Genomic DNA, 144,179 nt, shown 5'->3' on the forward strand with positions numbered 1-144,179 from the left:
GGCTTCAGTAGTTGTGGCACATGGGCTCAGTAGCTGTGGCTCTCGGGCTCTAGAGTGCAGGCTGAGTAGTTGTGGCGCACGGGCTTAGTTGCTTCGCAGCATGTGGGATCTTCCCGGACCAGGGCTCGAACCCGTGTCCCCTGCATTGGCAGGCGGATTCTTAACCACTGTACCACCAGGGAAGTCCTTATGGGACAATAATTCTTACATAAAGAATAAACCAAAACCAAAACCAAAGAAGCAAACCTCGTTCATGAAATTTGGTTGTGAGCAACAAGAAATCATTGGAGATCGTGGGCACTCAGCTCCTCTGTCTGGATGGGCAGAAAAAGGCCATCCTTAAACGAAATTACCTGCACTGAGACTTGTTGGGTAAACTTTGGTACAATCATTCAGCATTCCTTAGTCATCTTTCTTTGAGGAAATAAAAGGAGGGTAAGAGCTTTACCTGAATGTATGGTGTTAAATGAGTCAATATAATCTTTGAGGTTTTGTGCTAAATATGTGTTTGTTTCCAGCAAAGACTTTGGACGAATTTTGGCACGTGTGGTTTTTTTGTTGTTGTTGTTTGTTTTCGTAAAATGGCAGACTATAAAGAGGTTTAATTTTGAGAAGCCAAGCGCCTGAAACTTCTTCATTCTCAGCTTTGGTTTTTAGGACCAAGTTACAGTTTTTTTCCCTTCCTAGTGGGGTAAGGAGTTGTGATACCTGCCTGGCAGGAGGTGCAGAAGCCAAACATTTACATTCTTTGCAGGGGGTTCTCCTCTCTTCCGCTCTCCATTTCCTCCACACCCTGGGCCGGGTCAGCCTCTTTCGCAGTATTTGTTGTCAACACTCTTTGAATTCAGTTTGCTTGCCGTCCCAGTTTTTCTAGCTTGAAATTACACCCGAAAGAGACCTGTACAAGATTTTGGTCCCATTCGTGACGATCTGGAAACGCTGGGAGCCTGATTTTCTTATCTACTACAGTCTCAACATCCCTTCTTACGCTTACTCTTAAAAACAGATCAGGTTTCTAAGAGGCATGAACCGCAGTGAAGTAAATACCCGTACAAGCTTTTTGCCGTTTACTGTTCTAGGAAGGGCTAACGAGGCAGCGATGCGGGCCCTGAATTCCCTGGAAGCGCGCGTCAGCTGGATGAAGCTTTGCGGGGGCCTGGCGTTTTTCTGTGGCTTCTGTGAGAATAGTGTTGGGTGAAAGGTAAGGGAAGCTGTGGTTGGAATCTTGCCCCAGGAAGAGAGCGACCCTCGGCGGAAGGATTTCTGTGCCAAGGGAAACGGCGGAGGAGCCGGAGGAGGCGACTCGTGGAGAGAACTTTCCACTTTCAGGAAGAGCAAGATCTCGCCCGGCAGCTCCGTAGAGTAGGGAGGGGAAGGAGGAGGGAGAAGAGGGAGTGGGAGACCTGGAAGCGGAGGAAGCCGCAGCTCAGCAGCGCCGCGGGCATTTCCCTCTCCTTGACAGCCCTGCCGAGAGGTCGTTTTATACACACACAAGCAGGACCTTCTCAAGCGTTCCGGACACGTCAGTAGTTCATTCTGGGGGTGAGAAAATGCTAACGTGTTGCAGATGAAAACTCTGTTCCCTAAAGGATCTCCGCTGGGAGTGCTGGCGAGGCGGGGCGCGGGGAAGACGAGGCCGCCCGGGAGGCTGCGGCGCTTTCCGTGCAGATCCCTACTAGAAGCTCCCCGTTGGGTGGCGGAGGAGGTGGGGCAAGGGCAGGGTACAGAAATTGGGCGCTGGGCGTCCGAGCCAGCCCACCAGCAGCTCAGTCCTGGACCAGGCGTCAGTTCCGCCAGCGGCTGGTGTGCGGTGGTGCACGGCGCCGCAGGGATCCTCGTTCCGTGAGGGCCTCCGTGAGTCAACGCTGAGTTGCCCCAATCACCACCCAACTGAAATCAGGCACAGGGTGGGACACGTTCCCCGCTGCGCTCGCGTGTCTCCACGCTCACCCCCAGCCCTGGTCGCCCGGCCGGCGCTACCAGGTCTGCGCAAGCGGCAGCAGGGGGCCTGGGCCTCCAACCGAGAAAGAGTCAGCCGGCCGCGGCGAGGTGGAGCCCGAAGAGGAGGGAAATTGCTGTCCTTCTGAAAGTTTTTCCCGTCCTCTCTTGTTTTCACTGCAGAGGTGAGTGCCAGGCGGCGGCGGCGCTGACTCCGGGGAGCCGGGCCCCGCACCTCTGCTCCCGGAGCTGCCAACCGACTAGCTGGGGACAGGGACAGCTGTCGCGCTCGGACCTCCTCCGTGGACCCCTTCTGGGTGCGCCGAGCCATGGATGGCGCGGATCTGGCCGGGAAGATCGTTTACACCTGGCTGACTCTGGTGCTCGGCTTCATACTCCTGCCTTCGGCCTTTGGGGTGTCTTTGGGCATCTCCGAGCTCTACATGAAGATCCTGGTGAAAACTTTAGAGGTGAGTCCATGGGGGCATGCCGCGGCCCCTCCTCCGAGGGCTTTAGGGAGATCCTGGGGCGATGCGAAACGAGGGTAGAGCTGAAAGCCGAGTAGACGCGAGGGGACCATTGAGGAAAGTCAGTGGTCCGGAGGGGTGTGCGTTTTAGTTTATCCGCGGCTGCATCCCTCCTCTCCCGTAGAGCTGGAGGGATTCGGACTAAAACCACTGGACCACCCTGTTGTTGCTGTGGTTGAAGGCAGAACTACCTCCACCCCCTGCTGTTGTTATTATGATTTTTACTGATTAGAATATCAATGCAACCGCCTTTTCTATCACCGAATTTCTTTATATCCTTTCTGCGGGGCAGCTGTCACCTCAGTGTCCTTAGGTTTTACAGCCCCAGGTTTCAGAGGTCCTTGGACTAAGAAAGGCATCATGTTCTAGTGTATGCTCAATATAAGAAACCAATTGCTGGATGGTAGAAAGAAATCTGATTATATTTTAACAGAGTCATGGAAATTTAATCTAACCAGTGGCGCTTGAAATGTCATTGAAAATCTATATTCGTTGACCTCGACTCTAAGTGGGCCTGATGGGGAACAACTACAGCTTACCCTTAATACAGGGCTTTATTAAATCCCAGATCCCTTGTTGATCCTCTCATCAGATGCTCCCCAAAGCCTTGGAAGGTAGAGAGAGCAAGTGTTATTCCCCCTTTTACAGGTAAGGAAACTGAGACTCTGAGAAGTTCAGTGGTTTGCTTGAATTAAGTGGTGGAGACAGGAGTCTTAATTGAGGAGAGGGCCTGCAGCTGTTGGTTAATAGTGTAGACTTTGGGTGCAGATTTGCTTTGATTTGGTACCAAAATCCCAGCTCTGCTTCTCAGTATATGACCATAGGGAAGTCACCTACTTCTTGTGCTTCATTTGCCTCGTCTATAAAATAGGAGTAACAATAACAACTATTTCCATAGGGTTGTTTAAGTGAGTTAAAATATGTCAGGCATCCTAGAATGGTATCTGTATGTGTTTGCTGCTATTAAAAGAATAATATTATTCTTATTATTAAAGTAATAATTGGGCTTCCCTGGTGGCGCAGTGGTTGAGAGTCCTCCTGCCGATGCAAGGGACACGGGTTCGTGCCCCGGTCCGGGAATATCCCACGTGCTGCCGAGCAGCTGGGTCCGTGAGCCATGGCCGCTGAGCCTGCGCGTCCGGAGCCTGTGCTCCGCAACGGGAGAGGCCACAACAGTGAGACGCTTGCGTACCGCAAAAAAAAAAAAAAAAAAAAGTAATAATAAAGTAATAATATTATTACTTAGATTCTAGCATCCTTGTTTCTGTAGCTACTAAAGTACCTTCTAATACTGGTTCGCATTTTTCTGCCCTTATTCTATGTCTGACCCCAGGCTGGCTTTATTTGCTCTTTTCCTTCAGGCAGGAGGGTGGCTCCCAGATGTACATCTCTAATCTTTTATCTTTTACCTGGAGATTACCAGCAGATCTCCCACCAGCTAATCTCCTGCAAATCTATTCTACCTGCTTATCTCCTGTTTTACCCCTCATTTTTGTTGTACTTCTCTTTGTGGCTATTTTTCTGTCTAGTCTTTGAAGTTGTATTTGATTCTTCATCCTCAGCCCTCATGTTTTAAAAGTTCTGTTGTTTCTACTTGGGAGACATTTCACAGTCTTGAACTTATCTTGTTGATGTCACACTCTGAACTTAGTCACACTCTACTGTGAATTTCTTAGCTGCCTCTTACTGTTAGATCTTCAGAATACTCTCCCGGTAGCAGTTGATCCTCTTCAGCTGGTGTTCACTCTTTCTCAGAACTGAAATGATTGAACTGTTCTCCCATGTAGCAATGTCTTTTGGAATTGATACCCCAAGTGAGGATGGAATAAAGTAAGTTGCACATGCTGTCTTCCAGGTGCTGACTCCTATATGCTTGCTTGAGTAAGTCAGGATACAGCTAAAGAGATGTCAAGGAGAGAGGCCTGCTAGTTGCTGTTAGCCTGGCAAATAACTATTATACTTTGAAGGGATGTCTCCAGTCCAGGGTCTGGCTTCAGTGTGGCAGGGCCTCAAGTTTTAATTTTTGTCCATCTAGACTTGAAGAGACTTAGAGATGCACTCCTTGTTAATCTAACTCTCAAGAATGCTAGTTTTCTAATTATAGTGGGAGATACACCACCTAGCTTGGAAACCAGGTAGATGGCAGCATAAGGAACCATCCTCTTAGCTCAGACCAAACTTATTAGGTCAGAGAGATGCTTGGCAAATATGCAGTTAGAATGGGGATTCATTTTGTGAGCCAACTCTGACTTGGTGGCAGCTGCCTGGAGTGCCTGTGTTTGGAAGCAGCTGGGCCCCTCAGGAAAGAGCTATGATCCCATAGCGATATCTGCTTTAGGCCCAGGAGAGGGAGATGGCAACTCAAGGCTTTCCATCCTCTAACCCGAACAGCGTTAGACGTCTCAGAGACATTTCTGTTAGGCCGAGGTTGGTACAGTGGATTGCTTTTTTTTGCCAACTATGGGGATAATTCTCTTAAAAATTGTGCTGGTTGTTTAATATTAGAACATCTTTAGATCTGGAAACATACCCTGCCTTTTTGTAGAGTGCATTCAAGGCCCAGCCCTTCTGTTACTCATTATTCTTTAGCATGTTCTCAAGTGATTTGCTTCTTTCTTTCTTTTGCATTCCAGTCCCAAGAATATTCTTTGGGCTCTTTGATTGGAATTAGCTATTTCACAGGTTTCCTTGGTTACAATTTACACACCATTTTAAAAGGTCATTTAGTTTGGTACATGATGTGTTTACTTTGATAAGTTTTCTTGACAATGGGTAGCTTTTTTTGTGACCATAAACTCATTCTGGAAGTTGCAATGTGTGTGGGGTACCTTCAAAATAGCTGACTGTGGTAATTGCTAATTGTCAAGTAACTCAGCCAGCTATATGCTCTTCTTGGGCCCCTTCTTAGCTCATCAGTTCAGGTAATAATTATTTAGTGAGTACCTACTGAATGCTGCCTTCTGCATTGCTGAATATCTCTAGATGTGTTCATAAGTCCCTGATATGGCAAGCTGCTTGAGGGTAAGGCTTGAATTCTTAGCCTAGAGTAAGTGTAGTGATTCTCTAAACCAGTGATTTTCAAGGGGTATATAACAATTTCTTAGGAGTATATATGCCAATATGGTAGCAGTATATTGGGGAAAATTGTTTTAGGAATGCAAACCATGAAAAGTAAAACTTTTGGCTGAGAGGATTTGTAGAGGGTAGTCCATCTGCATGGTGGGGTGTATATATCTGAATCTCTGGGATAGTGTGTGTGAATTTTTTATGTTTATCAAACAGGAGCATGGATTAAAGGTTGAAATATGCTGTTCTCAACCCTGCAAGGTTAATGATGCTTCCTATTCATTGACCTAAGAATTGCCATTCATTGGCCTAAGGTTCATGGTTAGAGGGAAATAAAGAATGGGAAGAGAATATAGGATTGATGGAGAAGAAGAAGGCAGGGGAATGATATGTAAATTATCTAATCTAACCAGATAATACAAACAGTAGACAGAGAAGATAAATGTTAATGGACTGCTTTTTCCCTCAACTTTTTTTTTTTTTTTTTTCTTTTTGCGGTATGCGGGCCTCTCACTGTTGTGGCCTCTCCCGTTGTGGAGCACAGGCTCCGGATGCGCAGGCCCAGCGGCCATGGCTCACGGGCCCAGCCGCTCCGCGGCATATGGGATCCTCCCAGACCGGGGCACGAACCCGTATCCCCTGCATCGGCAGGCGGACTCTTAACCACTGCGCCACCAGGGAGGCCCTCCCTCAACTTTTGAGGAATAAGTTGGATGCATGAACAACTTACTCCAAATTTCTGGCATTGTAACCTTGGGCAGATCACTCAACATCTCCACCTTAGTTTCTACATGTGTATACAGGAATACGCCTCACAGAGTTATTGTGCAGATTAAATGAAGAGAGGTGAATAAAAGCACTTGATACATAGTAGGTGCTCAAATCTTAGTGGAGTTTGAATTGGAACACTCTTTGGTTGTGTTTTTTTTGGGTTTTTTTGCTCCTGTGTGGCTAAGATTTAACCTACCTTCAGGTCTTTGATGGGTCAGCACGCATACATACTCAGAACAACCTACTCCTGCCTTTTATTTTATTTATTTTATTTTATCCTTTCCCTTACCATTTCCTCCATCCACCAATTAGTTTTCCGTCATTTTAAAAAGGCAGGTCAATCCACCTAGAGGGTTGGGAAAGGGAGGGTGGGAGGGAGGGAGACGCTAGAAGGAAGACATATGGGAACATATGTATATGTATAACTGATTCACTTTGTTATAAAGCAGAAACTAACACACCATTGTAAAGCAATTATACTCCAATAAAGATGTAAAAAATAAAATAAAATAAAAAGGCAGGTTAATAATTTTCAGATGATAAACACCTCTTATTATAACACTCAGGTATTATCCCTGGTGTTGGAAATATAATAAATCTGCTAGAAGGCCATGACTGTTTATGACAGAAAGTAATAATAAAGAAAAGCTACCAAAGCAATATGCTTTTCAGATAACTTAATTCTACAGCACCTCTCTGGGTTAGGGTCTGTTATTATTCCCATTGATAGACTGGAGAATGGAGGTTCAGAGAGGTGGTTTGTCTGGACAGTGGCATACAGCTGTCAGTGGTAGAATCAGGATTTTAATCTGAATCTAGAGCCTGAGTCCTACTCTGCTAAGATGACAGACTCTGCTGAGAGACTTTTAATTTGCTACAGATGATGGCCAGCTATTATTTGAGTAAGCCTAATATTTTGAATTTTTATATAACTTTATACATTTTTCCTTTTTTCTTTCCCTCTAGTTAGTCAATTCTTAAATGTCTTTTTAGTGTGAAAACTGAAAGTTGAATTGTCTAGGTGACAGTGTCTCGTTTTTGCAAGCTTTTGGCCTAAGCTTTAAAAATTATACTTAACCCTTTATTTTGGTGAATTGTGGACAGCTACTTATTTTCTTCCGAGAGGATTTTGAAATTAAGTGGGGGTGAAAACCTGATTGAAAGTTGTCACCTTTCTTGGTAGGGGTAGTGAGATGGGGAGTGGTAGCCAGGACTGTTCGAAGCTGCTATCTTCAGGGCCCTTTGCAGACAGAGCTGCATCTTTCCTGGTGCCTTGAGGTAGATGTGTCCTGAGATACCTCAAGAGATTTAGAACCTCTAAAGAGATATTCTTCCTCTGTATTTGGGCTTACCTGATCAGCTAGAGAAGCTGGCGTGGTGAAAGAGAAATAGCTATTTATTGGGAGATGCCCTGATGGTCTGGAAAAAAAACTGATCATTTTGGCACCTATATAGATGTAGGGAGGGAGGAGAAAGCCAACGTTTTTCTACCTTGTGGCCGATTGTGTGATGGTCATTGGATAGATTATCTCCTTTAATCTTTACAACAACCCTGGGTATTGTTCAGAGATGATGAAACTTAGACCCCAGGAGGTTAAAGTCTTGTCTGAGATGATTACAGCAAGGAAGTGGTAGAGCTGCAGTTCACGTGTACTTCTGTCTGTCCAGCTGCAGAGCATAGGCACTTGGTCATTTTCACTGGAGAGTTAGCCCAAAGAAGAAAACCGTTTTCCAGTACAAATTCCCTTTGGCATTAAGTGACTTCTCCTCCAACCTTAAAACTTGCTAATCTTGAACATTGTAACTACATTTTGGAGGATAGACCTCAGAGTTAGCATTTCAGGAGAGGGTCTGTCTTCTGAAACTTCTGATGATGGCACAGGGAACTCTTTGGAGCACATCGTGTTATTGGAGGAATGCCTCCATATTAGTTTGCTGCTATAACAAAGTCCCATAGACTGGGTGGCTTAAACCATGGAAATTTATTTTCTCACAGTGTTGGAGGATAGAAGTCCAAAATTAAGGTGTCAGCAGCTTTGGTTTCTTCTGAGGGCTCTCTCCTTAGCTTTAGATGGTGCTGTCTTTCTGTGACCTCACATGGTCTGTCTTCTCTGTACATGCCCCTGGTTCTCTTCCTCTTGTTATAAGGACACCAGTCATACGGGATTAGGGCCTCACCCTAAGGGCCTCATTTTAACTTAGTCACCTCTTTAAAGGCCCAGTTTCCAAATATAGTCACATTTTGAGGCACTGGGCGTTAGAGCTTCAACACATGAATTTTGGGGGCACTTTGTGTGGGACACAATTCAGCCCATAATAGCCACAGAATACCAATGTTTTCCATCTTATAAGCACGGACTCATTGTTCTAGTCTAAGGTAATTACCATTTATATAAAATATAAAATCACATGCCCACAATGAAAAAAGTGAGCTCCAGGATAAGGATGATGGATTGTTGACAAAGTTTTATTTTAATCATGTCTTAGGTCTCCTTACAACTGATAATAGGTAACAAGGCTTTAAAGTGAAAAACTGTGTAAATAAACCTTTACCTCTATTGAGAAGAGATGGGAGGTAAAGTCCGGAGTTTGCGAATTCCTGCCTAGATCAGCAAGGAAGAGAAAAGGACGCAACCAGATTAAGACTCTGAGCCTATTATCATTTGTCACTTGCCACTTGAAGCTGGGAAGATTAGGCCTCTATTCATAGGCTGTCTTCTAAGCACCCATGGCATGTTCCTACTTTGTTCTTTGGGATATTGTGCAGGCGTCCTGACGTAGTCAGATCATGCTTTGCTCCTTGACCTTCATGTACATGTTTTAGGTTATTTATTCTCCACTACTTATTTTCTTACTTATTTGAGAAAAAATGTTTACCTCTCTGCTTGAGCCCTTCAAGCCCAGCAACAACTGAGGTTTTTGCCTTGACATATTTAATAAATTCTGTCTTTTTGCCCCTTCAAGAGTGCCTAAGTCATAATTATAATTATTATAGTGCCTTTCACTTCTTGTTTTGCTCTTCTCCCACCTCCCCAAATCAAGTCAATTTAGACATTGTTAGCTTCTAGAATTGTAGTCATCTAGATAATATATATATATATTTTAAATTAGGTTATTTATTTATTTATTTTTGGCTGCGTTGGGTCTTCGTTGATGTGTGCGGGCTTTCTCTAGTTGAGGCGAGAGGGGGTTACCCTTCGTTGTGGTGTGCAGGCTTCTCATTGCAGTGGCTTCTTTTGTTGCGGAGTACAGGCTCTAGGCTTGCGGGCTTCAGTAGTTGCAGCACGTGGGCTCAGTAGTTGTGGCTCGGGGGCTCTAGAGCACAGGCTCAGTAGTTGTGGCGCTCGGGCTTATTTGCTCCACGGCATGTGTGATCTTCCCGGACCAGGGCTCGAACCCGTGTCCCCTGCATTGTCAGGCGGATTCTCAACTGCGCCACCAGGGAAGCCCCCAGATGTCTTTTTAACTTTTTGTTTGTTTGTTTTTAAAACTTTTATTGGAGTATGGTTGATTTACAATATTGTGTTAGTTTCTGCTGTACAGCAAGGTGAATCAGTAATATATATATATCTATATATATCTATCTCCACTCTTGTTTAGATTTTTTTCCCACATAGGCCATTACAGAGTGTTGAGTAGAGTTCCCTGTACTATACGTAGGTCCTTATTAGTTATCTATTTTATATATAGTAGTGTGTATATGTCAATCCCAATCTCCTGGCAGATGTCTTTTTAGTTAGTGGTTTCATGGATTCCTTTCCAGCTTTCCAAGTCTCACACTGCTCCTTTTGAAAGCTTTTGTCTGATACAGGCAAATAGGCATCTTTGAGTGTGTCTCATACTTGAATGCCTAATTTCTAATGAAAATAATATTCTTGGTGCCCTGTGTTTATGTCTTTACATGTGTTAATCTCATTTAATCTTCGTAGCAACCCTATGGAATAGGAACTATTATCCTCATTTTACAGATGAGGAAACTGAGGCTGAGAGGGATTAAGTAATTTTAAACCCAGACTTGATGCCGTAGTCTGTGCTCCTGCCCTTCATGCTTTCTGACCTTTCCAAGGAGTAATTTATTGGGGTACCTGGTCTGTGTGAGGGTTTTTTAATAGGGTAAACATGATCTTTTCCTCCTTTTATTTGGGCATTACCAGTAACTAATATAAGAGTGTACCTGGGATTTGGAATACTATTATATCAGAGATTTAGTGGGGTATCTCTTCAATTCACATAGTACCAGGGCTTAATGATTAATTTCATGTCTATATAAGCATGGTTTAAATATCTTGCATTGTGTCTGTGGCACGGTTTACATTAATACTTGTTGTTTTTTGAACAGTGGGCCACGTTACGAATTGAAAAAGGAGTCTCAAAGGAAACAGTTCTTAAAAACTCAGCTTCTGTTGGTAAGTCTTCCTTTTCATTTTAACGGTTAAAGTATCCAAATTGGGTAGATGTAATCTACCCAACTTGAACTTCAAATATGCATAGAGTAGTACATTTTATGGGCCTTGGATTGTTCATAATTCTGTCCTTTATGCAAAATAGCAGCCTTCTGAGTTTTGGATGAGTTTTTACTGTAAAGATGTAATATGTGCTGGTTCATCTATGTGTTCTTATAGGGTATTTCTAAAGGTATGCATTTAAAGGTGGTTGCCCATGGTAGTTGATGGTCTTAAGAAAAAAAAGGCTAATCGGACTACCTGGGGTTAAGTTAAACCTATGTTTGAGGTTTCATTAGCACCTTATTCTAACTTGTGGTTCTCAAAGTATGTTCCTCAAAATATTCTTTCCTGCTAAAAACTAATTAGTAATGCATGAAATAAAAAAATAACTACCGAGCTTCCCTGGTGGCGCAGTGGTTGGGAGTCCGCCTGATGATGCAGGGGACACGGGTTCGTGCCCCGGTCCTGGAGGATCCCACATGCCGCGGAGCGGCTGGGCCCGTGAACCATGGCCGCTGAGCCTGCGCGTCCGGAGCCTGTGCTCCTCAACGGGAGAGGCCACAACAGTGAGAGGCCCGCGTACCGTGAAAAAAAAAAACAAAAACACAACTCCATTGTGAAATAAGCTTGGGAATCACCACATGCTACACATTCCTTTTGGAGACTAATAATGTATAGTAACAAAGGCTCAGAAAAGTCCTGTAGTAAAGAAACTCACTTAATTTTTGTTAGAAGTGAGTTAACAAATCAACCGAGCTAAGCAGCCCCTGCTTCTATATGTGTGCTTTGCCTTTGTCCCAATAAACCTTTTCACCTGGGTTAAGAATTTTAAGAATTTTTAAGACACTGGGTACAAAGGGGAGTAGAATTCTGTGGAAGTGATGGCTGTGAAATTAAGGAGAAATAAACCCTTGATTTAATTAAAAGATTAAGGCTTTATGTGTTTTTCAAAAATAATATAGAAACAATTTTGTGCCCATCTGATTTAGGGTTAAAGATGGTCAAAATGTCAAACACTTCACTAGAAGGAATTTATCTTCTGAAGGCTTGTCTAAGAGGAATTGTAGAAATTATATGCTATAGTGCATTTAGGAAATAATCTGAGTGAAAACATCTGTGCATTTTTGTGTAATTAGATTGTTATATTCAAATGATTAAAGCAACTAGTAGAGCTTCATGGTGTCTACTTAAACACCAAAGGGTTAGCACCAATAACGTCTTAACCAAGATTGGATATTTCTGGCTCTACTTGGTCCTCTTCTTATTGACCTGAGAGGTACCTTCTCTCAGGTGTAGCAGATCTACTAAATTTTTTTCTGGGTTCTTTTTAAATGTGTGCCCTTGTGATTTAAGGAGAGAACAAACTTTATTGCTGATTTTTTGTTGTACATGGTGAGACTTTGGGCTGTCATTGTTCTTGGGTGAAATTCTATGGGACCCTACAGGTTGGGGTGGTGGTGGCGCATGTCTTGGGCCATGAATTTAAAAGGGCACAAAGTGTTTCAATTTGGTAGGTTAAGAGGATTAAAAAACCACTAGCTGAGGGTGTTTGTAGCGTTGTTTTAGGTTTTTCAGCCTAATGGGAGTGAATATTTCCACTTGTTGGATTTTTTTTTTTTTTTATCATGCATCTGTCTTTTCTATTTTTGGTCTTTGCCTTTTTCTTGGTACCTCCAGGAAAGAGTGGAAGTGAGTAGGAAGAGAAAATATATATAATAATGGTTTAGAGTGTGGCTAATGCCTACAGAATTTATCATATTTCATTCAGAGTGGCTGCTCTCCCTTTTAGCCTGTGCAGTTGGGAAGTGACTATTGCAGTTACCAAGCATTTGCTACCTGTGAGGTTGACAGGGGATCCCAAGATGATTAAGACATGGCTCCTGTGGGGAGACAGGCATCTGATAGGTCACTGTGATAAATGCTAAAATAGTGGCATAAGCAAAGGATGAGGTGAGATCTCATTTAGGCTCTGCTGTGTGCTGCTTTCCTCTGTATTAATACCTCAACAGTACTTGGTATGCACCTTTACTCCCATCCTGACTTACATCCTGCTTGAGTCGCCCTGTCGCAGGGTGTGTGCCCTGTTGAGAGTCAGTCTCAGCTGACTCTAAACACCTGTACATTCTGGTGTTTAGAGTCAGCCTAGAGGTAGTATCACAGTCCTAGACAGAGGCAGAGGGTCATGAAACACTGAGCACCTGTGTGCCTGGCTGGTGCAGTCGCCTACCCTCAGAGCATCGTGTCTCTGTACCGCAGCCAACCGAGCACAAGTCAGTGTTGAGCCGGCCAAAGTTTAGGCAAGGGTCACTGGCAGGCCACGGGTCCCAGGGGTGTGGGTGCAATTTTGAGATGTCTGAATGATACAGTGCTGATGATAGGTTTAGGCAATTGAGAGGGAGAGATGAGCTAAAGAGGGACAAGAGTTATGTTTATTTTCTGCACCAGAAAATTCCTTTTGCCGCTCTTTTACTTGGTGAAGCACATTTCTGGAAACAGTTTTCAAATCTCCCTCTCCAGTTAAACCCCTCTTGTGTTGTACTTCTGTGCTTTTATTGAATAAGCCAACTGAAAGCTGAACCTCGGGAATTATTATCTTTGTACTTAAATACTTCTTTGCTGTCCTTGGCTGTACTCTACCATGTCTTCTGTTAAAACACTGTCCAGCTCATTGAGCTTCAGATATGATCATGAATAAAAGCTCTTTAAGAAGCTCTATCATTATACCTTCCTCTTCTGGGTTTAAGGACTTTTCCTCATTGTTAATACAGTGGTGAATATAAATTTTCTCCTCCCTTCAAGTAACTGTGTTATAGGGAAGCATTCAACTTCAGTGGAGAATACAGAGTTACCCTCTACCCTAGTATTTGTTCCTTGAGAGCTGATGTGCTAGAAGGTAAAACAAGAAGAGAGAAAGGTATTGGGTCTTTTGCTTTGCATCAGCTGTACTTTTACCACTCTAGCCATAGAACAAATGCATCTTCTCAGACCCTGGCTTGTGGTCTGATGGAGATTTTAGTAGCTTTCATTTTACTCTGCTGTAACTAGTGCAAGGGACTGTTTGACTCTAAGAAGCCACCAGTCTCGCTCTTTGGGTACCTGATTTCCAGAACTTGTGCTGTCAGACTTGAATGAGTCAGTAATTTTAATTGTGATTGAAATGAATGTAATTAATTATGTCATTTTCATGACTCAGGATTAATGCCACTGTCATTGCATTATGATGCTAGGACATCATAGTGACTAACGACTAAATGTCGACAGGCAGGAGTTAAGGCCTGCAGGTGCCCTTGCCTGGGGAGTGAGTCCTAAACAATACAGATAAGTAGAGGCCATGGCTCAGTCCTTCTGGTGTTTTTCCCTGGGGTGTGTTGCTGGCCTGACTCGGCATTGTTGGCAGTGGGAAATGCACTTGCTTCCTCAGGTCCTCCACGTTGCCCTGTCCCAGCAAGGATTTGGGGTCACCTGGCCCACCGTTAATTAAGCCCCTGGGCTAAGTTTCTCTTCTGCCCAGTATCTCTTGCCCTCAGCCCCCTCCACCTCTTCCTCCCCTCAAACACACACAAAGGACAAAATGCTATGGTGAAGCCTTTGATGTTGTACCTGTCCAGAGCGAATTCAGGTTGCCTAATGTTTCCCTCTACTTTTACATTTGGGATTCTTTTGTGAGAATTGACTAACCGTGTTGATGCCAATACAATGTTGGTTACATCAACATTAAGCAGATCTCTGAACTTCACAGAAAATGTGGGATAATACGTTGTAACAGAAATTTGAGGAGTATCATGTTCTATACTCATTTTGTCTTGGGCGGGCCATTTTTGATAGTCTGTTTAAATCAGCTAAGTTGATTTCGTACTATTGTCTTGGTGTAAGTTCTCTGAATATAAATCAGTGTCTGCTGTCCTCAAGGATATGGGCTATAATGCATTTAATGGGGTTATCTTGCTCATAAAATCCTAGAACGCGTCTGACTACTTGCAGAGAGAAAAATAATCCAGTTATGGGATATGGAAGGATTATAGGTTGAGATTTTCTTTATTACAGTCAAATGTCTACTTGCTTTTATTAGTCTATCTGCCTGATGGTGACGATGATGATTATGACGATTTTCAAACATAAGCAAAAGTAGAAAAATAGTATAATGAGACCCATATAGCCAACTTGTTTTTGTTTTCTGTTTGTTTAATTGAAGTACAGTTGATTTATAGTATTGCATTAATTTCAGTTGTATAGCAAAGTGATTTGGTTATACATGTATATATGTATATATCTCTATCCTTTTTTGCTTTGATTCTTTTCCACTGTAGGTTATTACACAATACTGAATATAGTTCCCTGTGCTATACAATAGGTCCTTGTTGTTTATCTATTTTGTATATAGTAGTGTGTATCTGTTAACCCCATACTCCTAACTTATCCTCCCACCACTTGCTGGCTTCCCCTTTGGTAAACCATAAGTTTGTTTTCTATGTCTGTGAGTCTGTTTCTGTTTTGTAAATAAGTTCATTTGTGCTATTTTTTTAGATTCCACATATAAGTGATGTCATATAATGTTTGTCTTTTTCTGACTTATTTCACTTAGTGTGATAACCCATATAGCCAACTTTTGTCAAGATTTTGCCACACTTGATTCATCTATCACTCCTCAGTTTTTGCTGAAGTATTCAGTGCAGATATAAGATTTCATCTTTTTATATATTTTTTTAAAAAGGACTTTAAGGGCTTCCCTGGTGGCGCAGTGGTTGAGAGTCTGCCTGCCGATGCAGGGGACACGGGTTCGTGCCCCAGTCTGGGAAGATCCCACATGCTGCGGAGCGGCTAGGCCTGTGAGCCATGGCCGCTGAGCCTGCGTGTCCAGAGCCTGTGCTCCGCAATGGGAGAGGCCACAACAGTGAGAGGCCCGCGTACCACAAAAAAAAAAAAAAAAAAAAAAGGACTTTAAAAAATAACCACAATGCTTTTATCCCTTTTACAAGCTTAATATTTTCTTAATATCATCTAATACATAGTCCATATATAAATTTCTCTAACAGTTTCAAAATGGTTTGATAACTGATTGTTTGATTCAACATTCAGTCGTGGTCCACAAATATGTTTGCTGATTTATGTATTGACACTGCCTTTATTGGACATAAGGAGTACAGTTTCTCTTCTTGGAACAAAAATTACTTGATAGAAGGTGTTTCTGAAAAAATTCACTAGCATACCATGTATTTTAATCCTCATATGTTAATATAGTTCTTCAGAAGGCAAAGGTTTGATTCTTTCTTGTTTGCTTGTTTTAAAACCCTAAGATCAGTCATCTGCATTTCTAAGCACAATATAATGAAAACTTAGTTCGGGGACACTTTGGAGAGCAATTTGGCGAATCGTAGCACTGTAACTCCACAATTCCACTTCTCCTAAGATACCAGACCTACCCAAACTCTCAGCATGTGTGTATTAGGAGACGTGTTACAGGTGCATACAAATAGTGGCAATGTGGAGACGACCCAGTCACTCCTTAGGGGGAAAATTATGTAAGCTGCTTTATTTGTACTGTACAGCGATCAAAATGAACTAACTGGATTTACATGAAGAAAACAAAATGGACAAACACTGAGAGAGAAGAAATGTATAGTATAATAGCATTCGTTTAAAATTTAGTACCTTAAACAGATAACTATATATTTATGTAGATGTATGTAGATAAGTATAAAATACATGTGGAAATGATATATCTGCTAGGAGGGAAGAGAATAGATGGGGAGGTGGGCTTTAACTGTACCTATAATTTTTTCTTCAAAAATATCTGAAGCAGATATGACAATGGAATTTTTTCTTTGTTGAACTCAAATTTTTTGGTTAAACTTGCATTTTAAACATAAACATTAAGAAAACCAACCAAATAAAATATCAGTAAGCCTTCAGCTAGAGTCTGTAGTCTGATAAATGGAACTAGTTTCATATGAATAGAAAATAGGTACCTGTCTCGGGGTGTGATTGATGCTTACATGCTCCAAAATACATCTCTAGTCAGCATGCCTAGTGCCTGGAATAGAAACTTAAACCTGTAGAACAAAGGTGTTGTTAATTGAAATATATTACCTGTTAGAGCTGGGTTTCACAACCTCAGTACTACTGACATTTTGGGCAGAATAATTCTTTGTCACAGGGAGTGGTCCTATGTGTTGTAAGATGCTTAGCATTGTCCCGGGTCTCTACTCACTAGATGACAGTAGCACACCCCTAATGTGACAACCAACAGTGTTTGCAGATACTGCCAGCTGTTCCCTGGGGGCAAAATCCTCCTCTTCCCTCCCCCCTCCCTCCTTTGGGACCATTCCTTTGGGAACCACCTCTCTTAGTGAATAATGCATTAATCTATTATGCCACTCTCACTGGCATAATTATGCCACTCTCATTTGCATAATTTATTCTAGCTTTCTAACTAATAGCCCCTTGAAGGAGAAGAACAAGAACTTGATTTCTACAGTTTTTGGTGGCTGGTTTGGGGGAAGATAGAATGCAAGGTAAGGCATGGGAATCACAGGATTAACAGGGTCTCTGGATGGTGGCAGAGGAGGCATGTTCCTTAAGGAAAAGTAGAGGTGAGAAAAACTTCAAACTTCACCTCGTAATCCGAGGAAAATAGACTGCTTCTTTTGGAGGAAACTTTACTTTAGAGTGGGTTAGCGACTTGTATGTGAGTATGTGCTCTCACCTCTGAAAGCAGATGACTTAGCATGTAATTCTGGCCAACAATGAGTAAGCGAGATGGAGTGGTTCTGGCAGGAAAGAGGAAGACAGAATGTCAGAGCAGACTAATGCTTTTAACTGCATTGTGAGGGATGGGTGGAAAAAGGGCAATTTAAGTGGTAAGTCACAGAAAGAAAGGCTCCCATGCTAATAAACCACTTTTTCCGCTATATTTTAGCCCATAAAACATACTCTCTACTATTTTTCAGATTGTTTTTCTTTTCATACAGCTGTAACAAAGTGGATGACTTGCCCTGTGCCCTGTCCCTATTTTCTGTGAAATTAGTTTTTTAAAAAATGTACCTAATATAAGCAGCTTTTAAATCTTTCTATCCTCAGCAGTAACTAGTTGGGGATCTTGTTGGTGATTTAGCTCTCTTAGTCCCAAATACCTCAGTAGTTTAGAAGAGGGTACCTTCATCTCAGAACTGTGGAGGTTTGAAAAAGCTGGGTGAAAACTAAGACACAAGGATTCTTTGAGAGTGAAAAGATAATAGGATCAGATGATAGGACAGTCAACTTGAGAACGCATCCCCTGTTTATTTAGAGTTCTCTTTACTGTTGGGAGGAACGGACATCTCATCAGGTGCCCATCGAATTCAAAATCCAGCTTGTCATTTTAGAAGTGTTCCCAGGGACTTCCCTGGTGGTGCAGTGGTTAAGAATCTGCCCGCCAATGCAGGGGACATGGGTTCGATCCCTGGTCCGGGAAGATCCCACATGCCACGGAGCAGCTAAGCCCATGCCCCACAGCTACTGAGCCCACATGCCACAACTACTGAAGCCCGTGCGCCTAGAGCCTGTGCTCTGCAACAAGAGAAGCCACTGCAATGAGAGGCCTGCACACCACAATGAAGAGTAGCCCCCGCTCGCCACAACTAGAGAAAGCCCGTGCGCAGCAACCAAGACCCAATGCAGCCAAAAATAAATAATAAATAAATAGATAGATAGATAGATAGATAAATAACAAAGTGTTCCCAAAACCAACCTCCCATTCACCATACCGCTTCTGGCCACCCTACCCCACAGAGGAAACCCTAATCAAAACTACAGAGCTTCTCCATTTTGTTTCTGCCTTACAGATAAGAACCTATCAATAATAATAATAATCACCGCTATTTCTTATACACCAACTCCACTGTGCAAAATTAATTTACGTTATTTACATGAGGATAACATCTTGTTAATCCTCATTTTACTGATGAGAAAACTACAGGTAAAGAAGTTCAAGTAACTTGCTTCAGATCACATCGCTAGTCAAAGGTAGCCTGAAAAGAAATCCCAATTTGTCTTTCCTACTCAGAATCCCTCGCCACCACTTCCTACCCTAAACCATGCCTTTCTTACCAGACCCTCTGGCTAGTGTCTTCTAATTCTCCCTTTGAAGGTTGAGGTGACTCTTCCACAAATGGAATCTCCTCTGCTGAGTGTTGGCTTTGTCACATCCTAGGAAACTCATAACATTTCATTCTTAAATCATCAACAGAAATTTTAAAGAAAACAAATCCATTAAGACTATCCAGCATTATGATCAAAGATACTGTACATAAATGCCAAACCATAAGGTTGACATTTTAATTGAATTGATGGTTCATTTGATGATGAAGTTTATGAACTCTTCTGTGTTGTGGGATTTCTTGTTTAATCAGATTACTTATGTCCAAATAAATGAAGTTAATGTGGATGTCAGTCAAGATATGGGTCAACAGTGTATTGAATGAGATGTTAAAATGTTAATTGTTAAAATGAAACTCTGCCTGTTATTCTAATTGCCTGTTGGTTTCTCTGCAGTGTTGATTGGCAACTGATTGCAATGTCCATACTTCTACCCCATTTATGCTTTAAAATGGATATAAACACATTTAATTCTGTGATTAGTATTTATATCTGGGGCTAAAATCCTCCCATTTTATAATCAGCATTGATTATTTTATAAGTTTCTGGAGAACTACTGGTGTAAATAATGATGAAAAAGAAGGTAGATTTTCTCATCCACCTTTCTCAAGAGACTAAAAGTACATCTCCACTACTTCTAGCTTAGTATACGTTTAGTCTTGATAACTGAGAGACACTAATAGAAAATTACTCACAATACAAAAAAGGCAAATTATTCTATTATAGATATATAAACCATGTAGAAATCAGGAAAATAGAAGCTTTATTTCAGTAAAGCTTTTGATTTTATCTTAACCCCAAATAACAGAGTCAACAAATCCATTCTACCTGTTACCCTTCCCATGACCCTGGCAGACATCACTAATTGATGACGTCTTTGTCACTGAACCAAGATGTGGCCTCAGAAGTGCTCTTTAGCACAAACCTGCAGACAGCTTCTCACTACCAACTGACCTGGGGTTGGCCTTCCTGATGAAACCTTGTCACACTCCTGATCTGGAGATTAGATAGGGCTTCTCACACTGCTCATCAGAGGACCACTAACTGAAAGGAAGGGAACCTGTTTAGTAATTGGGTTTGGCTTAGAGTTGGTTGTATTGTTTGAGGTTACGTTGACGACTTTGACATCATTGAAGTGCAGTATGGTGGACTGAATGCTCTTAAATTAGTCAGGTTTTAAACAGCCTAGGAAAGAGGAATAGAGTTTAAAGTAACCTTGATGTTTTTGATGAATGAGCCACCAGAGAGAGGGAAAACATTCAAGATCCTTTACCCAAGGAGGATGCTCCAAAATGGGTTAAAAAACCAGGCTTGGTTACATACATGATAGGAACTGGCCCCTTCAGAAAGCCCCAGGCAGAGTTTTAGATAAGCAGGCAGTGGAAAGCAGGGCACAGAACCTAGACTGATGCTGCAGTGCATAAAAGAGCCAGCATGTTTAAATACACAGTGATGCGCTGCTTTGAATCACTAGCCCTGGTCTTGGCCATGAACAGTGATTCCTGCATGTCTTCCGTGTGCCTACGTTATATTTGGAACTATGCCCTCAAGCAACCCTTAGCCTAGTTAAGGAGATATCACCAAGATCCGGATATCCATGTGGCATTTGAGAATCAGGCAGCACTGGTGGCATTGAAGTCCACAAACATATAAATATCATTAATTTGAGGAAGAAACTTAATGAGCGCAGCATACAAGGAGATCATTTTGGATGGGGGACATCAGAGAGAGTTTTTTGTGGATGTATGGTGTTGAACTGGCCATGTGGCCGTGGATTGAGGTTAACTAAGGTGATGGCTTTCTAAACTGGGAAAATGAGGGAATCATTTAAATAGCAGTAGGAGTGAGCTTACTTTATAGAAGAGACAACAGATAGAAATAAGATTAGGTTATGAAGGGCCTCAAATGCAAAGCAGTTTAGATGTGATATAAAGGCACAGGTAAGTCCAGGTTTACTGTTTGTATGAAGGGTGGTAAAGAGGAAATTCTGAAGCCCGTATAAAGGGTTGAATGAGATCTGTGAGGGTTGATTATTGAATTTAGAAAAAGAAAATAAAAAGCTGAGGGATTATACATTTTTCAGTTGGTTAATTATTAGAAGGAGGAAGCCATCCCACTTTTCCTCCATATCCATAAAAGTTGGAATAAAAAGATTGGCTTAAATTGAAGTAAAAATATTGATAGATGTAAGAAAGAACTTCTCGTTAGCAAAAAAAGGTACGAAAACTGGACCAGGCTAGTAGGTAGATTACATAGAGGTTTTTTTGCAAATTGGATAGATACTTGAGAATTTTGGGAGAGGTATAAATTATATAACAAAACTCTTTTCATTTTTTAGCAGTGCCTTTTTGTCTTGGTTGTAACAAATTCCCTATAAATGTTTTAAGTATTTCAGTTTTCAATCTGTCTTTACGTGGCGTTTATCTCTGTAACATCGGTGTCTGCTTGTGGGTCACTGGCTCTATGGGCAGAGAAAGCAAGAAAGCTCTTCATCAGTTCTTTTATTCTGCCAGAAAGTAGCAACAACTCCTCAATCCCTCTTCACCTTTTCTCCTTTCTTCAAGAGATTTTGTAATAGCACTTCCAAATTTCCTTTTTGTTTTGCTGAAGCACTTGGGGCAGCATAAGTTTTCAAACCAACAAGAAAGTGAGGGGTGAGGGTACAAAGCATGCCTCGTACATGGAAGGTGGGGGAGATAGGCAGCAGATAGTGTGGGTTCTACGTTTGTTGAGAATAGGCTCTGGGGCTCAGAGAAAGGAGAGATCCCATTGGACTTGTGATTAGACAGTTTTTTTCATGGGTTGGGGTAGGAAGAAGCCAGTGATGTCTGGATGCCCTGGGGGTGAGCAAAACTCTTACTCCTCCTTGGTGTACCAACCTCAGAACAGTGTGATGAAAAGCTCTACTCTGGACCCCTTCACTCGCTTTTCTAGGTCGGGTGCCTGGTATCTCTGCTTCTCTTCCTCAAAAGCTCTGTTTCCCCCAAAGCTTGGGCTGGCTAGAGAAGAGCTTCTATACCCTGGAGCCCTAGCCCATTTTCTGAAGGTTCCTCAGGGAGCAGAACCAGTAGACCCCTTATGTCTCCTGTAACTTCTGGGATACCTGGTGAACAAGAGTAAAGAACGGGACGCTTTTCTGTTAGGGCTTTAGAGCCTTCTTCCTTTCCAGGTGTTTCTCTCTGGAAACAGGATTTGCCTCTGTGCTTCTCTGGTGTTGAGCACTGGGCAGCCTGCACCTGCTAATTTCACCTGGGAAATAGAAGTGGACCCTGATGCCTGAGGGTGCAGGGGATGCCATGGACAAACTTTGTCGGTGGATCATTTGGCCTTTTTATCTTTGGATACCTGGAAAAATGCATTGTATGCAGAGGACAGCAACTTGGAGGAACATGGCTTCAGGCCTTTACAAAATTTAAGGTACTCTGGAGACAGTGCATACACATAGCAAATGACACACTTCTTCAAGTTGCAAGAGAAAACAGCATTAAGGGCAGTGATTTCGGGTATCCCTTTGAAACCAGTGGCATTCTCTTGATTTAAGCAGGGGGGAGGGACTTCCCTGGTGGTCCAGTGGTTAAGACTCAGTGCTCCCAATACAGGGGGCCCGGGTTCGATCCCTGGGGAACTAGATCCCACATGCCACAACTAAGAGCCCGTACATCGCAACTAAAAGATCCCACATGCCGCAACTAAAGATCCCGCACACAGCAATGAAGATCCTGCATGCCACAACTAAGATCCGGTGCAGCCAAACAAACAAACAAACATACATACATACATAAATACATAAATAAATAAATAGCTAACTAGCAGAGGGGAAGTTGATAATGAATTCCAGAGACCATCCCTTAAAAAAAAGAAGAGAGAGAGAAAATGAGATTAAGATTGGATAGAGAGTACAGACGTTGGCTATGTGTGATTAATTCAAGCATTCACCTGCTTGCTAGACTATGTAAAGTACTCCAAGCCTTTGCAAAGGGTAGGTGTATGTTCTTTTTTTTAAAGTGTGGTAAGCTTTTTGTTTATTAAATTAAGTTGGTATCTGTTAGTGTATCATGCAGATGAATCCTTTCCTCTTCCTGCTTCTGCAACAGCATTAACACAAATTTACTTGACTAAATGAACGTCCTCATTTTCAGTGACTCATATGTTCTAAACAGTGAGTTTCCTTGCCAGTCAGTGGTCAACCCACATGACCCTCGACAACAGACATCGTGTGTGATGCCAGCAGGCATTGCGAAATCCCAGCGTGTGACGGTGCTCAGCCTCTGATGCTCATTTCAATGAGCCTGTGCCCAAGATTGTTAATCAATAGAGAGGCGTGTGTATCAGGGTATGTGTACAAGAGAAAAACAGGCATTTTGTAATCAAAAAAAAAGAACTAACATCTTTTTTTTTTTAAGGAAGGGCATTGCCTTGCCATTTCACCGTCACCCTCACAGGACAAGTCATCCATTGTGTCTTTTAGTGTAAGCCTGATTTAGTTTTAGAAACTTATAAGTGATGTTTTGTAAGTTTGATGTAACATGGACTTTTTTTTCCTGTCTTTGCTGATAATCAGTTAAAACAACTCCTGCATCATATAATGAATGGGGTTGGTGGTTCATGGCCTCAAGGAAAATGAAAAAAGGGGAAAATGGAGGTATGCTGATGTGAAGAATCTTGAGTAATTTTAGAAAAAGGGGTATCAGGTGGAAGAAATTGCAAGCAAAGGCAGGAGAGTAGGAGAGCCTAAGAGATATTAGGGGCCCAAGAACTGATTTAGTCTGGTTGTAGCTAGGATGCGTGAAGATGAGTTGGAGGTGCAAAGTGTCGAGATTGGATATTTCAATCCTAAAAAGCCTTGAATTCCAGGCCAAGAAATTACTTAATTAAATTCAGGACAAATCTGGTAGCTTTTTGGAAGCAGGGTTAGGAAGAGGGTGGGGAAAGTGGAGAAAGGAGGGTGGTAGATGGAAAGCCATTCTGGAAGGTATTGGGGCCTTGAACCAGAGCCATGGGGCTGGTGAAGAGGTGGAGGGTCTGTGCAGCCATATAAAAATGTGAGCCTTGGGGCTTCCCTGGTGGCCCAGTGGTTGAGAGTCCGCATGCCGATGCAGGGGACACGGGTTCGTGCCCCGGTCCGGGAAGATCCCACATGCCGTGGAGCGGCTGGGCCTGTGAGCCATGGCCGCTGAACCTGCGTGTCCAGAGCCTGTGCTCCGCAACGGGAGAGGCCAGAACAGTGAGAGGCCCTTGTACTGCAGAAAAAAAAAAAAAAGTGAGCCTTGGGGAAGAAGTCAGAACTATAGATGTACATTTGGGAATTATTTGCAGAGGGTGGAAGTTGAAATGGTAGATTGAATGAACTCACTGAGTGAAAGACATTTATAGAGGCTAGAGAAAAAAGGGGGGCAGGAAGAGATAAATGAACCAGATGAGGATCAACCAGGGAAAAGAATAGGAGCAGAGAGAGTGGAAACTCAGAGGCGAGAGATTTCTAACTTTGTGTTTTCTCTCTCCTCATTCCTCTGTCCACTGATACTCTTTTGTGCTATATTTTTCGATAGATGTTTTCTATCAACTCTTTTTCAGAAATAAAAACAGTGAATACCTTATCTGTAAACTGCTTTTCTGTGAGTGTTACACACGTGAGGTAGTGGTGGGGTTATTAGGGACTTCTAAAGCTATCGTAGAAATTACGTATTTTAGGGTAAGATTTGAAATGCAGGGATGACACTGGTTTATGTGGAAAGTGATCATAGTACGGTTTCACTTTGTTGCATCTGCACAGGCTGAGCCATCAGACTGATGGGATTCTGGGAGAGCCAGCAGATGACACACAAAGGATATGTGTGTGCAAGTTATTGTGTAAACATTTTAAATTTGGGTTTACACATCTTTTAAAAACTTTCTGGCATAGGTAGTATTTACATTCACATGGTACAAAAATCATAGCAATTTAAAAACATGTGCTTTGGTAAGTGTAGCTTCCAGCCATCACTTTCTACCTCTGTGCCGTGTTAGTGTCTTATGGATGTTCCAGTGGTTCTTTATGTGACCTCAAACGTGCTCTTGTAATGGAAATGTTTGTTATTTTCTTGAGTTGCTAATACCAAAGATGATATACAGTAAACACTACTCTGAGCCAGTTTTTCACTTAGAGCCTATAGTCCTTTCCATATTATTACTTAGAAAGTTTCTTTTTTTTAAACAGCTACAAGAAATTTCATTACATCAATGCAAATGGATTTTTACCTGTAGTTCTCCACCTTTTGCTATGAAAAAATATGTGGCAATTCACACTTTTTGTAACATGAATTACGTGTAACATGAATTTGTGACATGAATGGGATTGCTCTGTCAGAGAGCATTTGTAATTTTGATTGATGGCCAAATCACCCTTCATTAATGGTTGTACTATTTGTACTTCCACTAGGGGTGTATGGAAGTGCCTCTTTCCCCACAGCTTCACCAATGGTGTAAATGTCTGTCAAACTTTTGGGTTTGTGCCAGTCTGATGGGTGAGAAGTGGAAACTCATGTTACTCTTAATTTGCATTTCTTTTATAGAGAGTGTGATTTGGTACACATTTTATGTTTAAGGGCCATTTGTATTTCTTTTTCTGGAAACTGTCTTTTGGTAATTTTTCTTTTCTTTTGCCCATTTTTCTCTCTCTCTTGATTTCTGTTTCACTTTGATTTCTGGGACCTTCTCATATATTAAAGTGATTCATTAGCTTTTGTCTGGGCTGAGATAAAAATACTGCTTTCAGTTTGCAATTGTATTTTCCCCTTTGCTTATCATGCTTCTTACTATGCAGATATTTTCTTCTTTTAATAAATTTATTTATTTATTTATTTATTTTTGGCTGCGTTGGGTCTTCGTTGCTGCGCACACGCTTTCTCTAGTTGCGGCGAGCGGGGGCTACTCTTCGTTGCGGTGCACGGGCTTCTCATTGCAGTGCTTTCTGTTGTTGTGGAGCATGGGCTCTGGGCACGAGAGCTTCAGTAGTTGTGGCACACGGGCTCAGTAGTTGTGGCTTGCAGGCTCTAGAGCACAGGCTCAGTAGTTGTGACGCACAGACTTATTTGCTCCACAGCAGGTGGGATCTCCTGGGACCAGGGCTCGAACCCATGTCCCCTGCATTGGCAGGCGGATTCTTAACCACTGATCCTCCAGGGAAGTTCGATATTTTTCATTTTTATATAGTCAAATTTATCAATAATTTCTTTTTATAGCTTCTGGATTTTTAGTTTTTTTAGTAGAAAAGTTTTCCCTCTGCCAAGTCTTAAGGGAATTCTCCAGTGTTTTCTTTGACTACTTTTATGGCTTTAAAAAAAAACAATTTAAATCTTTGATTCATTTATTCTGGTGTATTTGTCCAGATGGCTATCCAGATGTTGCAACACTGTCTATTAAAAAGCCCATCTCTACCCAAATGATTTGTGATGAAACCTTAATAATTTCCTGAATTCTAGTGTAGTTTTGGATCTATTCCTGAACTTTCTATTCTGCAATGTTTACTTGTCTTCTCATGTACTGGTACGTTGTTTTAATTATTGACATTTTAATATCTGGCAGGGATCGTTCTCATTGCTTTTCCTTACAGAACTGTCTTGTGAATTCTTGCTTATGATCCGTATGATCTTGACATTCTGCTTGTCTATGCTCCAGAGGAAATATAACTATCTATTTTTTTTTTTTTTTTTTTTTTTTTTGTGGTACGCGGGCCTCTCACTGTTGTGGCCTCTCCCGTTGCGGAGCACAGGCTCCGGACGTGCAGGCTCAGTGGCCATGGCTCATAGGCCTCTCCGCTCCGCGGCATGTGGGATCTTCCCGGACCGGGGCACGAACCCGTGTCCCCTGCATCGGCAGGCGGACTCTCAACCACTGCGCCACCTGGGAAGCCCACAACTATCTATTTTTATTGGCATTGTGGTAAATTTATAAATTTACTGAGGGTGGTTTGACCTTATCTGTGTTGAGTCTTCTTCTCCAAGAACACTACATCTTTCCATTTGTTTAGGTGTTTCTTTGTACCCTCCAGAGGTGTTTGAAAGTTTTCCTTAGACAGTGTCCATTTCCTCTTAAGTTTATAATTCCAGTACATATCATAAATGGAGTCTCTTCTTCCATCATATCTTCTAACTGATTGTTGTCTGTATATTGGAAAGCTTTGATTTTAGTAAGGCAGAAGGATATAAAAAAGTAAGAATTCTACTTATGTAGGTTTCAGATTTCCTTTTTTTTTCAGGCATGCAGCTATTTTATCTTAGTAGTGATAGTTTTACCACTTCTTATTCAACTTTAGTTTGTATTTTATTTCTTTTCCAGTTTATACTTCATTTCTTTCCCTTGTCTAATTGTGCTGGCTGCTACCCCAATACAGCATTGACTAGCAGTGGTGTTAGTTGCTGTTCCTGCTGGGGACAGGCTGTAGTGCCCGCAGCGTCTTCCCTGTAAGCATCAGGTTGGCTTTGATCTAGTTTTCCATCTTATGGGAAATACTTCTTGATGCTTGTTTTGTAAATCAAGAATGAATGTTGAATTTGTCATGCTTTTCAGCATATTTGGTGATGAGTATTCCCCCCACCCACTTAGGCATATTATGGTAAATTACATTAATAGCTTAATATTAGATTCATCTTTGTGTTTATGGACTAAACATTGCTTGGTCATAATATGGTGCTGGAAACTGTCTGCCAAAATTGGAGTTAGGATTTTTGCAATTGATCCTTATATTTGAGATTAGTGTATTACCTACCTACTTACTTCCCTCCTTCCCCTTTACACCCTTTCTTCTCAGATTTAAATGTTTGGTAAAATTCCTTGTAAAACGGTTTGGGTCTGGGACAGGTAAAGTTCCCTTACTCCCTACAACATTATTGCATTTGTGCAAATGGTCCTCTTTAGAGCAGGGGTCCCCCATCCCCGGGTATGAGGCCCGTTAGGAATTGGGCCGCACAGCAGGAGATGAGTGGTGGTCACGCAAATCTTCATCTGCTGCTCCCCAGCGCTCACATTTCTGCCTGAACCATCCCCCCCATCGTTTAGAGCATTCATCTCTTGGTGTCAGTATTAGTAATGTTTTCTTAGTTAGAAAGCTATCTATTTTGCCTAGCTTTTTATTATATTCATTTGCATAGGACTTTGTGCAAAGCTGTTTCTTATGATTTTTATACTTTTTATGTTATTTCTTCTTTGTAAATTCTTATTTTGTATTATATGTGGACTTTCTCCCCTGTCCTTATTTTGTTTTTCTTACTTGGATTAACTAGTGGGATGTATAGGTGTTTAAAGTAAACTTTACCCTTTTCATGTTAAAAAAAAAAGTTGAATGTGACTCTTAAATGTGCCAACTGGGGAAACATTACTGGTGGGGGAGCATGAGTAGTTTCATAACGCTAAAGCTTTTTTAAAAACTAGGCAATCATGATTGAGTAGCTCTTAGGGAACCAAAGGAGATGCTAAGTCAGCATTTATTTTGAGCACATTTCATGTATATCATGGGTCATGATAGTTCTGCTGATTTTACCCCCTTTTCTTTTTATGGACCTATTATATGGTACATACGAATCTCATTCTAAAGCAGGGAAACCTGTGAAACTTTTATGTAGTGAGGTTTTTTTTTCTTCAGTTTGCATTGTATTCATATTTTTGTTTTTCATCCTTACCAATCTCTCTACTTCCAAGAAGAGATAAACTTCAAACCTTAAAACAGCAACCAAAAAAATGACCTAGCCAACAGCAACCCCTCTTACAAGTATATTGCTAATTTGACAATCAAATAGATAAAATATTATCAATAATAGGTGAAACTAAGCAGAAAGATGTTAATGTGTGTCTGTGAACTCTCGGTGTTCTAATACTTACTGGTAATAACATGTTTCTCTCATCCTAAGTATTTCTTCTTCTAAATCATTTTAGGTTGTAGGGTGAGGGGTTAACATAGATCTGTCGCTCTTGGCAACAAAATGATATTTTGATTCAGAGGTGGGGACCAATCCAGGTTGTAGGGGCCTGAAGCTTATACAATTTGGAGACTCTCTTTAAGAAAAAGAATACACAAATTTAGGTGTGGGAGCTTGGAAGGGGCCATGCAGGTGAGGAGACTGAAGCTTAACCTTCTTAATTTTACAGTCAATCTGTCTTTGGCTCAGAGACCTTGAACTCAATGTAGAGTCATGGCTGAAGATATAGCAGGTTGTATAGAGGCTGTTTTCTACAAACCTTGGCTGGGTGACAGTCCAGGTTCATGAGGATATAACAGAGGTAAATGACTTTAGAATAAACCCTAACAGTGACAACAATAAAATATCAAGGGTGATTATCCTTTCTAAGCCTTGATTAACCTGCAAGATGCCTGGGACAGCTGCTTCTGCCTCAGAGAGGACTTGAAGAGGAAGGATACCGGCAGGACATCTGTGTGCTGCATCACAACTTGGACAGAACAGCCTCCTCGGGCAACTCGGACCTGGCTGAACTACAAACTGAGGGAGTATTAAATGGACCACTGCCCAGGGGCTGTTTTTTACTGGGCTTATTGTAGGAAGACCTAATGGGGTGTGCTCCGGGCTGTAAAAGATTCCTGCCTCAGATGAAAGAAAAAAACAGTGACTTGAGTTCCTGCTTCCTGGGAGGGATGATTAAGCCTAAATCAGTCAGTGACAAGTGCGTGTCCAGATTAATGACAGATGGAGGCCACTTATAGGTTTTCCCATATCAAAGTTCCATTTCTTCCTTCAAAGGTAGGACAGATACTCAGTAGAAGTGCTACTCAGGGCTTCTCTTTAGCAAGGAAGAACTGGGGCTGATGTGGAGTTGATGGGAAAGATCTTACATCTTTGAGGTTTGTCAAAGAGCAACTGTTGGACAGAGTGACATGGAATTTGAAGGTTTAAGATATGAGAGAACATTTGGTTTTGGAGTCACAGACTTGGTTTCAAATCCTGGTTCTATTCCTTTCTCTTCCCATGGCTCCAGGTAAGTTACCCAGTCATTCCGAGCCTTAGTTTCCTAGTCTGTAAAATGGGGATAACAGAAAATACCTCATAGGATTATGGGGATTACATGAGTGTACATGTCAAGGGTTTAGCACACAGTCTGGCATCAGGAAGCATTCAATAAATGTCAGTTGTCTTTTTAGTTTAGGAAGGAAGACAAAAATTATTCGTGGGAAGGGTAGGTATGATTGGCTAGAGCCTCTAATTGGGATTATAGCTAAAAGTTCTGAAGACTCTTAAATGTAACAGTTTTCTTTTTAAAAAATATTTATTTATTTATTTATTTATTTTGCCTGCACCGGGTCTTCGTTGCGGCTCATGGGATCTTCGTTGCGGCATGCAGACTCTTAGTTGCAGCATGTGGGATCTAGTTCCCTGACCAGGGATTGAACCTGGGTCCCCTGCATTGGGAGCATGGAGTCTTACCCACTGGACCACCAGGGAAGTCCCTGTAACAGTTTTCTGATTCCCCCCAAAAATTGAGGCATAATTAACATACATTAAACTGTACAAATATCAACTGTTCAACAAGATGAATTTTTACATACTTGTAAACCAATGTGACTACCACCCAGATTCAGCTGAAGAACATATTCATGATCTCAGAGTTCTCTCAGGCCCTGCCTAGTAGGTGTGACTCAACCCTCAGCCCTGATTATAACCTCTCTTTTGATTTCTGTCATTATCAATTAGTTTTTCCTATTTTTTTTAAATTCACATAAATGAAATATAGAATGGGCTCTTTTGTGTTTTTTTCAAGCAGCATAATATTTATGAGATTTCTCCATGTTACATGAATCAGTGGATTTTTTTTTAATTGCTGTGGAGTATTTCTTTATACAAATACATAAAAATTTGTTTACCCATTATTGTGTTGATTGACATTTGGGTTATTTTACAGTTTTTAGCTGTTAGGAATAAAGCTGCTGTGGCCATTGTTGTGAACCTGTTTACTTGTTTTTCTTGGGTACATACCTTGAAGCGGAATTGCCAGGTCATAGGGTAAACAAGTGTGTTTAACTGTTGGAAACTGCTAAATGGTATTCCAAAATGGTTGTACACTCTCAGAGTTACGTCTGCATTCCATAGCCTCTTCAGTGCTTGGTAGTTTTGGCCCTTTTAATTATAGCCATTGTGGTGGGTAAGTAGTAGTACATATCTCATTTTGGTTTTTAAAAATAGCATTTTTAGGGCTTCCCTGGTGGCGCAGTGGTTGAGAGTCCGCCTGCCGATGCAGGGGACACGGGTTCGTGCCCCGGTCTGGGAAGATCCCACATGCCGCGGAGCGGCTAGGCCCGTGAGCCATGGCCGCTGAGCCTGCACGTCTGGAGCCTGTGCTCCGCAACGGGAGAGGCCACAACAGTGAGAGGCCCACATACTGCAAAAAAAAAAAAATATATATATATATATATATAGCATTTTTAGTACTTTTCTCTCACTATATAAAATAATACATATACTTTACTGAAAAATTAGACATTGCAGATGTATAAGAATATTAAAAGTTACCCACATGAAATCCTATTACTCAGAAAAGACCTAATATTTTGATATCTTTCCTTATAGTTTTTCCCCCATTCCTATATATTTTAAAAAGTGTAATTATTTTAATTTAGTTGATTTGGGGTTGGACCCTGATGTCTTTACTTTTATAGATTCCAAAGATATTCTAATGTGCAGCCATGCTTGAGAATTACTGAGTTAGTTCAGCTCCTTTTTTTCCCTCTCCCATCTGTGTATTGAATATTTTAGCGCCTGGCCTGGCACTCTCTCTGTAATGATTGAATGAACGAATGAATGAGATTTAGATGAGGAAATTGATTCCCAGCTAAACTGACATTTCAAATGAGTTTCTTAAACAGATTAAAAAAAATACAGTATTCAGTTTTAAAAAGTAAAGAGAATAGTACAGTTAATTCCCTTATAGCCATCACCCAAAATCAACAAGAATTTGCTTTATCTATCCTTTTTTTCAGTTTTTCCTTTGTAGAAGTATTTTATTTAATTAAAAGTTTAATTACAGATGTAGTATGTGAGCAATGTCGAAAATCAGAGAACACAGATAAGCAATCAGAAACACTGTACTCTCACTTTTTTTGTGTGCTGTCATGTATTTTAATGTATAATTGTAGTGACTCATTTTAAAAATTTTTATTGGAGTATAGTTGCTTTACAATGTTGTGTTAGTTTCTACTGTACAGCAAAGTGAATCAGCTGTACATATACATGTATCCCCTCTTTTTTGGATTTCCTTCCCATTTAGGTACCCAGAGAGCACTGAGTAGAGTTCCCTGTGCTGTACAGTAGGTTCTCATTTTATACATAGTATCAATAGTGTTATATGTCAACCCCAATCTCCCAATTCATCCCATACCCCCATCCCCCGTACTCTTACCTTAATGAATGTCCTTTTATGGGAGTATTTTAAAACTAGATATTATGTCATTTTACTTCTAAGTACCTTAGTATGCATCTCAAAAATCTGACTTTTTAAAAACATAATCTGGATACCATTATTACACTTAACTAAGTTAATTAACTAAGTTAATAACAGTAAACTGGATTTTTAAAAAGTACTTAGGAAAGAGAGCAGTGATAGTCAGGAACACAAAGTATTCACTGTGAAATAAGCATAGTCAAATCGCCTAATTTATGTGCTGGAAATTGTAACTTGACTAACGGCCCAGGGAATTTTTTGCACGTGGTATATCTCAAGCTTAGCTTTGCGATGGTAAATTATTTTGAAAAAAGGTGGCAAAAAGTGGACTGGAAACCTGTGCAGTTGGGGGACTGCGTAGTTGATGCGCTCATTAGTGTGTTAATATCTGTGATGATTAATGAACTGGAGAAGAATGAGAACCGAGCTCAGTGGTCTGTTCAGGGATCTGTCCTTCGCTCTGGCTTGTTAGAATTGTATCAGGACCTTGAACTATGCCTAAGGGATTGAACATGGGTCTTATCTCTCCGGAGGCTGGCACTGAATATTTTCGCCCTTTAATCCCAGCTGCTCTGATCTACCCCACTCCCCAGCCCCAACCGCATACAGTTAATCTTTTTTTAAAAAATAAATTTATTTACTTATTTTTGGCTGCGTTGAGTCTTCGTTGCTGCGCGCCAGCTTCCTCTAGTTGCGGCGTGTGGGCTTCTCATTGCGGTGGCTTCTCTTGTTGCAGAGCATGGGCTCTAGGTGCACGGGCTTCAGTAGATGTGGCACAGGGGCTCAGTAGTTGTGGCTTGCGGGCTCTAGAGCACAGGGTCAGTAGTTGTGGTGCACAGGCTTAGTTACTCTGCGGCATGTGGGATCTTCTTAGACCAGGGCTCGAACCCATGTCCCCTGCATTAGCAGGAGGACTGTCAACCACTGCGCCACCAGGGAAGCCCACATACAATTAATCTTTACAGCTACTTTACCCTGGTCTCTTTAATCAGGCCAATGACATTTATGGATCAGGAAGGATATTGGGGCATGGGAGGGAAGAATGTAGGCCTGGCTTTCTTGCCAAGAACCGGAGACCCTCAGAGGAGATTCTCATAGCAGAAAAAGGACCTTGCCACCACTAGTTGGAGCTGGGACACGTAAACTCCTTCCTGCCCAATTGCTTAATAATTGGGTAGGGTGGTATAGAGTAAACTTTTTTTTTTTAAGGGATGTATTTATTTAATATTATTTAGTATTTATTTAATCCTATAATACGTAAATCATGGAAATAAGGGATTAACAGATATTGTCTCCTTCAATTCTTTTTTTTTTCTAAAATTGTGGTAGAAACACTTCACATAAGATCTACCCTCTCAACAAAATTTTAAGTGTATGATTGTTAACTGTAGGCCATACTGTACAACAGATCTCAAGTACAATTTTTACAAAATTGAAGCATAATATACATAGACAAGAATGTAAAATTATAAATGTACAACTTGATGGATTTCCCAAAGTAAATGTACTCATGGACCTCTCATCTAGATCAAGAAATAGAACATTAACAGTGTCCCAAAAAGTGCCCCTAACGCCCCCTCTAAGTCACTACAAGATGAGGAAGTTTTTTGTTTTGTTTTTGTTGATTCCAAGCCAGATTTAATTTTTAAATTTCCTGTGGAAACAGTGCTAAAGGAGATTTCTATTTCATGATACTGCTGCTATATGATCACGTATATTTTGGGTTAATTAGGCTTATGATTGGATAGGATTCTAGCTCAAACAGATTAATTCAAAGTTTCCATGAGAGTGTGTTTTAAACTCTGAGCTTCTGACTTTTGGAATATAGCCTATTGGTAGGTTAAGGATCAACTTCTATACATAAGCCTGCTGTATCCACCTTTGGTCTGTGGTGGACCCTGATTTTCTGTAATTGCTGACCTAGAAAGCATACTTTACAGCTGGAAGATGGAAAAACTAGCGTGATTTATAAATGGGCAGTTATTCCAAGAGTTCACTCAGCTAATTTAGAGTTAATTATATTTGAGATGGTTTTAACTTCAGCCTCCATTTCTTTTAACAGGCCTTTCATAGCTGGTATTATTTATGTACCAGTGACTTGCTCAAGGCAGGTGGCATAGGCAGCTTGTGCAATTCATCTCTTGCATTAGATATAATTGTTCTAATTTTATTTTCATCCAAGCATGAACCTTGTCGTGTTGGCCAAAGCACTGGTGTAAGGACAAAGTTCAAATGTTTATGGCTTTCCCTTTTTGAGATTAACTTGCGAAACAAAAGGAAATATTTTCTAGAATCAGGGTTTTACCAATTTAAGAACTGTGGGTTGCTCTGAAGGATCAGGATTAATTTATTAATAATAACGAGGTTTCCTTAATGACAATAAAACCAGTATAGAAACTGTCCATGCTAGTTAAATCTGATATGTATTTATATCTATATTTTGAAGACTTTTGGTCTACTTATGAACATTTTTTGGTGTCAAAAGAAATATTTCCTCTTTTTCTAAGGTGTATTTTGATGCCTGATACATAGTGAGTATCCCCTATACGTGGAGTGAATTGGATATTTTTTCCTGTTAGAAGTTCATACTTAGGGTGAATTCAGTCAGTATTTCTGACCCTCCAGTAGTCAATATTCAGGAAGGAAGTAACATTATAAATTCAGTAGTGCTTCTTTTGACATCTAATTTTATAATACCTAATTTCAGATTTTGTGTGCCTTATTAAAGAGCTCTTAATCTAGTACCTGCTCTCTTACAATATAGAGCTTCATCTTGGGAACAATTGTCAGTTCCATGTAACTTTTTTTTTTTTTCTTGGTTATAGCACATGTGTAGCCACCACCTAATTTAATAAATAAAACTTTACAAAACAAATTCTCCTGTTTATCCCTCCCTGATTCCATTGCCCTGCCAAACCTGAAACTACTACTCTGATTTTGATGTTTATTATTTTTATGCATATTTTCATACTTCCCCTATACATGTATGTATTCTTAAACAATACATAGTATTTATTGTTTTGCATTATTCAAACTCTATAAAAATATCACCTTTCACATATTACTCTCAATTGTGTGTTCCTTCTGATATTTGCGAATTATCTAATTTGGTAAATTTTAGTTAATTTCTTTTAACTTCTGTGTAGTATATACTTCATATATCCATTTAAAAAAATATGAGCTGCCATTTATTTACGTATAATTTTGACATATAACATTATATTAGTTTCAGGTATACAACATAATGATTCGATATTTGTATATATATTTTTAAAATTAAATTAAATTAAAGTTTTCTTGGCCATGCCATGTGGGTGGCATGTGGGATCTTAGTTCCCCGACCAGGGATCAAACCCATGCTCCCTGCAGTGGAAGCACAGAGTCTTAACCACTGGACCTCCAGGGAAGTCCCGATATTTGTATATATTACTGTATATCCACCTATTGAATGAACCTTTGTATTGATTCCACTATTTTGCTATTATAAACAATGTGGCAAGATGTTCTTATATATGCCTGTTTGTGTACAATTTTATAAGAAACTCTCTAGAATATAAGGAAAAAGCTCTTCTTTAAAGTGGAATACCAAATAATAAATGTAGAAGGAATGAAGGAGAGAGAAAATACTGTTTTAAAAGACACATAGTACCAATTTATTTGGGGTGAAAGTGTGAGGAGCAGGATATTTCCATAGTTTCAAAGCATCTCCCTTTTATAGATACTTATAGGTAATAATTATCTACTTATTAATCAAAAAGAGAAAAATAGTAACTTCACAGTGGAGGAACCCTGTAAGCACTGACTACCTTAAACCAAGTGGTCAAAATTAAACGTCACAAATCATGGGACAAACTGACATCAGTGCCTCCCCATGTGATGCACTGAGAAGGATACAGCATCATTTACATAGTATTCCTGCCCAGAGTGTACAACCTGCATCTAAGCATGAAGAGACATCACGTTAACCCAGATTGAGACATTCTACAAAATAAATGGCTTGTGCTCTTAAAAAATGTCAGTATCTTGAAAAACAAAGAAAGGCTGAGGAAACTTTTCATATAATAGGAGACTACAGAGACGACATGTAAAGGTATTGTACAATCCTGGGTTGAATCCTGGACCAGGAGAAAAATGCTATGAAAGATATTGGTACCATTGTCAGAATTTGAATAAGGTCTGTAGATACTAGTGTTGCAGTAATGTCAACTTTCCTCATTTTGATAATTGTACAGTGGTTATGGGAGTTCCCTGGTGGTCCAGCAGTTAGGACTTGGTGCTTTCACTGCCGTGGCCCTGGGTCAATCTCTGGTTGGGGAATCAAGATCCCGCAAGCCCCGTGTGGTTAAATAAGTGAAGCTCCATGTCCTAAGTAAATCTATGCTGAAATATTTGGGGGTAAGGGGCATGATGTCTGCAATTTATTCTCAAGTGGTTCAGAAAATAGTATTGTTTTATACATACAGAGATATGACAGTAAAGCAAATGTGACAAAACGTTGGCGGTTCGTGGATCTGGGTAAAGTGAACCATCACTGCAGTTTTTCTGTATATTTGCAATTATTAAATGCAGATCTTCCTGTGGTGTACCTGGAAGTAGAGTTGCTGGGTCTTGGGCTGTGAATATCTTTAAATTTACTAGACAGTGCCAAATTGTTTTCTAGTGTGGTTGTGCTAATTACATTCCATTGTCCCAGGTCTTTACCAACACTTGATAGTATTCAATTAAAAATTTCTATCGGTCTTCATGGGTATGAAATAGTATCTCATTGTTGTTTTTGCATTTCTCTGATTATAGGGAAGCTGAACATCATTTTAAATGTTTATTTAAAAGTAAGTAAGTCATTAAGGCTTACTCTTTTTATGAATTCCTTGCCATATACTTAAGCTTTTTTTTTTTTTTTTTTTTTGCGGTACGCAGGCCTCTCACTGTTGTGGCCTCTCCTGTTGCGGAGCACAGGCTCCGGACGTGCAGGCTCAGCAGCCATGGCTCACGGAGCCAGCCGCTCCGCAGCATGTGTGATCTTCCCGGACTGGGGCACGAACCCGTGTCCCCTTCATTGGCAGGCGGACTCTCAACCACTGCACCACCAGGGAAGCCCAACTTAAGCATTTTTTTAACTGAGTTCTTTGACATTTTCTTATTAATTTTTTGTATGTTAATATATTCTGGAAATGAATCCTTTGTCAGTTAGATGCATTGCAGTTACCCACATACTTTCGAAAGAGGCTTAAGGAAAGTATAAAATTGAGTTATATTTTTTTTGAGTTACACACAATAAAGTAGGTTAGAGGGCAGAGAAAACATTGCACATCAAATGTGTAGTGGCTGAGGGATTGGCTTCTGTTTACAGATCTCTTCTCTCCTGGCTCAGTTAAATAATATGAGGCAACTTGAACTTGTATTTTTATCTCTGGTCCTTCTGAAAAAGGTTACTTTTTAGAAGGGCAGTCTCCTGTCTCCAGTGTATTTCATTCAGCGATTTCCCAAGTAACTGTTCATCTCTTCCCTTCTAGACTTAATAAAAAATGTCTGTACATTGCTAAATAATGAAACTCTTGCACTGCTAAATATTGGCCAGTGCTCGGATTGAGTAACCTGCTCTCAGTGGTACTGCAGTACCTACAGAGCAAGAGGGTAATTCAGTAGCAAATCTATTTGGTTCATTTTCTAATACTGATTAAACTCTTTGCAGAGATGAGGAAAGATTAAACCACTTGGAGTACGCTACTGAAAAAGAGAATCTAATGATCATTCAAGAACTTACTTTAGTGCTCTCATTCTTAAGGTGGTTAGGTATTAGCTTTGCATGTGGGCAAAACCAAACAAAACCCACCAAAACCCTCAAAAGTAAAATCAGAAAACTTTAGCCTTTGTAAGGACTTTCCCAGCCCCTTGCCCCCCATTTTATAAAGAAGGACACCAAGTGAGGTGACTTACTGGTTACCCCTGGTCATAGAGCAAGCTGGTGGTTGTCCTAACAGAACTTGACTTTGGATTCCAGATCCTCTTCACTTTCTACTCCAGTGCATTACTGCCATTCCTTCAAAAAATGGGTATATTACAGCTCCTCCTACAGATGCACATCCAAGTTCTCCAGAGGGTAGATAACATAGCTGTCTCCACTTTCCTCATTGATTTCCTAGTAAACTGAAAAATGAGAAAATCAAAGGGGATCTTCTTTCAGGGAACTTAACGTCTTAAGTCTTGACTTTTCTAATTAATGTATATAAGAAGTAAATTCATTTGTGATACACCCCATAGGGACAAATAGATAGCCATGTCATTGTGTATATAGCTACTTCTTATTTTGAAGATCTCATCTATTATTTTTACTCAGTGGGTAGAACTGGGTGGCAGTAGTCATTTTTCAATCTATCAAACTTATGCTATTTTAAAAAATCTTTGAATTATTTTCTTTATGGAAAATACAGTAACAGTATAAAGAGGAAAACCTAGTCCTATTGCCCAGAGATAACCACTTCATGTTTCCTTCTGGACATTTTTTTTTTTTTTTTTGCTGTACGCGGGCCTCTCACTGTTGTGGCCTCTCCCGTTGCGGAGCACAGGCTCCGGATGCGCAGGCTCAGCGGCCATGGCTCACGGGCCCAGCCGCTCCGCGGCATATGGGATCCTCCCAGACCGGGGCACGAACCCGTATCCCCTGCATCGGCAGGCGGACTCTCAACCACTGCGCCACCAGGGAGGCCCTGGACATTTTTACTATATATATATTTCATAGAGTTAAGAGTAAACCATAGTTTTAGATCCTGACTTTTTTTAAATTAACATTATAGTTTTTATTAATGGATATACTATATCTCATTGTCTGGATCTTTTTTTTTTTAAATCAATTAATTAATTAATTAATTTTTGGCCACGTTGGGTCTTCGTTGCTGCGTGCGGGCTTTCTCTAGTTGCGGCGAGCGAGGGCTTCTCATTGCATTGGTTTCTCTTGTTGTGGAGCACGGTCTCTAGGCATGCGGGCTTCAGTAGTTGTGGCTCGTGGGCTCTAGAGCACAGGCTCAGTAGTTGTGGTGCTCGGGCTTAGTTGCTCCACGGCATGGGGGATCTTCCCGGACCAGGGCTCGAACCCATGTTCCCTGCATTGGCAGGCGGATTCTTAACCACTGTGCCACCAGGGAAATCCCTGTCTGGATCTATTATAATGAAAATGCTACAGTGAACACTCTTGCCTGCGTTTCTGATTATTTTCTTATGACAGATTCCTAGAATTGGAATTATTGACTCATCAGCAAAACTATTTTTAGTTTCTTCATGCCAAACAGATTTTGACAAAATTGCTCCTAGTTCCACACTTGTACAAATTGAGTATGAGAGTACCTGTGTTATTTCTGTTTTGAACTTTATCATTAAACAAACATGTTGCTGATTTGATCATGCAAATAGGCCACTCTTTGTCTGATTCACATTTCTTTGATTACTAGTAAAAAGGCTTTGAAATATTTATTAACTATTTATCTTTTTTCTACGAATTCAGTTCATGAACTTTGCTTACTTTTTTGCAGGAGCCTATGTTTTTCTTATTAAATAATTTTTACATATTATAAACATCAAACTTTTGTTATTTGTGGTAAATATCTTTTTGCCATTTTGCTTGCTTTCTGGCTTTATAGTTTTTATCTGGGGAAAGCATAAATCTTTGTTTCTACACAGTCTAGATTTATACTTGGGGAGAGTTTGTTTCTCTGAGTTCTTTTGCTAATGATTCGTAGGGAGAAGATGCAAGCAAAAGGGTTATTGAGGACCAAATTCCTCTGTAATGAATTGAAATCATTGGGTAGAAGCCGTTTCATGCAGACTCAGGGATTTTTACCTCTTTTCCCACTTCAGTTGCTTGTCTTTTATTTCTGAAATCTGCTTCATGTTACCCATTAGATTTATTTATTTGTCTTCTGCACAGTTAAAGTAGCCTCTTTGATCAGTTGTTCTTCTGTCCTATGGCATTTTCTTATGTCCTGATGCTTTCTTTTAAGGTATTATCCAAAGAGATGAGTCACCCATGGAAAAAGGGCTGTCTGGTCTGCGAGGAAGGGACTTTGAGCTGTCTGACGTGTTTTATTTCTCCAAGAAGGGATTGGAAGCCATTGTGGAAGACGAAGTGACCCAGAGGTTCTCCTCAGAGGAGCTAGTGTCATGGAATCTCCTCACAAGGACCAATGTAAATTTCCAGTACATCAGTCCGAAGCTCACCATGGTGTGGGTGCTGGGCGTCATAGTGCGCTACTGTGTCCTACTACCTCTGAGGTACGTCTCCTGCTCAGTAACTTGATGGTACAATTGGTTCAGCTTTCTTTTTAAATCATGTATGTAATGGCCACATGAGAGTATTAATGATACTAACCCACCCCTTCCCATTTAGAAAACACCACTAAACGTGACCTCCACAAAAACATATTATTTATTCTCTCTCATTTTTCCCAAGTGGAAGTGTGTATTCAGAATCCAGTATATATTAACTGCATCCATGTTGCTCTTTCAGTCATGGAAAATTTGAGGATGGATAGAAAAGGGAAGTTAGAAAAAAGAAGAGAGAGTAGTTACAGTTTCACATTCACCAGAGTGTCATCCAAACTGTGACTGCCTCTCTTTGCTGGTCTGTAGCCATTTATAGCTGCACAGGAGAAAAAAATTCCTCAGAGTGGTTACCACAGGGGAGAGAGATATTTGGAAGGGTGAATTTGTTCCACCTAGTTCCATTTTGATCACTCACTTTTCTTATTAAAAGTTCACCAGTTGGGCCCCATTTCGGTTCTGAGTTTGCGTGCTGCCTCATGAGGAAGTAGCCTCAAAGCCCAGTTTACTGGAGCCACAATGTGGATCGTGGGTTGAAGGGGTGACACTGGGCAGTGGTCTGTTTAGCGTGGTGATGGCAGGTGGTAGCACGGGTGCCAGGCGTGATATTGCTGTTGATTGTCTTGCTTCATTTCCCTGGACATGGCCTTGGTGTGCTCTCAATACAGCTTTCCAGGCAGTTGCTTCCAGCTGACTAAAATTGGCACATGAGTTGAAACCTCTTTACCATCCCTAGGGTGGCCTATCCTTGCCTCATTCAGATTTATTATGCGGGGAGAGATTGCTTAAGTGTAGGCAAAGGCACATTTCTAAGAAGCTCTTTCTCTTTTCTTGTGCTCATGTTGCCACTGTGTAGATGTTGGGGTATGTCTTTGGGGAATCATTTCAGCTGTGATAACAAAGTGAAATTAGGACACACTTGCTTGAACATTAAGCCAGTGTTCCCAAAGTGGGGTTCATGCACTCTGGGGATGCACAAGATTAACCATTGTTGTGTTTGGGAAATGTTTCAGCTTTTATTTATTAGAAGTTTCTATTCTATTTATAATTAGTGCTTCCATTGATTTTATTTTTATTCTTATAAAGAAATGAAATTTCAGTAAAGTTGAATATATAGATGAGCTCTTACATCTTTACTTGGTCCATAGGTCAGGCACTGTATCCAAGGCAACCTGAAGAAAGAGTGAGGATTTTACAGCCCAGAGTACTTGAGATGCCCTCCTATGTTGGTTAGCTTTCACTTGCTGGGAGTGCCCACCAAATAGTGATATGATTCCATTATCTAGTTTAGCTTAATGCTCATAAAATAGATACGTGACATAAAAGATTCTTGCAAAGAAACCACAGATTTAGGATAATCTAGTAATATAAGCACCCAAGAGCAAGAAGAAAATGGCAGAATTGAGGCTCCTACTCTTAGTACATACTCTTCCTGGGAAAGAATTGCTTTGTAAATGCTTTTTAAAAGAAGCAGTTGCTACAAAGTGAGCATTTAAAAAACAGATTGTGCTAAAATTGTGTTGATGGTTGAATAACTCTGTGAATGTGGCAAAAACTATTGAATTGCCACATTAAGTGGTGAATTGTATGACGTGTGAATTGTATCTCAGTAAAATTCTTAAGCAACACAGATTGTGGCAGAAGACTTGTGTCATCTGTGAGAACTCTCATGTTGGCTCACTGAGACTGGAAAACAGAATTTTCTGTTAATTTAGCAAATAAAAATATTCAATAGTTTTGAACCCAGTTGTTAAACATGTTAAAATATATAACCTCTTCTGAGTTAATGTGTAGGAACAAGTGATTCTCATTAGGACAAGATGGCACAACATTATTTTAAAAATTTTGTGTAATCGATGGATGAGATTAAGCAGTCATTTAGTTATTGCATTAGTGACTGACATGAAAATATGGCATCCAAAGAAAAACTGAATCGAACCTTCAAATCGCTATGTCAAAAGGTGTTAAACCAAGACTTTAACAAGGTTTAACAACTTAACAAGGTCTTTATAAGGAAACCCCATTTATTTTGAAAGGTATAAAATCTCAGCTTTTTCTTTTTGAGTAATTCTGTTTACATTTCTAAAAATGACTCTTTCCTTTTTGAAAGTAAAAAAGTTAATAAAGTAAGTTAACTACTTTCAACCTGAAATGACTCCTTTATACAGCATAAAACTCTTTTCTTATGTAGGAAGTTAATATGTGTATATTTAAAAAAATTTTAAAAAATACTTCAGAAAAGCAGAAGGGCAAGTCTTTTATTCTCTTCACTAGCCCGCTTAACCCTTTGATGATTGCATAGATTGAACATGGCAGTTTTGTGAACAAATTTCCAGGCCTGCTATATGCATCTATAGACTGGTTATGTGCTTGCTGTTATTTTGAAAATGGTATCATACTCTACACATTATTTTGAAGTTTGCTCTTTTTTTTCTCAAAATGTACAAAGAACCATTCTTCCATGTCAGAATCTATAGATTTGCCCAATTCTTTGAATGGCTGCATCATATTGTGTAGCGTAGATGCTCCTCAAGTTATTTACAGTTTAATTTTTTATGAACTTTATATTCCTTCCCTTTTCCCCCTACTGTTCAACTAGGTTTTGCATTACTGTTTCTTTTCCTTTTCAGGGTTACCTTGGCTTTCATTGGAATCAGTTTTTTGGTTATAGGAACTACCCTGGTTGGACAGCTTCCAGAAAGCAGGTGAAATGTTTCCCTCCTTCCAGCCATTAATAGGTTTGTCTGTTTTCTTAGCTGTGTCCACAAAGAGAATATTTGTGTGATTCCTATGTACTGCGTCAAATTTATGGCCTCAGCACGCGTATTAAAATGCCGCTCACTTCATCTTCATAGTCTTTATTTGATTTCCCATGATGCTTACATTTAAATTGACAGAAGTTGCTTTTCAAAAGGGGAAATGAAGAGAAGGAAGCAAATGGACTGAGGGACTCAAGGAAAGCAAGAGATTCTTGTAGTATTGTCAAGCTCATGAGGCTGAGACCAAAGAAGCTTCAGCTTATCTTGAGCAGGAATTTTATCATGCTAGTCCTTGGTCAGGATTTATCGTTGGTCAGGGTGGAAGCTATTTTCCATTAGAGGTTTGTCCTAAATACCTCAGCGAGACAGTGAGAATTGAACTGTATGCTGCTGTCAAGGAGCACATTGAAGCTTTTATTGTATTGTTTCTTAGGAGTGCCCAGAGCTGCACAATAAAATGTTTTCTCTTTACTTCAGCCTCAAAAACCGGCTGAGTGAACTGGTCCACCTGACTTGCTGCAGGATCTGTGTTCGTGCCCTCTCTGGTACCATTCATTATCATAACAAGTGAGTGTTTGCTGGCTTCCTGCCAGCCTTTCTCTAGGTAAATCAGCATGTGATTGACAGTAGTGGGTGGGAGGAAGCAGGTGAAATAAGAGTATTTCCAGTGTGTTCATCCCTACTGCTTAGAGCGTCACAGACATCACAGTGCACAAAAACACTTTTCAAGGTTGTGAAGAACCTAGGGCCAGGACAGGAATAAAGACGCAGACGTAGAGAATGGACTTGAGGACATTCTGGGACGAAGTGAGAGAGTGGCATGGACATATATACACTACCAAATGTAAAATAGATAGCTAGTGGGAAGTAGCCGCATAGCACAGGGAGATCAGCTCGGGGCTTTGTGACCACTTAGAGGGGTGGGATAGGGTGGGTGGGAGGGAGATGCAAGAGGGAGGAGATATGGGGATATATGTATATGTATAGCTGATTCGCTTTGTTTTACAGCAGAAACTAACACACCATTGTAAAACAATTATACTCCAATAAAGATGTTTAAAAAACAAACAAAAACCCCCCCTACTTTTCAAAAGCAATCCATTTGCATAGGGAACATAATAATAAACATGTAATGACCTTAATAAATAGGTATTTATGGTGTGCAGGCCAGGCCCATACTTCTCATAGGTCATCCCTTTGAGAACGCACTGTGTTATCCTGTTTTACAGGGTGAAGAAATGGAAGCTCTGGGTTTGGTTGTCTAGGGTCACGTGGCTAGTAAATGGGAGAGTCAGGTTTTAACCTGGATCCATGTAAAAATTTTTAAATGATGAAGGTGACAGGCCTGCAGAATGGTGGAAAGAGGACTAGACTTGGGAATCCTGAGTCTGGTTTCTAGTCTCAGCTCTGCCACTTCTAAAATCCCACAACTGAGCCTTAAAACAGCACCCAGCATTCTGCTTACCTCACCCCTCATCAGAGAGGAGAAAGGTAGTAAGTGAAGTTATTAGCTACATGGAGGTCATTTTGATTGATTTTGAATTACTTTTCTGGAAACTAAATTTTATTTTTTTATATTTAGTATCATCATTTTTAAAGTTCTAGGACAAGCGTCTCTTTTTTTACTGACTGGATTTTTTTTTTTAATTTAAAAAATTTTATACAACTTTTAAAGGTTACTTGCCACTTACAGTCATTATAAAATATGGGCTATATTCCCCGTGTTGTACAGCATATCCTTGAGCCTGTCGTACGCCCAGTAGTTTGCACCTCCCACTCCCGACCCCTGTGATGCCCCTGCCACACACACTTTTTTTTTTTTTTTTTTTTGCGGTACGCAGGCCTCTCACTGTTGTGGCCTCTCCCCTTGCGGAGCACAGGCTCCGGATGCACAGGCTCAGCGGCCATGGCTCACGGGCCCAGCCGCTCCGCGGCATGTGGGATCTTCCCGGACCCGGGCACGCACCCGTGTCCCCTGCATCGGCAGGCGGACTCTCAACCACTGTGCCACCAGGGAAGCCCAACACACACACTTTTAACCACTCATTTGCTCTCTATATCTGTGTGACTGGATGTTTGTGTCTTTTTTGTAGAAGGGAAAACATTTCATCATTTGGCTTTACCATATGTTACCAACATAAAAGGCCCCTTAAATTTCTAAAATTACAGGATTTGTGATTGGGCTGTGAGTTTTGGGGTGAGGATTAGAAGAAAATGTTTTGGTAAACGTGTGATTAGAGGAAACATCTTCTACAGAAAAGGAGCTTTAATTACATAGAGAGGAATTCACAACTTATTGTAAAATTGCTTTTAATTTTAAGGAAAACATACTAACATTGTTATGCATTTGGTTCCCTTTCTTCTCTGTATGGGTCCAAAGGAAACCACTTTGCTTCATTAGTGTGAAATACCATTTGAACTTTAGGACAGAGGTTGGCACACTAAACTATGGGCTTGTAGGCGAAATGTGGCTCGCCATCTGATTTTTGTAAATAAAGTTTTATTGGAACACAGCCACACTCATTCATTTATGTATTATCTGTGGCTGCCTTTGTGCCAAAACAGCAGAGTCCAGGAGTTTTGACAGGGATTGGCTGGCTTGCAAAGCCTAAAGTATTTACTCTCTGGCCTGTGATAAGAAGAGTTTGCCAACCTCTGTTTTAGGGGGATAGGAAGGAGGAAACTACAGTGAATTTACTCTGGATCATTCTGAAGCCACTGAAAGTGATACTTATGAAGATTGAAATAATGTGAAAATACTTATGGTAAAATAAGTAGAACTTACATATCACAAAGTTTATTAAAGTTATGGAATCTTTATAATTCAGTTTAATGTTTTAAATTTATTTATTTATTTATTTATTTAAAATTATTTTTTCATCATAAAAGGACAATATGATCATTACAGAAAAGTGATATAAATGTATGTAAAGGGAAAATCATGGGCCCTTCCTCCTATACTCTTACCCCCCTCCCATCATACTCCCTGGAGACAACCTTTTTAAGATGAGCCCGTATACTTTGAAACTTTATTTTTTTAGTGTACTTTTAAAAACAAAATAGCGTGAATTTCTACATGCTGTTCTGAAAAATAGTGGCCATTTTTTCAAGATTTAGTATTAACCATTGTTTGTAATTGCAGGCAGTACAGACCCCAGAAGGGAGGCATTTGTGTTGCCAACCATACTTCACCGATAGATGTTTTGATCTTGACAACGGATGGGTGCTATGCTATGGTAAGAACAACGCGTTGATATTTCAAGTAATTGCATGTGTTGTGGATTGTTCAAACTTTTGTTTTATTTTGGCACAAATTAGAAAGTTAGTTTTATATTAGAAAGTGACGGTGTTATACTATGTAAGTATATAATTTATCAATATTAATATATTTACATGAGGAATATATAGTGCAAGAAAAAGAAGGAAAACAGCCATTATATTTAAGGTAGTAAGAAATTAACTTAATGAAATGTAGACATACTTGAGCATGATTGGACTTTATAAAGTTGATTCCATCTTGCTTGTAAAATCCTTGCAATGTTTAATAAGCGATAAAAAAAGTAAAAAAAAAAAAAAATCCCTGAAATGTTTAATGACACTTTGAGATGCTAAAGTCTTCCTCCTTAGAGCTGTACAAATCCCTTACCAGCCAATTAGTTCTGTCTCCCTTCAGGGAGTCATATGCAATTAAAGAAAAAAACCCTGTCCCTTTAATGAAGATCAAGCAAGGAAGGCAGATATATATACCACATTGCCTTTCTCAGTTCTTGCCTACAGCCGCAAAAGAAGAGAAAAGGAAAAAAACCCATCAACAAACCACAAAGCCCACAGTAAAAATCAGACACCTCAAAAGACCTTTTTGTGGCATTTCTGGCATGTTTTCAATTCAAAGGGTGTTTTCTGTCACCCTGAAGAACTTGTCAAGATTTCCTTCTTCTCTTTTATGTATATGTCAAGTAAAATTTGGAGGATCACTAAAGATGTTCTTTCCTACTGGTGGTAAATATGCCTAAGCTGGCGTGTGAATGGAATAATGGGAGAGGAATCCTGGGGAATCTTCTTTTCATATCTCATGGTGGTGGCTTGGACTTCAGAGAGAACAGATAGATTTTATTTCAGGTGTCAGCTCTAGTGACTGTTAGTCATGGTCTGATGTGCTTTCCTGGGAAGGCATTTGAAGGGAGCCATTAATTAATTAATTTATTTATTTATTTTGAGGTATAGTTGATGTACAGTATTATATAAGTTTCAGGTGTACAACATAGTGATTCACAATTTTTAAACGTTATACTCCATTTATAGTTATTATAAAATATCGGCTATATTCCCTGTGCTGTACAACGTATCTTTGTAGCTTATTTATTTTCTACATAGTAGTTTGTACCTCTGAGTCCCCTCCTCCTATGATTGATACTCATGGTCTGGTGTGCTTTCCTGGGAAGGAAGGCATGTGAAGGGAGCCATTGTTGATTTAAGTGTCTGCTGCAAATAGGCAAGTAGGGAGTGCTGGCATGTATGTGGGTAGCTGACAATCTGTGGCTTATACAGTCATTGAGGGGGGTTTGAAGACCTTTGTAAAAGCTCCTAGCTCACTGCCAGATATTTAATCTAAGATACAAGTTCAGATATATAACTCTTGGGCAACCACATTTTAACACGTTATTAAATTTCTCTAAGTTATGGAGCTCTTTCTGAATTTAAGGAAGCTTTAACCACCACTCTGAAAAGACTTAATGGGCATTGGTAGTTCTTAACCTTTTTTAGGTTAGTAATCAGTTAATATTTATGTATCCTTTTTTTAGAAGAACAACAACAACATTTGCATCATACAAACAAAATTTTGTGTATAATTTCAAGATGTTTATGGATCCCAGAAAGCCCATCCAGAGACGCCAGAAAGCCTGTCCAGAAACCCTCATGTTAAAAATCCTGGATAGACCCCACCCAGTTCTGGGTGTATATAATAATTCCTTGCATTTATATGGACAAGCACTTTCACATCCATTGTGTTTGACCTTCCCTGTAATCCAAAGGGGTTAGGGCTGAGATGTTGTAGTTGAGAAAGCAGAGGTTCAAGTGTCTTAACCAACTTGCCTAATCATGATTTTGTGTTTCTGATACAATATGCATTCCCTGTCCTGGTCAACAAAGAGTTGAGTATAACTCATTTGTGACTGAGGGCATCAGAATTTTGTTAGCATTTTCCATGCTTCTTGATCGTATATAACTGCAATTACAGGTGCAGTATACAATTATATAATTTACAGTATTAGACAAGGCTTAAAAAAGCATAGAACCTGCAAACTTTCTGATGGGTTGAGTGACAGAAACCAAAAGCCAGTTGGATTTCTTTATTTATTTTTTTAGTTTTAATGTTTTAATTGTAGTTGAGTACAATGTTATGTTAGTTTCAGGCATACAACATAGTGATTCAGCACATATACATTATGAATTGATCACCACTATAAGTTTAGTAACCATCTGCCACCATATAAAGTTATTGCAACTTATTAACTATATTCTCTATGCTGTACATTACATACCATTACTTATTTATTTTATAATTGAAAGTTTGTACCTCTTAATCCTCTTCAACTATTTTGTCCCACACCCTCCCCCCACCCCGTCTCCATCCTTTCTAAGCCAAGCAGATTTATTTTATTTTATTTATTTATTTATTTATTTATTTATTTTTTTGTGGTATGCGGGCCTCTCACTGGTTTGGCCTCTCCCGCTGCGGAGCACAGGCTCCAGATGCGCAGGCTCCGCGGCATGTGGGATCTTCCCAGACCGGGGCACGAACACGTGTCCCCTGCATCGGCAGGCGGACTCCCAACCACTGTGCCACCAGGGAAGCCCCTAAGCCAAGCAGATTTAAATCAGAGGCAGCAGAGGGCAGAAGTGGGAGGAACTGTACAGCTAACCTCCAGAGGTTTTATTTGCCCTCTTTTGGCTAAATATAAACTATACATCAAGATCTCTTCTTAGTGCCTTTTCAGAGTTTTTTTTTTTTTCTTCCTAAACAAAGCTCTCTACTTTTTTTTTTTAAATCTAGAAATATTTTCTAACTTAGAGAGAAATTGTAATAATAAGAATGTTGCATGGAACATCCATATGCCCTTTATCCACATTTACCGGTTGGTAACATTTTGTGCCATTTACTTTATTATTTACATTCTCATGTGCTGCTTTCTCTCTCTCTATGTAAAAATGTGTGTAAAATATTTCTATTTTTAATATGTTTATATGTCATATTTATGTGTAATAGTAATATAATATTGGAAATCTGAGTCTGTAATAATTCATTCAATTCATCAAGTTCTTTCTTAGTTTTCTGCAACCTATATTTGTATCTCCCTTTTCTTCACAGTGAATACCCTTTTTCCCAACAATATCAACATGTTTACTCATTTTCTCAATCCTATAATACATCTAAAATTGCTTCAGAATTGCTTCACCTGTTTTACTACAAAAAGAAAAATATGTTGTAAAAAGAATTCAGGGTATTTTGCATTTCTTGGTACCCCACCCAAGATGGAGCAGATGTGGTTAAATACTATCTTTGTAAATTTCTTAGATTTTTTTTCCTCCCCCTTCCTTCAATGTTCTTTTATTCATTTGAAATACAGTTGGGTTCATTTCTTTAAATTTGCTTTCACTTTGCTAATTGCATCCTTGTTGATTTATTTTTTTAATTTGTGAGACATTAATATGCTTTGAAATGTCAAAACTAAACAAAAAAGTACACTCATAGAAGTCACTCCACCCATGTCCATTCTACCCCATTCCCTCCTATCCTTGTAGGTTTCCAACTACATTGGTTTTGTGTATATTTTCTTTTTGTAGAGGTAAACAAATACATGTGTATACTTCCCCTTCCACCTAGCACAAAAGGTGGCATACTTTATTTGCTCTTTTGCAATTGCTTTTTTCACTTAACAACATCTCCTAGAAATCACTCCTTATCAGTCATAGAGATCAACCTTATTCTTTTCCTAGTTGTATAGTACTCCATTGTGTGCATGTACCATGGTTTATTCATCTAAGTTCTTATGTTTGGACATTTAGGTATTTTCCAATATGTCTCAATTACAAATAATGCAGTTATAACTTTGTGCATATATATTTCCATTTTGTTGGAGTTATATCTTCAGGGTACATTCCTAGAACTGGAATTATTGAGTTGAAGGATAAATGTATATGTAGTTTTGATAAATTTGCCAAATTTCCTGCTATGGGTGTTATAATCTCCTCATCCCAAGCAATGTATGAGAGTGCCTGTTTCCCACAGCCTTGGCTCAGAGCGCATTGTCAAACCTTTGAATCTTTATTGATTTGATGGGTCAGAAATTGTATTTCAGTGTAGTTTTTTTTTTAATATTTATTTATTTATTTGGTAGTGCCAGGTCTTAGTTGCAGCAGGTGGGCTCCTTAGTTGTGGCATGCGAACTCTTGGTTGAGGCATGCGTGTGGGATCTAGTTCCCTGACCAGGGATCGAACCCACGCCCCCTGCATTGGGAGCATGAAGTCTTAACCACTGTGCCACCAAGGAAGTCCCTCAGTGTAGTTTTAATTTGTATTTCCCTTATCTTGACTAAGTTGAAAGACCTCTACTTTTTAAAGCTAGAGTAAAGCTAGTATAGCAACATAGCTTAAAATTCAAAGGTGCTACTAAAGAATACTTTGTGCTTATATTTGGCCAGTCATGTCCTTTGAACAGACTATGAACTTCAATCAGTAGAAGAAGGCCAATCTTTTCTCTGAGTGGGGAATAGGAACTTACTGGTACTAAAAAGAAAAAAAGACTTTCTTTGGACAGCTATGCCTTTGCATTTTTTTCTCATGGTCCTTCTAGGTTGGCCAGGTTCATGGTGGATTGATGGGAATTATTCAGAGAGCTATGGTCAAGGCTTGTCCACATGTCTGGTTTGAACGCTCAGAAATGAAGGACCGACACCTGGTTACTAAGAGGTAAGCAGCATCATTACACAGTATCCATTGGGGTAGCATAAAATCTTTCAAGCCTTGGTCTTCCTGCCAAAGAAGGCAGAGCAGTACTAAAGGTTAAAACTAAAACATATGGAGCTCTATTTGTGGTTGGCCTTTTCTGGTGAATCACCTGTCTTAGCTAGATTTAAAAATTTTTGAATTCTGTAGTCATAGTGGGATAGATGATGAGATTAGAAGGCCCATACATTTACATTGCCATGACTTAGATATAGTCCAGTCACTGAATTTTTAAAGTTGAAAATTACTACCTTGAAGGTAAATAGTTGGTAACCGTTGGCTGAATAAATAGATGGTGGATTAAGTGTTTGCTGAATGACCGTTATCACTTAAATCCATGTAGAGACAGACAGAGCTAATGCTATTTATGGAACAGGAGAAGGAACTTCTGGGGCTTGGGGTACAGTTGCTTACCAGAAACCTTTGTTTGGAAACAGCTTTTTACCTGAGGCCTTTAACTGAAGGCACTCTGATCATTGCTGTAAAGATGAAGGTGGGCCATGCTTTTAAAAGTAAAATGGAAAGTACCTGTTGAAATCTCTTTAAGGTTAGAAAACTGTTCCCCATCTTGAGATTACTGAGCAGCAGTATATACTCTGGCAGCTGTAATCTCTCTATCTCAGCTTTACCAGCCTTTACACTTTTTTTAGAAAGGGACCAACTTGAGTTTATTTTCTTTATTTTCTTTACTTGTATCTTATTTCTTTCCTCCTTATTGCTTTACAAGTATATCTGTGTTAGTAGAGAGTAAAGAATACCAAAAAGGATTCCCGCCTCTCTCTTTTTTATGGTATAATTTTGATCCTTTATTTTTCTTCACAGACTAAAAGAACATATTGCTGATAAGAAAAAATTACCCATATTAATCTTTCCTGAAGGTAAGAAGGGACAGTGCTTATTACCAAGCTATAGTTGATAACAAGTACCAAAAGTATATGAGGAATTGGATTGTTCTAGAATTGGCATTCTTAGTTCAGATCTATGCTGTCCTGTAGGGATGGAACGGCCTCTGAGCTAGTAATTCCCTGCTTTCTTTTGAGATTTGATGGAAGTCCTGGTACCTTTTTGACCTTAGAAGTTGTTTCTGGGTAATGAACTTAGAAAGGTATTGTCCATAACTTTTTAAAGTCCTTATTTTAAGATGTGCTGAAATTGTCACCTGTTGTGAGGAAATTGTATCTTTAGAGTAGCCAATAATTAAGTAAAAGTTCATTATTAAACCTGCTTAGAACTGTCGAATTACTACTGCTTAAGCAGGAATTGATTTGTAAAATGATAATAAAATATCTGTAATTTTTTTCTTTTTTAAAAAAAATCTGTAATTTGATATGACGAATATTTTAAATTATTTTATATCAAAATGATTCATTTTAAAAATGACTGCTTTAAAAAATATTCACCCTCTACTCCTATTTCCTTATAGGAACTTGCATCAACAATACTTCAGTCATGATGTTTAAAAAGGGAAGCTTTGAAATTGGAGGAACCATATATCCAGTTGCAATTAAGGTAAAACACCCTCACCCCCCCACAAAAGAGGGCAGTGACTTGGTAATGTTATTTTGATATAATTTCAAACTTAAAATTTGCAAGAATAAGGAATACTTGCGGACTCTTTACTCAGATTGACCAATTATTTACAGTTGCCCCATTTGCTTGATCACTTTTTCTCTCTACTGAGATATGTATATAGATATGTGGGGTGGTACTGTGTGCCAGGCCAGTGTCTGAGTACTGAGGAGACCATGATAAGCAAAACAGATACTGTTCCTCCTTTCACCCACCTTCCAGTTAAGTGGGGAGACAGATATTTAAGAGTCATGTCAATAACCCTCCTGTATCAGTGCTCTCTGGCTCTAGTCAGGGGAGTTATATGGCCTGGTTTGCTCTTTGGGTTTTTTTTGTTTGTTTGTTTTTTAAATTTTTAATGGAGTATAGTTTTTTTAATTGTTCTTTTAATTTTTACTGGAGTATAGTTGATTTACAATGTTGTGTTAGTTTCAGGTGTATAGCAAAGTGAATCAGTTATACAAATACACATATCCACTCTTTTTTAGATTCCTTTCCCATATAGGTCACTACAGAGTATTGAGTTGAGTTCCCAGTGCTATACAGTAGGTCCTTATTAGTTATCTCTTTTATATACAGTAGTGCATATGTGTCAACCCCAATCTTCCAATTTCTCTCTCCCCCTCTTACCCCCTGGTAACCATAAATTTGTTTTCTACATCTGGTTTGCTCTTTGGATCCTTTCTGTCAAGTGAAGTAGCTTCTCTTTTTTGGGGGGTCTGATAGAGATGTTTGGCTTATCATCCACTGACATGGATAAGAGAAACTGCCACTTAATTCCTAACTGGAATACATTTTCTTTTCTCTTTTCTCAGTATAATCCTCAGTTTGGTGACGCATTTTGGAACAGTAGTAAATACAACATGGTGAGCTACCTGCTTCGAGTGATGACCAGCTGGGCAATTGTCTGTGATGTGTGGTACATGCCCCCCATGACCAGAGAGGTATGCCATAGACAACTGGTCTTTGGTGCTTTATCTAGTCAGATAAAGGCAAGAAAACCTTTACCTGAAAACCTGGGTGTCTCCCTTCCTCACATTAGCTACAGTTGGACTTTCTGCTTTCTCAGCATTAGTCATTAAAAAGTATATATACCTAGCTGTCTTCAAAATCAAGCTGGTTTTATATTCAGAGACTCTTTTCCATAATAGTTTTTACAATTGCCATTGGTTTCTTGAACCTGCAGATATTGTGGATTTTTGTATCTTGAATAAGGCTAATATAGAGCATAATAAACATATATACACGTGATAAAAATATTAAACAGTACAGCACTGCATTTTCTTAATAGAACAAATGATATTTGCTATGATTCAGAATAGAGCATATTTGAGCTAAAATATGAATCTTATACTTTAAAACAAATCTAAATGATTGTGAGACATTTGAAAGCATTATTTGAAAACTCTGTCTTAAGGAAGTACTTGTGATTGTTTTTTTCCAGGAAGGAGAAGATGCAGTCCAGTTTGCTAACCGGGTTAAATCTGCTATTGCCATACAAGGAGGGTTGACTGAGCTTCCTTGGTAAGAAATTTTTCAGAAGTACTCTCACTTTTTTTTAAATTAAAAAACTGAATTTTAATAATGTCATTTATTATGCTTGTTAGGTGGAGGTTTAGCTGACACTGACAGTGGCTTATACAGCATAACGATGGCTTAACTAAGATAGAATTTCATCTCCCAAATATAAACATAGGCAGCCTAGACTGCTATAACAGCTCATTCTGTATTGCTCTACCATCCTCGGTGTGCTTCTACTTTATGGTCCAAGATGGCTGCTCCACCTCTACCCACTGAGTACAGCAAAATGACTAGCACGGAAGAACTAAAACAAGGACACATTCATGTCTTTAAGAGCACAGGCTGGACGTTGGACAAGCCACTTCCACTTGTATCTGTTTGAACTGACACCTTGCTGCAAAGGAATCTGGGAAATGTAGTCTTTGTTCTGCATGGCCATGTGTCAAGCTAAAATTTAGGGTTCTTTCACTGAAGAAGAAAGTGAGAATGGATTTGGAGGAATGGACCCTGGGAGGCAAGGGGCAACTTACAGACTTGTTCATATTTAACACCAGCTATAACTATATTAAAGAAAACTTAAAAACTTGACAGGAAATAAGCAAAATATTTTAGGTATGGATATCTATGGCTTCAGTTTTTTGTTTCTTTGAGCAAGATTGAATGTAGGTGGGAGTATTAGTCTGCTCAGGCTGCCATAACAAGCTACTATAGACTGGGTGGCTTAAACAACAGAAATTTATTTGGTCACAGTTCTGAAGGCTGGAAGTTCTCTGTTGTGTCTTTCTAAAAAAAAATTAATTAATTAATTAATTAATTTTTGGCTGCGTTAGGTCTTTGTTGCTGCACATGGGCTTTTCTCTTTAGTTGCAGCGAGCGGGGTCTGCTCTTCGTTGTGGTGGCTTCTCTTGTTGAGGAGCACGGGCTGTAGGCGTGCGGGCTTCAGTAGTTGTGGCACATGGGCTCAGTAGTTGTGTCTCACAGGCTCTAGAGTGCAGGCTCAGTAGTTGTGGCACACGGGCTTAGTTGCTCTGCGGAATGTGGGATCCTCCCGGACCAGGGCTCGAACCCGTGTCCCCTGCATTGGCAGGCAGATTCTTAACCACTGTGCCACCAGGGAAGCTCTGGTGTGTCTTCTTATAAGGGTACTATTCCCATCTTGAGGGCCCAACCCTGATGACCTCATCTAAACCTAATTAGGTCCCAAAGGCCCCATCTCCAAATGCCATATTATTGGGAGTTAGGGCTTCAGTACATGAATGTTGGGGGGCACACAAACATTTAGTCTGTATCAGTGAGGGTTATAATAGGAAATTGATTCTTACACACAGACAGACATAGGATTTGCAAACTGGCACAAAATAGTCCATACTTCAAGTTCTGTAAGTGTAATAAAGTCCCTGCTGTCTTTTTGGTGTTTTGAAAACACTTGACATGAAAAGTTCATCGGAGGCAATTTTGGCAATATTGTGGGAGCAGGATGTGGCTTACCAAGTCAAGCTGTCAGCCAGGCAACCAAAGCCTTCTGAACCCGCAGAGGAATGCAGGACTATTTAGGGATTAAGCCTCTGGAAGAAGGGCTGGCTACATTCTTATATACCCTTTAATGCAAGGGTGGGGAATGTCTCTAAAATATTTTATCCATTCACATACCTTGAATACAACTAATTTCACCTAGGAAAGCCTGTCTCTGGCATCTGTCATGCTAATGAACAAACTACTAATTTCTACAGTGAAAACCCATTTCTAAAATTCATTATGCTAATTAACAAAGCTTGGGAGGTTGATGGGATATCAAGATAGCTGAAACCTTATAGTGGCACCTCTGGAGGGTGGCCTTCTAATTACATGCCTAGTTGACCACTCTGGGAGTATGAGTTCTTGATTTAGGGCAACTCACTTTAGGGCCCTAAAGTCAAGACTAGGATTAAGACAGGTTAAGACTAATATTTGTATTACACCCTCTAAACTGGAATATGTGAAACTAAATTGCAGACATCCTACCATCATGAAATGACAGGCTTACCAATGTCCTAGTTTACAGATGTCCTAGTGACCCATGTTCATCTGTGTAATGGGCTTCCTCTTCCTTGTTCATTGTTTTCTAATCTTTATCCCCCTTCCTCTTACCTGACATCCCAGCCCTGCTCCTGCCCTGAAGCCATTATGAAAAGCTTAGAGCTTTGGATCTATAGCCTCAGATACCAAGGAAAGGAAGAAAGCCTTGCGAAACAAAAATAGCCTAAGGGCGTTAGCTCCAGGACAGACTCCCAGTCAGATTGGCTTGAACGAAATGGCACAAATGATCCTCAGAGTTTTAAAATTTCCTTTTATCAGGCCATCTGCAGTTTAATAATAAAAAGTTACTTTTAATTACCTGGCCTCTTCTTTAAAAAGAAAATAGGCTCACTGCCTTTCCAGATGTGTTTGTCAGTTGGATATGAATTAACATGTCTAGATTTTTTTTTTCCCCTAGATTAAATGAGAACTTAATTGTGTCATCTTACAGTGGCTTTTATATATGGCTGCTGCCTTCCTTAAGAACTAAGATCTGCTGTCATTGTAAAGGGGAATTGGGTAAAACTTTAAAGTCTCTAGGGGTGGCAAGTCACAGGTGGGGTGCTCAGAGCAGCGTGAGGTTTACTGGCATGCTTGGGAGGGAGAATTGTGTAAAAATAATGTCAGGTTGCTCAAGGACAAATGTTGCTGACTGTGAATTTTTATCTGTTTTGGCCTGGACCTCAGGAATGGAGGAATGGCCTTTCTTCCGTCTCTCCCTCCCTTCCATAGTTCTTACTATTCAGAATTCACATAAATGCTCTGAATAGTTAAGAGGCAGCTCATGTGGATAAAAGAGGCCCTTGTGGACAATTCTGGAGACCTAATGACAATTTATAACCTTATTTCATGGAAATTTCCACAACTGACCCCCTGGAAGATTTGTGGACCTAAGTCTATTTTTAAGTTGAGGACCTCCTGGTGGGCCATGTCTTAGTTTTGACTTTAGAGGCCAGGACATGGCAGTTGTCTCAGGCAGCCGTCTGTTTGCAGGTCAAGTTCTGTCTTCATGGCATTGAGTTCACTGGCTAACCTATGATCCATTCATCATCATTAGAGAGCACTTGGTAAACATTCATGCTTAGCTGGGTTAAAATTAAACAGGCAGAGTATAAAGTAAGCAAGTTCTTGGTCCACGCTCTCCTAGGAGTTAAAATCTAAAACATGAGATTAGGAGAGAGTGGCCCTGACAGTCCAGTCCCCTTCCAGCTCTTCCAGCTTGTTGTTTCTTTGTGTTGTCTAAAGAAGGAAGTGCACACAGAATACTTGTAACCCAGGCAGGTCTGTTTTCTCCACCCTGGAGAGAGTTCAAAGATTCACAGGCTCTGAATTAAGGAATACTGCTTACATAGGCACTATTATTGGTTGAATGCAGTTTATGTTTTTGTTGCTTGTTTTATTTTGAGTCTGTTTTGGAATATGGAAGATTATAAATACTTGAAATATAGTGGTTTGAATCAAAACATGACTTGTTAGACATAGGATTAGATTTGAATAATGATGAACCCATTTCTCTTTAAGGAATTTACCCACACATAACTCAGTTTCCTCACCATTTCTTGTGTGTTTATTTAAAATTTTCCATATGGCTTTCTAGTAAGATATAGGTCGATTTAGATTAAAAATACCTAGTACTTTACTTTCCTTGGGGAAAAAGATAGGTAAACAATCCTAGTTTTAATACAGTATCCAAATATTGAATATAGCAGCCCTAACTTCTAAAAAGAAACTGAGCAGAGAGATTGTTTTATTTTAATCAAACATGAGAGAGATTGTTCCTGCCTTAAAGTAACACAGGTCTGATTGAGTGGCAGAGCAGAGATTGAAATCTGGTTCCTTCTGCTTCCAAATCCAGTGTTTTTTTGCCTAATCGCTGACCAGCTGCTAAATGTCATGGCACCGTGCAGCATGTATTAATAGGTAACCCTTTTAAATCTCTGCTGGGAGTATCTTTTATTTATTTGTCTTTCTTTTCTCAGGGATGGAGGGCTGAAGAGAGCCAAGGTGAAGGACACCTTTAAGGAAGAGCAGCAGAAGAATTACAGCAAGATGATTGTGGGCAATGGATCTCTCAACTTGGAATTAGACTGAATGCCACTCAGGCTTTCCAGAACTAGTCCTTAGAAATGGAATGTGGTGGAGTATTTTTTTTGGCGGGGGAGGGCGTGTTGTTTTGTTTTACCATTTTTGTTTTTTATTGTTAATCTTTTCTACCGAGTGATTGTCTCTACCTCTTGATGCCAGAGGCAGAACCCACGGTGCCCTTTTTGGCTTTTGTTGTTGTTATAGCGTTAGCCTCATGAACTGTAAGGTAGTTTACTGAGTTTGAACAGATTCTCTTTTGTAAAATGATTATGTCATTGTAGATTGAAAGAAATATTTGTACAGGAAAACGTGCTTCTAAAACACTTTAGGAACTCGTTGTGTTTGGAACTCGTTGATATGGTAATTCTCAAGAAAATACCCCAAACTTTGTTCACGATTCGCTTTCTCACGCTCTTTCCTCCCACTCTCTTTAATCACTGAAACAGGGATTACATACCAGTTTGAGTTACTATCATGGTTTTGTTATACTACAAGTTTGAAAAGAAAAATGGAAGACAGTATTTAGGAGAAAGGACAGCTTTGTGGCCACTTGATCTGAAAGTTGAAAGGAAATTAAATATTTTTTACTAGCGTGTTAGAAGAGACATCCTGTTTGGTGAGCTTTACCAAAGGAAAGTGAGTCCACGTGACTATGTGTGCACACTTATCTGCAGGCAACTTGCGTATAAACATGTTAGCCAGCAACTAGTGATAAAGTTTTTAGTTTTCCCGTTTGTTTACTAAAGGTACATACCTAAGGCCTCTCCCATCTACTGATTTGTTTGATCTTGTAACCAAACACATTTCAGATAGGAGGAGCCTTTGACAAAACCACAGATCACACTGAGTGTCTTCAGCGGGGGTAGGAGTGAGTGAAGTGTGTGGCACTGTCCTTCCCCCTCCACCCCTTTGTCCTTTATTTCAGAACCTTCCCAGTTCCTTAAACAGGAAAATAAGTGGTAAAATTACCTTTTGGAAACTGAGCCTTAAATTTTTTAAAGGGGAAAATAAGTGTTTCCCGACTCCGCAGAATAAGCAATGTTGATAGCAATATAGTGCAATCAGAGTGTTATTCCTCTTCTGGTAGCCATGTACAAAATGTGACACTGTCTTACGGTGAATATAAATAAATTCTATATTTCTAAACGTCTGTTGCATTATTTTCCCTGCACCTCTACCCTCTTAACCTCTTCTGATTTTGAGTAAGTTAAATTCTTTTTCATTACAAACAAGGATTGTTTGTTTTTCATTTCAATGACAGAGATTTTCTGGGACTGGAACATCTGGGAAATGAGAAACATGAACCTCTGGTTTTGGTGTGTTTTTTCTTTTTTCTTTTTAGCCTAGTTGTCTGGACTCTGACCCTTGGATTCCGTTCTTTTGCAGGTGAACTCAGGCAACTCTCTCTTAACTGGCTTTAGGTAGGCCTGCCCCAATGCTATCAGTGTATATTCTTCTTATCAAGCTATAGGAGTTTGATCCCAAGGGAAGATTTGCAAACAGGTGACCATCTTGGTCAGCTACCCTTCTCTTCTCACTTCCTCCCATCTTTTCCCTTTGTTCTTGCTTTAACCTTTGCCCCCATCCAAAACAAACAAACAAGCAAAAACTCTCCTGAGGGTGAGTTTGACCGAAAATCAGCAAATCCAAATATGTATGTTGGGGTGACTCTTTGTCTTATTTGTTTTTTCTCAGAATATTTCCTTTCCTTTTTCCTTTTCATATTCAATATAGCTTGAATTAATAAATCCATTTTATTAATTGGGTCAGTTCTCAGAAAAGCTGATAGAACAACTAACAGCTGTTTTGTTTGGACACTGATAATATTTATCTTTCCAAGGGCACTGTGAAAGTAATAATGCTGTCATGTATTCACTAGAAAATCTAATGCTCTTTTAATTAGAACCTTCTTGTAGGTCTTTGACTTACACAACTAGTTTTCAGGTTGTTTTAGGAATTACAATGTTACTGAAAACATGTTTTTAGAAAGCAAATACTGCTCAGATTTAGCTTATACTCCCTAGAACTCCTTTGGACTTGCCTTCCCTAATATTATTTTATACCCACTTTAGAAATATTGTGCCCAAAATATTGTGTGTATTCCTGAGTCTTCTGTAACTGTATTGGGATATCAAGGGTAGGCAGGATTTGGTAGAAAAATCCCATTAGATAAGAACTTTCATCTAACCCTTGTACAGATTCATTTACTGAGCCTTGAGGTTACCTTTTTTTAGTCCTACCCTTTGTCTTGGTGACATTTATAGATATCGAGTTTCAGGAATGCCAAGGGTTTCTGAAATGTCCTGGCACATTCCGGGACTGGAAGAGCAGCCATGTCTGAATCAGCAAATACACTCAGAGCATAGGGGGAATAGTCCCAGATCACAGCCTGGGACAAAGAACAGTGGCAAGGAAAGTTTTCTTGTATAAGCAGACTTTCCAAGGCCAACTCAACTTTGTCTTGGTGATTTGCCATTATCCCCTCGGTGCACATGCTGCGTTTGGGTTGTTCTATCGATACCCGCAAATATATGATAAGGGCTATTGGTTTCTCGTGACTACAGAAAAGTTACTGTGGTCATGTGGGCTGCCTCTTGACCAGAGTTGCTCTCACTCGTTGTTTCTGAAATATGGTACTTTCTTAAGCGTGGTACTGCAGATCTAACCTGCTTCTTGCTGGGTCTGAGTAGCTTGTGCTAGGAGGCTGGAGGGGAGGATGGGATCTGGGATTGGTACCAAAAACTAGGGGCCCTATTAGGAACTTGACAAAAGCTATATGATTGCTTTTGTCTTTTTTAACACTGGTTTCTAGCGAATTGATGCTATTGGTGTTTGATTTTTTTTGGAGTAATGGTTAAGATGAGATAAAGAGTCATAAAGACATTTTCTAATTGTGGCTCTAGCACTCATCAGCTTTTCAGCCTTTGACAACTTACTTCTCTGATTCTCACTTGTCTTCTTTCTATTTATTGTGAAGTTCTAGAATGCACACAAATGTATATGAAGGTGTGCAGGTACACTTTAAGGGCAGTGATAAAAATAGATACCTGCATGCTTGTTACCAGGCCAATAAGTAGAACATGACTGGATCCTGGAAGGTATGAAAAATCACAAACTATTATTCCATTTACAGTCAATGGACTGTAGGGTTCCTTTTAGCTTATTGTAAATATGCTTGCATATCTCTTTTTAGGCATGCTCAAGAGTTTCCCTAGTTGTTTGTATAGTAGGAATTAAGGCTGCTCCAGGATAGGGTATGAGCATTTCACCTTTAGCGTAGAAGCAGCCAAACATTTCCAAAAAGGTTGTGCCATTTTACACAACCTAGCAGCAGTGTATGAGAGCAACATTTACATTTAGTATAATAACATATTTGGATTTATTTTTAATCTTGTTTTGTGCTTTCTCTTTCTTCCATTTTTAAAATCTCTCTCTTCTTCTTGCCCTCTTCTGGATTTATTTATCCATTTTCTCTACTTAAATTGGAGTTTAATGGTCTTAATTTGTTTTTATTCTGTGGTTACTTTATAAATTTCAACTTGCATACTTATCAAAGTCTAAAATTGATCACTATCCTTATACTCCTGAATAATACAAGGACCTTGAATTCCAGTCATTCATTCCTCCTGGCAATTTATATGATAATATGCATTTTAATTACTTATATAATCCCACAAAATATCGTACTCATTGTTATCATCATTTCGGTTATTTTATATAGTCAGCGTTTACCCACACGTTGACCACTTTCTTATTCCTTACCTCTTTTATCTCAATCCTTCCATCTGGGATCACGTTCCTATTGAGAGTCTGCTGGTGGCAAATTCAGTTTTTGTTTTCTGAAAGTTTATTTATTTTGTACACATTCTTGAAAGTTGTTGCTGGATATAGAAGTTTATGTTTATATCAACAGTTATTTTTCTCTAAACACATTAAGGATCATTCCATATTTCTATTGAGAAGTCAGCTACCAGGCATAAATATTACTTCTTTGAAGGTAATATTTCTTTGAGTGTATTTAAGATTATTTGTTTTTGTTATTTTACTACTTCACCATGATGTATCTAGGTGTGGATTTCTTGTTATTTATCTTGCTTGTGATTTGTTGGTTTTTCATCTGTGGTTTAGTATTTTTCATCAATTCTCAGATATCCCTTTCAATAATGTCTTTTTCCCATTTGCCCTCTCCTGTCTTTCTAGAAGTCTGCTTAAACAAATATTAGACTTTCTCACTGTATCCTACCTGTCTCTTAATCTCTTTTTTATATTTTCCATTCCTTTGCCTCTAGCTAGACTTCTCTCTGGGCAATCTTATGACTGTACCATTTCACTAATTCTTCAGTTCTAATCTACTGTTCTGTCCCAACATTGAGTCTTTAATTTCAGTTTTTATATATCTCATTTCTATGAGTTATATTTGATTCTTTTTTTTTTTCCTACATTGAAGTACAGTTGATTTACAATGTGTTAGTTTCAGGTGTATAGCAAAGTGATTCAGTTATTCATATAGTGGGTTGGCCATAACATCTTACAGAAAAACCCAAATGAACTTTTTGGCCAACCCAGTATAGCTATATACACATAGATAGCTATCTATTTCAGATTCTTTTCCATTATAGGTTATTATAAGATATTGAATATAGCTCCCTGAGTATTTGATTCTTTTTCAAAAGTGCTTACTCTTCAATAAGTTTTGAAGCATCTTACGTGTATTGATTTTATATGTTTTTCCTACTATTCCAAAGTCTTCGATCTTTTGCGAGTCTGAGTCTTTTTATCACCCTGTGGCTTCTTATTAATGGAGTCATTTCTTTGTGTGGTTAGAGAATTTTTATGATGATGTCATCTTTGGAATTTTATCTGCCTTCAGGCCTTTAGATCAGGGATCAGCAACCTACAGCCCATAGGCTAAATCCTGTGCTCTGTCTGTTTCTGTATGATTTTATTGAAGACAGCCACACTTATTTGTTCACTCACTGTCTGTGTTTGCTTCTGCGCTACAGCAGCAGAGTTAAGTAGTTGCAACAGTGACTGGATGGCCCACAAAGCCTAAACTGTCCACCCTCTGGCCCTTCACCTGGAATAATTTGCCTACCCCTGCTCTAGGGCACAGTCAATCCAGGACCATTTTAACTTATTGGCTTGAGGTTTATTGAACCATGTAAATAGTGAGAATTTAGCCTGTAAACCCAAATGAGGCCATCTGGTGGTTTTGAATTCTCTGCATAATGTTTTTGAGATTCATCCATGTTGTTATGTTTATAAGTAGTTTTTTCCTTTTAATTGCCAAGTGGTTTTAAATCCTTAGGGGGGATTATTTTTCCCTTTCACTTAGCACTAAGGTTTGACACAGACAATTTATCAGGCTGGCATCTGGGAGTGAGGGACGGATGATTTCTACTTTCTTCTTACTTAAAGGGTGTAGCCCTTTGAGATCCCACCCTTCAGGGAAGGGTTTCTAGTTAGACTTCCCACCTTGGGCTGGCCTTCAACTTTGTCTCTTGTCCCTTAGGTCCTTGAGGCTCTGGAAGCCACTGCTGAAGTTTGCTTGGCTCAGCCAACACCCTCAAGGTGAAAGCCAACAGCTGGCCTCTCTGCTCTGCTTATCTACTGGGATAACCTATCTTCCTTCAGTCTTTGGCTTGAGTAGTCATAACCTTCTTGCTAGTTTATGGAAGCCATCAAAATATTTTCTTTTATCATATAGAAAGAGGGTGGGTACATGTTGGTAGAAATAAAAATTCTAGAAAGCAACAACTTCAAAAGAAATATAGTTTCTCTGAGTCATTATTTTAATATAAAGAGCAAAAATACTTCTTTAGAATTATAACTTAATTTGAAAATTAAATACTCTGCTGAAGGCTTTTTATAAGATGAAGTGATATTCAGGAAAATATGGAACAACACAGGGAAAGTTATGAGGTATTTAGCATCCATACTGCTAAAACCTAACAGCATGAAGGCAGCTGAAAGCAGGTGCAGTGGTATTTTCTGCATTTTTGGGTGACTGGCAAGTTCTCTGACTGCCCATGTTACAGCCTGGGCTGGGGTCCCATCAAAGCCTTTGATGGCCCTTCATGGGAGTCAAAAATCCCCCTAATGGGTGCCCCCTACTGTTGTAGGAAGCATACAGCAGTTCTGGCTACTTGTTGGCCTCTTGGCTCTATGTCAGGAAAAGATGCCCAAGATAGCTTTGAAAATAGAATATTTATACCCTATCTTGGTGAACTAAAATATTTTGAATCCCTTTGAGCTCTAAGCTATGATTAGGGTGTGAGATGCCTGCAAGACTGGGACCAAAGAGTCAGTCTCTTCTCAAGGTGAAATATGATACTCACTACTATTAAAAATAAGTGAATTTAAATTTTTCTGAGTAGAGTTGAAAATTGTGTCCCTTGACTTAAGTTCTTGCCAATTGCAAAAATCAACTGGAAACCAAAGCCTTCTTGGGAAAGCATTCACATTACTGTTTCTCAAGCTTTATAAAGTAAAACACCTGTATTTGGTGACTGCTATGTGTGGCTGTCCTGGGTCTGGGGACACAGCAATGACAAAGGAAGACAAAGTTGCTGGGCTTATGGAAATCCACTAAAGCAGGTGGAAAACAAAAAAAATCAAGAAACATGTTTGGACAAAACCATCACAAGGAATTCAGAGTGATCTTTAATTTTTTTATATAAGCCTGGGATAGTAAATGCCTAAGCGTTCTTTAGAAGGAGTTTACAGGAAAGTATACTTCTCTTACAGCTAGAGTATAGCATCAGTGCAATCGAGCTCTGTGACTGGGAGAAGGCGGGAGCCTAATCTCTATGGAATGCACACCTGACAGTGCTCATTGCTGAGCAGACGGAAGGCTTGACCTTGGTTAAAACTTGCTTATTATAGCAACCATCTGCTGATACAGCCAGCCCTGACATCTGGTTGTTACTAAATCAGGCACAAGTGAAAGAGTTCCAAATTTCCTAACTGGAAGGAATTTTCAGCGCTGATTGTTTAAAGCAGGTTCTGAAATTGTTCCTGAAGAGCCAGAATTTTGTTCAGGATGGGGCAGAGGAAGGACTTAACTATCCAGCAGGTTCTACAGTAATTTGGTTAACCAGTAGAGTGACGAACGAGATGCTGTAGCTTCGCCCAATAAATCCGTTGGTTTAATACCTCTCTTTTGAAAATGCTTCTATTAAACAGTACTTTTGTTTAGATATTTAACACATACTTTATGAAATGCATATGATGATTCACTCTGCTGGTACTGAGGCTCTGTGCTGCCCAAGACAGGAATCCACACTGCAGGAACTTAGAATCTGGAACTGAAGACGAACACCACTAACCACAAGAGGAAGTGGCAAGGCAAGGCCTTTTTTTTCTGGCCCAGGAGCAAGATGCTGTGGAGTCTGAAGAAGTGGTTAATGCAGGGGATGAAAGGGGGTGTGGAAGGGAGGATATTTGAGCAGCAAGCTATGGAGGGTAAGTGCTCTCTGATGAAATTAAGGGAAATGCAGGTGACTGGATTCCTCGTTCTGCATGTGCACCTACATGTACCACGCCCTCCCTTCCCCCTGCCCAAACAAAACAAAAAATTCAATAGGAGAGGGTTGTTTATAACCACAGAATTGTTTGCCTCTGAAACGTTCCCTATTCTTATTTTTGGAACCATTTATTCTTTCTTCACCGTTACTACCTGAGCCCAAGCCATCATCGTCTTTCACCTGGGTTACAGTAAGAATCTTCCAGGGCTTCCCTGGTGGCGCAGTGGTTGAGAGTCCATCCGCCGATGCAGGGGACACGGGTTCGTGTCCCCCGGTCGGGGAGGATCCCACATGCCGTGGAGCGGCTGGGCCCATGAGCCATGGCCGCTGAGCCTGCACGTCTGGAGCCTGTGCTCCGCAACGGGAGAGGCCACAACAGTGAGAGGCCCGCGTACCGCAAAAAAAAAAAAAAAAGTCTTCCAACTGATGAATCTGCCTCTGCTCTTCTCTCCAAAATAGTCTATTTGATGAACTGCAGCTGGTCTGATCCTTTAGCATCATAATCGAATCATGTCACTTCCCCCTAAAATGAGTCCTGTGGGTCCTTCCTCCATGGACGTTCTCTGGCCCCTGCACAGGTTCTGACACCTGCTCTGGTCCACCACAGGCTTCCTACCACCAGCATAGGGCCCACCATACTCTGCACCACCTGTGGCTTTAGGACTGAAGCGTTCAGGAAAGGGAGAAGCAGAGAAAGGGGAAATAGAAGAGCCATTCCCATCTTTATGAATTTTGGGACAGTGGGGGGTTGCTTAGTGCTTGCATATTGTATCATTTTTCAACCTTTACTTTCAATCTTACATGTTTCTTTAAATTACACATACATAAGTATACATATTTCATGTCTCTTTAAATAACTGGGTGAGTTTCCTGGATAAATTCTAATTTGGCTTTAATGAACAAAGAATATTAAAGATGTTTTAAGACTATGCTTTCTTTTGAAAACTGAGGTCTGATATTACCGCGATGCAGAGGGTAAATATTATTACTTTTACCCGTATTCTTTCCTGTTGTTGCCATGTTACAGTATAGGGCAATGGACTTCTTCTGCCACAGAGGTTGGTACATCCCCCCAAGGCTGGCCAGTTAGAGGACTTCCTTTGTTCCCAGGGTGTACACATGACCTACAAGTGTCAAGGAGGGTCTTTTGAAAGAGTCAAAGGGATATGGAGAGATAGCTTCTTATTTTTTCTGAGATTGGAGAAAGAGAACCATGCAGATCTAGAGATCTTGGGGATCTTCTTTGCTACCACATGGAAAGTACCTTGTGAGAATAAAGCGAACATAGAGGAAAGTGGAGAGAAAAAGCGAGACCCATCCTGATGGTATAGTTTGATACCCTTCATTCCCTCATGCCTGAAGCCAGAAAACCTTATGAATTTCCAGATACAATAGTCAATAAAATCTTTTCCTCCTACTTAAGCTAGATGGGTTCACATTTAGAGTGAGTTCAAGTTTACAGCTATAGTATGTTGAATATGAAACAGTCCTAAAACAAATGGTTTTATAAAAATGTATGTATAGTATTTATACTTATACATGTACATACACAGGCACTTTTCTGTTTTTAGCTAGGGAATTCTATTTTTTCCCCCAACTGAAATTGCCCATAGAACTTCAGAAGATAATACTTTCATTGGATCAGGGATAGGATTCCAGATACCCAGAGCTCCATTCACTCGGTCTCCATTTGCCTCCATTGATACTCTAGAGCAGCCCTGTGAAACCCTAGGGCTCTGCAAGACAAAAGGGAAAGCTCGGGCTTGGAGCAATGAATATGCATTTTAAAAAAAATTTATTTATTTTTGGCTGCATTGGGTCTTTGTTGCTGCGCACAGGCTTTCTCTAGTTGCGGCGAGCAGGGGCTACTCTTCGTTGCGGTGCATAGGCTTTTTATTGAGGTGGCTTCTCTTGTTGTGGAGCATGGGCTCTAGGCACGCAGGCTTCAGTAGTTGTGGCTCGTGGGCTCAGTAGTTGTGGCTCGCAGGCTCTAGAGCGCAGGCTAAGTAGTTGTGGCGCACGGGCTTAGTTGCTCCGCGGCATGTGGGATCTTCCCGGACCAGGGCTCGAACCAGTGTCGCCTGCATTGGCAGGCGGATTCTTAACCACTGCGCCACCAGGGAAGCCCCAGAATGCACATTTTTAAGGAATTTCCCTTTCAATTAAGTAGGGCCTAATTTTTATTTATTTTTATTTTTTATTAGGGTATAGTTGCAAGTAGGGCCTAATTTTAATGGTTTAAATATAAAGCAAGATTGGGATTGACATATATACACTAATATGCATAAAATAGATAATAAGAAACTGCTGTATTAAAAATAAATAAATAAAATAAAGTTAATACAATAAACCTTGTTGACAACGTGTATAGAATTTAAATGTCTCCCTCAGAGTACTTTTTTGGACAGCATCAACTATTGAGCTCATTAAATATTAGTGTAATTAAACCCGAGTCTAGCTAAGATAGATAATTGTGCCCAGGAGCTTCTGGCAGCTTCCTGCTTGATGCAGAACTCCTGTCTGAGGTAGAGAAGCCAGTATGGGGCGTTACCCCAGACAATGGAGGCCACAGAGGCATGGATTCTTTCAGCAGCTGCAGAGCACAAAATCTCTGGTCAGGGCCAGGGCAGACAGCCAGCCAGTCTGAGGCAGGGAAGAGTTATCACAAACTCACAGGAAGTAGAGGAAGATGTTCCAGGAGTCCCCCTCTCCCCTTTTGGAGTAACCTGGAGAAAAAGAACGTCTGAGGCCTGGAATATCTCTCGTTGTTAATCTATACCTGATTCCACCCCTATCGCCTGAGGCAAGTCCCCATGTTCAGCAGTAAACACACACATATTCTAGTGCTGCAGAGTGGTAGATTTTGGCGTAGAACACAACACTGACACCTGAGCATAAATGGGGTGATTGAATAGACTCTCAAAGGAGTTTAATAATACTGGGAGTTAGAGGTTCCACAATGCTCTAGTTACCCTTTGAGGGGGACCAGTGAGAAGGCAGGTATCAGTGCTTTTCTTCTGTAAACAAACCCCTATTGTTAGGAGAGAATGCTGATCTGCAGGAATACATCTCTCAGAAAATCTCAGAATGTGTAAACCATGGCAGCTTTCCATAAAGCAATATAAGAAGTAACTCTTTTCCTCACTGTACCCTGGGAATCTCAGTCTGTATTAAAGAAAAACATTTTCGTTTTCTCTTTGACCTTGTTTTCTCTCCATCTTTTCTTTCTTCTATTTATAGTGTGACTCCAACACTCAGTCTGGCTTTGGTTGCCTGTGCTCAGTTCATTTTGCTTCGCTATTTTTAGCACATCGTTGAGGTAGTTTTGGATGGAAATCATGTGTCTTGGCAGCACAAGTCATTCAGCTAACAAAAGGCATAGTCATCACTGAAATGACGCCAAGTCAGATTTTTTTTTTTTTTTTTTTTAAGTGTAGCGTTTTCCAAGTGGTTATGTGAATTCTAGTGAGATTTGCTTTGGAGCAAGAAGCATTTATTTCATAGTACTGATCTCATTTCCTTCTAAAGTGGTCTCATCAAATAATTGCTTACATCATTAGAAGAAAATCCAGTTTCATAGACACAAGCCAAAGTCTGAGGCCAGAAGTTCAACTTCATCTTCTACTAAGAAAGTAAGTAATGTCATAGAAGCCACTTCCTTTTTTTTTTTTAAATAATGGGAAATTGCTACATGGCCAAAAGGTCTTAAATTTCTTCCTTCTCTCAACTCCTAATAAATTCCAATTCAGGAGATTTTGTTCTGCTGTTGTCATATTATATTTACAGATGAAATTGAGAGAGTGGATCAACTTGTGACAGTTCAAAATACATTGTGGATTAATCACCTGTCCTATATCTATAGCTCGACTTTCTGAACAAAAGCTTGGAGACATTGATTCATTCATTCACTCAGTGGTCACTGAAGTAGAACTTTTCCCGACACCCCTCTGATTGGACAGAAACAAATGTTAATTTTCCACGTTGATTGTCTCACCTGTTGGTCTCTGGGTGTGGTCTTGGGGCAGGAGTTAAGGTTGGCTGCAGATCTTTTTCTGGCCTTGGGCTAGATGTCCCCAGCCTCTCATTGTGGTGGTTGGAGCGTGGCCTGTGAGGCTGGCTAGTAGTGCTCTCATGGAGGGACTGGATGCGGCCCCAGCCATGCTGGCAGCTGGCCGACACACACTGACATGTTTGTCGGTGGCCAGTGGAAGTGGTTGGCGTTTGAAGACTCCTGAGTTCAAACAGGGGTGAGGGAGACTGTGTTTCTCTTTGCTTGTCCCCCAGTGTTGGGTTTCCCGCTAAAGCCACTAGATTCATGTAATTTCCTGGAAGAGAAAGGAACTTGACCTGCTTCAACAGGTGTTTGTTTGAGCCACACAGCCAGGCATGTGGTCACCTGCCAGATGTGCCTCTCTTGACCTTTTGAATTGAAAAAGTAGGTGTCATTGCTACTGTGAATTCTGTATACCAGGAATTCTAACCCTGCAATGTAAGAATTATTATCCTCATTTTCAGGTGAAGAAAAGTGAGGTCCACAGAGGGTAGGGGGCCTATCTAAGGCCCCACAGCTTGAGAGATGGTATACATTTAAGATATTTCTCTCATACATATTTAACTGCTTTAGTTTTCAAATTTGCTACCCTCCTCATCATTTGTTTTCCTTAATTCTGGTGGATTGCCTTGGAGTTCTAATTGCTTTTCTAATTTATTGATACTGTATGTCCTTTGGTTCTTCTGTCTCCCCTTTGTCTCCCCATCAACTTGGCTGGCAACATCTGAACCTTCTTTACCCTCTCCTGCCCTCTACACACAACTGGATTCTTCCTTTAAGATCACTCCCTTATTTTCTTCTTCTCTGTCATCACCATTCAGGGAGCATTCAGACCTTTTCACTCTGTTGCTAGATTACAATAGTCTTAGAAATAAAATTCTCCAAATATGAAGTCACCATTAGATTCAGCTTCTTAAAATACCCTTTTCATCATGTCCTTGTTCCTTATTAGATGCCAGATGAAGGCCAGTTCCTTAGCCTGAAATTCTAGGCTCCCCACAATATGGTTCCAAACTACCAAAATTCTTATTTATTGTCTTTCCTCTGGGTAGATGTGTATACATGATGTTTCCAAAACGTCCCACAGCAAAAACTATTTATTGTCCCCACATTCATTTTCTTCCTCCTTCTTAGTGACACAGCCCCACTTTTATTCAAGATATCAGCATACTCAACTGAAAACTGTAACTCCCAGGCTCTGTTGTAACCAGGTATAGCTATGGGACTGAGTTCTTGTTAAGAGGACATCAGTCCAAGTATTGGGTGGGACTTCTGGGAAGCATCTATAAAATAAGTTTTTTCTTTCTAGCTGCCTAGTTTGGGGATGTGATGGCTGGAGCTCTAGTAACCATCTTGGACCTTGAGGACAAGAGCCACACTGTAGACCAAGCAAATCAGAGATCTGGAAGGAATCTGGATCTCCAGTGACTTTGTGGATCTATATTATGAGCTCAGCTTTCAATGTTATTTGAGCCATCATTTTGTTCTTTTGTTATGTGAAACTGAACCCAGTACCAACTGATACACATGCTTTGTGGAAGACATAGGGTAGCATTTAGATGGTCCTTGAAGAAAGAGTAGGATTTAAACAGACAAGAAGAGTAAAGAAACATCACAGTCAAGGGGATAAAATAGTAATAAATACCCATTAAATTTACAGAGTACTCTATAGCTTATAGAGTGTATTCACATCCACTATTTCATTTGTTCCTCATAACAACTAGGTATGTTATACACAAATATTATGTACATTATCATAGATAATAACTTTGGAATCCAAAGCTGGACACATAATTAAATGGAAGGAACACTAGATTCGTAGTCAGGAAATCTGGGCTTGAGTTTCTTTTTGTGATGGACAAATTTTAAGGTAGCCCCAATGTTCCCTTTCCTGATATTCATGTTTCTGTGTAATCCCCTCCCCTTGAGTGTAGGTGGACCTGTGACTTGCTTCTAACCAGTAGGATATAGCAAAGGTGATGAGATTTTACTCCCATGATTAAATTACATTGTATATCACTCTGTCTTGCTAGCTGACATACTCTAGAGTCTTTCTTCATTGCTGGCTTTGAAGAAGGAAACTGCCATGAATCCTGCAGCTGGAAGCAACCAAATGCTGCTAAGAACCATGTGAGTGGGAAAGTGGATCCTTCCCTAGTTGAGCCTCCAGATGAGCCCACAGCCCAGACTGACATCTTGACTGTAGCATAGTGAGACTCTGAAGCAGAGATCAGTTAACCCATGGTCAGATTCCTTACCCAGAGTAACTGTGAGAAAACGAATGGGTGTTGCTTTAAGCTACTGAGTTTATTGTAGTGTGTTGTGCAGAAATAGATAGCTAATGCACTTACCTACTAGTTGTGCAGCCTTGAGGTAAATACATAACCTCTCTCTCATGGCAGAGATGATTATTCACCATAAAGTTATGCTCTCTCTTCCACCGAATGGCATCATCACTGAGAAGTGGCTGCCAGCAAGGAACTACATTGCTCAGTGACCCCTTGCTTCTAGGTGGACCCATTAACTGGTTCTCACCTATGAGATATGAGTGGAACTCATTTGAGTCACTGCCAGGAAGAGGTTGCTTAGAAGAGGGTGGGTTTCTCCATTCTCTCCTTGTCTGTCTGCTAGCTGGAGGTGGGAGACTCCGAGGTCCTAGGGCCTTATAGAGCCACAAGACAGAAGGAGCCCAGGCTCTTCAATCATCTCATGCTGGAAAGCTAATCAGTGTCCAGGACACCTGCCTTACACGGTTACATGAATGTGAAACAAACCTTATTGTGTTAAGCCAATGACTTTTTGCAGCTTATTTATTATAACCCTGCTTTTCCCCTAATACGGCATCAATTTTCTTATCTATAAAATGGGCATAAATTTGTTGTGAATGAAATAATAATATGTTTAAAACATTTACTAAATTGTAAAATATTATGCTAACGTGAGGTGTTAATAGTATCTTCACAGAAAACTCTAAGATGTAAATAGGGAAGGAACTATTTCTTTTCTTATTTTATTTTTACTCTGATTACATTTCTTTTTTTTTAACATCTTTATTGGAGTATAATTGTTTTACCATGGTGTATTAGTTTCTGCTGTATAACAAAGTGAATCAGCTATACATATACATATATCCCCATATCTCCTCCCTCTTCTGTCTCCCTCCCCCCCATCCCACTGCTCTAGGTGGACACAAACAACTGAGCAGATCTCACTGTGCTATGTGGCTGCTTCCCACTAGCTATCTATTTTACATTTGGTGGTGTATATACGTCCATGCCATCTCTCACTTCGTCCCAGCTTACCCTTACCCCTCCCTGTGTCCTCAAGTCCATTCTCTATGTCTGTGTCTTTATTCCTGTCCTGCCCCTAGGTTCTTCAGAACTTTTTTTTTTTTTAAGATTCTATATATATATGTGTTAGCGTATGGTATTTGTTTTACTCTTTCTGACTTACATCACTCTGTATGACTGTCTCTAGGTCCATCCACCTTGCTACAAATAACTCAATTTCATTTCTTTTTATGGCTGAGTAATATTCCATTGTATATGTGTGCCACATCTTCTTTATCCATTCATCTGTTGATGGACACTTAGGTTGCTTCCATGTCCTGGTTATTGTAAATAGAGCTGCAATGAACATTGTGGTACATGACTCTTTTTGAATTATGGTTTTCTCAGGGTATATGTCCAGTAGTGGGATTGCTGGGTCGTATGGTAGTTCTATTTTTAGATTTTTGAGGAACCTCCATACTGTTCCCCATAGTGTATGTATCAATTTACATTCCCACCAACAGTGCAAGAGGGTTCCCTTTTCTCCACACCCTCTCCATCATTTATTGTTTGCAGATTTTTTGATGATGGCCATTCTGACTGGTGTGAGATGATACCTCATGGTACTTTTGATTTGCATTTCTCTAATGATTAGTGATGTTGAGAATCCTTCCATGTGTTTGTTGGCAATCTGTATGTCTTCTTTGGAGAAATGTCTATTGAGGTCTTCTGCCCATTTTTGGATTGGGTTGTTTGTGTTTTTGATATTGAGCTGCATGAGCTGCTTGCAAATTTTGGAGATTAATCCTTTGTCAGTTGCTTCATTTGCAAATATTTTCTCCCATTCTGAGGGCTGTCTCTTCGTCTTGTTTATGGTTTCCTTTGCTGTGCAAAAGCTTTGAAGTTTCATTAGGTCCCATTTGTTTATTTTTGTTTTTATTTCCATTTCTCTAGGAGGTGGGTCAAAAAGGATCTTGCTGTGATTTATGCCATGTAGTGTTCTGCCTATGTTTTCCTCTAAGAGTTTGATAGTATCTGGCCTTACATTTAGGTCTTTAATCCATCTTGAGTTTATTTTTGTGTATGGTGTTAGGGAGTGTTCTAATTTCATTCTTTAACATGTAGCTGTCCAGTTTTCCCAGCACCACTTATTGAACAGGCTGTCTTTTCTCCATTGTATATTCTTGCCTCCTTTGTCATAGATTAGTTGACCATAGGTACATGGGTTTATCTCTGGGCTTTCTATCCTGTTCCATTGATCTACATTTCTGTTTTTGTGCCAATACCATACTGTCTTGATCACTGTAGCTTTGTAGTATAGTCTGAAGTCAGGGAGCCTGATTCCTCCAGCTCCGTTTTTCTTTCTCAAGATTGCTTTGGCTATTTGGGGTCTTTTGTGTTTCCATACAAATTTTAAGACTTTTTTGTTCTAGTTCTGTGAAAAATGCCATTGGTAGTTTGATAGGGATTGCATTGAATCTGTAGATTGCTTTGGGTAGTAGAGTCATTTTCACAATGTTGATTCTTCCAATCCAAGAACATGGTATATCTCTCCATCTGTTTGTATCATCTTTAATTTCTTTCATCAGTGTCTTATAATTTTCTGCATACAGGTCTTTTGTCTCCTTAGGTAGGTTTATTCCTAAGTATTTTATTCTTTTTGTTGCAATGGTATATGGGAGTGTTTCCTTAATTTCTCTTTCAGATTTTCCACCATTAGTGTATAGGAATGCAAGAGACTTCTGTGCATTATTTTTGTATCTTGCTAGTTTACTAAATTCATTGATTAGCTCTAGTAGTTTTCTGGTAGCATCTTTAGGATTCTCTATGTATAGTATCATGTCATCTGCAGACAGTGACAGTTTTACTACTTCTTTTCTGATTTGGATTCCTTTCATTTCTTTTTCTTCTCTGATTGCTGTGGCTAGGACTTCCAAAACTATGTTGAATAATAGTGGTGAGAGACGGCAACCTTGTCTTGCTCCTGACCTTAGAGGAAATGGTTGCAGTTTTTCACCATTGAGAACGATGTTGGCTGTGGGTTTGTCATACATGGCCTTTATTATGCTGAGTTATGTTCCCTCTATGCCTCTTTCTGGAGCGTTTTTTTTTTTATAAATTGGTGTTGAATTTTGTCAGAAGCTTTTTCTGCATCTATTGAGATGATCATATGGTTTTTCTCCTTCAATTTGTTAATATGGTATATCACATTGATTGATTTACATATATTGAAGAATCCTTGCATTCCTTGGATAAACCACACTTGATCATGGTGTATGATCCCTTTAATGTGCTGTTTGCTAGTATTTTGTTGAGGATTTTTGCATCTATGTTCATCAGTGATATTGGCCTGTTGTTTTCTTTTTTTGTGACATCTTTGTCTGGTTTTGGTATCAGGGTGATGGTGGCTTCGTAGAATGAGTTTGGGAGTGTTCCTCCCTCTGCTATATTTTGGAAGAGTTTGAGAAGGATAGGTGTTAACTCTTCTCTAAATGCTTGGTAGAATTTGTCTGTGAAGCCATCTGGTTCTGGGCTTTTGTTTGTTGGAATATTTTTAATCACAGTTTCAGTGTCAGTGCTTGTGATTTGTCTGTTTATATTTTCTATTTCTTCCTGCTTCAGTCTTGGAAGGTTGTGCTTTTCTAAGAATGTGTCCATTTCTTCCAGGTTGTCCATCTTAATGGCATACAGTTGTTTGCAGTAATCTCTCATGATCCTTTGTATTTCTGCAGTGTCAATTGTTACTTCTCCTTTTTCATTTCTAGTTGTATTGATTTGAGTCTTCTCCTTTTTTTTTCTTGATGAGTCTGCCTAATGGTTTATCAATTTTTTTTATGTTCTCAAAGAACCAGGTTTTACTTTAATTTTCTTTGCTATTGTTTCCTTCATTTCTTTTTCATTTATTTCTGATCTGATCTTTATGATTTCTTTCCTTCTACTAACTTTTGGGGATTTTTTGTTCTCCTTTTTCTAATTGCTTTAGGTGTAAGGTTAGGTTGTTTATTTGAGGTGTTGCTTGTTTCTTGAGATAGGATGGTATTGCTATAAACTTCCCTCTTAGAACTGCTTTTGCTGCATCCCATAGGTTTTGGGTCTTCGTGTTTTCATTGTCATTTGTTTCTAGGTATTTTTTGATTTCCTCTTTGATTTCTTCAGTGATCTCTTGGTTATTTAGTAGTGTATTGTTTAGCCTCCATGTGTTTGTATGTTTTACATATTTTTTTCCTGTAATTGATATCTAGTCTCATAGCGTGTGGTCGGAAAAGATGCTTGATATTATTTCAATTTTCTTAAATTTACCAAGGCTTGATTTGTGACCCAAGATATGATCTATCCTGGAAAATGTTCCATGAGCCCTTGAGAAGAAAGTGTAATCCATTGTTTTTGGATGAAATGTTGTATAAATACCAATTAAGTCCATCTTGTTTAACGTATCATTTAAAACTTGTTTGGGAAGGAATTATTTCTTTATTTTAGAGGGGATTAAACTAAAACAGATTGGTAACAGGATTTGAGGTCACTCTGTGAATTAGTGAGGGTAGGACTAGCACTTCTGATTTACTGTCTAACGCTCTTCCATGATGTCACATCCAGTGTTCAGAGGAGTGGAAGGTGTGCAAAGCAGGGGAGGTTGCAGGAAGACATATTTCTTTAAACGTGAGTAGATGAATGCAATGATTTCAGAACTGTCCCTGTGGAGTTGAACCCAATGCATCTCTCTGCAGAGGCTGTGTATTTGGTTGTCAGTACATTGAAAAGACATACAGCTACTCTTTACGTATGTTTTAGTTAAATTAAAAGGTTGATTTGTATTTATTTTGAGGTGATTGTTGAGATACCTTCCTCATGTGTGATGGAATTTTCTCATTTTGCCAATGCTGAAGACAGTTCATTTAGCTGCATATGTTGTCAGTGAAATTTCCCAAATGCTTACACGAAATATTTGTCTTCTCCAGATGGCCTGTGTAAAGCCCAGTTGTTCTTCCAAATAAATTTACAGTTATGACACATGTGTTATCTCTCTAGACTAGATGAGAGTTTTTCTTGGTAGAGGAAATGGTCTCCTCCATTCAAATGAGGAAAGTGAGCACCTAATTGAACTGAGGCTGAAACTTGGTGGGGTCTGAGTTTAGAGAAGTCAGTAGATTAGAGATGTTGTTTTCAACCCCCCTCTACCCACAAAATCTGAGTGGTCTTAAGCTCCCTCCATATAAGATCCCCAAACATAAAAGTTCCTCAGAAAAGAGTCCACATATTTCTAACCTCTTGCTTTACAGCTTTTTTCCAGTAATGTTTTCCTTTCTTTGTTACAAATTCAAACATTTATTATTCAATACATTAATAAAAAAGAATGTCTGTACTACATATATAATAAGAAGCATACTAATAATTTGAACATCTGTGGGACCACCGATCGACTTACAAGCCAGAACACGGCTAATGCTATTCATTTTATCTGTGGTTCATTTCTTTCCTCCTCCTCCCCCTCCCACTATGAACCACATTGTGCCTTCCTTTCCAAAATTTTCATGAACTGACTGTAATTATTTATAAAGAGTTTTGAAAACCTTTGTGGGAGAATATGCAATGTGACTTTTGATGTGTATTTACAATAATTCTTCACCTTGTGCTGAGGGCTTTCTAGTCTACAACCTTCTTTGAAATTCACCACAGTCCTATGAGCTAACTGGGATGGGCATTTTATACTTTTGCAGGTAGGGAAGAGAGGCTAACACAGGACTCATAACTGATGAGTGGTTAGCAGAGTTGAGGTTAGAACCAGAACCTTCTGACCCTAAGTCCTGTGATCTTTGCACAAAACAACATTGCCTAAGAGTGAGTAGTTGTAACTGGTAGATTTCCAAGGAGAAATCCTTGTTCCTGACCTGATAGAAATATCACTGCAGGCCACAGTAGCGGACCAACAGTAGCTTGTATTGTCAGCAGATCCAGCAACTCAGGGCCAGGTAGGGTACCTTATTTTTCCCTGTATTTTCAGCTCTCTGCATTGCATCTGAAACAGTAGGTTCAGGTTAGAATCCTGGCCTCTGGCATCCAACATCATGACATTGAAAACTGGCTCTCCATTTAGTAGCTATATGACATTGGGCAAATAAATTAACCTCTGTAAGCCCCAGTTACTGCTTTGTAAAATGAGCTGAATCATACCATTTCTCAGGGGGTGCTGGGAGAAGTGAATGAGACAATGACTATGTAGTGACAGCAGAGTGCTTGCCACAGAGCAGGCACTGAATAGATTGTAGCTAAAACTAAAAAGGGAGTAACTGTTTCTATATCCTTGGGCGAATCATTTGATTCCATCTCTTCCCCGCTTCCCAAAGCTTCAGTGCCTTACCTTTGTAGTGAGGGGATTAGACAAAGATGAATTCTCCAGATCTTTCCAGCTCTGACTTTCAATGATGCTAGATATAGTTCCCAAGACTTCTGCTGACTTAGTTTAATGCATTATTTGACTTTAGAAAACCATATCCAAATGCCTCCATTGCTCATTTTCCAAATCCTCACATAACACACAGACTAGGGTGACAAGATAAAATTAGAAAATAATAACCAATGCTTTTCTGTCCTGAAATTTTCTTGTTGCCCCATAGGCTACTGCCTATTGGTAGCATTCACTGATTTGGCCCTAAAAAGTGTAAAAATTGAGTTTCTGAATTGACTTTAAAAAAGCCTGACTTTTAAAAATCAGGCTTCCTATTGGAAGAGTCAGACTTTTGAGAGAGAAAAGGAGTTCTTAAGCATTGAGTTTACTTTCTAACTGTAGTCCGGAGAAGGATGTGCAATGGTGTGCGAGTAGTTCCCCATCAGACAGGTGTTAAAGTCTAAGTGACTGGTGGGGAGTGAAGTTTCAGAGAGAACATGACCGAGACGTTGATGCTACTGAGTGTCTGAGATAGGTGTCCTACACTGAGCCATGTGGTGGAGGTAGAGGATGAGAAAGGAGAGACATTTTTAATACATTTTGGAGGATGTCAGGGCAGAGAGGACCTGCCCCTTATTTCTCAGGAGAAGCCTGAAGGCAGCAAGCCTTGAAAGAAGTCCTTCTCTTCCAGCCCCACGGTAATGTGGTGCAGCTGAGGAAGAGCAGAATGGTGTGGTGTGCGTAGGCAGAATCTCCTCCCACAGCTCACCCACGTGCACGTGTCCAGTTCCACAGAACAGTTACCAACGGGGGCATGGAACTGACTGGGAGCCAACGAGGAACTTGGAGAAGCCTTGGAGTGAGGATGGCCAGGACCCACGATGACTTGCATGGGTGTGGTTACCAAAGGAAAGGCGGGGATGCACAAGACACTTCTGCATGCAGTGGGGACTGAGGCCTGTGAAGCAAAGAAAGATAGGACGAATTGTGTACGCGACAAAACCAGCCTGAGAGGAGACAGCTCAAGAAGGGCTGGTGGACTCTATTCCTGTGGACACTAGGATAATAGGCCACATGGCTTAGTCTGGGAGACGGACAGACACAATTACCAAGAATGCTGTGTGTTATGTGCTGTACTAGAGTATATCCAAGGTGCTATTGAAACTGAGCGAGACATTTTGGGGCCTTTCTGGGAACAGACCCTCATGTCCCCTGCTTCTTAATATTAACCTATGATATTAATTTTAAAATATTAAACTATTTTCAGTCTGTAATTTCCTCTTGGGATTTGGGTTATCAGACTCTTTGTTCTACCATTAAAAAAACAAAAAACAAGCAAATCCCCCCTTCCCAAAAGCCCCATTAGTCATCAGGCTTCTGGAATTGAAGAAGGGCAGTGGAGAAAGGGGAGAAAAGCCCTGAAATAGGAAAATGGTTCGGAAATAATACTTTATTAACAATAAAAATACCATCTTATTTTCCTATGCATGTAAACACATTTGCATATGTTCTCTTAATTGATCCATGTGAATTAGGCTGTTACAGATGAAAGAGATGCAGATTTCTAGATTGAAGCTCTTTCTACTATTTTGATCAAGAAGACAGTGCCTAGAGATGGGTGTGTGTGTGTGTGTGTGCGCGCACGTGCACGCGTGCATGTGTTGCTGGGGGAGAAGGGAGATCCTTTTAGAGGGAAATGTCAGTTAAAACAGCATAGTCACTCAACAAAGGCATGATGAATGAAGGAATAGAGGGACTGGGTTGGACTCTGGAGCTGTTCTGTGAACCTGCCATTGCTTATCAAGACATAAATCGTGTCCTGATAAATAATTGCACCTGTTTTATAGTAACTCTCTGTATTTAGGAAATTGACTCAGATTTGTGACACTCTCATTTGTTTACTCATTCAATAAATATTTACTGAATGCAAGGCATTGGTATTGATGCAAAGTACATAGTGGTACAGAATAGATACAGTTCCTCCCTCATGGAGATAGTAACTGTAGAGAGAGGAAGAATAATATTAAGCAGATAATTAAATAAGAATGTATAATTATAAATTGTGCCAAGTGCTAAAAAGGAAAATTACAGATTGTGGTCAGGATATAACATGTGATAGTGTTTTACTATCAAAGGAGAGGTAACGGAAAAGGACTTTTCCTCATAAAGAGTGTTCAAACTTTCATTCTGGTGGTAGGAACTTTGCATTTTATCCAAGAGGCTTTGTCCTTCATTTTCATAAACTCATATTAAAATATAATTCAGTGATACACTCTGTAAGATGTAGTATATTTTTGTGTTGACCTTATGTGTAGTAGGTTGTAACTGAAACCTGAAAGCAAGCTTTAAGAAGACTTCTTGGGCCAATTGGTGGACATTACATCTGGTTTAGAGATAGGGACATAAACTTGTGACTCTAAGTTGTCAACAGGGAAAACGATTTAAAAATAATATAAAGTTGTGTTTTGCCATGATGAAAGAACAGATAATCAGGCTAATTTCATGGGTGCATAATAGGGGTTTGGATATCTCAGCTATCATACAACTTGTTGATATGACTAAATTTCCAAAACACTTTGTAGGTTGATCTGTTATCCTGAAAGAAATGACCAAACCTCACCTTTTTACATTTGTTCAACATTTTGGTGGTTTGACCATCCACTGAAGATAATTAAGTGCAAGATACTCTGTGAGGTACACTGTAACTACCAGAGTGCATATGGAATCATCTAGAATGGAATGATTTTGCAGTCTAATAAAATCTATGTGGGGCATAAATAGGACATTAGACATTGGCTAACATCCTGAGTGGCTGAGAAGTCTTTGAAAGAATGCTTTAGGTGCCATCTTGTGGTCAGTATTATGAATGTATTGAATTCAACTCATTTCAGCTTGCCAGGAAGATTGTTTAAAAAGTTTATGAGGACTTTGGGCTGTTTGGACTTGAAAACTCTCCCCATAGAACTAGCGTCATGGAGGGAGATTACATTAACTGGCTATGGCAAAGCCCTGGTATATTAATCAGGTCTCTTTCAGTGTCAGGTGACAGATACCTATTTCACACTAACTTAAATAAGAAAAGGTGTTATCTCACAGAACTGAGGAAGTAGCAGCCATGGCCTTGGAGGCTAGATCCAGGACCCAGTGTGACCAGGACCTGCCCCTCTGTTTCTCATTTCTGTTCAGTTTTATTCCCTCTTGCTTTAGGGAAGAGTGTTGTCAGAGGTCCAGATTTCAAATCATTTCTGCATTATGCCTGAGGTACAAACTCTGGCCTGATTTGGGTCACATGCCAAGCCTTGTACCAATCATGCACAAGGCTTGGCATGTGACCCAAATGGGGCACATGCCAAGCGCCATTGGCATGGGGAATGGGGCAAACATGAACAGCCACTTTAAATCTGTGATCATGCCCTGTGGTTGGGGGTGGAGGAGAAGGGAACTTAGCAACATGAATATGTTACCGTAGTGACAGAATATGTGGGAATGCTTGCTGGGCAAATGAGCAAGCTAAAGGAGCAACCCAACCCACTACATTCCACTACTGGGACACCAGCATACATCCATACCCTTTCCCTGTGCACGCAACTCTGAAAGAGCCAAAACACTTTAACTTTCCTGAGTACAATGCGACAGCACAAACTTACCCCCTCTTCAAGAGGAGGCAACTCAAAGATGCATTGAGTTGATGAATTCAAGACCAAGCTTAGGATTTCTAGACAGTGTGCATTTCTCTTAGGTCCAGATAGAATGGCTACTCTTGGTCCGACAATCTATTTCCATTAAGGAGAAAAAAAAAACTTGACCACAAAGTCAGTTCACTTGAATTGGTCTATTTTGGGTTCACTTAACATATCTTTGAAAATTTTCAAAAGAAAAAAATCCTCCAAGAAACTTATTTTAGTAAGTCAAACACTTCAGAGACATTCAATCATTTATTCAAATAAGCAGTTATTTGAACCCCTAATATTTGTCAGATATCATTTTAGGTCCTAGGAATATGTCCCTGACTTCTCTGAACTTAAAGACATGGAAAGTAATTACAATACTAAGCAGTAAGGGGCTGTAATTGCAGTATGAATTGCATATATGTTCAACTTGTAGCATTTTTAGAATTCTGTACATTTCACAAGTGGTGCTCATGTAAAATTAAAAACCACTGAAATAAGAGAATCTCATTGGTACAGAGAATAGGGGTAAATATTGATAGAACCTCAAAGAGTTAGTGATATTACTGGGATGAATTTCAGAGTGAAAGATACTTGGCAATGGTTTGTCTAAAAAGATGGAAGCATCTTCTTCCTCTTTCTAGTTTTTCTAGTCTTTTGTTCCAAGCAGAGTTTGGTTTGTTCATTTGAGGGCTAATTAATCATCAAACAATATTGGAATCAATTTACATTATTCATTAGTCAGTTTCAGAGCTCATTGTCCTGTTGGCATTTCTAATTTAAAGCAAATTGAATGATTTATTTTAAGACCCTACATTTAGCTTAATGATTAGAGGAGAAGAATAGGGTAGTGCTTAAGGGCATGGGTTTTGGCACTATATTGACCAAGGTTTGAATCCTGGCTCCACTCTTATTAATTGTCTGACTTTCAGCACATTTTCTAACCAAAGTCTCAGTCTTCTGATCTGAGTAGTGGGAGCAATACCAGTACTCACCTCATAAGGTTATTGTGAGGGTTCAATAAATGTGTAGTGGTGTTAGCACCTAGTTAGGGTACAAAAAAAATCAGAAAACAAAAATCAATTTTTAAAACAAAAATCAGAAAAAAGCAAAGCTTTTCTTAAGTACCTTTTATAAGCAGTCACTACATGACTGAAATCCATTTATTAATGTCTTAGAGACCATTGATTTAATGATAATTGTGTATTCATATAATCAATTACTCTGTTCTTAATTGGGGGCCAGTATCACTTGGAAAGGGTATTGGGAGTGTGGAAATTATAAGGCTTTGTTTTTATTTATTATACTGAGTGTTGTTGTGGAGGGATCATGGGACTAGCAAAACTATGTTAAAGTGCTGTTGACAGGGACATGGTGTGGGTTGGTGGTGTTGGGGACACTCTGGCCATTGTTGATGTTTCATCCTGTGTGAAGGGAGCTCCTCTGGTATAACACTTTTGGCCTTTTTGGCCCCTTTGTTCCTCTGTCGAGGAGGAGTCTCTTATCTGACTGCTGGATGTGGAAGGATTAACTATGACACTACGGTCCAGACTCTCCCCTTTTCTCTTGGGAGTGAGCCTGTCTGCAGGAAGCTTGCATTCTACTCTGATCCTCCTTCCCATAAATATACCAGGGACAGGCCCTGTCTCTGTGAGGCTTGTCCCTTTCCAGTGGTGCTTGTGACTCAGAAGTAGTTTAACTCTTAGGTTCAGTATAATGGAATCCCCTTACCTAAAGATATGAGCCACATCCTCCAGTTTTAACAATGTGATATCCAGTCCCCTATCTGTCTTATTCTTTGATCTTTTTTCTTTTATTTTTTTTGGCTGCATTGGGTCTTTGTTGCTGCGTGCGGGCTTTCTCTAGTTGCCACAAGCAGGGGCTACCCTCCCATGCAGTGTGCGGGCTTCTCATTGCAGTGGCTTCTCTTGTTGTGGAGTGCCGGCCGTAGAGCATGCAGGCTTCAGTATTTGCAGCACGTGGGCTCACTAGTTGTGGCACACAGACTTAGTTGCTCTGTGGCATGTGGGATCTTCCTGGTCCAGGGATCGAACCCATTTTCCCTGTGTTGGCAGGCGGATTCATAACCACTGTGCCACCAGGGAAGTCCCTGATCTTTTTTCTTAATCGTCTAACATCGTTTGTGGAAAAGATGGATGCTATTTGTAGAGCCTATTGAAATCCCAACAATTCTATCAACATAATAATTACATAGGTTCCACTGGGGACCTCTTAAGAGCCTGAGTGGAATACACTTCAGGATTATCTATTGAGGAGCAAGGAAGCTGGTGTATTTATTCACCAACTCCCATCCCTCACTGATTGAGGGTTGCTTTGGGGGTGTTAATTCCCTGACACTTTTAGCTGGTCCATTTTGTACATAGCAGAAGTCCTCAGTTAGGGAGATGCAAGTACTTGGTGTAGAAAAACATCAGTGTGGCTACAACTATCTATTGAGGCTACAGTGACTTTCAGTGTGGGTTGAGGGGTTATGGGTGGGGTACAAGCAGTGCCTGCTAGAAAGTTGTCCTTGAATCCCCCTTAACTATGTTAGATGCCCTTGCTCTATGGTTCCACAGACTCCTATTTCCTCCTTTATAAAACCTACCACATTGTACAGGTTGTCTATTCTTTCTCCTAGGCTATAATCTCTATGTGGCAGGGACAAGACCCAGGTTGTTCACTGTGGTGTCCCTAAGCCTAGGTGATCAGTAAATATTTGTTGACTGAATGTTCTGATCAGGAATAAATAAACGTTCACAGCCAAAAAACTAACTGTATGAATCTTATTAAAGCTAGTTTTGGTACTTTGTATTTACTACCCATGGGATAGTACTGCTGAACTCATTTAACACAAAGGCATGAATGCTTGGTTTGAACCCATCTGATGCTGGTGTCAGACTTGAAGGAAATTTTTGTCTTTTATAATTTTATGGTCAATGAAAAGAGGTAGAGATCAGATATTTTTCTCTTTTTAAACAAATATTGTAAGCAGGGAGTAGTTTCCATGAAGGTAAGATACAGTAAAAATTGTATTAAGTTTTAAGTCTTTCTAATCGGTTCTGTTTGTGAGGTTACTTGTCAAAATTTCCCAAAGGGAGAGAGTTCAGCAATTTTGGACGGATTTCAGGGCTGAGAATATGATGGCGCAATGTGACACTTCTGCCAGTAGGTGGTGCTGTTTCACGAAGCAATTGACGCTTTTTGGGTTTGGACTGTGTTGAGTTCACAACATTAATCTCAAAATGAATTAGATTAGTTTCTGAAGGATTGATAGGATTTTAGCATCAGACAAGCAATAAGGCGAGAAAAGCCAGCCACCACCCTCCATAAGCAAAAAATTCAGAGGGAGATAAAATCTTTGCAATTCATACAACTGCAGCCAATAGTATGGGGAAGAAAAAATACACAAAAATGATGGCTAATTCTAAGTCGATTATATGCTCTGGTGTGGCCTGGATAATTCCAGTTCTGAAACACTATTTTGGACAGGCACATATGCCAGGAAAGATTCGGATATAATGGACAGCTGTTGCTGTAGGGTCAAGAGTTGCTTAAATATACAGCTTTAAGATGAACTGGGAAGTACTGGACTTAGCTTTGCGAACTACCTCATATGAAATACATTCATGCTTGCAAATTATTACATTTAAAAACAACTCATAAAGTAATTTTTAATATTCTGATATTGTATAACTTGACAAACTGCTGAGCTATCTTAATATTTCAATTGAATTTAATAAACACTTATTGGGGGTCTACTATGTACCAGGCAGTCTGCCAAGCACTGGGAATCCACAAATTAGTGAAACAGAGCCCTTCCTTCCATGTTAGCCTTTAGTTCAGCTGTTTTCAGGCCTTATGGAGACTCTGCTTCTCCTCCATCACAGCTAAAGGTCTCAGTCCAAGGGCTGTGGTGCAAGGAGAGGAGGTCAATACTCCGTAAATCCGTTGCCTTTCTGTAGCAAGGTCCCTGCTTCTCTCATACAGAAACATTCTCTAGTCGGAGGCTACAGAAGAGTGAGAATTGCTCGCCCTCTGATTGTGCCCCTTGTACTACCACCCTTCAAACAGGGAAGAACTATGGTCATTTTAGATGTTTATTAAAATCTAGTGATAGATTTAAAAAGTTATCACTCATCATACCTGAATTTTATAATCATATCCTTTTCCAGGATGCCTGTAGAAGGTTCAAAGACACAGCAAAATGGTCAAAGTCATCTTCTAGGAGAAGGCTTGAAAATGACATCTCTTGTGCTAAGACACTGACAAGATTGCCCCAGGTTTATCCTCTCCTCATCATCCAGAAAGATTCAAGATGGTAAAAGTTGCCCCATGCAGCAGCAGAAAGTTACCTAATTACTTTTTACAAGAGTCAAAGCTTTTAGAAGAAATGAGCAGCAATTATACTGAGATGGGTCATAGAACAAGATATCTTTGAAAACACACAGTCCTGGTTCGGATCCCACCTTAACCACTTATCAGCTCTGTTATTTGGGGCAATTTAGTTAACTACTGTAAGCCTTGGTTTTCTCACTTAAAAACAGGAATTATAATTCCTAGCTCAAAAGGTTGTTACAATTCTTGAAATAGGATAATATACGGGAAAGCAACTATAGTAATTCTTGGTGTATGAGGCATCCAAAAAAATGTTAGGATTGTCTTTTCCCTCTTTGGAAGGGGGTATGGATAGTCAGTCACATGGTCTTCAAACAATGTATAAGGATGCTGGGTATCAAAATTGTGTCATCACCATTGACCCCTCGGTTCCTTTTGGTTCACTAGTAATCAATGCTCCTCATTTTGATGGCAATGTCAATAGACAATTTCATGGTAAAGTCAATGAGCAGTTGATCTCAAGGGCTAATTCTGAAAGCATTCATACACAAATCCAGAGTGGAGAGAGGCCATTTATATTTCTCACATGTGTTCCTGTAACTGGTAAACCGGAAAGCTGGCAATCTAAAAGAAACTGATGAGATGACAGATCATGTTGGGGCATCCCAGAGCCTTCTCCTTTGCTGAGTGATCCTCAGCCTGCTGGCTTAAGTGAAGTGAGGAACAGTTTCTCTTCACATGCCATGGACAATATGGGAGCCCGACTGCTTCTGTTGCTGATGAAAATATTATGGCCTCGATTCCCTGTAATCAATTTACTGTTTTATGGACCCAAAGTCCTCCAGAGAATTTAATAAATTCACATAATGTTTCTAAGTGCTGCATTGTGCATTTGGAGCACTGACTTAGCTGACAAGTATGAAAAATTCGTGTAGCTAGACAAATCCCTCGTGATTAGACATGTGTAGCAGCTAAAGAGAGCACGTTGCTCCCGAGAAGGTCAGCATTAACATATGGCAGAGACCCTTCTCTCCGATCTGCTTTGTGTCCCTCCAGCTCTGACAGGGAATACCATCTGACCGAATATCTGGGGGTGTTTCCTACTTCCAGTGTGGCTGCACTTTTGCTTCTCTAACAACCTGCAGCTTCTGATCTGGGCAGAGCAAAAACCAACAAAAATAAAGGTGATGGTGGAGCATGTGACGAGGATGGCACACACTGGATTTATTTTTATTTATTTAATTCTTATTTTTATGGAGTATAATTGCTTTACAATGTTGTGTTAGTGTCTGTGGTACAATGAAGTGAGTCAGCTATATGTATACATATATCCTCTCCCTCTTGGACCTCCCTGCCCCACCATCCCACCCCTCTAGGTCATCACAGAGCACTGAGCTGAGTTCCCTGTGCTATTCAGCAGGCTCCCACTAGCTCTCTATTTTACACACGGTAGTGTATTTATGTCAAACCTAATCTCCCAATTCATCCCACCCTCCCCTTCCCTGCCCCGTGTCCACATGTCCATTCTCTATGTCTGTGTGTCTATTCCTGCCCTGCAAATAGGTTCATCTGTACCATTTTTCTAGATTCCATATATATGCGTTAATATATGATACTTGTTTTTCTCTTTCTGACTTACTTCACTCTGTATGACAGACTCTAGGTCCACCAACATCTCTACAAATGACCCAATTTCATTTCTTTTTATGGCTGAGTAATATTCCATTATATGTATGTACCACATCTTCTTTATCCATTCATCTGTTGATGGACATTTAGACTCACTGGATTTAGATAATGAAATGGCCACTGAATTATGGACATTTGATCCTAAAGATGTCAGAGGTTTCTAAGGGACCTTTTTCTAAGTTAGTATTACAGGTTCCTTGTTTAAAACTGGCTCCACTTAAGTTGTATTGAATCTTTCTGCACATCTCTGTCTTCCATTCTAACTACCTTCCAAACTTAAATTTACTAAAAAATAATAAATAGTAAACCATTTTTATTGTTCAAAATAATCTCTCTTTATTAATGTACATATAAGCATTCTGCCTAGTTATAATCAATCAATCAATTGCTTTGTCTTAAAAATACCATTTTATATTCCATTTTTCCTCCTTAATGTTATTTCATACAAGCAATAATGTTATTTTATATCCATCTAGATGAGCCACAGAGCTGTGGTTTCAAATAGGTTTTTAGTATTGAATTTCTGAAACTTATCTTTAAAGTGGACAAAAGCTGTGTTTTCTCAAAGACCACGGTTGTTCAGAATTACTGCAGATTTTATTGTTGATTTTTTTTTTTTTTTTTTTTTTTTTTTTTACTGTTAACTTATTAGGTATATTTATATATTCATTAAAATTTGGAAGAAAATAAGGTCGAGCCATAAACAATGATTGTGAAGTTAAGGCAGAGGCAGAGGGGGAAAATTAAGAGACCTACGAGGGACTTTTGCTTTTCACTTTATACATTTCTGTTTTGTTTAGGTGTAGGTAGATTAAACATGCATAACTATCATCAGGAAAAGTGCTTAAGACACTTCTTTTTAGGAAAAATGACTGTATATGGGCCTAAGACCACAAACAATGTAAGTAGCTTTATTGGGATGGGAATGAAGTTCCATTCACTGCACAGACCTTTCTAGGGCTCTGCATTTCCTAGTTCCTTATTTCTAAGTGTCCTATATACAGCAGGCAAGTATGAGACACGGTGACATTTTCTCCTCCCTTCAGAGCTTGCTGTAATTGTTGGGCTCTGGACCTGCCAGGCTAGCAAGCATGTGTCTTATTCTACCACAGACTCTTCCTCCTGTAATTGTATACCCAGCACCAACACAGCACCCTGGACTGAGCTGCTGAAATCCAAGCTCCAAGGCTACTTTTTTCCATAGGCTTCAACTTGGCAACACTGGCCTTGATTGTGGCCTTATTCTGTTTTGCAGCTTTTTTTGTTTTTTTTTTAACAAGGCATCTTCCCAAGAAATGACATGCCTTTCTAGGATCTTTTATCCATTAATTAATTAAAACAAAAATTATTAGTTAATCATAATAGAGCATACGTATTAGTTGCACACATGTTAAATGTATAAAATTAAGTAAACAGTGAAAGTAGGTCTCCCTCCTATTTCTCAGTCACCCAGCTCCCCTCCTTATGGACAGTCATGGTTAATAGTTTCTTCTTCATCCTTCTAGAAATAGTTTATGCATATATAAGCATAATCCAAGCATAACATGCTATATACTTTATATACATTCTATATAGCTTTTTAAAAACAATATAATGTAGATTATTTTTTAATCCATCCATCAGTCTTTCTAAGGGCTACATGGTATTCCATGTGAAAAGTAATTTATTTAGCCTTTCTCCTACTGACAAATATTTAGGTTGTTTTCAGTCTTATTCTATTTCACCTAAGCTTCAATGAACATCCTGTGCATATATCTTGGTGCATGAATGTGAGCTTAATAGTAGGGAAATTCCCAGAACCGGAATTGCTCTGTCATTTTTTTTTTTATTTTTTATTTTTCTTATTTTACAAATTTAATCAGTTATACATATACATATGTTCCCATATCCCCTCCCTTTTGCGTCTCCCTCCCACCCTCCCTATCCCACACCTCCAGGCGGTCACAAAGAACCGAGCTGATCTCCCTGTGCTATGCGGCTGCTTCCCACTAGCTATCTACCTTACATTTGGTAGTGTATATATGTCCATGCCGCTCTTTCACTTTGTCACAGCTTACCCTTCCCCCTCCCCATATCCTCAAGTCCATGCTCTAGTAGGTCTGTGTCTTTATTCCTGTCTTACCCCTATGTTCTTCAGGACATTTTTTTCTTAAATTCCATATATATGTGTCAGCATACAGTATTTGTCTTTCTCTTTCTGACTTACTTCACTCTGTATGACAGAATCTAGGTCCATCCACCTCATTACAAATAGCTCAATTTCATTTCTTTTTATGGCTGAGTAATATTCCATTGTATATATGTGCCACATCTTCTTTATCCATTCATCCGATGATGGACACTTAGGTTGTTTCCATCTCCAGGCTATTGTAAATAGGGCTGCTATGAACATTTTGGTACATGTCTCTTTTTGAATTATGGTTTTCTCAGGGTATAGGCCCAGTAGTGGGATTGCTGGGTCATATGGTAGTTCTATTTGTAGTTTTTTAAGGAACCTCCATACTGTTCTCCATAGTGGCTGTACCAATTCACATTCCCACCAGCAGTGCAAGAGTGTTCCCTTTTTTCCACACCCTCTCCAGCATTTATTGTTTCTAGATTTTTTGATGATGGCCATTCTGACTGGTGTGAGATGATATCTCATTGTAGTTTTGATTTGCATTTCTCTAATGAGTAAAGATGTTGAGCATCCTTTCATGTGTTTGTTGGCTGTCTGTATATCTTCTGTGGAAAAATGTCTATTTAGGTCTTCTGCCCATTTTTGAATTGGGTTGTTTGTTTTTTTGCTATTGAGCTGCATGAGCTGCTTATAAATTTTGGAGATTAATCCTTTGTCAGTTGCTTCATTTGCAAATATTTTCTCCCATTCTGAGGGTTGTCTTTTGGTCTTGTTTATGGTTTCCTTTGCTGTGCAAAAGCTTTGAAGTTTCATTAGGTCCCATGTGTTTATTTTTGTCTTTATTTCCATTTCTCTAGGAGGTGGGTCAAAAAGGATCTTGCTGTGATTTATGTCATAGAGTGTTCTGCCTATGTTTTCCTCTAGGAGTTTGATAGTGTCTGGCCTTACATTTAGGTCTTTAATCCATTTTGAGCTTATTTTTGTGTATGGTGTTAGGGAGTGATCTAATCTCATACTTTTACATGTCCCTGTCCAGTTTTCCCAGCACCACTTATTGAAGAGACTGTCCTTTCTCCACTGTACATTCCTGCCTCCTTTATCAAAGATAAGGTGACCATATGTCCGTGGGTTTATCTCTGGGCTTTCTATCCTGTTCCATTGATCTATCTTTCTGTTTTTGTGCCAGTACCATACTGTCTTGATTACTGTAGCTTTGTAGTATAGTCTGAAGTCAGGGAGCCTGATTCCTCCAGCTCCATTTTTTGTTCTCAAGATTGCTTTGGCTATTCGGGGTCTTTTGTGTTTCCATACAAATTGTGAAATTTTTTGTTCTAGTTCTGTGAAAAATGCCATTGGTAATTTGATAGGGATTGCATTGAATCTGTAGATTGCTTTGGGTAGTAGAGTCATTTTCACAATGTTGATTCTTCCAATCCAAGAACATGGTACATCTCTCCATCTATTTGTATCATCTTTAATTTCTTTCATCAGTGTCTTATAATTTTCTGCATACAGGTCTTTTGTCTCCTTAGGTAGGTTTATTCCTAGATATTTTATTCTTTTTGTTGCAATGGTAAATGGGAGTGTTTCCTTGATTTCACTTTCAGATTTTTCATCATTAGTATATAGGAATGCCAGAGATTTCTGTGCATTAATTTTGTATCCTGCAACTTTACCAAATTCATTGATTAGCTCTAGTAGTTTTCTGGTAGCATCTTTAGGATTCTCTATGTATAGTATCATGTCATCTGCAAACAGTGACAGCTTTACTTCTTCTTTTCCCATTTGGATTCCTTTTATTTCCTTTTCTTCTCTGATTGCTGTGGCTAAAACTTCCAAAACTATGTTGAATAAGAGTGGTGAGAGTGGGCAACCTTGTCTTGTTCCAGATCTTAGTGGAAATGGTTTCAGTTTTTCACCATTGAGGACGATGCTGGCTGTGGGTTTGTCATATATGGCCTTTATTATGTTGAGGAAAGTTCCCTCTATGCCTACTTTCTGCAGGGTTTTTATCATAAATGGGTGTTGAATTTTGTCAAAAGCTTTTTCTGCATCTATTGAGATGATCATATGGTTTTTCTCCTTCAACTTGTTAATATGGTGTATCACATTGATTGATTTGCGTATATTGAAGAATCCTTGCATTCCTGGAATAAACCCCACTTGATCATGGTGTATGATCCTTTTAATGTGCTGTTGGATTCTGTTTGCTAGTATTTTGTTGAGGATTTTTGCATCTATGTTCATCAGTGATATTGGTCTGTAGTTTTCTTTCTTTGTGACATCCTTGTCTGGTTTTGGTATCAAGGTGATGGTGGCCTCGTAGAATGAGTTTGGGAGTGTTCCTCCCTCTGCTATATTTTGGAAGAGTTTCAGAAGGATAGGTGTTAGCTCTTCTCTAAATGCTTGATAGAATTCGCCTGTGAAGCCATCTGGTCCTGGGCTTTTGTTTGTTGGAAGATTTTTAATCACAGTTTCAATTTCAGTGCTTGTGATTGGTCTGTTCATATTTTCTATTTCTTCCTGATTCAGTCTTGGCAGGTTGTGCATTTCTAAGAATTTGTCCATTTCTTCCAGCTTGTCCATTTTATTGGCATAGAGTTGCTTATAGTAATCTCTCATGATCTTTTGTATTTCTGCAGTGTCAGTTGTTACTTCTCCTTTTTCATTTCTAATTTTATTGATTTGAGTCTTCTCCCTTTTTTTCTTGATGAGTCTGGCTAATGGTTTATCAATTTTGTTTATCTTCTCAAAGAACCAGCTTTTAGTTTTATTGATCTTTGCTATCGTTTCCTTCATTTCTTTTTCATTTATTTCTGATCTGATTTTTATGATTTCTTTCCTTCTGCTAACTTTGGGATGTTTTTGTTCTTCTTTCTCTAATTGCTTTAGGTGCAAGGTTAGGTTGTTTATTCGAGATATTTCCTGTTTCTTAAGGTGGGATTGTATTGCCATAAACTTCCCTCTTAGAACTGCTTTTGCTGCATCCCATAGGTTTTGGGTCGTCGTGTCTCCATTGTCATTTGTTTCTAGGTATTTTTTAATTTCCTCTTTGATTTCTTCAGTGATCACTTCGTTATTGAGTAGTGTATTGTTTAGCCTCCATGTGTTTGTATGTTTTACAGCTCTTTTCCTGTAATTGATATCTAGTCTCATAGCATTGTGGTCGGAAAAGATACTTGATACAATTTCAATTTTCTTAAATTTACCAAGGCTTGATTTGTGACCCAAGATATGATCTATCCTGGAGAATGTTCCATGAGCACTTGAGAAAAATGTGTATTCTGTTGTTTTTGGATGGAATGTCCTATAAATATCAATTAAGTCCATCTTGTTTAATGTATCATTTAAAGCTTGTGTTTCCTTATTTATTTTCATTTTGGATGACCTGTCCATTGGTGAAAGTGGGGTGTTAAAGTCCCCTACTATGATTGTGTTACTGTCGATTTCTCCTTTTATGGCTGTTAATATTTCCCTTATGTATTGAGGTGCTCCTATGTTTGGTGCATAAATATTTACAATTGTTATATCTTCTTCTTGGATTGATCCCTTGATCATTATGTAGTGTCCTTCTTTGTCTCTTCTAGTAGTCTTTATTTTAAAGTCTATTTTGTCTGATATGAGAATTGCTACTCCAGCTTTCTTTTGGTTTCCATTTGCATGGAATATCTTTTTCCATCCCCTTACTTTCAGTCTGTATGTATCTCTAGGTCTGAAGTGGGTCTCTTGTAGACAGCATATATATGGGTCTTGTTTTTGTATCCATTCAGCCAGTCTGTGTCTTTTGGTGGGAGCATTTAGTCCATTTACATTTAAGGTAATTATTGATATGTATGTTCCTATTCCCATTTTCTTAATTGTTTTGGGTTCGTTATTGTAGTTCTTTTCCTTCTGTTGTGTTTCTTGCCTAGAGAAGTTCCTTTAGCATTTGTTGTAAAGCTGGTTTGGTGGTGCTGAACTCTCTCAGCTTTTGCTTGTCTGTAAAGGTTTTAATTTCTCCATCAAATCTGAATGAGATCCTTGCTGGGTAGAGTAATCTTGGTTGCAGGTTTTTCTCCTTCATCACTTTAAGTATGTCCTGCCACTCCCTTCTGGCTTGTAGAGTTTCTGCTGAGAGATCAGCTGTTATCCTGATGGGGATTCCCTTGTGTGTTATTTGTTGTTTTTGCCTTGCTGCTTTTAATATGATTTCTTTGTGTTTAATTTTTGACAGTTTGATTAATATGTGTCTTGGTGTATTTCTCCTTGGATTTATTCTGTATGGGACTCTCTGTGCCTCCTGGACTTGATTAACTATTTCCTTTCCCATATTAGGGAAGTTTTCAACTATAATCTCTTCAAATATTTTCTCAGTCCCTTTCTTTTTCTCTTCTTCTTCTGGAACCCCTATAATTCGAATGTTGGTGCGTTTAATGTTGTCCCAGAGGTCTCTGAGACTGTCCTCTGTTCTTTTCATTCTTTTTTCTTTATTTTGCTGTGCAGCAGTTATTTCCACTATTTTATCTTCCACCTCACTTATCCGTTCTTCTGCCTCAGTTATTCTGCTATTGATCCCATCTAGAGTATTTTTTATTTCATTTATTGTGTTTTTAATCGATGCTTGATTCATCTTTAGTTCTTCTAGGTCCTTGTTAACTGTTTCTTGCATTTTGTCTATTCTATTTCCAAGATTTTGGATCATCTTTACCATCATTATTCTGAATTCTTTTTCAGATAGACTGCCTATTACCTCTTCATTTGTTAGGTCTGGTGGGTTTTTATCTTGCTCCTTCTCCTGCTGTGTGTTTTTCTGTCTTCTCATTTTGCTTATGTTACTGTGTTTGGGGTCTCCTCTTTGCAGGCTGCAGGTTCGTAGTTCCCGTTGTTTTTGGTGTCTGTCCCCAGTGGCTAAGGTTGGTTTAGTGGGTTGTGTAGGCTTCTTGGTGGAGGGGACTACTGCCTGTGTTCTGGTGGATGAGGCTGGATCTTGTCTTTCTGGTGGGCAGGTCCACGTCTGGTGGTGTGTTTTGGGGTGTTTGCGGACTTTTTATGATTTGAGGCAGCCTCTCTGCTAATGGGTGGTGTTGTGTTCCTGTCTTGCTAGTTGTTTGGCATAGGGTGTCCAGCACTGTAGCTTGCTGGTCGTTGAGTGAAGCTGGGTGCTGGTGTTGAGATGGAGATCTCTGGAAGATTTTCGCCGTTTGATATTATGTGGAGCTGGGAGGTCTCTTGTGGACCAGTGTTCTGAAGTTCGCTCTCCCACCTCAGAGGCACAGCACTGACTCCTGGCTCCTCAATTTGGGATGATTTGTTGTCTATTCATGTATTCCACAGATGCAGGGTACATGAAGTTGATTGTGGAGCTTTAATCCGCTGCTTCTGAGGCTGCTGGGAGAGGTTTCCCTTTCTCTTCTTTGTTCTCACAGCTCCTGGGTCTCAGCTTTGGATTTGGCCCCGCCTCTGCGTGTAGGTCGCCGGAGGACGTCTGTTCTTCGCTCAGACAGGACAGGGTTAAAGGAGCAGCCTCTTCGGGGACTCTGGCTCACTCAGGCCGGGCGGGAGGGAGGGGCACGGAGTGCGGGGCGAGCCTGCAGCGGCAGAGGTCGGCGTGACGTTGCACCAGCCCGAGGCGCGCCGTGCGTTCTCCCAGGGAAGCCGCCCCTGGATCCCGGGACCCCGGCAGTGGCAGGCTGCACAGGCTCCGGGAAGGGCGGTGTGGACAGTGTCCTGCGCTCGCACACAGGCTTCTTGGCGGCGGCAGCAGCAGCCCCAGCGTCCCACGCCCGTCTCTGGGCTCCGCGCTTTCCGCCGCGACTCGCGCCCGTCTCTGGAGCTCCTTTACGCGGCGCTCTTAATCCCCTCTCCTCGCGCACCAGGAAACCAAGAGGGAAGAAAAAGTCTCCTGCCTCTTCGGCAGCTCCAGAGTTTTCCCGGACTCCCTCCCGGCTAGCTGTGGCACATTAGCCCCCTTCAGGCTGAGTTCTCGCCGCCAGTCCCAGTCCTCTCCCTGCGCTCTGACCGAAGCCCGAGCCTCAGCTCCAGCGCCGCTCGCCCTGGCGGGGGAGCAGACAAGCCTCTCAGGCTGGTGAGTGCCGCTCGGCACCGCTCCTCTGTGCGGGAATCTCTCTGCTTTGCCCTACCCAGGTATGTGGGGAGTTTCTTGCCTTTTGGGAGGTCTGGGGTCTTCTGCCAGCGTTCAGTAGGTGTTCTGTAGGAGTTGTTGCACGTGTAGCTGTATTTCTGGTGTATCTGTGGGGAGGAAGGTGATCTCCGCGTCTTACTCTTCCGCCATCTTACCCGGAAGTCTATTGTTGATTTTTAACTTGAATTTTGAATCTTAGCTTGAGCTAAGATTTAGGATTTAGCTTCAGTTCTCAAACTAGGGGAAATCAGCAATAGGTATATGAGAGTGGAGGTTTTGTAATAGCTGGTGGGGAAACAAGCCAATACCTGCCCCGTCTCCCCAGCCAGCTTCACGTGGCTCAACTTTTCCCTCTACTCTGGCAGCCTGTGAGGACTGAGGGACCGTTGACTATCTCCTGATGGACCATAAGGTTTGGGGCTGCTTCTGTGGCTCTGGATCTGGGTGGGACAGACACCCAGATGGTTCACTGATGAAAAGGGAATACTGCTTCAGGTATTGGGATGCTGAAGCAATGTCATATGACAGGTAAACTTTCCACTGCTCACAAAGCAGTTGAAGAGTTAGGGAACCACAGTGTGGTCAGGTATTGACAACCAGTGATAGGACTGGAATGAATACCACTAATTAGTGAATTTGGGGTCATAAATATGCTTCCAGGTGGATTTGGTATTTACCTGAGAAATGAATGTTGCTGATTCGATACCTGGAGTACTGGTTACTAGCAATAGGGCAGGAGGCTGGATAAGTTATAGCTATCTTCTTTGAAGGGTTTAAACTGCTCAGCAAGTTTCCTTCACTGACTTTCATTTATCTGATGTAAAGACTGCGGCATAGAGATGACAGATGACTTGCTTAGGTTCCAAAACCTAGTCAGTGCCTGAGAGACGGTAAAACTCAGCTTCTATGTTTCCCACCCATACTTTTCCCACCAAACTGGTGGTTCTGACCTTTTTCTGTATGAGGACTCTGCTCTGTTAAAAAGTTTAAGCTCAGTGCTTTGTGACCACCTAGAGGTGTGGGATAGGGAGGGTGGGAGGGAGGGAGACTCAAGAGGGAAGAGATATGGGAACATATGTATATGTATAACTGATTCACTTTGTTATAAAGCAGAAACTAACACACCATTGTAAAGCAATTATACTCCAATAAAGATGTAAAAATAAAAAAGTTTAAGAACACTTATATGCGACTTCCCTGGTGGTCCACTGGTTAAGACTACATGCTTCCACTGCAGGGGGCATGGGTTTGATCCCTGGTCCGGTAACTAAGATCCTGCATCCCGCATGCCACATGGTGCAGCCAAAACAAACAAACAAAACCAAAAAAACCCTCTTACAACAACAACAACAAAAACCTTATATGATGGTAGCTATATACATACATTTTTCCAATTTTTAAATTGTGCTAAAATACACATAACATAAAATTTAGCATCTTAACCTTTTTAAAGTGTACAGTTCCATGGTATTAAATACATTCATAATATTGTGCAGCCATCACCACCATCCATCTCCAGAACTATTTTTTTCATCCTGTAAAACTGAAATTCTATACCCATTAAGCAATACTCCTCATTCCTCCATCCCCTCAGCCCCTTGTAATCACTATTCTACTTTTTGTCTCTATGAATATGACTATTCTAAGTACCTTGTATAAGTGGGATCTTATGATATTTGTCTTTTTGAGACTGGTTTATTTCACTTAGCATAATGTCTTCAATTTCATCCATGTTGCAGCATATGTCATAATTTTCTTCCTTTTTAGGACTGCATAATATTCCACTGTATGTATATACCACATTTTGCTTATTCATTCATCTGACGTTGGACACTTGGGCTGCTTCCAGTAGCTATATTTTTCATATCTATTAATTGGGAAAATCCAAAATAGAGTAATAGAACTTTATAGCGACACTGTAGCCTCTTGGGGTGCACAGGATGGAAAATCATTGCTAAGAGATTTTAATTTTAAAATACTTTTTAGTGAACTCTGACCTGGATGGCAGCACGATGCAATGATCTTATAAACAAGGTGTTTGATTGGGAAGCTCCCTATCACACAGGAATTAGCTGTAGATGGTGAGAAATGGAAAGGTTGGGGGTTTAGTGAAGGTCCCTTTCAAGAGGAGATGACTTGCTAACGAACATGTTTTCTAGAGGTTCAACTTTTTATGAAGAATGGCACAACATGCCAAATCTAACTGTAATATATCCCATCACTCATCCTCAAATGGTAGAACTGAAATGCTTATACTAGGCAGACAAGATTCTACATTATTACTCAAATGATAAACGCTTGTGACGTTGTGATTTTATTTTTGCCACTATTCTATTGCTGTCATTCCTGATAAGTATGTCTCTATACTTGTCAGTTTGAATTTGCTGTCAACTGTAATACATAAAACGCATACCTGCATATGTACACAGTTTTTTCATTTTCTAAAATGAACATCATAAAAAAGACAGAAACATGACCTCAAAAGGCAGGACACAGACTCAAAATATTGTACAGCAGCTTCATCTTTTTATTAGATTTTCTGTGTTTTCTCCCCACTAGTTGCTGGCTAAAATCCATACAAATGAAATACTGGCTCACTCAGTAAATAATAATGAAAAGGTAAATTCATTTTACAGAGAAGCCAGTACATGTAAGACATCATCTTGAATGACTGTGATTTTCTTGAACTGATCACCAGGCTATTATAGTCTCTCAAAAATAATATCTGGCTTTTAGGCTCTTCAATTGTGCCTGCGACCTCTCCTTAACCCTTGGCTCTTAAGAAAAATTGATTTTTTTTAACCATGTGCAGGGTATGTTGCTAAAATTACACAGGTGCCATTTAGTTCACATCACGCTGGTGTTCAAAGAGATGACAGTATATGTTGAGGGTCTTCTTTCTGCCATCATTTATCCCTCAACTACACCCTCAATACTTCATCCTCAACTAAAATATCCAACTATTGTATCTTCAATAGTTATGATATAATACATATAATTATTTCTTTAAAAGAAGTAGAAAATAAGTATCTTTAGGGCTAAAATCATGTTTTCTTTTAAAGTTTATCTTGTAGCTAATTATGGGTCTACACCTATGTTAGGTTCCATTTTATGTTTTTTGGAAAAGCCCAGATGTGTTTGTATGATAATTTTGTTCTTTTCTCAGAGAGTTCCCTCAGACTGGTGGGAGGAATGACATTTAAGTAGATGTACATATGTCAGAGAGGATGATAGGGTGACCAGCCATCCGGTTTGTCTAAAACCGAGGGAGTTCCTAGGACATACAACCTTCAATGCCAAACCCAGGAAAGTCTTGCAAACCTGGATGAGTTGGTGAAGCTAGAGAATGGGTTTTCTCTGGACTTTGTTTCTAGATGAGAGAAAGGTAAAATTCAACTCAACAAAATTTTTTTGAGCAATCCCTATGTAAAGGGCTTCTAAGGACAGATGATTAGCGAAACAAATCTGCTGTCAATGAGCTTTCTACCTGGAGGAGCTGGGAGTCATGTGTCCAGATAGTGGCAGTCACGCCTGTGCAAAGCAAGTGCTGAAGGAGCACGTACACAGGCTTCAAGCGTCCAAGGAGGGAATGGTCTCCTCAGAATGGAGGTGGTCTGTGCTCAGATAGTCCTCTTCTAATTAGAAATAAAATACTTATAGCTCAGAAATGCCATGCAAATAACTCAGTGTTTACTGAGAAGATAAAAATGGGCCAGTAAAGTCCTTGAGTAAGAAAGAGTTTGTCCTCAATTCAAGATGAGACTTAGGTATTCTTTTTTTTTTAAATTTTTTTTTTAAAATTTTTTTGCGGTACGCGGGCCTCTCACTGTTGTGACCTCCCCCGCTGCAGAGCACAGGCTCCGGACGCGCAGGCTCAGCGGCCATGGCTCACAGGCCCAGCCGCTCCACGACATGTGGGATCCTCCCAGACCGGCACACGAACCCGTGTCCCCTGCATCGGCAGGCGGACTCTCAACCACTGCACCACCAGGGAAGCCCAAGACTTAGGTATTCTTAAAAGCTTTATTGGGCTTTATTGAAAACTTTGAAGATGGAAATAAGTTGGGAACTTTTATGTATTTGTCTCTAATATCAGGTGAGTAGCAGCCTGAGGAAACACACCTGAAACCTCTGGGAAGTGTGTCCAAATTGAAGTGGTCTTGAATTTGAGGGAAGGGCACCGTGAGCTTGGTCGGATAGGCATCCTACCTGCAGAAAAGCCAGGTTGGCGGGGTGAGGGTCTTCAGACAGGAGGCCTTGGGAATTCAGCCAAGTAGTGTGTGGGTGGATTCTGAGGATGGGCAGGCCCTGGCACAGATTATAGTTACTATTAGAAGGAGGAGAAAGCACGGCTGAGTACAGGATGTCTATCCTGATTTTTGAAGGTGTGAAAGATGGCCAATGGCCAAAGGAGAGCCTAAGGGTAAAGTCAGACAGTCCTTTATTGGAAGCCCTTTCCCCATGGCTTTCTAGTTGTGTAACCTGGGGCAATCAAGTCAATCCCTGCAAACCTCCATCTTATTTGTGAACAGGGGCACAATTCCTTCAAGATAGTTTAGTCATTACAATTAAATAATGTAATATAAGAAATTTAGCTCAATTCCTGGTACATAGTTAGTTCCCAATAAATAGTAGCTATGAACATTGTTGTTATTAATAGTGGGGCAGTCATCTCATTCACTTGCCATGAGGAAATAACACTTGGTACTTCTTTCTCTTATCATTGTATACAATCTTTTTTTCTTCCTGAACTAAAAATCGTCCTTTTATTGATATATACTGTAATTCTGAGAACTGTTTTCTAGCCGATGCACAGATTGAAAGCATAAAGTATCCATTGGATAAATTCCTTAGGATTAAAGTTTGACCTGTGTGACAAACCAGCTGATCCAGGATTTCATCAGAACTAATAAGTTTCTTCCTGGGACTCCTCTGGGATATAGTTTATTCTCTCCTCCAATGGCTGTCTGCTCTCCTTGGCTGACCACCGGGACGGGAAGTAGAAGGCAGACCCTGTAGATAGCTGTCAGCGCAGCACATACATGTGACCACCGGTGGGAGCAGCCTCACCTGCACAAATCCACACCACCCAATGTGCTCTGCTCTGCCCTTAGTGCAGCAGTTCACTGACTTTCTGTGCCAGGGAAAGTCATCTTGGGGTCAAAGATTAATCCTCCTCAAGTGTCTAGTAGATATGAGAGCAGGAAGCAGATACAACGAAGGCCAGGTTTGTGGTCAAGGAGAAGAGAGACACTTTGAAGTACCTACCTTGGCCAGCAAAGCAAATTTATGTCATATCCTCCTTATTGGGAAGCTGGAAACTGTACACAGGCCAGATAGTAAATGTGCTGAATTCACCCTCATGTGGTTGAATTCTGCCACTAAGATGATTCATTTGGTTTCAAAGGGAACTAGGAATATCAGTCTTTTTAAAATTACAGCTACAGGGACTTCCCTGGTGGTCCACCGGTAAAGAATCCGCCTTCCAATGCAGGGCATGCGGGTTTGATCCCTGGATGGGGAACTAAGATCTAACATGCTGTGGGGCAACTAAGCCTGCACGCCACAACTACTGAGCTTGCGTGCTTCAATGAGAGAGCCCGCGTGCTACAACTAGAGAGGAGCCTGCACGCTGCATCAAAGACCCGGCGCGGCCACAAAAAAAAAAAAAAAAAAAAAAAAAAATTACAGCTACAGACTGGGTTGAATGAGACTATTCTCTGCTTAGAAGGTGAATATTTATGCTCACCTCCTACCAGTAAACAATATTAAGCAGTTGATGGTGAAGCCCATGGACTGGGCAAGCAACATGAGCATCAGCTGTGTCGGTAGCCGGGTTTCAGTGGGGCTGACAGAAGTCAATGTGTATAAAGTGCTGGAGAGCCACGTGGGAGAGGACTCACCCCTAGGAGAGGTAGGAACCAGGCTTCATGAACCTAGTCCCTCACCGAGCCCAGAGTAAGGTTTTGGGAGGAATAGTATTTGACAAATTCAAATAGTATTTGAATACTATTTGAATACTATTCTACCTCATGGAAGAGTAATGAAAAAAAAAAGCTATAAGACAGAAGCTGATAGAATCATGATGCTAAAATTCTTACACTAGGTTTGTAAGCAGACTGGAAGTGCTTCAACGTTAGAGCATACATAAGAGGGACAGAACTCCTGGGATATAAGGCCATGTTGCTGATGCGGAAGTACAGAAGCTGGGGGATGCCCACTGTGTTGAGTTGAGATGGGTGTCTGTGAAGAGAGCATTTTGACATGTGGCAAATGTGGAAATTAAATCTACACAATGGATGTTGCAAGTTGGATTCCTGGAAAGCTGACTTTAAATCAGAGGTTAGCATACGAGGAGTTTATTAGGGTATGCTCTTGGGATCCGCACCTGCTGGGGAGGTATCGGGCAGAAGGAGGATTTGGGTGGCAATGTGGCTGACCCTATGGCAAGTTCCACATCTGCAATAGACCTTTGGAGTTGACCCCAGTTGGGGCTTGGAGGCTGGATTTTCATGTCCCTGCATCAACCTGTCATCGAATGCAGGTTGACCCTGGGAAGAGGGTAAGACTTTGGTTAAAGTGGTTGCATTCAGCCAGCTTGAAGGCAATTCCCAAGGGCTGAGAGCTGAGGGCTGTTGGAGGGCAGCATGCCCAGGAGTTGGGGGGAAAATTCCTTCAGTACTGCAGTTGAGATTTAGGTAATATAACAGAGTCTATTTCAAAAGGACTTAATTTTTCAAGGGCCAATGGAATGTACTTCTGGTTTGGGGAGATAGAAGTCAGTGTGGACTATCAAAGCAAACTGTGGTAACACTCAGATCTGGGAATCAGGGGCTGACTGTGTCTTTAAACTAAGCTTTAAAGCAACTTGGATCGAAATGAATGAGCTCCAATCTGCTCCTGTGGCCTTCTCATTCTGAGAAGAGCATACCCTAAGATTTTCTCATACTCTAGTCAATAGTAAGTACTCCGTGTACTTCTAATGTTGTGTGGTGCTACAGAAATAAGAGCAGCAATGATACCAACAACCACAGCTAACACAAATTGAGTGTTACTATGTGCCAGCACTCTTCTAAGTGCACTATTTACAATCTTCTATTTAATCCTTACGATAACACCATAAGGTAGGCAGTTTTATTATGCTCACTTGAAGGATGAAGAAATCGAGGCTCAGAGAGTTTAAATAGCTTGCCCAAGGTTATGTAGCTGATAAGTAGCAGTGCTGGTTTGCAAACTCAGGCAGGAAGAGCAACACTGAAAATGTCAGAACCAAAGCAAGGTGATCTTCCAAAGAGATGGCCCCTGATGCTTTGAGAGCTGGTCACATGCAGTTTCCTGAGCAATGGCAGTGGCACGACTGGTCACTTCTGTTTCAAGAAGTGAGTGTGCTGTGTCTGACCTGTTCACAGCTGCATCTCCCATGTTAGCGCATGAAGGGTATGGCCCCCTGGGAAGCACGGCCAATTTGAGACATTCATAAGAGATTTATTCAGTGATGGATGGAATGGATGTCCTGGAAAGATTATTGTTTTTAGAGTTAAACAGAGTTAAAACCTTGGACAATTTCCTTACTCTCTCTGTGCCTCAGTTTTTCATCAATAGGAAGGAAATGATGTCTCGGGGTGATATGAGGTTTGGAAGTAATCATTGATCTAGCATAGAGTCTTGCACAGCATACACACTCACCAATTGGGAACAATTATTATTATTATTATTAATGATTTTGCTCCACATGATGGAAGGTGTTCTTTGATTTAAAAACTACGAAGAAGAACTAAATGCCTCTCTTCTTCAGCTTTGGAAGGCTTGACTACATTATCTTTAGTGCTCTGTTTTAAAACGAAGTATGGAATCCTAGCTTTTCATGTTTCTCGGGTGCAAAGTTTTTAAGCAAATAATTCTTACTGAAGTAAAAATGGAGTTTCTCTATTCCATCCGGCCCCACCCAGACCCTTTCCGACGTTTTCAAGGCACGTCTTGTTTTTATTACCCTTGCATTAACAGATCTACTTCAAGGAGCTTACCATGACCCAGGAAATGGAGGCTGACTAAAAATGGAGGAGGAGAGAGAGCAAGGAGACATAAAAGGGATTTTATGTTCTTTTTTAGGAGTCATTAAAGTAGTATAAAAGAAAAAAATCCTTAAAACGCCACACAAAATAGTGTTTAGATAAGACTCAGAAAACGTTTTCTATAGACAGGTGGAAAAAGCAAGGCTATGTGCTTTTGGCTGAGTTCATTCCTGGGTGGAGTTATGGTAAGGGGCTCTATCAGTCAGGGCTTGGTTGGATGTCAGAGAAACCTCTTCAGCTATTTTAAGCAGAAGGAAATTTCACACAGGGAGTAAGTGTGCTTACAAAATCATGGGAAGGATTGGAGGAGCAGGCACCAGCTGGTCCTCCAGGAGCTGCTATCAAAAAGACAATGCACACGGGCCTAGCAAAGGAACAAAGACTTCAGCACAATCGGAAAGTTGGTCCACTGTTGGTTCTGGGGTCATGTTACCTTAGCTGTGAGTCTGGGGTCAGGGTGCCACCACCTTGACTGTCAGTTCAGAAACACATCACCTGGGCCAAATCTAAGGGTCAGGAAGCTGGCTCCATCATTGTTGGCTCTGGAGCCCTGATCTTCTGATAAATCTGAACCAGCAAAATGAGTATCTCCCTCCCTACTTGAATCAGGTTGGAATCCAATTCTTGCCCACATTCATCTTCAAACGAGTCAGGGAAATGGAGTTTTTGTCTTTTCAGCTTTGGCAGTGCAGGAAGGCGTGGTAGATACAGGTTGGGATAAATGTTGAGCGAATCCATCCACAGTGGTTTACACGGTGGAAAATTGGGAAGGCTTCAGTTTTCTCTTCTCCGTTAAGCTTGTTTTTGTATGTGTATGCAAAGAATGGCACGTGAACCTTTAGAAACTTAGAACACACACTGTTATCTTATCTTGATCCCATGACTGATTTCAGTGAACTCTAACACAAACCTGAAGTATTTGGAGTTTGGCACTTTGCTAACACCAAATAGGTTTAGAGAGGAAAGAATTTAAATAGCATTGGAAAAAGCAGTCCCTGTCCTTTAAAACTATTTTAAAAAACACATACCCATTAAAACCTCATTAAGAAATAATTAACAACTCCACTTCTCACTCACAGACAAGCATATTTAATAATGATGAATTTCATGGAGCTGTTTATTTTGTAATACACTTGGAAAACTGTCTCTTCTCCAGTGGTTGTGACCAAATAAGTGCCCAAATAGTTTTTCTCCAGACCCTTTGGCCATGCCTAGATGCTTGGATCATAATCAAGTCTCTTTATTAATGAGAGCACCATAGAGCAGTAGTGCTTGGAGCCTAATTGACGAACACAATGGCTTGTAATCTCTATTTTGTTTTATTTATTTATTTATTTACTTATTTATGGCTTGTAATCTCTATGAGGTCAGGAACCATATCTTTCAACCCCCTCACTATCTGCCTCCCACCTCTGTTGATGCTATTTCCCAGGACCATGCACATAGCAAGTGTGCAAGTATTTGTTGACAATTTCTTAACTGAAGGGTGGAAAGCAGGGATGAATAATTGCTAAAGAGATCACATCTTGGTTTCAAATAGTGGTGAACATTGGGAAACATAATAGAGATTTTCTGATTTGGCAAAGTACTTTTGATTTCACAGTTCAATTGTTCAGCCCTTTTTTTTTTTTTTTACAAGAATGCTTATGAAAACAGTCCATATATATCACAGACAATTTTTTTTCTCCCTCTGGCTTTTATTCCGGAATAGACATAATGACAAATGAAATTCACATGGTGATTATGCTTTGAGCTTTTCATTCCCTGGAAGATCTCTGGACACAAGAGAAGGAACACATTCTCCCAGTAGCATCCTTACTCTAGCCTTCTTTTCAGTACTTTGTGTGCTTCTCATGCTTTCCCAGATTTCATAATTCACCCCAGAATGACTATGTCCTCAGCATTTTTCCCCACTCTGTACCCTAATCAATGCTGTCCCATTTGACCTTTGCAAAGAGCAGTGGGCAAAGCAAAATTTTCCTCTGTAGATAAATTGAAAATTATTTTCCCCAGAGAGACTGCAATGAATGACTCAGAATAGTGTTCCATAATAGACATTTTCAAGATGCATTATCATTATAAAGTCAAATACTTTTCTATTGTGTGAAATTTCTGATAAGAGGAAAGACATGAGTTCTAAGCAATATGCCCTCATCATGGTGTTTAATTTGTGTGTCTGAAGGAATGTGATAAATTACCGGGTAAAATGGTCAGAAATTATTTCATCATTAACCATCCCCAAATTATTTTTGAGTACTTGCTCTATGGATGCCAGGTACTGTTTTAGTTTCTAGAAATACAGCAAAGAACAAAATGAACAAATTCCTGCCTACACAAAACTTACATTCTAGTAAGGTGACATGTTAAACACACATACGCACATATAATAAATATGATGTCAGGTAGTGGTCATTGGAATGAAGAAAAATAAAGCAGGTCAAGATGAATGTAATAAGGGCTATTGTTTAAGCAGATAATGATGTGAAGGGAAAGAGTGTTCCAGGCAGGGGACAGTAAGCCCTGTTACCAAAATGAGCAGGAAGGAGGGTGGTCAGGGGTCAGATTATGGAAGGCTTTCTAGGCCATGATGAAGAGTTTGGATTTTATTTTGGCTGTGAAGTGATGCCTATGGAAAACTAAGAGCAGAGGATCAATCAAAATGATGGATTTATATTTTAAAAGATGCCTCTGCTACTGTATGGAGAATAGACCATAGGTGGGATAAGGATGGCAGCAGGCCAATAATCAGGGGCCATTGCAGTTATCTGGGTGGTGTGAACTAATGCATTGGCAGTGTGAATGTTGAGAAGTGGTCACAGAAGATTAATAAATAGAATTTGGGATTATATTGTTATTGAATTGGTCAAATGGACCCCCCCATATTGGCCCTCGCCTGGCCCAAGCTGCCTGCCTTGGTGGGGAAGGTTGTTTTTCGTTTGGATTCGCACAGCCAGTAGCAAAACCAATGCTGAACAGCACAAGTTTTATTCAATGGCCAGAGAACAGAGAAATAAGAACGTAGTTTGCAAATCAACTTCTCAACGCTACTCAGGCTGAGACACCATATATAATATATAGGAGGGTTGAGATAAAAGGGAGGGAATTGAGTAAAGAGAGGGAGGAATATTCATGTCTTATCTGAAACAGTGGTGTGGTTTGCTCAGAACTGAGGCAAACACTCCATTTCAGTCCTTGTATGGACTCTTCTGGTTATTGTCATGGAAATTGTCAGCAGTCATGGCGCTGGTGGGTGTGTCACTTAGCATGCTAATGTATTACAAAGAGAATATAATGAGGCTCAGGGTCTCCTGAAGGTCAGGTCGTCTGCCATCTTGGATTTGTCCGGTTCTAACCAGTTCTGGTGGGTTCTTGTTTTTTTCCTCTGGTGGTTTCCTGTAGAACAAGGATAACACTTCTCGGCAGCTTACATTCCCTCAAGGAAGGAGGAGGGTTAGAGCTCGAGGCTAACAGCCATGGTAACAATATTAAGAATAGTAACAATGTAGTTTTCATTCCTACTGTGCTGTGGACATTATTGGAGGAAATGTGCTCAGATGGCAAGTAAAGAAATTTAGTTTAAGAGCAGAAAAAAAGAGTGTCAATGACAAATTTTGGATCGGGTAAACAGAGCTATTTGGAATATCTTTCTTGGAGATATTTTAGAAAAGTGAAGTACTGAGGATTTAAAGGAAGAAAATATTTAAAATAAAGTGACCATGTCTTTTTCAGTGTTGAAAAAAATCCCAGCAACATCATGTTTTCTTAAGAAACTTTCTGCTCACTTGGGCTCCTTCCTTTCATCTCTTTTTCAACTAATTACTTTAAACATGAGATTAGATTTTGTAAAATACGTTGTCAGAACTTTGTCAAGGGCGAGAGGGAGAGCAGGTTTACATACATGTCTAAAAGAGTCGGGAAGATTAAAAAAAAATCGAATTGATTTATGAAAGAATTACAGAAGCTTCCGAAATAGAAAAAAAAAAATTAGAGAAAGCTGAACCTTCAAGGACAAATACCTGTAGAGATTTTCGTAGAAGTAAGGTCAGAATTACTAAAGCCGGAAAGGAAATGCAGATTCCAAAATTGAAATAGAACTTTTTTTTTTTTTTAATTCTATCAGGAGCAAAAGACTAAAGCTGAGTGTTGTTCTTTAATTAGATAGGAAAGCAAGTGACTCCATGATGACATCAAAGGGCCACGGGGCATTCAATGTCTTTTTAAAATATCTTTCCGCATGATCAAGTGAATGGGGCTCTGGAAATAGGTAATGCATACTTTAGGAGAATGAAAAGTGAAAAAGAAGACTTGGAGGAAGATCATTTTAAATAAGTAAGATCTGTATCTAATTGTGCAGATCCTGGTGATTTGCATCCAAGGATACTAAAAGAATTGGCTGAAGTATTGTGTACCATAAGTTGAATATGAGTCAGCAATTTGTAATGCTATTATTTAAAAAAGGGAACACGATTGAGAGATGTATTAGCAGGAGTATGACATGAAAATGGCAAGGATACACTTGGTTTTGATCAACCATTATTTAAAAGATGAAAAGGTTCAAGGAAAGAAGCACAAAATGATGAACGGAATAAGAAATAAGCGAGAAAAACCAACGGTGGGGGTAAATGGTTAAATTCTCCACTCTGCCGTCATTTTGGTTAAGAATACCAACTTCCAGGTCACACTGACTTGGAACACCCAGCCTTTGCATCTTAAGTGATTGATATTTCAGTAGCCTTATCTCAGGTTGAAGGAAGTGGGTTGTTTTGTTTAGAAAAGAGACAGCTAATGTATAAGAAGGATTATCGTGAAAACCATTCTGGCTAATTGTTCTTATTTTCCAGAGGAGAGTATAAGAGAGTTGAGATATACTGGTATTATGAGAGCCAGACCAAAAAAAAAAAACCCACAAAAACTAAAACTAAACTAACAGTATTATGTACCAGAATGGAGGGCTCATTTTCCCACAAATCCTTAGCATAATAATCCATGGTCCTTAAGCATATGCAGTGGTCACTGGGTAACTGAGGGGGATTTGTTCCAGGACCCCCCGCCTTAGATACCAAAATCTGTGGATGCTCAAGTTCCTTGTATGAAATGGTGTATTTGCATATAACCTGTGCACATCCTTCCGTATACTCTGTCATCTCTAGATTACTTGTAATACTAGTACAATGTAAATGCCATGTAAATAGTTGCCGATGTACGGCATATTTAAGTTTCATGTTTTGGAATTTTCTGGATTTTTTTGTTTTGTTTTGTTTTTTCAGAATATTTTTGGATCCACGGTTGGCTGAATCTGTGAATGTGGAACTTGTGGATAAAGAGGGCTGACTGTACTGCTTTCTTGTGTTGTCATAGCACCCTTGATTCAGTGGAAGAGCAATGATCTGACAAGAGTCATCGATAAACAGGTACCTATTTCAATGGGAATTCTGGTATGATGCTGAAATTGCTAAACTGGCAAGATTTGCTTCTTATTTCTCCCAATTACTCATTAATTGTCCCCTTTTTCCATGGACACATCCTAGAACATCTCTTTCCCAGATTCCCAGGGCATTTAAATTGCCCCTCTCTGCCAGTTCAGTACCCTCCTCCTCACTCACATCAATACTTTCCCTTGGGCTGGTGTCTCTGTGATGGCCCTTCATGTCTTGGGCTTCTTCTTCCCCACATACTTGTCAAAACTTCCCTCTCCTTTGTCCCATTATCTAGAATCCTCTACTTGGCTTTCCATATTGACAGTTTATTAACACTGATAACTCTTTCTAGAGGGGTTAATGGCAGTTCCTCAGTGTCCCTTAATGAGTGGCGTGTAGGACTAATGGTACAAGGGAGAACATTTTAAGTGGCATATGAATGTGGCACTGTATATCATTGAATCGCATAGAGTGAAAATTATTCCCTTTACAATTTCTTCTCAAATCTTTCTGATTAAGGCAAGGGGAAAGTTTCATTTTGGTGGTTTTAACAAAGTTTTATCTTTTAACAATTGCTAATCTCCCCTTTTGACAAAGTAAGTATGGTCTTCAGGCTAAAAGCCTTGGGAGGTAAATTATTTCTTAGACTTTTTTTTTTTTTTTTGTATTGAGAGTGCTGAATCCTAACCACTAGACCACCAGGGAGCGGCTTTTTTTCTTTTTTCTTTTTGTATTGAGTATAATATATACACTAGAAAGGAGAGTAAATAAAAACTGTACACCTTGATTAATTATATTACCTCCAATTTAAAATATTTTTAAAATTATCATTGTATTCATCTACACGTTTCCATTTTTTTTTTTTTTTTTTTTTTTTTGCTGTACACGGGCCTCTCACTGCTGCGGCCTCTCCCGTTGCGGAGCACAGGCTCCGGACACACGGGCTCCGCGGCCATGGCTCGCGGGCCCAGCCGCTCCGCGGCATGTGGGATCTTCCGGGATCGGGGCACGAATCCGTGTCCCCTGCATCGGCAGGCGGACTCTCAACCACTGTGCCACCAGGGAAGCCCCACGTTTCCATTTTATTTATGTTAGTGATACTGGTTTTCTAAGGCCATGAAAACAAAGTTTTTTTTTTTAAAGCAATTTATTCAGTAAAAATTGATTTAGGGGAAAAATCACGTTATTTCATAGATTCTAAAGATTCAAATTTCCCCCCAATTTTTTAACCTCTCTGAAATCATGATACATTACACAATTGGTGTCATCGTATGATGCCTGTGGACTAGGTCAGGCAGTGCACTCAGAGTGGTGTAAACCTTCAGGTGACACCTGTGGTTGAATCAAGAAAGATCAACATCAGAGCATTTTAGATTCAGTGAAATATAGTTAATAAATATGATTTGGAAAGAAAGGAGATTTGGTGAAAAATACCAGAAATATAGGAAACAGTAGCTTAGTGACCTACTCTTTCCATCTGGTGCCTTTGTATTTTTTTTTCTTTTTTTTGCGGTATGCGGGCCTCTCACTGTTGTGGCCTCTCCCGTTGCGGAGCACAGGCTCCGGACGCGCAGGCTCAGCGGCCATTGCTCACGGGCCCAGACGCTCCGCGGCATGTGGGATCTTCCTGGACCAGGGCACGAACCCGTGTCCCCTGCATCGGCAGGCGGACTCTCACCGCTGCGCCACCAGGGAAGCCCTGTTGCCTTTGTATTTTAATAGGAGCTCTCTAAAGTGCAAAGCATTAGCCCTAAGAGTGATAACAGTGGTAGAAATGTCAGACCTGTGGCTGGGTTGTGGTGGGTGTCAAGGAAATCCTGGGGAGCAAGGTAGCCTTCTTTTACATCCCTTCAGTGCTCTGTTCTTATCAACCCTCTGTCTGTCCCTGAGGCTTGCCTGGTCCTTTGTGACATATACGTTATCCTCACTCAGAAATTTTGTGGCATTGCATAATCAGGTTGCAAGCTTATGAATTATAAGGAAATCAGCTTTCATATGCAGAATGCTGTTATACTAGAATATAGATCCATACCCTTGAATGTTGGGGTATCTGCTTAGACTTGCTCCCTGTACCCTGATGACTTGCTATGAATACTTATTTATTAAAGGAACAAGTGAAGAATGCTTACCCTTGGTCTCCCACTTACAGACTTCAGGTATAGCTGTACTGTGTAGCCTGAGCAGCTAGGGGCCAGCAGCAGCCCACCGTTGGCTTCCCCAGCCTCCTCTGAGGCTCTGGAGGCAATGGCTGGGAATTTGGATGGCACACTATTTGCATACTCTAACGAGATGGGCTATAATTGGTCTTCATTGATTTTGTTTTCATTGAGCTAAAATAGAGTCAGAGCTTCTTAGGCTAGAAGAACTGATTGATTTGTGGTAGAATTCAGGACTATTCAGTTGAAGAAATAATTAATTATGTTCTTATTTAGTAATCATCAGCGCTCAGCCTGTTTCTTAGCAGGAGAATGTGCTCAACAGAATTGGACTTTGCTAAAGCAGGAATGCTTTAACATAGGTACTTCAGCTAGGCAAATGGATATCATACATAATACTTCTTATTTTTAAAGAAATCTCTGTGCAGGTTGGAGACAACAGTGTGTACACATGTATACAGAGAATGAGACATGCATAATATTTTTCCATTCATCATCTTACTCCTCATGTGAGCATATTATCCATTTCTTTCCTCTCTCTCCATCTATCCACCATTCATCCATACTTCTACCTATCCACACATTTTGAATCCATCCACCTATCTTCCAGTGTTTCGTAAGTTCTTTGTCTTCCACCTTTGTCTTTCATTTCTTGAGACCCGGCAGTTGGTCCAGATTGGCCATAACCCTAGGGAAGCAGACAAGGGAATTTCAGTCTAATCTGGTTACTCTAGAGCTTGGGGCAGTAAACTGAGTAGAGGTGTTTGACAGGCCATCCTGTGTAGATAGAGTAGCTTGGAATTTTGAACTGATTATAACAAAATCTTTCTAAATGTTTAGTTCCATGTCAACCTCTCCTTTTTAAAATTTCTTTTGAAATTATTATATATAACTTTTGGTTATTATCAGTCCTTATTAGGATGAGTTCTAGCCTCTAAATTGAGACCTTATATCCTTTGAGGAACAAGGTATAGATATAAAGAGCCACATCCTCCTTTCACTCAACATTTATTGAGGCACTCAGTGTGTAAGGTATTATGGTGAGTATTGTAAGGGATACAAACATGCATAAAACACTATAGCTGCTCTGAAGCATCTTACAAGTTAGTATAGCAATATTTGTCAGAAATTCTTTTGTAGGTCAGTTATTTGGAACTATATAGACAATATTATACATGTTTCATAGACTAGATCACAAAAATCTATTAAAGTGTTAGATTAAATCATGAAATTGCCAATGTTTCACCACTTTTTGTCCTACAAAAGAGGCTACTTCATATGGTTCAACGTAATATACAAGTAAAGCAATATACCTTACTAAAATGTAAAACCAAGAGTGACTCATGACCATGAATTGTAGTGATTATGTGTGGAAAATGTTTCCAGAAACCTATCTCCTCCAATAGAAGGCCTAGAAATGAAACAAGGGACCCCTACACAGATGTTTCCATTTTGGGGGACAATTGAAATAGGAGTTTGCCTTGGGCAAGAATCCTAACTAAACTGGTGAAATAGTGGGAATAAGAAGGGGAACAGAGAAGAGGTGAGGAAAGTGGTTCAGTGAGGGAGGCAGGGTCTAACAGGTCTAACTGGCGATGAAGCCCAATGCTTGGGTTGTCATTGCTACCCAATGCTTGGGTTTTCACTGCTACTGTCTCTTGTACCAGAACTGTGTTGAACTCACTATGATTCACACCAGTAAAATAGTGCCCATGTCCTGCCTCTTAAGTCCCATAAAGCTAGTGACAGGGCCCTTGCTAGTGCAGCTATGGAAAAACCAAATCCAATAACACCAATGATGACATAGCTCACGTTAACAAAAATATGGATATAACGTGATTGGCTGTCATCCTCTACCCACCCCTGTGTGAGAATAGAAGTGCGCTAAAGTCTTCATTCTCTCTTGGGGCAGGTAGGGATGAGGGGATGGTAAGGCCAGGCAGGGAAATCCAGGAAATGGTATCTTGAGAATGTGGTGGTTACAGGGATAACCCCTGTGTCTTCCATATTCTTCCTAACCCAATTTCTCTGGATGGAGATGACAAAGATGAATACTAACTAATCAGGAAATTTCTGAAATTGCTGCTACTGTCTTGGAATTATCATTAATATTAAAGCTGGAGAAACAATAGTCATTGTTGACACTAAGCTTGAGGTGGGACAGAAAAATTTTAGTTGTGCAGCTAGAACCTCAGAACTTCCCAGCTATGTGGGCTTGCTCCAGTCACTACATTCATCTTGTAATAACAGCAAGCTTGCATGATTGAAAAATTTGGACCCACTTTTCACATTATGGGTAATTTTGCTGAACCTGCATGATGTGCTTATCTGCAGAAGAAAGCAATAGCTGAGTTTCCACCTACTTCCACCATCCAGATATTGCACAATTTCATTGGATGGATCAAAGCAAAATTGCATCTAGAACTCTAGTTGTTTGTCAACTGTGCTTTTTTAGCTTTTCAGGCTTTGCAGTGAGGAAGACACACTAGGAGGAGGGTGGAATGAATGTTGAGTACCTATCCATCATATCTACTACAGAGCTATTTCAATTTTCTCAGGATTTTTAATCCCAGCAACAGGAAAAAATAGACGGAGGGTACAAAACCTATCTATGACCATGACCCTCATCAGTTCATTCACTTCTCATTTCCAGTAGGAAAAGGCAGAAAGTATAGTAGCTGACAATGATTTTTCAGATACATGAAAAAAACCTGAAGATTTATGCCCTAGAGGAAAATCCAGACTCAGCAAGTCTCCTAAGCACTCTGTCCCTCCAAGCAGGACAAGACCGTGACTCTGGGGAGTGGTGTGGGAACAGGACAGGGACTGTGCATGCAGCCCGTGAAGAGGAGGAGCCTTGGGGTGCAGGCTTTCCCTTTGTCTCTCCTTCCCCTTGCTGCATCAGGGAGTGTATATATGTCCATGACACTCTTTCACTTCATCCCAGCTTAGCCTTCCCCCTCCTTGTGTCCTGAAGTCCATTCTCGAAGTCTGCGTCTTTATTCCTCTCCTGCCCCTAAGTTCTTCAGAACTATTTTCTTTTTTCTTTTTTTGAGATTCCATATATATATATGTTAGCATATGGTATTTGTTTTTCTCTTTCTGACTTACTTCACTCTGTATGACAGATTCTATGTCCATCTACTTCACTGCAAATAACTCAATTTCGCTTCTTTTTATGGTTGAGTAATATTCCTTGTATATATGTGCCACATCTTCTTTATCCATTCATCTGTTGATGGACACTTAGGTTGCTTCCATGTCCTGGCTATTGTAAATAGTGATGCAATGAACATTGTGGTACATGACTCATTTTGAATTACAGTTTTCTCAGGGCATATGCCCAGGAGCGGGATTGCTGGATCATATGGTAATTCTACTTTTAGCATTTTAAGGAAACTCTATACTGTTCTCCATAGTGGCTGTATCAATTTACATTCCCACCAACAGTGCAAGGGGGTTGCATTTTCTCCACACCCTCTCCAGCATTTATTGTTTGTAGATTTTTTGATGATGGCCATTCTGCCTGCTGTGAGGTGGTACCTCATTGTAGTTTTGATTTGCATTTCTCTAATGATTAGGGATGTTGAGAATCCTTCCATGTGTTTTTTGGCAATCTGTATGTCTTCTTTGGAGAAATGTCTGTTTAGGTCTTCTGCCCATTTTTGGATTGGGTTGTTTGTTTTTTTGATATTGAGCTGCGTGAGCTGCCTGTATATTTTGGAGACTAATCCTTTGCCCATTGCTTCATTTGAAAATATTTTCTCCCATTCTGAGGGTTGTCTTTTGGTCTTGTTTATGGTTTCCTTTGCTGTGCAAAAGCTTTGAAGTTTCATTAGGTCCCATTTGTTTATTTTTGCTTTTATTTCCATTTCTCTAGGAGGTGGGTCAAAAAGGATCTTGCTGTGATTTATGTCATAGAGTGTTCTGCCTATGTTTTCCTCTAAGTGTTTTATAGTGTCTGGCCTTACATTTAGGTCTTTAATCCATTTTGAGTTTATTTTTGTGTATGATGTTAGGGAGTGTTCTAATTTCATTCTTTTGTATGTAGCTGTCCAGTTTTCCCAGCACCACCTATTAAAGAGGCTGTCTTTTCTCCATTGTATATTCTTGTCTCCTTTATCAAAAATAAGGTGACCATATGTGTGTGGGTTTATCTCTAGCCTTTCTATCCTGATCCATTGATCTATATTTCTGTTTTTGTGCCAGTACCATACTGTATTGAATACTGTAGCTTTGTAGTATAGTCTGAAGTACAGGAGCCGGATTCCTCCTGTTCCATTTTTCTTTCTCAAGATTGCATTGGCTATTCAGGGTCTTTTCTGTTTCCATACAAATTGTGAATTTTTTTGTTCTAGTTCTGTGAAAAATGCCATTGGTAGTTTGATAGAGATTGCACTGAATCTGTAGATTGCTTTGTGTAGTATAGTCATTTTCACAATGTTGATTCTTCCAATCCAAGGACATGGTATATCTCTCCATCTATTTGTATCATCTTTAACTTCTTTCATCAGTGTCTAATAGTTTTCTGCATACAGGTCTTTTGTCTCCTTAGGCAGGTGTATTCCTAGGTATTTTATTCTTTTTGTTGTAATGGTAAATGGGAGTGTTTCCTTAATTTCTCTTTCAGATTTTTCATCATTAGTGTATAGGCATGCAAGAGATTTCTGTGCATTCATTTTGTATCCTGCTACTTTACCAGATTCATTGATTAGCTCTAGTAGTTTTCTGGTAGCATCTTTAGGATTCTCTATGTATAGTATCATGTCATCTGCACACAGGGAGAGTTTTATTTCTTCTTTTCCAATTTGGATTCCTTGTATTTCTTTTTCTTCTCTGATTGCTATGGCTAAAACTTCCAAAACTATGTTGAACATAAGTGGTAGAGTTGACAACCTTGTCTTGTTCCTGATATTAGAGGAAATGGTTTCAGTTTTTCACCATTGAGAATGATGTTGGCTGTGGGCTTGTCACATATGGCCTTTATTATGTTGAGGTATGTTCCCTCTATGCCTACTTTCTGGAGGGTTATTATCATAAATGGGTGTTGAATTTTGTCAAAAGCTTTTTCTGCATCTATTGAGATGATGATATGGTTTTTATCCTTCAATTTGTTAATATGATGTATCACAATGATTGATTTACGTATATTGAAGGATCCTTGCATTCCTGGGATAAATCACACTTGATCATGGTGTATGATCCTTTTAATGTGCTGTTTGCTAGTATTTTGTTGAGGATTTTTGCATCTATGTTCATCAGTGATACTGGCCTGTAGTTTTCTTTTTTTGTGACATCTTTGGTTTTGGCATCAGGGTGATGGTGGCCTCATAGAATAAGTTTGGAAGTGTTCTTCCCTGTGCTGTATTTTGGAAGAGTTTGAGCAGTATAAGTGTTAGCTCTTCTCTAAAAGTTTGATAGAATTTGCCTGTGAAGCTATCTCATCCTGGGCTTTTGTTTGTTGGAAGATTTTTATTCACAGTTTCAATTTCAGTGCTTGTGATTGATATGTTTATATTTTCTATTTCTTCCTGGTTCAGTCTTGGAAGTTTGTGCTTTTCTAAGAATGTGTCCATTTCTTCCAGGTTGTCCATTTTATTGGCATATAGTAGCTTGTAGTAATCTCTCATGATCCTTTGTATTTCTGCCATGTCAGTTGTTACTTCTCCTTTTTCATTCCTAATTTTATTGATTTGAGTCTTCTCCGTTTTTTTCTCTTTTTTTTTTGCGGTACGCGGGCCTCTCACTGCTGTGGCCTCTCCCGTTGCGGAGCACAGGCTCCGGACGCACAGTCTCAGCGGCCATGGCTCGCTGGCCTAGCCACTCCATGGCATGTGGGATCTTCCCGGACCAGGCCATGAACCCGTGTCCCCTGCATCAGCAGGCGGACTCTCAACCACTGCGCCACAAGGGAAGCCCTCCCTTTTTTTCTTGATGAGTCTGGCTATGGCTTGTCAATTTTGTTTATCTTCTCAAAGAACCAGCTTTTAGTTTTATTGATCTTTGCTATTGTTTCCTTCAATTCTTTTTCATTTATTTCTGATCTGATCTTTATGGTTTCTTTCCTTCTGTTAACATTGGGGTTTTTTTGTTCTTCTTTCTCTAATTGCTTTAGATGTAAGGTTAAGTTGTTTATTTGAGCTGTTTCTTGTTTCTTTTTTTTTTTTTTTTTTTTTTTTTTGGTGGTACATGGGCCTCTCACTGTTGTGGCCTCTCCCGTTGCGGAGCACAGGCTCCTGACGCGCAGGCTCAGCAGCCATGACTCACGGGCCCGGCCTCTCCGCGGCATGTGGGATCTTCCCAGTTTGGGGCATGAACTCGCATCCCCTGCATCAACAGGCGGACTCTCAACAACTGCACCACCAGGGAAGCCCTGTTTCTTGTTTCTTGAGGTAGGATTTTATTGCTATAAAATTCCCTGTTAGAACGGCTTTTGCTGCATTCAATAGGTTTTGGGTCTTCGTGTTTTCATTGTCATTTGTTTCTAGGTATTTTTTGATTTCCTCTTTGATTTCTTCAGTGATCTCTTGGTATTTAGCAGTATATTGTTTAGCCTCCATGTGTTTGTATTTTTCACATATTTTTTCTTGTTACTGATATCTAGGCTCATAGTGCTGTGGTCAGGAAAGATACTTGATATGATTTCAATTTTCTTAAATTTACCAAGGCTTGATTTGTGACCCAAGGTATGATCTATCCTGGAGAATATTCCATGAGCACTTGAGAAGAAAGTGTATTCTGTTGTTTTTGGATAGAATGTCCTATAAATATCAATCAAGTCCATCTTGTTTAATGTGTCATTTAAAGCTTGTGCTTCCTTATTTATTTTCATTTTGGATGATCTTTCCATTGGTGAAAGTGGGATGTTAAACTCCCCTACTACTGTTGTGTTACTGTGGATTTCCCCTTTTATGGCTGTTAGCATTTGCCTTATATATTGAGGTGCTCCTATGTTGGGTGCATAAACATTTACAATTGTTATATCTTCTTCTTGGATTGATCCCTTGATCATTATGCAGTGTCCTTCTTTGTCTCTTGTAATAGTCTTTAAAGTCTATTTTGTCTGCTGTGAGTATTGCCACTCTAGCTTTCTTTTGATTTCCATTTGCATGGAATATCTTTTTCCATCCCCTCACTTTCAGTCTGTATGTGTCCCTAAGTCTGAAGTGGGTCTCTTATAGACAGCATATATACAGGTCTTGTTTTTGTATCCATTCAGCCTGTTCCACTCAACAACCAGCAAGCTACCGTGATGGATACCCTATGACAAACAACTAGCAAGACAGGGATACAAACCCACCCATTAGCAGAGAGGCTGCCTAAAATCATAATAAGGTCACAGACACCCCCAAACACACCACTGGACACAGTTCTGCCCACCAGAAAGACAAGATCCAGCCTCATCCACCAGAAACCAGGCACCAGTCCCCTCCACCAGGAAGCCTACACAACCCACTGAACCAACCTTAGCCACTGGGGGCAGACACCAAAAACAACTGTAACTATGGACCTGTAGCTTGCGAAAAGGAGACTCCAAACACAGTAAGTTATGCAAATTGAGAAGATAGAGAAACACACAGCAGATGAAGGAACAAGGTATAAACCCAGCAGACCAAACAAATTAAGAGGAAATAGGCAGTCTACCTGAAAAAGAATTCAGAGTAATGATAGTAAAGATGATCCAAAATCTTAGAAATAGAATGGAGAAAATACAAGAAATGTTTAACAAGGACCTGTAAGAACTAAAGAGCAAGCAAACAGTGACGAACAACACAATAAATGAAATTTAAAATTCACTAGAAACAATCAATAGGAGAATAACTGAGGCAGAACAATGGATAAGTGACTTGGAAGATAAAATAATATAAATAACTGCTGCAGAGCAGAATAAAGAAAAAAGAATGAAAAGAATTGAGGACAGTCTCAGAGACCTCTGGGACAACATTAAATGAACCAACACTAGAATTATAGGGGTTCCAGAAGAAGAAGAGAAAAAGAAGGGGAGTGAGAAAATATTTGAAGTGATTATAGTTGAAAACTTCCGTAATATGGGAACGGAAATAGTCAGTCAACTCCAGGAAGTTCAGAGAGTCCCATTCAGGATAACTCCAAGGAGAAACACGCCAAGACACATGTTAATCAAACTATCAAAAATTAAATTCAAAGAAAAAATGTTAAAAGCAGCTAGGGAAAACAACAAATAACATACAAGGGAATCCCCATAAATTTAACAGCTGATCTTTCAGCAGAAACTCTTTAAGCCAGAAAGAGTGGCAGGATATTTTTAAAGTGATGACAGAGAAAAACCTACAACCAAGATTACTCTACCCAGCAAGGATCTCATTCAGATTCGATGGAGAAATTAAAACCTTTATAGACAAGCAAAAGGTAATATAATTCAGCACCACTAAGCCAGCTTTACAACAAATGCTAAAGGAACCTCTCTAGGCAGGAAACACAACAGAAGGAACCTACAATAACAAACACAAAACAATTAAGAAAATGGTAATAGGAACATACATATTGATACCTACCTTAAATGTAAATGGATTAAATGCTCCAACTAAAAGAAATAACTATTTTTTATACCAAACTCAAGTTCAATAGTTCCTTGGGATGTATCATAATAACAACCCACATCTGACAGTAAGCATACTTTTCAATAGCTTCTAGTTCCTTTACAACAATCTTTTAAGGCATGTGGGGCATGGGTTGTTGTCCCCATTCTATAGACAAGAAAACTCTGGCTCCTAAAGTTAAAGAGATTGCTTAAGGTTTCATCGAAGAAATTAATGTCAGAATTGTTCTCTTATCTCATGATCTATACATAGCACCATATGTATTATTATTTAAGATAAGAATGACAATTTCTGGGCCTGTTGTATTGCACTGACATCACTGTCACAGATAATTTTCTGAGCGCATTTTTTTTGTCTTTTCTACTTATAAGAGGGTACTTGAAAATTTTGATGAAACACTTTGGAGAAACACTTCAGTTACAATTGAAAAAACTTTAGTTTCTGGAATTTCCCCTAGTATTCCAACAACTAATTCTTCTGCAGGAGATTTTGTATATATATAATTATATCTCCTGAGATACACCCCCCCCCACACACACACGGGAATGCTGGAGCTGCAGCCCTAAGCCAAATCATGGGTTGTTGGCTTTGGGTGAACTTGGAGTGGCTTCTCTGTGCCCTGTCCTCTTATTGGTATGGTGGTATGAGGAGGGGAAATCATGCCTCTGCCAGAGGGAGTCTCCCTACTTTGTAATACCACTAATTGATCACCAAGATCTACTTCTATCCTGTTCTACTGGCAATAAGGGAGAATACCTTAAGCCTTTTAAGTCTGAGTTGGGTCAGAGGGTAGAGGTTAAGGGCACAGTACCCAATAAGACTGCATTCACTTCAGATAGCAGCCACAAGTTTGGGGGTCCCTGGTCCACCTGAACTTTTGACCAACCGGGTATAAATTTGAGGGTTCTTATGACCCCTTCAGGTTTGAGAATTAACTATAATGACTCAAAGAACTCAAGAAAGTGCTGTACTTATAATTAGTTTTATTATGAAGGATACATAGGGTGAGGTCGGGGAGGTTTCCAAACTGTCCTTGACACATAGAATCAGGACACATCAATCTCTGAGCATATCAATGTGTTCACCAACCAGGAAGCTAACACAGACATCAGTATCCAGTATTTTCAATGGAGTATTATTGATTGAATTATTGGCCATGTGGCTGAACTTAATCTCCAAGCACCCTTTTCTTTGTGGATGTTGGGCTGATATCACCTAGCTCAAAACCCCAAACTTCTCATCCTATTGTTGGTTTTTCTGGCATGACCAGCCCCTCTCCTGAGTCATTTCCTTAGCATAAACCCAGATACGATCCAAGGACCCATGATGAATAATAAAGACACTCCTATCGCTCAAGGAATTACAGGTGTTTTGAATCTCTCTCCCAGGAATCTGGGACAAAGACACATTCTTCACTACAACAATACTTCATATAGGTCAATTATCAATAAATCCTTGTTCAATGAACACATGGAGGAATGAATAAGGAAATGAATGAATTTGATGGACTTTCTGAGGGATATGAACCAGACCCTCTAAGGTCTTTTCTAGGGCAATGAAAGTGGGAGCCTCTGAGATTGCTGCATCCTTGTGTGTCCTGAGTCTACCAGTCCAAATCCACACGCCTATAGTGGTCATGCATCTTGGATTCAGGGTCTTAGCTGGCCCTTCACCTGGGAGTGGTAGTGATGATGGCGATGGTGTCCCCAGGGTGCAGCATACCTTACATGTGCCACACCACACCACAAGGTTTTCACTGATTCAACAAATATCTAATGAATGCCTCCCATATCCTAGGCACTGTTCTAGGTGCTAAGGGTACAGTGGTGAGCAAAGTAGACAAAAATCAAAAATCCCTGCCATTTGGGGGCTTTCATTCTACCTGGGAGAGACAGATAATGAGCACATAACAATATGAAAATCAAGTGGTGATAAATGCTTTGGAAAAAACAAATTAATGCCCAGAACCTGTTGCTGTTCCTCTGCAGGCTGGGCAGGTGAGGGCTGGACAAGGATCCAACTATGGGGCAAAGTTGGTAATTTGTTGTTGCTGCTGCATGCCCTCTGGGTTAGAAAAAAATATGTCCCTGAATGTTTAGTGAGGTGGTTTGGCCTTTTGATTATGCAGTGATTAAATGCCAGGCTATTGGGAATTAGTTTTATTCTAATTCAAGGTTAAATGTAGACAAGACCTCCCTTTTCTCCTTCTATAAAAATTCAACTATGGATCTTTTAAGGGTGTCAGCCCCTCTTTTGAAGCCTCCTCTGACCTCCTATCCCCCAACTGCATTTAATCCCTCCCTTCTCTTCTATCATGGCATTTAATTTATAGCTGTCTTGTATCACATTTCATTCTGCCTTATATGGAATTACATGTTTATTGGCTCTGTTTTTCCAATAAAATTTGTAATTTCTTTTGAGGCAAAGCGGTTCTTTTTACTCTCTTCTTCACAGTATTCATCTCCTCTCTCCATCCCAAAGAACTTTAGAATTCCTGGTACATGGTTGCTGTTTAATTAATTACTGATTGAAAGAAAGACACCTTAAAACATGTTCATCTGATTTGAAAATGTGTACACTTCTTATCTAATTTCTGTTAACATCTGGATGAATGGAGTTTTCACTAGTTTCCTTAGGACATTCTTTGTGACTGTTTCTTAGGAAAGTGTTCCACACTTAAGACTTTGGAAGGGAATGCAGTAGGCACTGGGAACAAAAATAACATCAATAAAAATATATTTCTTATTTCTTTTCTTATTGTAAGAGAATACATCCTCAGTGGAGAAAAAATAAATGAGCATAAACAAGAAGATAAAAATCACTCTTCATTCACTCAAAATATATCTGTTGAGCTCTTATGACTCTCTAGGTACATGCAAAGCACTGGGAATATAAGAGTAAATAAGGGGGGACCTTCAAGATGGCGGAGGAGTACAACATGGAGATCACCTTCCTCCACGCAGATACAAAAGAAATACATCTACATGTGGAATAACTCCTACAGAACACCTACTGAATGCTGGCAGAAGACCTCAGACCTCCCAAAAGGCAAGAAACTCCCCACGTACCTGGGTAAGGCAAAAGAAAAAAGAATAAACAGAGACAAAAGGATAGGGACGGGACCTGCACCAGTGGGAGGGAGCCGTGAAGGAGGAAAGGTTTCCACACACTAGGAAGCCCCTTCGCAGGCAGAGACTGTGGGTGGCGGGGCGGGGTGGATCTTCGGAGTCGCGGAGGAGAGCACAGCAACAGGGGTGCGGAGCGCAAAGCAGAGAGATTCCCACACAGAGGATCGGTGCCAACCGGCACTCACCAGCCCAAGAGGCTTGTCTGCTCACCTGCCAGGGCACGTGGGGGCTGGGAGTTGAGGCTCGGGCTTCAGAGGTCGGATCACAGGGAGAGGACTGGGGTTGGCGGCGTGAACACAGCCTGAAGAGGGTTAGTGCACCACGGCTAGCTGGGAGGGAGTCCTGGGAAAAGGTCTGGACCTGCCAAAGAGGCAAAAGACTTTTTCTTGCCTCTTTGTTTCCTGGTGCACGAGGAGAGGGGATTCAGAGCACCGCTTAAAGGAGCTCCAGAGATGGGCACGAGCCGTGGCTATCAGCACGGACCCCAGAGACTGACATGAGACACTAAGGCTGCTGCCACCACCACTAAGAAACCTGTGTGCGAGCACAGGTCACTCTCCACACCTCCCCTCCCAGGAGCCTGTGCAGCCCGCCATTGCCAGGGTCCCGGGATCCAGGGACAACTTCCCCGGGAGAATGCACGGCGCACCTCAGGCTGGTGCAATGTCACGCTGGCCTCTGCCGCCGCAGGCTCACCCAGCATCGTGCCCCTCCCTCCCCCTGGCTTGAGTGAGCCAGAGCCCCCAAAGCAGCTGTTCCTTTAACCCCGTCCTGTCTGAGCGAAGAACAGATGCCCTCAGGTGACCTACATGCAGAGGCGGGACCAAATCCAAAGCTGAACCCCAGGAGCTGTGTGAACAAAGAAGATAAGGGAAATTTCTCCCAGCAGCCTCAGGAGCAGCTGATTAAATCTCCACAATCAATTTGATGTACCCTGCATCTGTGGAATACCTGAATAGACAATGAATCATCCCAAATTTGACGCGGTGGATTTTGGGAGCAACTGTAGACTTGGGGTTCGCTGTCTAATTTTTATGTTTATCTTAGGTTAGTTTTTAGCACTTGTTATCATTGGTGGATTTGTTCATTGGTTTCGTTGCTCTCTTTTTTTTAATTAAAAATTTTTTTCTTTAATAATTTTTTAAAAATTAAAAAACTTTTTATTATTACTATTTTTCTTTCTTTTTTTCTCCCTTTCCTTATGAGCCGTGTGGCTGACAGTGTCTTGGTGCTCTGGCTGGGTGTCAGGCCTGAGCCTCCAAGGTGGGAGAGCTGAGTCCAGGACATTGGACAACCAGAAGCCTCCCAGCCCCACATAATATCGATCAGCGAGAGCTCTCCCAGAGATCTACATCTCAACACTAAGACCCGGTTGAACCCAATGGCCAGTAAGCTCCAGGGCCGGATGCCCCATGCCAAACAGCTAGCAAGACAGAAACACAACACCACCCGTTAGCAGAAAGGCTGCCTAAAATCATACTAAGTTCACAGACACCCCAAAACACATCACTGGATGTGGTCTTGCCCACCAGGAAGACAAGATCCAGCCCCACCCAAAAGAACACAGGCACTAGTCCCCTCCACCAGGAAGCCTACACAAGTAACTGAACTAACTTCACCACTGAGGGCAGACAAGAAAAACAACGGGAACAACGAACCTGCAGCCTACAAAAAGGAGGCCTCAAGCAGAGTAAGTTAAACAAAATAAGAAGACAGGGAAATATGCAGCAGATGAAAGAGCAAGGTATAAACCCAACAGACCAAACAAATGAGAGGAATTGACAGTCTACCTGAAAAAGAATTTGGAGTAATGATAGTAAAGATGATCCAAAATCTTAGAAATAGAATGGAGAAAATACAAGAAACATTTAAAAAGGACCTAGAAGAAGAGCAAACAAACAGTGATGAACAACACAATAAATGAAATAAAACATTCTCTGGAAGGAATCAATAGCAGAATAACTGAGGTAGAAGAAGGGATAAGTGACCTGGAAGATAAAATAGTGGAAATAACTACCACAGAGCAGAATAAAGGAAAAAGAATGAAAAGAATTGACGACAGTCTCAGAGACTTCTGAGACAACATTAAATGCATGAACATTCGAATTTTAGGGCTCCCAGAGAAGAAGAGAAAAAGAAAGTGTCTGAGAAAATATTTGAAGAAATTATAGTTGAAAACTACCCTAACATGGGAAAGGAAATAGTCAATCAACTCCAGGAAGTGCAGAGAGTCCCATACAGGATAAATTCAGGGAGAAACATGCCAAGACATATATTAATCAAACTATCAAAAATTAAATTCAAAGAAAAAATATTAAAAGCAGCAAGGGAAAAACAATAAATTACATACAAGGGAATCACCATAAAATTAACAGCTGATCTATCAGCAGAAACTCTGCAAGCCAGAAGGGAGTGTCAGGACATATTTAAAGTGATGAAAGGGAAAAACCTACAACCAAGATTACTCTACTCAGCAAGGATCTCATTCAGATTCAACAGTGAAATTAAAAACCTTTACAGACAAGCAATAGTTAACAAAATTCAGCACCACCAAACCAGCTTCTCAACAAATGCTACAGGAGCTTCTCTAGGCAGGAGACACAAGAGAAGGAAAAGACCTACGAAAACAAATCCAAAACAATTAAGAAAATGTTAATAGGAACATACATGTTGATAATTACCTTAAATGTAAATGGATTAAATGCTCCCACCAAAAGACATAGACTGGCTGAATGGATACAAAAATAAGACCCATATATATGCTGTCTATAAGAGACCCACTTCAGACTTAGGGACACATACAGACTGAAAGTGAGGGGATGGAAAAAGATATTCCATGCAAATGGAAATCAAAAGAAAGCTAGAGTGGCAATACTCACAGCAGACAAAATAGACTTTAAAGACTATTACAAGAGACAAAGAAGGACACTGCATAATGATCAAGGGATCAATCCAAGAAGAAGATATAACAATTGTAAATATTTATGCACCCAACATAGGAGCACCTCAATATATAAGGCAAATGCTAACAGCCATAAAAGGGGAAATCCACAGTAACACAACATTAGTAGGGGACTTTAACACCCCACCTTCACCAATGAACAGATCATCCAAAATGAAAGTAAATAAAGAACACAAGCCTTGAAAGACACATTAAACAAGATGGACTTAATTGATATTTATAGGACATTCTATCCAAAAACAACAGAATACACTTTCTTCTCAAGTGCTCATGGAACATTCTCCAGGATAGATCATACCTTGGGTCACAAATCAAGCCTTGGTAAATTTAAGAAAATTGAAATTGTATCAAGTATCTTTCCTGACCACAGCACTATGAGACTAGATATAAATTACAGAAAAAATATGTGAAAAATACAAACCCATGGAGTCTAAACAATACACTACTAAATACTAAGAGGTCACTGAAGAAATCAAAGCAAAAATCAAAAAATACCTAGAAACAAATGACAATGAAAACATGATGACCCAAAACCTATGGGATGCAGCAAAAGCAGTGTTAAGAGGGAGGTTCATAGCAGTACAATCCTACCTCAAGAAACAAGAAACATCTCAAATAAACAACCTAGCCTTACACTTAAATCAATTAGAGAAAGAAGAACAAACCCCCCCCAAAGTTAGCAGAAGGAAAGATATCATAAAAATCAGATCAGAAATAAATGAAAAATAAATGAAGGAAACAATAGGAAAGATCAGTATAGAAAAAAGCTGGTTCTTTGAGAAGATAAACAAATTGACAAACCATTAGCCAGACTCATCAAGATAAAAAGGGAGAAGACGCAAATCAACAAAATTAGAAACGAAAAAGAAGAAGTAACAACTGACATGGCAGAAATACAAAGGATCATGAGTGATTACTACAAGCAACTGTATGCCAATAAAATGGACAACCTGGAAGAAATGGACACGTTCTTAGAAAAGTACAACCTGCGAGACTGAACCAGTAAGACATAGGAAATATAAACAGACCAATCACAAGCACTGAAATTGAAACTGTGATTAAAAATTTTCCATCAAACAAACGCCCAGGACAGTTGGCTTCACAGGCGAATTATATCAAACATTTAGAGAAGAGCTAACACCTTTCCTTCTCAACTCTTCCAAAATATAGCAGAGGGAAGAACACTCCCAAACTCATTCTACGAGGCCACCATCACCCTGAAATCAAAACCAGACAAAGGTGTCACAAAAAAAGAAAACTACAGGCTAATATCACTGATGAACATAGATGTAAAAATCCTCAACAAAATATTAGCAAACAGACTCCAACAACACATTAAACAATCATACACCATGATCATGATCAGGGGTTTATCCCTGGAATACAAGGATTCTTCAATATATGTAAATCAATCAATGTGATACACCATATTAGCAAATTGACGGAGAAAAACCATATGATCATCTCAATAGATGCAGAAAAAGCTTTTGACAAAATTCAACACCTATTTATGATAAAAACTCTACAGAAAGTAGGCATAGAGGGAACATACCTCAACATAATAAAGACCATATATGACAAAACTACAGCCAACATTGTTCTCAATGGTGAAAAACTGCAACCATTTCCTCTAAGGTCAGGAACAAGACAAGGCTGCCCACTCTCACCACTATTATTCAACATAGTTTTGGAAGTTTTAGCCACAGCAATTAGAGAAGAAAAAGAAATAAAAGGAATCCAAATCGGAAAAGAAGTAAAACTGTCCCTGTTTGCAGGTGACATGATAATATACATAGAGAATCTTAAAGATGCTTCCAGTAAACTACTAGAGCTAATCAATGAATTTGGTAAAGTAGCAAGATACAAAATGAATGCACAGAAATCTCTTGCATGCTTATTCACTAATGATGAAAAATCTGAAAGAGAAATTAAGGAAACACTCCCATTTACCATTGCAACAAAAAGAATAAAATACCTAGGAATACACCTACCTAAAGAGACAAAAGACCTGTATGCAGAAAACTATAAGACACTGATGAAAGAAATTAAAGATGATACAAATAGACAGAGAGATATACCATGTGCTTGGATTGGAAAAATCAACATTGTGAAAATGACTATACTACCCAAAGCATTCTACAGATTCAATCCCTATCAAACTACCAATGGTATTTTTCACAGAACTAGAACAAAAATTTTCACATTTTGTATGGGAACACAAAAGACCCTGAATAGCCAAAGCAATCTTGAGAATGAAAAACACAGTTGGAAGAATCAGGCTCCCTGACTTCAGAATATTCTACAAAGCTATAGTAATCAAGACAGTATGTTACTGGCACAGAAACAGAAATATAGATCAATGGAACAGGATAGAATGCCCAGAGATAGACCCACACAGATATGCTCACCTTATCCTTGAGAAAGGAGGCAAGAATGTACAATGGAGAAAAGACATCCCCTTCAATAAGTGGTCCTGGGAAAACTGGGAATCTACATGTAAAAGAGTGAAATTAGAACACTTCCTAACACCATATACAAAAATAAACTCAAAATGGATTAAAGACCTAAATGTAAGGCCAGACACTATAAAACATAGGCAGAACACTCCATGACATAAATCACAGCAAGATCCTTTTTGACCCACCTCCTAGAGGAATAGAAATAAAAACAAAAATAAAAAAATGGGCCCTAATGAAACTTAAAAGCTTTTGCACTGCAAGGGAAACCATAAACAAGATGAAACGACAACTCTTAAAATGGGAGAAAATATTTGCAAACGAAGCAATAGACAAAGGATTCATCTCCAAAATATACAAGCAGCTCATGCAGCTCAATATAAAAAGAACAAACAACCCAATCCAAACATGGGCAGAAGACCTAAACAGACATTTCTCCAAAGAAGATATACAGATCGCCAACAAACACATGAAAGGATGCTCAAGATCCTTAATCATTAGAGAAATGCAAATCAAAACTACAATAAGTTATCATCTCACACCAGTCAGGTCATCTGGCTGGTGTGGCCATCATCAAAATATCTGCAAACAATAAATGATGGAGAAGGTGTGGAGATAAGACAAGCCTCTTGCACTGTTGGTAGTAATGTAAATTGATACAGCCACTATGGAGAACCAGTATGGAAGTTCCTTTAAAAACTAAAAATAGAATTACCATATGATCCAGCAATTCCACTACTGGGCATATACCCTGAGAAAACCATAATTGAAAAAGAGTCATGTACCACAATATTCATTGCAGCTCTCTTTACAATAGCCAGGACATGGAAGCAACCTAAGTGTCCATCAACAGATGAATGGATAAAGAAGATGTGGCATATATATACAATAGAATATTACCCAGCTATAAAAAGAAACAAAAGTGAGTTATTTGTAGTGAGGTGAATGGATCTAGAGTCTGTCATACAGAGTGATGTAAGTCAGAAAGAGAAAAAAAAATACCATATGCTAACACATATATATGGAATCAAAAAAAAAAAAAGGAGAAAATGGTTCTGAAGTACCTAGGGACAGGACAGGAATAAAGACATAAACGTAGAGAATGGACTTGAGGACATGGGGTGGGGGAAGGGTAAGCTGGGACGAAGTGAGAGAGTGGCATGGACTTATATATATTACCAAATGTAAAATAGATAGCTAGTGGGAAGCATCCACATAGCACAGGGAGATCAGCTTGGTGCTTTGTGACCACCTAGAGGGGTGGGATGGGTTTATCACTTTGTTATAAAGGAGAAGCTAACACACCATTGTAAAGCAATTATACTCCAATAAAGATGTTAAAAAATAAATAAATAAAATCTCTTTCACAATATATAATTGTATATTTTAAATAGCTTTTGTTTTTATTTTTTATTTTTTATTTTTTTTATTTTTTTTCCTTTTTGCGGTATGCGGGCCTCTCACTGTTGTGGCCTCCCCCGTCGCGGAGCACAGGCTCCGGACGCGCAGGCTCCGGACGCGCAGGCTCAGCGGCCATGGCTCACGGGCCCAGCCGCTCCGCGGCATATGGGATCCTCCCAGACCGGGGCACGAACCCGTATCCCCTGCATCGGCAGGCGGACTCTCAACCACTTGCGCCACCAGGGAGGCCCTGTTTTTATTTTTTAAAGTGAATATGAATAAAGCAGTCATTCACATAGACACCATTCAGTAATATGTTTACTTATGGTATGAGAAAAATTAATTTTTCTACATCACCTCAGACTTCCTATAAGAAACCATATATTCCATCTTTATTATTCACAATGGCCCTATACAAGTATGACATTCCTTTCCTTAAAGTACAACATAATAGGTGATGCATTAGTATTGAACCAATTTTCCAGTCAAATGAGTATCCTTAGAAGAGAGCTAATAGGAATCTCAGTAATAATAACACAGACAATTTGTAGTATAGAAGGGCCTATTAGTCTGTAACATTGTGGTTTTGATATATTTAACTACTAACCTTCAAATTAATTTGTGGTTCCTCTTATATCACCGTATTCTGAATCGGGCTAGATTCATTGATGCTAAAAATGTATTATGATTTAATACAAAACAATGTAATAGTCAACATTGTATTTTCAGTTGCATTCATATAGTGAGATTAAAACCATAATTAATATTCATGAAATAAACAAGCTCTCATAAAGTTATAAATATATGGCATTAGGGTATTTCTGTAAAATGTATCAGCTTTCATTGAAAGTTCATAGTCATACTTGAGGACACGGGGAAGGGGAAAGGTAAGCTGGGACGAAGTAAGAGAGTGGCATGGATATATATACACTACCAAATGTAAAAATAGATAGCTAGTGGGAACCAGCTGCATAGCACAGGGAGATCAGCTTGGTGTTTTGTGACCACCTAGAGGGGTGGGATAGGGAGAGTGGGAAGCAGATGCAAGATGGAGGGTATATGGGGATATATGTATACATATAGCTGATTCACTTTGTTATACAGCAGAAACTAACACAACATTTTAAAGCAATTATACTGCAATAAAGATGTTAAAAAAAGAAGAGATACAAACTACTATGTATAAAATAGATAAGCAACAAGGATATAGTTTATAGAACAGGGAATTATAGCCATTATTGTGTAATAACTTTTAATGGAGTATAACCTGTAGAAATGCTGTATCACTAAACTGTATACCTGAAACTAATATAATAAATAAAATATGCTTCAATGGAAAAATTTAATAAAAAATAAATAACTGCATAGGAAAGAAAAACAGAGTTAATAAGACAGGCCAAGATCTGCTTTCAGAATTTCATAGAAGAGAGAAATTAAATAAATGGTTATAATTTACATAGTTAATTAGTGAACTATAATTTCCATAATTGGACTTCCCTGGCAGTACAGTGGTTAAGACTCTGAGCTTCCCATGCAGGGGGCGCAGGTTCGATCCTTGGTCAGGGAACTAAGATCCCACATGCCACGTGGCATGGCCAAAAAAAAAAAAAATATATATATATATATATATATATACACACACACACACATATATATATAATATTTCATAGTTCTTACACATGAAGATAGTTAATGGCAACATTTTTTAATTAAAAAAATTTTTTAAATCACAGTATAGTTGCTTTATGATATTGTGTTACTTTCTGCTGTACAGCAAAGTTAATCAGCCGCACGTATACATATATCCCTTCTTCCTTGGATTTAAAGGTAATGTTTTAGTATATGTTTATTCAAGCTACTTATAAAAGCAATATATTCATAAAAATTAAAAATATTAACTAATACCATGATACTATTTTCTAATCTGTCTTTTTAACATCATAAATTTTGTGACTACTTCTTGAGGTCTTTCAACATTATTCTACAATAACATTTTAAATAGCTGCTCATATTTTGTTTTAACAATGTTCCAAACTTTCAAACTGTGATATACATTATTTACTTAGAAACAATTACTGGGATTGGAGTTTTTCTATCAGAGTCTGCAAAAATTTACAGCTGTTGATGAGTATGACTCTATCGCCTGCTCACTCAGCTTGTCTACTGACAGCACACACTTTTACTAGCAGTGTGTGAGAGGATCAGCATCAGCATTTTTTTTGGCATTTAAAAAGAAATTAACCTTGTCTGTGTGTTTTTGTTTGTGTGTTATCATTTCTTGTGCATTGATCTCTAATGAGATCAGCTTCAAAGCGTAATGAATGAAATTTGTAATCAGTGTTCAGGCAGAGAAGCATTTGCTAACGCGGTTGTCAGGACTGTTGGATGGTTGCAGCCCCTAAACCATAAGGCAAGAGAAAGACTCATAGACCTTATTCTTTATATTTACATTAATTGATTCTTCAGTTTGGCCATCATCTTGCCGCCACATGGAGAGAGGACATTTAAGAATTAACCTGGGCTAGAATGTCGGCAACACAAAGAGAGAGCTGGGGCAGACGGTGCCAGTGTCACTAATGAGATTGCAAAGGAGAAGCAGACCAGGTGCGCATGAGAAGGAGTGCAAAGAGCAGCTAGTCAGTCCAGAAGAACTTTTCCCTGGCAGGAAATCAAAGTGTGAAGCTAGAGGCAACATGCCCATGTGAAACAGTGTCCCACAAGAGGACAATAGAAGGGCTGTATCTCCTCTCTGATGGTAACGTTGTGGCACTTGGCTTAAAAAGTGCTATGAGATTGCTACTTCATAGGAATATTGTGGTCTAGGCTCTAAAGAGATTCTATTTTTCTTTCTAAAATGTGCCAGATTTTTTCATATAAAAGAGAAAGCAACTGATATCAAACAGGGACCAGGCTTGTGAGTTTTCTCTGATGTGGAAAGGAATGCGGATCAGGTGAGAAACAACGTGGGAATGCCAATCAGTTGGCCTGTCTTATAGTCACATTCTACTGCCACCTACTTCCATGACGTTGGCCAGGTCCCTTTTAACTTCTCATGACTTCAGTCTCCTCACTTTTTTTTTTTTTTTTTTTTTTTTTTGCGGTACGCGGGCCTCTCACTGCTGTGGCCTCTCCCGTTGCGGAGCACAGGCTCCGAACGCGCAGGCTCAGCGGCCATGGCTCACGGCCCTAGCCGCTCCGCGGCATGTGGGATCTTCCCAGACCGGGGCACAAACCTGTGTCCCCTGCATCGGCAGGCGGACTCCCAACCACTGCGCCACCAGGGATCCCCAGTCTCCTCACTTTTAAAGCAAGGGATTTGAGCAAAATGGCTTTAAGTTTTCTTCTGGCTTTAACTGTTCTTTGACACTTTGTCCGCTAAACCAAAGCTTGTGTAGGCTCAGATGGAGGCTCATCTTTTTTGCGGGCCTCTCACTGTTGTGGCCTCTCCCGTTGCGGAGCACAGGCTCCGGACGCGCAGGCTCAGCGGCCATGGCTCACGGGCCCAGCCGCTCCGCGGCATGTGGGATCTTCCCGGACCGGGGCACGAACCTGTGTCCCCTACATCGGCAGGCAGACTCCCAACCACTGCGCCACCAGGGAAGCCCCAGAGGCTCATCTTATTTCCCCTGCTCAAATATGGGGAATGATATGTGATTTCAACAGTTTATAGACTGTCATCTCTCCTATGAGATTCTCTTTGGAGTTACACTAGAAAGAGAGGGTTTTGGGATTTGTAGCTTAATTTAGTACCCACAATTTCTTCTTTATATTTCTGTCCTGGTCTTTGTAGTTACCATCCAGGCCTAGACTCATATTAATAATAGTAGTAATAGTAATAACAATAATAACAATAATAATAATGATAAAATGATAATAATGGAGGAATTCTTTCCATTCCTCCTTGCTTTTTTTCTCCACTCTGCAATTAATTTTCTTAACTTCCTATCTCACCTCATAAAACAATGAACACTTTCCAATTTATTGAAACAGTTATTCTGTAGGAGACCAGCATGCTCCAGTGACTCTCAGTATTGTTATCTTCATCAACCCCAGAAAGAAGAGTGTGCTGGTGTGTGTTTGTGTGCGTGCATGAGCATCCACGCAGAGTTGAGAAACATGAGTTAGGCAGAGGAATGATTAGGTGGGTGGGCTTCAAAGAGAACATTTGTAGATTCTATCTGGAACACATTTTATTAAAATTGCAACAAACTTTCTAAAATCAGATGTATGGTTCATTAAGGGAACATTACCTTACAATTATGATTAATTAGATTAAACTTATGAAAGTGTGTTATTTGTTCAAATCAAAAGGGTGGGGGAAGATGATGGATGATGAAAGAGTGTGATAAATGAAGAAAGCAGCTGAACTAAATTGAATGTGTATTCATCCGTTTTCACTTCATAACTAATGATAAATTGAGCATGTCACATTTAACAATACATGTCTGGGCTTAAGCACACGGTTTCAGCTCCTGTTCGCTAATGCTTTGTGATAGGTAGTTGAGACCAAAGAATTGAAATTTTAGCTCTTGGACTTTTGTCTGCTTATATTTTTCCTTGGAAAACACAATGGATACTTACTAACTGAATTAAAATAATTAACAGAATTTATGTTTTACATAATAAAAAATTGTACTTCCTTAGGTCATGTAGTCATGGTATTTAAAATTAGGATATTTATCTTACTTTCCCCCAAAATGGATGTTTTCCCCATTTGCAGGCCTAATCAGGTGGCAGAGGTGGAAAACACCCAGAATTGTAGAAATGTCTTTCCCCTCTTTCCCTCCCTCCAGTGTAGCCATGTTTACCTTGGCAAATGATTGGAAGAAACACCCTGAGAAGCTCATTAGACAGTCTGGGAAATTTGAAAGTGAGGGGTAAAAACATTAAACAGTTTACATCAGTGTCCTGAAATCTCAAGTTTTCTGATATTTAAAAATCAAATTGTAGTCTCTCAAGGACCATCTGAGATTTACGAAGCTGGTGTTGAGTTCAGGGAGAAAGTGTGCAGAAAATTATTTCCAGTCAGATTGAAAGTAGACATGTTTGCCACATAGAGTTGGGAATGGTTTATAGAAAGAATGCACTTTTGCTAGAAATGTTTAGGAGGGTTATGATATAGGGTCTGACACACAGGGAGTATTTTCCTGCCCTTTAATTCTTAGTGAAATTGGGTTAAGATGTTTTGATTTCTGAAAACTTTTTTTTTTTTTAGTTTTCTAGAAGGATTTTGGCAAGATTCATTTTGAGTTGTGGTGAAGGTTTCTAGTCAGTTTTGATTTTTATCTATATCTCATCCATAAGCCCCACCTCAAAATCTATTTAAGCATTCCTAGCTTAATATTTTCAGGGATGATGAGACTTTTAAGGGAATGAGTCTCCTTTAGACACTTTTCAGAATATTTCATGCTTGGGTATACACATAGATGAGACTTTTGGACAGGAATTTCCCTATTCCTCGGAGCAGGGGAGGTGTTCTAAAAGACAGAAGGTGAGACAAACTGTGGCCATTTAGGCATTTTGAAAAGGTTGGATGGTAGTGTTGTCAGAAGTAGTTTTGCGGTGTTAGTTACATGGCTAGAAAAAAGATGTAGGACTGTGGTTCTTAACTGGGTGGTGGTGGTGGTTAGTCTGCCTGCAGGAGACATTCGGTAATGACCGGAGACATTTGTGGTTGGGAAGGCGTGCTGCTAGCATCTAGTGGGTACAAGACCAGGGATGCTGCTAAACATCTGACACTGCACATCACAACCCCTTACAACAAAGAATTATATGAATTATCCTGTGCAAAATGTCATTAGAGATGAAGTTGAACAACTCTGGTCTAGGATGATGCAGGAATTTAAGAATGACAAATTAGTGAACTTGTTGAACAAGTGAAGATGAAATTTAAGGTGAATTACAAGGCTGCCATATAAAATAAGTCTAAATTATATTCTTAAAGGGACACGACAAACACATCAGCCAATATTCTGCCAAATGAACACTAAACTCAACAACTTGACTATAACACTAATAAGTTTAAGTAGAATATACTGTAAATTAGGTTAGTCTTGGATCTCAACTGAAGCAATTTAATTCTGAAGTACCAAAATAATTTTGCTCAGTTAAAGTCATTTTCATAATGTATTCCCTCAAGAGCTGATTCGTTAAATCACAGTGAGGTTTTTAGGAGGTGTTATGATCGTTACTTTTCCATAGAGGGGAATTGGAGGGGTAGGCTTTGGTCTTATGGTTAAATTAGAAACAGAACCTGAACCAGAATTCAGCTTCCCCAAGTGTGTTGCTTGATTCTCCCAATTAAACCACCTCTCTTTTTCAGGCTAGGACACTGATGCCTCTCCTGTGAGGAGATGGTCTCTATTAATGGCAAATAGTCTTGGAAAAGATTATCTGGAAGGTGAAGGAAGGTGGTAGAGCCTTGAGTCATATTAAACTATTCAAAAGAGGAGCTTAGGGGAAGAAACTGTCACACTTGTCTGAGTTCTGATGTGAAAATACATTTCGGGGCCAAGACAATTCATCTGTCAGGCTTCCTGTTGGAAGAGTATTTACTCAGCTGTGAGAAGAGAGCTTCAGTGAACATCCAAGATAATGAAAGTTTGATAATACTCAGTATTCTGGAAATAACCCTGAATCGAGTAGGCTCTTAGTGTCAGGATGCAAGATGATAAAGAACCTTGAGAAAACTTCCTGGGGAGCAGGAAGCAACAAAATCCACATCAACAGAGTTTTCTGACTGGGCAGTAAGGGTCCTGCCTTTGTCAGGAGGGAGAAAGAATATGCTCAGTTCACATCTTTTTTTTTTGGTTTCAACCCTTTAGAAAAATTGTGGTAATATATATATATAATATGAAGCTTACCATTTTAAGTGTACAATTTCGTAGCATTAAGTACATTCACAACATGTGTAACCATCACCACTGTCTGTTTCCAAAATTTTTCGGCACCTGAAATAGAGACTCTGTAACCATTAAACAGTAACTCTCCATTCCCTCTCCCCTCAGTCCCTGGTAAGTTCTATTCTACTTTCTGTTGCTATGAATTTGCCTGTTCTAGATACCTTCTATAAGTGGACTCATAGAATATTTGTTCTTTTGTGTCTGGCTACAGTTCACTTTTGCATTCTCAGTGCCTAGTTAATGCCAGGCCCAAAAAAGTACTGGATAAATATAAACGGAATAAATGAAAGTCTTAGTTGGAGGATGGGAGTAGCAAGCAACTTTGAGATTTCACACACTGATTTTTTTTCTTAGTAATTATAATGACATGACCTTGTATTTGAATAGTGCTGGATGTTTCTTCAAAGAGCTTTAACATTTTATCTCATTTGATGCTTGATTATTTTGGGAAAAAATGCCACTCTTTTAAAATTAGATGTAAGTAAAATGTGTATCTACCATCATGTTAATATTTTGTTTTTTTTGTTAGCTTAATTGTACTAGAAACATTTTAATTTGCTACTCTTGGGAATAACTCCATGTGGATAGGCTGCTCTAGGGGTGTGAATGAAATCTTGCTTCATAATCATTTATCAGTAAGGTTCAGGCCCACCTCTCCTGGGAAGGAAATTGAAGCTCTAAGACGTTAAGTGCATCCTTTCAACATCCCACAGGAAATTAGCAGCAGAGGCAGAATTAGAATTCACAGCCTTCAGGTCCCCAAGGCTCCACTGCACCGAGCTGCCCACAAAATACAACTTTCCTTTCCCGGTGATCTCTAATGGTGCCTACAAAGCATGAAGCAAAAGTAACCATTCTTCCATGAATTCTCCCACTGGCACAAACAGTGCAAATTGTTTTCTTTTGGGGTCAAAGCTTTGCCACATGCCATTTCGGACTCTGTGGAAGGCTGAAATACATCATTTGAGAGGTTATACGCTTTATCTCACCCATTACTGACCAGTCCTGACTTCTCCCTGGGAGATCAGCTCCCTCTCTTGCCTGACCTAACCTGTAGGGTCCTGGTTCTCCCGTTAAGCACCAGGTGCCTTCAGGAGATCGGAGGGACATTTTGCTCCATTTACAGATTCAGTTGAAAGGAAAGGTTAAGCAATTAAACAAATGCCCTCTTCATTGCCAACTTTATTTGTCCCTTTTCTATGATCCCATTTTTTTTTCTTTTTATGCTGCCTGTGGTTTGACAGAGCCTGATTGCACTTCCCCTCTGATATTGTCTCATAAAACTCTCTGTCAGTAATATAATTGCTGGGCCAGCTTTCCAGATTATGTGTTTTTTTTCCCTCTCAAAGCACACCTGTAGAGAAAGCATTTAAGCTTGACACTGTGACTTTCCTGAGCTAAGTTCCGTCCTTTTATCACAGAAAGGCTTTCAAGTATGCACTACAGTGCACTTACTTTTTTCTCAGTATAACTTCCTACCCACCTTCCTCATCTGCATGCCAAAGGAAGAAAATAGACTTGTCTGCTTGGAATAATCAAATGAGACTGTGATAGGAAAAATAGATCAGGGAATAGTAAGTAGCTAATTTACTGTGACAATACAATCATTCCAACTCAGAGTTTTTCAATCGACAGGCTTGAGAAAAACAAGTTTTAACAGCCATGGTTATATTTCAGTGACAAGATTTGGGCCTTAGCAGGGACACTGATTTGGAGTTGGAGCGGAGAAACAGGGGGAAGGTTGGAGGTGTGAATGAAGCGGTGTTAGCCAGGGCAGGGTGATGCTTCTTTGAACATACAAATGTAAATCTTTAGTATATCTTATTAGAATTTAGGTGATAGTTTAGGGATATCATGTTGATGGCCTGGCCCCTCTTGTCTTCCTTTGGGTCCTAAGAGGCACTTCTGCTGTATCTCCTGGGACTCACACAAGAGGATCCTGCATCAACTACACTCCTCACAAAACCCTGACAATTCTAATTTAGAATTGTGTCTTTAGTCCAGCCTCTTTTTATCTTCAATGCTACTATTTTAACTGGACTATCACTGGGTCTTTTTGAACATCAGTGGTTCCCAAATCAGGCTCATCTTCAGAATTAGCTGGAGAGTAACACACACACACACACACACACACACACACACACACACACATTACACCACACATGTATACACAAACATATATAGATCCCCCAAGTCCACCCTTGTTGATTTTGACTCATTTGGGTGGGGCTTAAGAATGCATATTTAAAAATATTCCTCCAGATCTTTTTAATGGTTAACCATATTTGAAAATGTCTTTCTTAGACCATTTCAACCATTTGTTCATTGGACGTCCTGCCAGTAATGTGTCTTTAGCCCAGTTTATCATCTTCCAGGGTTATTATCCTAAAATGATTGTGCTGCCAAATTTTGGCCTCTGTACATTGGTCACGGATTAAATCTCGGAGACAGAGTTTTGGGTGAAGTAGAAAGGAATAGCTTTATTGCTTTTCCACGCAAAGGGGGCCACAGTGGGCTAAAGCCCTCAAGACTGTGTCCTGCCCTGGACGGGGTAGTGAGGAGTCTTAGAGTGTTCAAGGAGCAGGGCGTGATCAGCTCGTGGACATTCTTCTGATTGGTTGGCGGTGAGGTCATCGGGAGTCAGCATCATTAAACTTCTGATTCCAGCCAGTCTGGGGTCTGCGTGCTTGTGGGCAGCACACAGTTAACTTCTTCCACCTGGTGGGGCTTCAGTATCTGCAAAACAGCTCAAAGGACATGGCTCAGAAGATTATCTACAGTCTTTGAGAAAGAACTTAAGGTCCTTGACTTTGCTTAATGGTTAAAGTATTATTATATTGTCTTGCTTAACTGTTTTCCTTTCTTTGTTTTCTCACTTCTCTAATTAAATTTATTCTTCGACTAAAGTTTTTCTACAGACAAAAGGCAGGCGGAGGACACAGTTGGGGGTCTATTCTGGGAAGGCCTCATAGGGTCCTGCTCAGTTACAATCAAATCACAATCCTCCATACAGCTGTTTAAAAACGTGTTTCCCCCCTCTCTTGTTCCAAGGATAAAATTCAGACTTCTTGGATTAGTATGCTGGGATCTCTCCAATGCCATTCCTGCTCATTTTCCCAGCTTCCTCTCCTATTATTCTCATTATGAACTTCTCCACATTGAACTTCGCACTGGCCCCGGGACTTCTGCATGTTTGAATCCAAATCCCTCACAAATTCCTTTGCTTGGAATGTTCTGCCTTCTCCTTCTTCACCTTGAGGCAAGATTTCCCCCAAAGGGCACCTCCTGCATGAAGACTTCCTTGACTGGAAGGCCAGACACCATTAGTTGCTCTGTGATTCTGAAGAACCTTGTTCATCATGCCACTAAAACGGTATTCAACAAATTGTGTGGTAATTAGTCTTTTCTAGATTGCAGGCTACTTGATGTCAAGGACTATTTTATACAGCCTGTTGTTTCCAAAACTAGCATAGTGTCTAGAAATTAATAGTTGAGAATTGGGTATGGAATGAGTGAATGAAATAACACTTCTTTTATAGTGTGATACTTTAGAGCCTGGACTCTGGTCCCAGATTAACTGGGTTTGGTTCTTGACTCTGCACTTTTTGCCAAATCATTTCGCTTTCTATGCCTCAATTTCCTAACCTAGCACAGTGTTAGCTATTATTATTATTATTATTATTACTGTCATTATTATTATTGTTAAATGATGGAGGAGGATTAACGGGATATTCTCAGAGGGTTTTTGTGGAAACAATAGGATACAAGGTCTCCTTTGTGACCTTGGGCAAGTCACATGAGTGCTACATAAAATGGTGATTTAAAACCCTGTTTTCATCACAGGTATGTAATACGAATCAGAAATAACAATATTTACCACTTATTGAGTACTTATTTTGTGCCAGGGACTTTTATTTATTTATTTATTAATTTATTTACATCTTTATTGGAGTATAATTGCTTAACAATGGAGTGTTAGTTTCTGCTTTATAACAAAATTAATCAGTTATACATATGTTCCCATATCCCCTCCTTCTTGCGTCTCCCTCCCACCCGCCCTATCCCAACCCTCCAGGTGGTCACAAAGCACCGACCTGATCTCCCTGTGCTATGCGGCTGCTTCCCACTAGCTATCTACCTTACGTCTGGTGGTGTATATATGTCCATGACTCTCTTTCGCTTTATCACAGCTTACCCTCCCCCCTCCCCATATCCTCAAGTCCATTCTCTAGTAGGTCTGTGTCTTTATCCCTGTCTTACCCCTATGTTCTTCATGACATTTTTTTGTCTTAAATTCCATGTATATGTGCCAGCATACAGTATTTGTCTTTCTCTTTCTGACTTACTTCACTCTGTATGACAGACTCTAGGTCCATCCACCTCATTACAAATAGCTCAATTTTGTTTCTTTTTATGGCTGAGTAATATTCCATTGTATATATGTGCCACATCTTCTTTATCCATTCGTCCGATGATGGACTCTTAGGTTGTTTCCATCTCTGGGCTATTGTAAATAGGGCTGCTATGAACATTTTGGTACATGTCTCTTTTTGAATTATGGTTTTCTCAGGGTATATGCCTAGTAGTGGGATTGCTGGGCCATATGGTAGTTCTATTTTTAGTTTTTTAAGGAACCTCCATACTGTTCTCCATAGTGGCTGTACCAATTCACATCCCCACCAGCAGTGCAAGAGTGTTCCCTTTTTTCCACACCCTCTCCAGCGTTTATTGTTTGTAGATTTTTTGATGATGGCCATTCTGACTGGTGTGAGATGATATCTCATTGTAGTTTTGATTTACATTTCTCTAATTATTAAAGATGTTGAGCATCCTTTCATGTGTTTGTTGGCAGTCTGTATATCTTCTGTGGAGAAATGTCTATTTAGGTCTTCTGCCCATTTTTGGATTGGGTTGTTTGTTTGTTTGTTATTGAGCTGCATGAGCTGCTTATAAATTTTGGAGATTAATCCTTTGTCAGTTGCCTCATTTGCAAATATTTTCTCCCATTCTAAGGGTTGTCTTTTGGTCTTGTTTATGGTTTCCTTTGTTGTGTAAAAGCTTTGACGTTTCATTAGGTTCCATGTGTTTACTTTTGTCTTTAATTCCATTTCTCTAGGAGGTGGGTCCAAAAGGATCTTGCTGTGATTTATGTCATAGAGTGTTCTGCCTATGTTTTCCTCTAAGCGTTTGATAGTTTCTGGCCTTACATTTAGGTCTTTAATCCACTTTGAGCTTATTTTTGTGTACGGTGTTAGGGAGTGATCTAATCTCATACTTTTACATATCTCTGTGCAGTTTTCCCAGCACCACTTAATGAAGAGACTGTCCTTTCTCCACTGTACATTCCTGCCTCCTTTATCAAAGATAAGGTGACCATATGTGCCTGGGTTTATCTCTGGGCTTTCTATCCTGTTCTATTGATCTATCTTTCTGTTTTTGTGCCAGTACCATACTGTCTTGATTACTGTAGCTTTGTAGTATAGTCTGAAGTCAGGGAGCCTGATTCCTCAAACTCCATTTTTCATTCTCAAGATTGCTTTGGCTATTCGGGGTCTTTTGTGTTTCCATACAAATCGTGAAATTTTTTGTTCTAGTTCTGTGAAGAATGGCAGTGGTAGTTTGATAGGGATTGCATTAAATCTGTAGATTGCTTTGGGTAGTACAGTCATTTTCACAATGTTGATTCTTCCAATCCAAGAACAGGGTATATCTCTCCATCTATTTGTATCATCTTTAATTTCTTTCATCAGTGTCTAATAATTTTCTGCATGCAGGTCTTCTGTCTCCTTAGGCAGGTTTATTCCTAGATATTTTATTCTTTTTGTTGCAATGGTAAATGGGAGTGTTTTCTTAATTTCACTTTCAGATTTTTCGTCATTAGTGTACAGAAATGCCAGAGATTTCTGTGCATTAATTTTGTATCCTGCTACTTTACCAAATTCATTGATTAGCTCTAGTAGTTTTCTGGTAGCATCTTTAGGATTCTCTATGTATAGTATCATGTCATCTGCAAATAGGGACAGCTTTACTTCTTCTTTTCTGATTTGGATTCCTTTTATTTCCTTTTCTTCTCTGATTGCTGTGGCTAAAAATTCCAAAACTATGTTGAATAAATAAGAGTGGTGAGAGTGGGCAACCTTGTCTTGTTCCTGATCTTAGTGGAAATGGTTTCAGTTTTTCACCATTGAGGATGATGTTGGCTGTGGGTCTGTCATATATGGCCTTTATTATGTTGAGGAAAGCTCCCTCTGTGCCTACTTTCTGCAGGATTTTTATCATAAATGGGTGTTGAATTTTGTCGAAAGCTTTCTCTGCATCTATTGAGATGAT

The 144,179-nt window shown here is 39.8% G+C and overlaps 1 protein-coding gene across 5 annotated transcripts; it reads left to right on the top strand.

Annotated features, from left to right (window-relative positions):
* The first annotated feature begins 1,359 nt into the window (after positions 1 to 1,359).
* Positions 1,360 to 59,758, top strand: GPAT3 (glycerol-3-phosphate acyltransferase 3). Of its 5 annotated transcripts, none has more exons than XM_060093419.1 (13): positions 1,360 to 1,542; positions 2,122 to 2,408; positions 10,642 to 10,708; positions 40,297 to 40,567; positions 43,246 to 43,320; positions 43,852 to 43,941; positions 46,517 to 46,610; positions 51,231 to 51,346; positions 52,205 to 52,260; positions 52,806 to 52,891; positions 53,767 to 53,895; positions 54,396 to 54,475; positions 58,507 to 59,758. In XM_060093419.1, the coding sequence occupies exons 2-13, from the start codon at positions 2,268 to 2,270 to the stop codon at positions 58,616 to 58,618; spliced, it is 1,317 nt and encodes a 438-aa protein (XP_059949402.1). In that variant the 5' UTR covers positions 1,360 to 1,542; positions 2,122 to 2,267; the 3' UTR covers positions 58,619 to 59,758. The 5 variants fall into 5 exon arrangements, with proteins under 5 accessions (XP_059949402.1, XP_059949429.1, XP_059949410.1 ...); XM_060093446.1 differs by having other exon boundaries at positions 1,360 to 1,522; XM_060093427.1 differs by lacking the exon at positions 1,360 to 1,542 and adding an exon at positions 1,620 to 1,854.
* The last annotated feature ends 84,421 nt before the right edge of the window (positions 59,759 to 144,179 follow it).

This window comes from Mesoplodon densirostris, chromosome 1 (genome assembly GCF_025265405.1).
Source record: "Mesoplodon densirostris isolate mMesDen1 chromosome 1, mMesDen1 primary haplotype, whole genome shotgun sequence".
Taxonomy (NCBI): domain Eukaryota; kingdom Metazoa; phylum Chordata; class Mammalia; order Artiodactyla; family Ziphiidae; genus Mesoplodon; species Mesoplodon densirostris.

Coding starts and splice junctions, on each gene's coding strand:
- GPAT3 (XM_060093419.1), top strand. CDS start 2,268: ATGGATGGCGCGGATCTGGCCGGGAAGATCGTTTACACCTGGCTGACT. Junction 43,942..46,516: donor ACCATTCATTATCATAACAA/GTGAGTGTTTGC, acceptor TTGTAATTGCAG/GCAGTACAGACCCCAGAAGG. Junction 51,347..52,204: donor CGACACCTGGTTACTAAGAG/GTAAGCAGCATC, acceptor TTTTCTTCACAG/ACTAAAAGAACATATTGCTG.